This window comes from Eptesicus fuscus, chromosome 15 (assembly GCF_027574615.1).
Source record: "Eptesicus fuscus isolate TK198812 chromosome 15, DD_ASM_mEF_20220401, whole genome shotgun sequence".
Taxonomy (NCBI): Eukaryota; Metazoa; Chordata; class Mammalia; order Chiroptera; family Vespertilionidae; genus Eptesicus; species Eptesicus fuscus.
Window position 1 is genome coordinate 24,435,476 of NC_072487.1, and position 144,179 is coordinate 24,579,654.

The following is a 144,179-nucleotide window of genomic DNA, read 5'->3' on the forward strand; positions in this document are numbered from 1 at the left end:
TAGTAACTCGGTGACCGTGGATTCAGAGGCATGAGGAAACCAAAGTGGCAGAGTGGCAATGTTAACTTTCAGTTCCGGAGAATCATTGTTGTGTCTGCTGGTGGAAGCATTCCTCCCTCTGGAACTGAGAGCTCTGGACTAGTGGAGCATAAAGTCACAGGACTAGGAAGCAAACGTTTTGCTAGTATTTTCTTAGGGGTATAGTGAGTGGTGCCATTCTTATTTGCACCCCTTCATTTCTGGACCTGAGAATCTGGCTATGGGAGAAACAGCACATACATGAAGTGCTGATTCAGAGCGTGGACAGCCTCTGGAGAACTTTCCTCCAGCCTGCAAGGTATTGCCTAGCTGGTGTTGTAACTGAATCTTCAACAGGCCATTCTACCATTCTATCAAACCAGCTTCTTCAGGGTGGTGGGGAGGCATAGTAAAACCTGTAGTTTCATGAGCATGACCCATTGCTGTACTCTTGCTGAGAAGTGATTTTCTTGATCAGAAAAAAATGCTGTATGGAATACGTGACAGAAGATGAGGCATCCTGTGAGCGTATGCATGTACTTTTGGCAGAAGCATCGCATGCAGGGGAGGCAAATCTGTATACAGAGCATGTATCTATTTCAGTGAGAACAAAACACTGGGCCTTCCATAATAGAGGCAATTTTATGTAGTCAACATGCCACCAGGTAGCTGGATGATCATCCCAGGGAACGGTGCCATGTGAAGGACTCAGTGTTGTTCTCTGTTGGGGGAAGATTGGTCACTCAGCAGTGGCTGTAGCCAGGACAGCCTTGGTTAGTGGAAGTCCGTGTTGCTGAATCCACGCATAACCTTCATCCCTGCCACTATAGCCTCTTGGTTCATGAGCTCGCTGGGCAATGACAAGGGTAGCTAGGGAAGGAGACTGATATTCACAAAACTGGTCACACTATCCACCTGATTATTAAAATGCTCCTCTGCTAACGTCACCCTTTGGTGAGCATTCACATGGGACACAAATAACTTCAAGTTCTTTTGCCCATTCAGAGAGGTCTAAGTTCTTTTTTTCCAAATGTCTTTATCACCAATTTTCCCATTATGTTTTCTCCAAATATCTGATCATCCAGCCAAACTACTGGCCACAGCCCATGAATTAGTATATAATTGCATCCCTGGTCATTTCTCCATTCAAGAAAATTGAACAACCATGGGCACTGCTCCAAGTTCTTCCCACTAGGAGGACTTTCCTCATCACTTTCCTTCAAGGCTTCCCCAGAGAGGGCCTGGCATGCTGTAGCGTTCACTTTTTGGTGGTACCTGCATATCATGAAGAATCATCTGTAAACCAGACACGATTTTTCTTTTTCTCTATTAACTGATGGTAGGAAACTCCAAGGCCCAAATAATACACAGTTCAGAGTAGACAGTTCAGGTCACATGGTAACTTAGTGGCCCATGGTCAAGCATACGGTCTCTACTAAAGTTCAGTAGTAGGCAAAGAGCTGTTTCTCAGAACAAGAATAGTTATCTGTAAAGGATGGTAGGGCTTTGCTCCAAAATTCTAAAGATCTGAGCTGCAATTCACTTATAGGAGCCTGCCAAAGGCCCCAAACAGCATCTACCACTGGTATTTCAAGCACCATTGCATCTGCTGGATCATATGGCTCAAATGGCAGAACAGCTTGTATAGCTGCCTGGACTTGTTTCGGAGCCGTCTCTTGTTCTGGGTCCCACTCAAAACTAGCAACTTTTTGGGTCACTTGGTAAATGGGCCAGAGAAACACATTCAAATGAGGAATATGCTGCTTACAAAATTCAGAGTCCCACTAGGCATGTGCTTCAGTTTTGGCGGTAGCAGGGGGCAAATGCACTAACTTATCCTCCACTTTGGAAGGAATAGCTCAACATGCCCAGTGAGCCCTAGGAATTTCACTAACGTAGAAGCCCCTCAATTTTTCTTGGATTCTTTTCTCAATCTCTGGCAAGTGAATATCTTACCAATGGCCTAGAGTAGTTGCTATTTCTTACTCACCAGGTCCAATAAGCATGATACCATCAATATAATGGACCAGTGTGATGTTTTGTGGAGAGGAAAAGCAAATCAAGATCCCTGCAAACTAAATTATGACATAGGGCTGAAGAATTGATATACCCTTGAAATAAGACAGGGAAGGTGTATTGCTGGCCTTACCAGCTGAATACAATTTGATGCTGGTGGACCTTATTGGCAGAGATGGAGGAAAAGTGATTGGCCACATCAATAGCTGCACACCAGGAGCCAGAGGACGTGTTACTTTGTTCAAGTAATAAAATCACATCTGTGATAGCCACTGAAATTGGAGTCAACACCTGAGTAAGCCGACCATTATCCATCATCATTCTCTAAGATCCATTTGTCTTCTATACAAGCCAAATAGGTGAGCTGAATAGGGGTGTGGTGGGAATGACCATCCCTGCATTCTTCATGTCTGTGATGATGGCCCTCATCTCTGCAATTCCTTCAGAAATGTGGTATTGCTTTTGATGTGCTGTTTTCCTAGGCAGAGGCAGTTGTAATGACTTCTGTTTGGCCTTTCCTACCCTGACAGCACTCACTCCACAGCTCAAAGAACCTATGTGGGGATTCTGAGAGCTGCTGAGTATATATCTACTAGAGGCCCAGTGCACAAAAACTGTGCACAGGTGAGGTCCCTAGGCCTGGCCGGTGGTCAGGTTCCCCGCCTCCTCCTTCCCTCGCTTCCTCAGTGCCCCGCCATGTTCCATGCTGCCCCCCAGTGGTCATAGCGAGCGATCAAACTCCCGATCTCCCTGTTGAACTCCCGAGGGGACAATTTGCGTATCAGCCTTTTATTATATAGGATTACAGTTACAACCATACCTCATGTTGTTGCACTTCACTTTACTGCACTTCTCATGTTGTGTGTTATTTACAAATTGAAGACAAAGACCCTCTACCAACAGGAAGATTATTACTCACTTTATTGCAGTACTTGCTTTATTGCAGTGGTCTGGAACTGAACCTGAAACATTTCCAAGGAATGACTGCTTACATTCCAGAAGCAAAGAAATAACCACAGGATCGGTTCAGGGACCCACCTGGTCACTGTGAGATGGATCTGAGCTAAAACTTCATTGATCACCTCATCTTCATGAGCTCCTCCTGACTCATGGGCCACACTGACGTTTGAGGTTTCTTGAAATCAGGGTCAGTTCCAAGCCAGTTTCCTGGAGTCCCTGAAAGATACTATATCCTTCTTCCCAGCGCACAGTTACCCTGGTAAAAGGCTGGGAGAAAGAATAACAGTGTTATTTTTTGCTAGTGTATCAAAGTCTTTTCTTAAGGGGACACAATCTCTCCCTCATTCAAGGGGTTATGGGAGTGTAAACTGGCTCAATTCTGGGGATTGAATGAGGGACTGTGACTCTGTTTCTATGACTTTGGTTAGACTTAATTTAGAACTTTTCTACTCAGACAGGTCAAGTAAGAATTTATTAGTCTTCCTTTCTATTTCACTTCTAGGAGTACTGTGATCAATTAACCAATGCCAGGGGGCTGTTTGAGTCAGATGCTTTTGATTGCTGCTTTGACTCTGCTATCCATTATGGTAATCACACCCACCTTGCCTTTGGCAATTGAATGCCACTGGGCGTGGTGTGGCCCCTTCTACACCAGGATCCAATTACTCTGATTGTATTTGTTTTCCAAAGCAGTGGCTGCAGTTTGTACTGTGAAGTTTGGGCAGAGAGGAATAATCCCAGAGTTCTTCAGGGATGTTGGGGCTCCCGGAACAAATTTATTTGCCACAGTTTTGGTGAAAGGGACCCATTCTGGACCCTCCCAGTGTGGGTGAGTAGTTCTTTATTTACTTTGGTCGCCTTCAAGCAAGCTCTACCCCCTAAGAAATAGACATAGAATTTCTCAACACTCTGCACTGTGAACTGTGCAAAATGAGCTCTTTCATTAAAAGACATTGGAGCCCTTGGTTGGTAATAACACTTCATGTTATTCAATGACTGGTAGGCCTCCTGGGCGAGTTTGGCTGATCTGCTTTATTTATTCTTATTTTATTTCCATTTTCTGATTCTGTACCAGTGTGCCGGCTGAGAAGAATTCCATGCTCATAGTTTTCAAACTCTCTGAAGTTTGTTTCTGTGGTGCTAAAGCTGTTTAGAGAGAGGATCTCTATGTTTTCTCCAATCCCAGGTCGGTAGTACAGGGTTCAGGTCTCTTTGTTTACACCTGGTGTCTCATTAGAGCGTCTCTGTAATATTTACAGCACAAGGACATTTATCATTTCTCCCTCAATTTCTTAAGCTTTCTCTTTAGTCTTCATAAATTGAAGAAGGGGAATATATTCTAAGAACTAGCCGCCCAATTATTTTGAAAGGAAGTTCTCATGTACATGTAACAATAGGACTATATGTACTGCATGCTAATTTTTCTTATTATTTCTTCCACAGTTAGCTTTATTAGCCATAGAAGGGGACTATAATTACACTTTACATAAAATTAATAGTAAAATTGTTTTGTTGATCTGATTTGACTGTTGGTGATTCTAAGTGCAATACTCAGAAAGGTCAAGGGGGCATATGTAATACTTTCAACAATAAATATTTAGTTTAATACTCAGAAGGGTCATTCATAGAACGAGCAAAGATAATTTACATTTGTTTGCTGCCTAGAATTTTAATATATGTTCAGTGGACATTGTATAACTCCATAAAAATCACCAACACAGTTTTTAATTCCATTTTTTCCTTCTTTAGTTCACAAAATATTAAAATGCAAGATTCCCACTGGATTTCATAAGTAATCAAAACCTATGCCAACTTAGGGTTGTGGCTAAAGAATATTGTTCAACTTACCTTAACTGAGCCACACAAATATCAATGCTGAGATAGTTTCTTCTGACTTGAAATAATTCTGAAATTCTCAAGGATCTCTTCTTGCAACTTAAAAAATTAACACTTTTAAAAAATGTGAATCTGAGAATGTGGGGGAAGAAGAGACTGGGAGGTAGAGAAATGGAAAGTCAGGAAAAGTGGTCTAGAACATCAAGGAGATGTCAGTTCCTGTAACTCTGACAAATGAAATGCAAGTTGGAGGAAATGTAACTAGATGCATTGAGTGGCTTCTGCATAGGCTTTTTTTGAAGAAGGACGCTGTTGAGGTCTGTATATCAGACTAGAAAAGAGCATAGGCTCTGAAGCCAGAGGGCTAGATGGCAAGGCCCTCTCCAGGAAGTATCAGCTGTGCAATCTTTGTGTCTCTTTCCTCAACTATAAAATGAAGAGACTGTTAGCACTTGACTCAGAGAACTGTTGTGATCAGTAGGTGGATCAGATTTACTGATACGTGTAGAGTTGATGGAAGAGTACCTGGCATATGGTAAATACTATTGGGACTGTTACTGCAGTAGGTTTGGTGGAATTTGGGGGCTGATATCCTTGACTGCACATGAGTCATCACTCCCATGCTACAGTTCTCCCCTGTGTGTTTTAGGGCCATCTCTTCTCACTAAAATATACATTCTAGCTTGCATCATACTTCTTAGAGACATACTAGATGGTATGAGTTGAAAGAAGGGAAGTCATTTCATCTTTGGGATCTGCTTCTATTTTTTGTGTATTTCTATATATGAAGAAACAGATTATAGTCTTTGGATAACCTTTTCTAGTGCTGTGAACTGAGATTCATTCTGTTTTTGATGTTGTTGTTCGTCTTTTTTTTGGACTGGTTTAGCTTTTAAGAGGTGTTTTTATTTGGTTTGTATCAAGGAGATCATTTTTTAAAAGCTGGTCATCTTTGGGTTAATAAAATTGTATTATTTTTTTAATGAAACATTTGTTGGTAATTATCTTAATAACCACTTTGTTCAAAATGAATTTTTATGTTATAAGAAAAAGCTTATTTAATACTGATAACTTGTGAGATAAATATTAGCTTATGATATTGTTTATATATGATGGATACAAGATTTAAGATAAGTTTTCTAATTTATGGGTGTTTATTTTCAGCACAGTTTATTTCATCATATTAATGAAAATAAATTATTTTGGAATATTAAGTAGTGCTTTTTTCACAGTCATCTGAAAAATACCATATTCTTCTCTAAGAGAAACACTAAAAATATCTGTACTTTTGTAATCATATCTGGATATCTTGAAGTTTGAGTTATGGAACAATAATTCATGCTCTGTGCATCTAATGACACTCAGCTTGAGGCCTCTCTCCTAACAATGCATAACGTATTTGGCCCATAACTTATATTCTGCTGAGTCTTATTGCTTTGTTTCTCAATATTTTTTTGATCTTCCTCCAGTCACCAGAAACATTAGAGACTCCAAGAAAACTTTCCTGTCTGACATTATTCCTATTTGAATCTGCTTTGGCAACTTTAAATATTGTCCACAAGGAAATTTAGACAGTGTAGACAGTGGGGGGAAAATGGCTTTAGCAAACAATATTTTGTCACAGATATCCCTCTTCCTCTCTGAGAGCAGACAGTAGTAGCAGTAGTTGATGAGAAGTGAATTTAGTGAAAATGGGGGAGATGAAAGTAGCTATTCTAATCAAATTCTGTCGTAATTTCTCAGGTGTTTGGAATTTATGACACACCATTCAGCAAATCTCCAATGATACATTTCCGTAACAGGAGTTATAAATCCATTGGCAGTTTCATTAATCAGACAAAGAGCTGTGCAGTTATTGAAATAACTCCTCAAATATTGCCAACTTGCTATGCAGTGGCATCACTCCTAAGAGAAGTACTCCAGCGACTGATGATTTAGCCCTGGGAAATTAGCATTTCTGGCATTGAAAAATCATTGTTGGGCATCCCATGGTTCTGAGGAAGCAATTGTTTCTCCTCATAAGCAAGATTTTTAAAGTGGTGAGGATCAATACTTTGCTTGTTTTACATATAAGGAGAAATGTGCACACATTACCTACCTTCCTTACACTGTGGTTCCTATTTTAACTATTAAGCTGTTTAAAAAATTGAAACACTGGTGATTTAATTGCTATAATATTTGTTGAGTGCCTTTTGAGTATGTGGACTTAAGGCTGCTAGGGAGCTGGGGGATGTATGTAAAATCAGTGAGACATAACACCTCTTCACAAGTAGTTCATGTCCTACCTTCAGGGGATAATATGGAACAATAGAGGAAATGCTGTTCTAGTTTTTTAAAGTGCTTGGAGATTATAAAATAAGGAGAAACCAAGACTGAGCATGAAAACGGTGGAGAGTCAGAGTCTTCCAAAAGAAGTGGACTCATATTAAATCTTGAAAGAGAGATGAGGGGAAGAGTTGAAAAGATAGAGAAAATACTTTAGTCATTAAGTGGGTAGAGGAGAGAAATGGGAGTTAAGACATATCCATTCTACCTCAACATTTCTCATACTTCGAATACATCAGTTGTCTCTTTGAACCTTTATTTTCTCACTTAAAAATATTAATAACTTTCTTTTTTATGGTAAATTCCCAGATTAAATTTAGAAAGTTGAAACAGAAAAATTTTGTACGAGAGGGAAAGCTAAAAGAAAAACAATTGTAATGAATTTTATTAATAAATGTTTTATCTTGGAAAACTACAAAGACAATTTGACATGCTTCTACTAACTAAAAAGCAAAATCCTGTGTTAGTCATATTTATATGAGATAAAATACTTTTCTACAATTATTTTTACCAATATATTCCTTTTAAATACCTCACTTATTTTCTCTTGGCTCATGATTTAGATTGCAAAGGACCACAGCTATATCCAATAAACTAAAGACATAATAGTGAAATAAAGCAGTCAAGTTCCAGAATCCTTTATAAAACTTAATACTTCATCTTCTCTTGCAATTCATCCTTTAAAATCAATATTACATTTAATACTTTGAGTCTAATAGTGGAAATACAAATTAAAGGGGAACCGCATTTTACTGTAACCTACTCAAGGGTTTGATGATTCAGGGTGTCGTATATTTTGAATACATAAGGTCTATAGTTGTATGTTTCCTTGTATTACAAACATTAATGTAGTCTTTTGATTATCTCTTAGTTCTGATGTATCAAGTTGTTTTCCATAAAATACCTATGAATTTTACATTTTTTTTATACATATAAAATAGGTGAAGCATCGGTGATATGATTGCTTCTTCAATTTCAGTTTCACTTTAGAGCATACCTTGTTAGTATAAACTGAGGCAGTAGATCTTTGTATAAAAATTCTAAATGTAAGAGCTAAATATTTAAAAAATTAGATGTTAAACAAAAATGTGGTGGAATGTTATAACAGAATATGTGTTTTTCCTTAAGAATGCTACTCAAGTGGTCAGTGTTGATATCCATTTGTTATTGAACTGTTATTAATAACATTTTAACTATTTTACATTCATTTTTAATGTGTTAACTAAAATGCTTGCATGTCTGGACAATGTTTTTTCTCCTCACAATTACAGTTAGTGAGTATAGTCATGTCTAGAATATTGTAGTTGCTTAAATATATTATTGTGTTAATTGAGGAATTATGTTAAAGTTACATCAAGTGTGAGTAGCTTTGTCAACTCAATCAGAGTATTGTGTTGAGTGGAAAAACAGTCAGACCCTCAGAGAATAACTGGCAATAGAAATTTTATTAACCAATGTCACTCCAATAAAAAAAAATAATAAAAAAGTGGAAAAGAAAGAAAAGTACTTATACTCTCTTTTATTTCTGTTTTGTACACTTTAAAACCTGAAATATTTATTTTGCTAAATTCCTTGGTTTTCAGTTTGTTCTCATTGGTAAGAGACATATAATCTTACTTAACAAATTGGCTGATGCATTTTTTAAAAAAAGTTTTATAAGGAAGTAAATTAGGAACAGAGTGTGAACTATTACGTGGTAAATCACTTTGCTAAAATGTTGACAATGACTTTATTTTTCCTATCACTGTCAAACTTCTGACAAAGGTGAACTTTAAAAATGTGCCTCTTAAACAGAATTATCTTTAGAGTTGACTGAGAGCAGGATATTGAGACAACTGGGGATTCTGACTGTTTTCTGTAAAGCCCACTTAAATATGACTACGCCCCATATTTGAAATCTGTACTTTTTCCTTATATTAACTAATGTAGTTTAGTGGCATTCTTTAAGTAACAAAACGGCATTATGAATTAACATTGTTTTCTCCCTAAAAATGCTTAGGCTCATTGAATCTTTCTTAAAAATTAACTAAATGTATTGGGATGCCATTGGTTAATAAAATTGCACAGGTTTCAAGTGTACCATTTTATGATACGTCATCAGTGTATTGCATTGTGTGTTTACCACCTAAAGTTAAATCTTCTTCTGACACATGCAATCTTTATCAACATTACTTATGCTCCAGAAAGTCTGAAAATGGGAAAAAATATGAGAAAAAAATTAAGAAGTGCTATAATCTTTGAAAAATAATATCTGTATTGAAACCTAATCCAACATGACAACCCAAAGAAGTAGGTTATCTAGCACTTAGTTTAAGCAGTTCCTTAGGCAGGCAAATATAAGTTGTTTGAATTATTTTGTTCAGGAAAATATGCACCTTATCACTTTAAGAAGTAGAATCAATCATTTTGCTTATTCTTTCCCTGAACTGAAGTCATATGACCTGTGGATGAATAAATATTCATTTTCTTTTCTTTGTTAGAATTGGATCTCACAGGAAGTATAAAAGAGCCTAATTACAATATCTGGGAGAATGAAAAGTCTGCTGTGGATAGCGTTGAACTCCCTTTACTTAGCAGCCACACCACACCCAATATTTTGTCCCCTTTCATTTAAATCAGTGATTTTCAACCTGACTATTTAGTCAGGGGCACTGACCTCTTTTCCCTGAGATTGTCAAATAAAAACATAACAGCCAACACAACAATAGCCATTCAGTGTAAATGAATCAAATATGTACCTATGTTTTTGTCCTATCGGCAAAAATATATTTTTTTGTTGTGCCGCAGAATTTTAGTGACCAGTTTATGTGTGCCATGAGATGAAAAAGATTGAAAATCACTGGTTTAAGTGAATAAAGCAAGACAAATGTAAACAGCCTTCATTGCAAACACAGGCCCAGCCAAGCTCTCCATTGCTCCATCTGTGCTCTTCACAGAGGTTCTTGCTATTTAGCGGTTGTCCTAGACTTTGGCTTTAAACACATAAAGCTTTCTACTGCAAAACTGACATGCTGGATAGCTTCACCGATTAATCATTCAAGCTTAGCTCATCTCAGGAGCTCATGTCTTGAAACAGCTATAAACCGATAATTTTCTCTAAAAGGACAGTAATCCTCCTTAGGATTACATGATTATGAGCATGCTATTTTCAATAGCCACTGTTGTTTTTGTTGTTGTTGTTGTTTTAAGAGGGATTTTAAATCTGACATTGTTTAGATTCATTGACTACTAAATGAAAATAAGATTTTCTTGATGTTTTAATACTATATGTCTCCTCATCCAATTTTGTGTGATTTATTTCAGCACCAAAAGTACATATTCCATTTCAAAAAAAAAAAAAAAACAGAGAAAAGGATTTTTTATTCGGCCTTTTTTATGCCATTGAAAGTAATGACTAGAATCATGCCATTGCAATGCTCTTGTTTTGCAGTGCTACCCCCCTTGACTTGCGTGCAAAAGACAGCAGCAGATGCTTGGAGTGTTTGGAGCACACCTGGTTTTTATGCAAAGAAAATGTGTAATTTGGACTATCAAGTGAATAATTAATGCAAATTAATTCAGGACACATTCTAAAATATTGCCTGTGAAATTCCTTATTTTCTCTAGGAAATGCTGAAACAGGCATCTTTCAATCTCCTCCCTGCCACCCCCATCCTCTCCAGAAAACTCCCCTCAAAGACAAATCGCTTGTGTGGAGTTTTCCTAGAAAAAAACAAAACAAAAACAAAAACATTATATTTGCTATTTTGTTTCTAAAGAATTCACCCACTCTTGTAAAACGCAGGCCTTGTGAAGCACTGTAACTTTAACTTGAGCTGACGAAGTGTTTTCAAGGAGAGGGCGAGTCCCTGGGATAGAACCCCAGGGATTTAAAGAAATGCCCAGAGTGTTTGTCCCATACTTGGAATTTCAACAACAATCTCTTAGGATACAAGCAAAAGGATGTATCTTGTCATCTCCTTGGCTCTTCAGAATTCCAAATCTTGAAGTAATGTCTGAGGTTAACCCCTGGCTCTCAGGGAATGGGTTGGGCCAGTGGTTTGACCTGTTATGCTGCTGAGCAATTCTGCTTTGCTTATGTCTTCATACACATGTTCTGTTTTTCAGATAAACCACATTTATCTTAAATGCTCCTCCACCCCCCAGTCTTCCCCCCCTCCCTAGGAAGGCAGGGAAATAGTAAGGATGTTTTTCAAACTATGTAAGAAGGAGAATGTGAACAAATAAGAGCTTATAATGGAAGAAGGTAAGTGTATTTAAAACTTATGGAGAGGCATTGTGAGGATATCCCAACTCCTAGCAAAGTTATGTTAATTGCAGATGCTTAGTTATGCCAAAAATAACTTTGGAATAATATACATACATACGTACATAGAATGTGTATATAAACATATACCAAATCCTGATTTTGGTAGGTCCATTACATAGTAATTTTCAGTGAATGTCTTTTATAACCACTGAGGCAATCAAATGTTCTTAATGCCTTTAGTGCTGATTCTCTATATATGTAACTAGTAGCCCGTTTGCACGAAGATTCGTGCAATAGACCTTCATTCACCTGGCTGCCTGCACCAGTTTTCTGCCGGCACCGGGGACCCAGGCCTTGGCTGTGGCCACTGCCTTCTACCTTCTTTCAGGGTCCCGGCTTGGCCCTGGGCAGTGGCCTTGGGCTCAGCTGCACCCAGCGTCCCTGCGACCCCATTGCAGGAGCAGACCCCCAGGTCGGCTTGCTCCTGCCATCGGAGCAGGCACCCGGCTAGCGCCCAAGGCCCGGAAAGCCCCGGGCGGCTTTCCGGGCCATGGGCTCCGCCGCACCCCAGCTGGGTCCCTGCGATCAGAGCGGGCACCCGGCTGGCGCCCAAGGCCCGGAAAGTCCTGGGCGGCTTTCCGGGCCTTGGGCTCCGCCACATCCCAGCGTCCCTGCAACGGTTTCCTGGTGGGCGTGGTTGGTGGGCGTGGCTTGGTTGGTGGGCGTGGCTTGGGCATAGCGAAGGTGCGGTCAATTTGCATATTTGTCTATTATAAGGTAAGACTAGAGGCCCGGTGCACGAAATTCGTGCACGGAGGGGGTTGTCCCTCAGCCCAGCCTGTACCCTCTCCAATATGGGACCCCTTGAGGGCAGTCGGACATCCCTCTTACAATCCAGGACTGCTGGCTCCCAACTGCTTGCCTGCCTGCCTTCCTGATTGCCCCCAACTGCTTCTGCCTGCCAGCCTGATCACCCCCTAACCACTCCGCTGCCAGCCTGTTTGCCCCCAACTTCCCTCCTCTGCCGCCTGGTCACCCCTAACTGTCCTCTCCTGCAGGGTTGATCACCTCCAATTGCCCTCCCTTGCAGGCTTGGTCCCTCTCAACTGCCCTCCTTTGCAGGCCGGGTGCCTCCCAACTGCCCTCTCCTGCTGGCCATCTTGTGGTAGCCATCTTGTGTCCACATGGGGGCAGGATCTTTGACCACATGGGGGGCAGCTATATTGTGTGTTGCAGTGATGATTAATCTGCATATTACTCTTTTATTAGATAGGCTAGAGGCCTGGTACAGGGGTGGGTGCCAGCTGGTTTGCCCTGAAGGGCGTCCCGGATCAGGTGGGGGTTCCCTTGGGGTGTGGCGCGGCCTGAGCGAGGGGCCTGTGGTGGTTTGCAGGCTGGCCACGCCCCCTGGCAACCCAAGCAGAGGCCCTGGTATCTGGAATTTATTTTCCTTCTACAATTGAAACTTTGTAGCCTGGAGCGGAGCCAAGCCTGCTGCTCCCTCGTGGCTGGCAGCCATTTCTGTGGCAGTTAATTCACCTTCTATAATTGAAACTTTGTTGCCTTAAGCGGGTGGGCCCGGCCAGGGTGTGTGGAAAGCTTTGCTTCCCCTGTTGCCGGCGGCAACCCTGGCCTGCTCTCTCAAGATCCATTCTGCCACCATTTGTTTGAATTTGTTTACCTTCTATAATTGAAACTTTGTAGCTTGAGTGGAGGCTTAGGCCTGGCAAGGGCAGGCAGAAAGCTTGGCTTCCTCTGTTACCTAGGAAACCTTGCACTCTGTGGCTGTAGCCATCTTGGTTTGGGTTAATTTGCATACTCGCTCTGATTGGATGGTGGGTGTGGCTTGTGGGTGTGTCAGAGGTATGGTGAATTTGCATATTTGTCTATTATTAGAAAGGATAAATCATTAGAAAATAATCTAAATTATAACCCACCCCCAAAGCTAGTGATTTTTCCCTAGGTTGTGGGCTCAATTCCTCACGTAGGGCATGCAGGAGGCAGCTGATTAATAATTCTTTCTCATCGTTGATTTTTCTATCTCTTTCTCCCACTCCCTTCCTCTCTAAAATAAATTAAAAACATATTTTTAAAAGGTAGTATGCCAATACTAAGGCTTTGGCCTCACCCTTTGAAAAGCTCAGGCAGTCAGGTATTTGAGTAAATAAGCATCCTGTCCAGTAGCTACATCAACAAAACCCAATCCAAATGGTAATGTTTCTTTCCTAGGATCTCTAAAAGAATAGTTTGGTATCGATTAAATTGTTTATGACTCCTAATCTTTCTCTGATATAACCTGCAATAATTAATCAAAGTTAGTATAATTATAAAGTAAATGAAATATTCAAAAATGTTAATATTTCTGAATATTTGCTAATATATCATCTTTGAGAATAGTTTGTTTTTTTTAATCACATTTTAGGTTTCAGAGCTATTATTTATCTTCTCATAATTTTTGTCTTTGAGTTTAAACAACTTGTTCCCATTTGTTATTCCAGTTCTGGGGAAACATCATTGGTGATAATGGAACACTTCAAACTTCTAAGACCTTCTTGTTGTTTTATTAAATGAAGTCGAATAGTTTGAATGTTAGCAAATGGATTTGTACGTTGCCTTCATCTTTGTTATTGTCCCCTTTTCTCTAAGACTGTTAATTATATATAAATATACAAAAACATGCAGAGAAACAAATCATATTTATCTATACAACAAGCAGAATTTGCTAATTGTAATATTTTCTGGTATTTGCATCAGACTACTTTTAAGAATTTTTCTAAGGAGTGAAATATGAAGTCTACTATCTCCACCATATTCAATTAATCACTTTTATTGGAGGCAACTATTATCCAGGACACACACGTATATATATCTAAGTATAAAAGTATATAAAAATACTTTGATAACATATGTCTCAAAATACTACAGATTATTGTTTTATGAGTTTCTAATAAGTACATAAATTAGTCATATTGTTTGTATTATATAGTCATTTGCTTTGTTCCCTTAATATAAGTTTCAAAATTTAAATGATATATGTAGACCTAATTTATTAATTTTAAAAGCTATATTATAATTCATTGTATATTATCATATGTGCAGAGACAGCACTCATGACCCCAGAGACTCAGTTGCCTAACAAACAGATAAAAGGGAGAGGATTAAACCAACACCAGTCCTCAGGGGACCAAGTGTCCTCAGCATTTCCAAGGGCAGGTTTCCTTTTATTTTGGAAACATCTTTTAAAGATGAATCCTTGCATAATTATGCAACCTGAGAATCTCTTTTATATTTATCTATTCTGTTAAATTTGTTGTAATTATTATGACTTTTTTCTAACATGTTAGTGTTTTCCAGTTAACATTTTTTCTTAACATTATTTTTCATTTCAATTTTTCTTGAATTGAACAAGTTGTATTTTGTTTTTGTATTGATTTGGTTGTAATTCTGTTTTATTGTTTTAGTAGGATTATGTTATAAAATATTACTTATATTCTCTAAAGCGTTCTTTCTTCATTATACATATTTTTATCTCTTTCATCATAGCAGATATTCATTTAAGCATTGCCAAATGCTTTTTTTGCATCTGGTGAGATTATCATACAGATTTTCTTTGATAGTTTTTTAATGTGGTAAATTATATTGCTTGATTTTCAAATGTTCAACCATGCTTTGTGGAAAAACTCCCCTATCTTCTTATAATATACTTTTAACATATTTTTAATTTAATTTGCAAATATTTAATTAAGAGTTTTGTGTACATTTATATGGGATATTGTGGTCTGTGGGTTTCTTTTATTGTAAAGATTTTCTGGTTTTGGTATCAAAGTAATGCTGGCATCATAAAATGAGTTGAGAAATTTTTCCTCCCCTTTTATTCTCTGATAGGGTTTGTGCAAATTCAACATTATTTTTATTATTGGTCAAACTTGCTGATGAAGCCTTCTGAGTTTGGAGTTTGCTTTATGGGAGAATTTAACTATGAATATAATTTTTAGATACATACGATGTGACAGATATAAATTTCTTCATGATTAAGCTTCAGTATACCATGTTTTAAAAGAATATGGCAAATAACCAATCATAAATAAATTCCCATCATAGTTTTCAATAGCTACAGGATGAATTCTAAATTTCAGGGTTACCCCATTCTATATTCCCCAAAGGGAATCCAACTTCACTCTTTTTTGCTACATATAATTTTTTATGTGCTTATTATATAGCATGTATTATACTTTATTTTTATGGTCTATTTAAATTTTCATTCTCTTAACCAGTCTGATAGCTCTTTGATGAAGGATTGGCCTTGATCATTTTTGTGTTCTTACTGCCTCAATATTTCCTGGATGAGTGCATACATTCATTAAAGGATTAATGGCATAAAAAAAAAAAAGAATGTGTCATTTCATCTTGTTGTAAAAACAATTGTCATAAAAAGTTTCATAATGCCCTGGTCAATTTGCTCAGTGGATAGAGCATCGGCCCTCCTACTGAAGGGTCCTGTGTTTGATTCTTGTCAAGAGCACATGTCTCAGTTATAGGTTCAATCCTGGCCTCGGTGGGAAGGCATTCAATTGATGTGCCTCTCTCACATTGATTTCTCTCTCTCTCTCTCTCTCTCTCTCTCTCTCTCTCCCCCCTTTCTCCCCCTCTCCCTCTCCCCCACCCATTCCACTCTCTCTAAAAATCAATGGAAAATATGCTCTACTGAGGATTTAAAAAAATAAAAGTCTCATAATGTTTTCTTGTTATTCTTTCTATCTCTATTGGTTCATTAATGGTATTTTTCCTAAAAACAATTATTTAGGTATTCTCTTTATTATTCTGGTCATTATTAGCATGTTCAATTGTCCAGATCCATTTTTTAGAAAATCTGCTTTAGGTTTCACGATTACTTTTCTGTTTTCCATTTCATTATTACTCCTTTTTTCTTTATTTTCTCTATACTGCTTAGTTTGAGTTTAATTTGCTTTTTACCTCTAGTTTCTCTGAAAATTTTTTATCAAAGTATAGTTGGCATACAATATATTAGTTTCAAATGTACAACCTAGTGATTCGATGTTTATATACCTTATAATTTAATCACCATGGTAAGTCTAGTAACCATCTGTCACTGTTCAGTTATTACAATATTATTGACTATATTTCCTTGGCTCTACACTACGTCCCTGTGGCTTATTTATTTTATAACTGGAAGTTTGTACTTCTTATTCCCCTTTACCTTTTCACCCATCCCCTAACCCTCTTCCTTTTGGCGATGATCACTTTATTTGTGTTTTGTTTTTCAATATATTTTTATTGATTTTACAGAGGAAGGGAGAGGGAGAGAGAGATAGAAACATCAATGATGAGAGAGAATCACTGATCAGCTGCCTTCTGCACGCCCCCTACTGGGGATTGAGCCTGCGACCCGGGCATGTGCCCTTGATTAGAATCGAACCGAGGACCCTTCAGTCCACAGCTCTATCCACTGAGCCAAACCAGCTAGGGCGGCAGTGATCACTTTGTTTTCTGTATCTGAGTCTGCTTTTGTTTTGCTTTGTTTGTTTGATTTGTGGGTGTGTGTTTTTTAAGATTCCACATATACATGAAATCATATGGTATTTGTCCTTCCAAATAGATTCTTCTACCTGCAAGTAAGGGTTAAATGCGTCACTTGTGACACGTTTGGCTTTAGGTAACAGAATATCCAAGTACAGTGGCTTATACAAATAGGGACTACTTTTTCTCTTTCCTTCCCTTCCTCAAAGAGAGAAGTCTATAGTTATAGAACTCCTGGCAGTCGTCCTTCTTTGACTGCTGTCTTAGTTAGTTTGGGCTGCTGTGCCCAAGTACCTTAGGCTGAGTGGCTTTTAAACAGTAGACATTTGTCACAGTTCTGGCAGTGGGAAGTCTGAGAGCAGGGTGCCAGTGTGGTAGGCTTCTGGGGAGGGCCAGCGCTCTGGTTGTAGGTGGCTGTCTCTTGTTTAGAGTCTCACATGGCAGAGGGCACAGAGAGCTCTCTGGGGCTTCTTAGTGTAAGAGCACTATTCTCATTCAAGAAGGCCCCGCCCTCACGATTTATTCACCTTTACCCCCACCTTCTAATACCATCACTTTGGTGATTAGGATTTTAATACATGAATCTTCGGAGGGCGGAGAGGGCATTAACATTCAGTTCAGAGCAACCACTCCCTTCTAGCTGTCACTACATGGGACAATTTTCCTCCTGAACCTCTCTGAAGTCTTTGTATTTCTTTTCATTCATAGTCATTGTCATTACCTTAGTTCAGGCCAGTCATTTCTCACCTGGTTGTCTCAAGGGCCTCATAATTGACTTCCTGCCACTAGGGTGAGAGTAATCTTTTAAAAATGTGATGTGATCAATCCCCACACCCCCACCAAAGTCATTATTATCTCCTTATTGCATTCAATGTGAGTTTTAAACTCATATGTCACTTCAAAGATGAACTCACAGATGAACTTCAAAGATAGTTGACAAAGTCCTTGATGGTCTATTGACTACTTTACCTCTCTTTCTTTTAATCCTTTCCATCATCTCTGGTGTCTAGCTCAGTGGTCCCAAAACCATGTCCAAAAGAAGGTTAGGTTTCTACAAAGCACTTTCAGAGACCACTGAGAGAGAGAGAGAGAGAGAGAGAGAGAGAGAGAGAGAGAGAGAGAGAGAGAGAGAGAGTGTGTGTGTGTGTGTGTGTGTGTGTTTGTGTGTCTTTTTGTGTGTGTTGTGAGTTTGTATTTAAGGGTGCAGGAGTGGTTAAGCAGAATCTCACTCACTGTTTCACACCCTGAGGTCCAATCAGAGTAGCTACATATGTGGGCTCAGAGGAGAAGAGAATACTTACTGGGTTTCCATAAGAGCATGTCTTTAAAAAAAGAGTGCCGCAGCTTAAAAACTAATCAAATAAAACCAAGGAAAGCAATAACTACCTTAAAGACCACACTGTGCCATAGTGATCCATTCACGGTGTCCTGGACACATCCTGCATTTTCTTTCTGCAGGTCTTTACTTTCTGATGGTCTCATTCTGGAAGGTTCCTATACTTTACTCTTTCATCAAGTAGTCACCTAGGTAATCCTCACTGATAATTTAGCTGTCTGTCCAGAAGCCATATTTTCGGGAAGACTTTATTGAGTTTCCAAAATTTCATGAACTGTCTTTGGGTTTTTTGTTATTTTTTTAAAAAGCACTCATCATGGTGGATTATAAGTGTCTGTCTGTGTCCCTCACTGGATGGTAAGCCTCACACAGCTAGGCGCCATACTGGTTTCATTGTAGTATCCAAAGGTACTATAGGGAGCCCCTGCCGTCTTTTACCTTAAGAGAAATAAACTCCAAGTAGAAAAGGTCTATTAGGTAAAGTGAGTCTCCAAAACATGGAGGAGATTCTTTTTCTCCATCAACTTTCCCTGAAATCCAAGTTCAAATTTGACAGTGCTTTGAAGAAATGAGCAAAAACTCTATTTGCTACTAAAACAACCCTCATCTTTTGTGGGTCTTTTGTTTGTTTGTGTTTTTTATTTTTTTATGATTCACTGCCCACTCCTATAGATTTTTCTCTAATTCTACCTTTGAGTCTTTAGAATTGCTGGGTGCTACTTGTAAGTGGTTCTTATGAAAGAAAATCTTTGATGATTAAATTATGGCATTCATCTGTTTGATGGAAAATACCTCAAAGCCCTATATATAAAGAATGCTTATTTGTTTACTTTATTCATATCTCTGGCAAAAATACACTTTTGAATGTGTTTAAAAAAGTATCATATGATTCACCTTCATTTGGGAACTTATTTAAATATTTTTCTTACAGATTAATTACAAGTATGTAAGCAAGGCCAATAAGCAGAGTAGGATATTGTGATTTTAGTGAGGACAGAGTAGAGCTGAACTGGGATCACTGCAGGAGGGTTGTTGTTTTTTAATAGAACTCCATTTACATTGAGACACGAAATTATAAGCAATTAAAATGCATGTGCACTTGAATTGAAATAAACGTGTATAAGGTAGACAAATTAAAGGAGTTCCAAGTGGCCTTTTACATATTCTTGGAAAGAAAAGAAAGGGGAAAAAAAGGTAGAATCACTATAGAAAGCTCTATTTAGTGAAAATGATTTTGAATTCTTTTCAGGTAAATAGACCATTTACATTTCTAGGTATCTTATTACAATAACCCAATTAATTAAAATAATACAGTAGCATTTTAAAAATATATCATTAATCAGAGGTCCTGGTATATATATTTTTAAAATATATTTTTATTGATTTCAGAGAGGAAGGGAGAGGGGGAGAGAGATAGAAACATCAACAATGAGGGAGAACCATTGATTGGCTGCCTCTTGCACAGCCCCTACTGGGGACTGAGCCTGCAACCCAGGCATGTGCCCTGACCGGGAATCAAACCCTGAACTCCTGGTTCATAGGTAGATGCTCAACCATTGAGCCACGCTGGCCAGGCGTGGTATATTTTTTTTCATGTCTTGTATTAGGGCTTTACAATTTGCATAACCTGATAAGTCAAAAATGTAACAATCACCAGGCATAACCCCACTGATCTTCCAGGTTCACCCTTAGAGATATGTGACCTTGAACAGTTTGTATTACCTCTCTGATCCCTGTTTCTCTTCACTGACAAATGGAGCTGGAAAAGCTCTACCTCAGATGTTCCTATGGGTTTTGAAAGCAGTCATGTACGCAGTCTACCAAACAAAGAGCCTGACATACTACCTATGCTCAATGGATATTGACATTTCTCAAGTCGATGTAGCAGTTCAAGGTAGTGAATTCCCTGGGGGAGGTTTCCACGTTGGGACAGTTTGAGTTGTGGCTGTGATGGAGCGGTCTCGGGTGAGTGGGAAGAGAAGCAAGAACTACGAAAATGGTTATTTGTATACATAGGATATGCACATTTCATAACTTGGAGACTGACTGAGCACTGCAAATGAGCAAGAGTAGCCATAAATAGAGATTTCTAGTTGACAGGCTGCTGATAAAACAGCTTTTATCTAATATGAGAAGCAAGTTAAGCAAACATATTATTGAAGCTGTAGTGTGAAAAAAATGTGAAGAGTATGCTAGTGAAAGAGGAGTGATATGTTCAATAGCCTTAATGGATCTACACTTAAGTATATACATATATGGTGTGTACACTTTAACCCTTGAACAACATGGAGGTTAGGGGTGCTGACCCTCCATGCAGTTGAAAATCTGTATATTTTTAAAAATTTATTTTTATTAAATTTATTGGGATGACATCCTATCTAATAAAGATGGAATATGCAAATTGACTGTAACTCCACAACAAAGATGGTGGTGCCCACAGCCAATAAGGGGGGCATATGCAAATTGACGCGACAAGGCAAGAGGCGGAAGGCGGCTCTGGCTGGAGCGAAGGCGGAAAGGTGACTCCGGCCAGAGCAAAGGCTGTGCTGGCAGCCAGGGGAAGGAAGGCCTATTCTTGCACGAATCTCATGCATTGGGCCTCTAGTTGGTTAATAAAACTGTATAGGTTTCAAGTGTACAATTCTGTTATACATCAACTGTATATGGCATTGTGGTGCCCAACACCCAAAGTTAAATCTCCTTCCATCACCGTACACTCAACCCCTTCTACCCTTCACTGCTCCTTATCCCCCATTCACTCTGGTAACCACATATGGTTGTCTGTGTCTGAGTTTTTTTTTATTTTATTGTTTGTTTGTTTTTTTTTCCTGTTTGTTCATTTTTTGCTTTAAGTTTTATATCCCACATATGAATGAAATAAACTCACATGTATATTGGCAAATAATTTTCGATAAATGGACCAAAAACATATAATGGAGAAAAGAAAGCCTGTTCAGTAAGTGGTGCTGGGAAAATTGGAAAGCCACATGCAAAAGACTGAAACTACGTTGTTATTTGTCCCTGTACACGAAAATTAACTCAAAATGGATCAAAGATCTAAATATAAAAACTGAAACAATGAATTGTCTAGAAGAAAGCATAGTTACTAAACTTATGGATCTTGGTCTTAGAGAGGATTTTTTGAATTTGACCCCAAAGGCAAGGGGAGTATAAACAAAAATAAATGGAAGCTACTATATCAAACTAAAAAAGCTTCTGCATAGCAAAACAAAAAGACAACCAACCAAATGGGAGACGATATTTGTAAAAAAAACTGCTTCAACAAAGTGTTAATACACAAAATATATAAAGAACTCATGTAACCAAACAATAACAAAAACAATGAATATAACTTTGACCCCCCCAAAAAAAACCCCTTAATGACTAATAACTTACTATTGACTGGAAGCCTTACTAATAATATAAACAATTAACACATATTTTGTATATGTATTATACCCTATTCTTACAGTAAAGTAAGCTAGAGAAAAGAAAGTGTTAAGAAAATCAGAAGGAAGAGAAAATACTTTTTCACTACTGTACGTATTTTTAAAAAAATCTGCATAGAAGTAGACACACACAGTTCAAACCAGTGTTGTTCAAGAATCAACTGAATATGTATGTATGTGCATATATATTTTATGTACACATATGCATAAACACACACATATATATATATCAGCATAGAACAAGGCTCATAGTGGAGAGTTAAATGAGGAAATTGATTAAATAATTATGTAGTATAACAAAAGAGTGGGACTTCTCAAATGATTTTCCCACAGAAAACTGTAGGAAATAGTTATGGGAAACATCTAGGGACTAAGACTTGAAAATTTAAGCATGCACATTCTCTCTCATTCTCTACCCAAAATTGTTTAAAACAAACTAATACTAGGTAGACAAATAGTCATCAGATAAATGCTTGGATGCCATATTATCATTTTTTTATTTCTCTGTCCTATGATATAGCTATTTATACCCTCCTTTTTAAAATTTCTTATCTTTGAGGTTCATTAGTAAATTTATGATAATAAAAGTCATCTTAGGATGTTTTAGGACTTTATGACATAACTGGAGTAGGCCTTCTTTCCCCGGCTGCCTGCACTGGCTTCCCTCTGGCACCCGGACGCAGGCTTCCCTTGCAGCCCCGGCTTCGTCCAGAAGGTCATCTGGAAGGACATCAGGTCTAATTAGCATATTATGCTTTTATTATTATAGATATTATAGATATGTGGTTTAAGGTACTTTATGTATAATACTCAAATATATAGGTAAAGTATTTTGCATGCACACACATATTTATATATACATTATTTAATATAATTATAGGATCACTATTTGCAAATATATAAAATACCCAGTGCAGTTACTAGCATAAGAAACATTTAGGTACTGTCATTATTTTCATAATAATAATTATTATTACATGATGTAATTCATGTAAAGGTGCCTGTCATAGTACCCAGGTGTTATATTAAAACCTTCTGCCCACTTTGGTTATCACTTCCCTTCTTCATATGCCCTTGTTAAAATATATGACATTGTTCTTTGACTTCCTGTCACCTAACTTTGGCCCTTTCATTGCTTATTAGCAATCATGTCCGAAGGTGAGATGCCACAGAGAGCAGGCATTCCAAGTCAGCCAGCGTTGATAATTATTAACAGCTTTTAAAAGTATTTAGTGAGAAAGGGTATCCACTCTAATTTAAAAAATTAGGTTAGGACTAGGAAAAGTGGCTTAGTTTGTTTTCTTCATGAAAACTCCTTTTCACAGAAGGTAAAATTGAGAATTGTCTTAGAATATTTGCAATCATTTTTTTTTTTTTTTTGGTCTAGCATAATCATGATACCGAATCCTAAGTTTTATCAAGATGGCAGGAAGTTACTTTTTACATTGCATTCTTCCTCATTTCAAATGTAGATGCAAGTTGAGCATTTCAGTCTCAAATAAAAGAAACCAGCTTAAGGCAAGACTGACCTTAAATGTGTGTGGCAATTAAACCACATGTACTGGAAGAAAACTCTACAGGTTAATTATATGTTTGGAGTTTGCATTTGTGGAGAAGAGCAAACAGTAAGATAGCTTTTTTTAGGAAGAAACAATTACAGTTTGCTTTGCTCATTCAGTCTCTGAAGGGAGTAAAGAAATTAGGTTTTCTCCTGCCTTATAACTTTTAGATGGTGGAGCACCTGCCAGCCCGTCTTTATTCTGCTGCATTAAGTCTCCCAAATACTCCCTCACCCCTGATGATATTAACCGTTAAGAACTTTTGAGTCCTTTAACATGGTTCTCAGCATCCACCAAGCTACTGGGAAGCTTCTAAACATTGTTTGTAGCCTCTCTTATAAGAGCCATCAAGGACAGAAGAATGATGAATATTATAATTTAGGTGGCACAGAAGTGACATCCACAGACCTAATGACTTACATGATACTAACACACCTTAATTTCATTACTTGGACAAGGAATATTGATTTTCAACCGAGTGCAAAACTGTCGTGACTTTTTTTCTGCTAAGGTCCAGGACGGGTGGGGATCCCTGATTGCTGTGTTTTATCATTTTGAAGCTATGAAAGTAAAGTGAAACTAGGACAAAGAGAAATGCTGAGAGTATAAATGCATGGACAGGTAGGAGAGTCAGGGGATCCTCATCCCCACCAGCTGGCATTGAGACTATAGAGGACAATTCTGCCTTCTGGCTTTGCCTCAAGTTACTGGATTTGAACTAGGTTAAAGGGTCACAGTACAAGTAAAATAAATAAAATCCCTGAGTTTTGTGAACATATTCACTTTTTCTCTAAGTGCAAGAAGCTGTTATAATGTGCTTACCACAAAATATGAAGCAGATTCCTTTACTGCATTTTTATCCTTTGGATAGTGTTAAATTTTTTTTTCATGGCCTCTGAGAAAATCCTCTTTGTGATAGGAAACACAGAAAAATACCAAAATTCAGAAATGAAGTTAAAATTATATGTAACTAACCAGTCAGAGATAGCATAAATAAGATTTAGGTTGTGTAGTCATATTTTTCTCTTCTTATATATTTTGGGATTATATCTTTATAATGAGTGTTTGTAAAAGTTTATAAAATTATTCAGATATATCTATGCATTCCTCTATAGTATTTTTAAAGAGCTATACATTTTTTAATATAGGTACATATTTATATTTTCTTAATCTTTACTTGTGCATATATATTTACATCTCACTTGGGGCAGCTACAAACAATGCTTTGAGTAATTTCCAGATACACAAATAATTAGAGATACATTTTGTTGCATTATTACATAAATCTCCAAGTATAAAATGCTTTGGGGCACCAAAAGTGGAATGAATCAATGACAGGGATATGGATGATTTAAAGACTTCAAATCCATATTTCCAAATTCCCATCCAGAAAATTTGTGCAGTCATCTCTTTCATCTGATTCTGTGAGTGTCCACATTAGCATATTAAAAGTGCACAGCAGAAAAATCAGTGAATAAAAAACAAACAAACAAAAAACAAACAAAAAACAGAACAAAACAAATATAAAGACCAGTATTGATTTTTTAAGTGAAAAACATCTCCTACATTTTGAGAATATAAACCTAAAGCTGGAAATTGAAGAAAGGGTAAAAATTATTAGAGGGTATTTATATGTGTTTTTCCCCTAAAGGAAAAGAATATTGGGGAAAACAGAGCTATTTCTCTGATTAGGGACAGCCCCAATATTCTTGAGAAGACAAACCATTCAGCCTCATTCATTCTCCCTTTCTATGAGAAAAGCACTTCGTCTTCATTTTATGAGAATATATAAAAAGTGTTCAAGCATAATACATATGTGTCTGCAAATCACAGTGAGAGCCCAGCAAAGCCTTGAGGGGTATTGTACTAAAGACGGAGATTTTTAATGAGCTGAGAAAATGAAAAGAGCACATAATTTCATCAAAGGTTTTTTTTTCCCCCTACAAGTTCTATTTATAAATGGGAATGGTGTAAGAAAAATTACTTCACACTCAGTTTCTAATCACATGCTTTTTACGTGCAAGCTTTTATAGGTGACAAGCAAGACTATATATAAACTTTAGAGTCCAATATCATGACCATTTGAATTGTCCTTAAATATACCTCCATTACATTTTCATATAGGAGAAGTTTATCATTTGGAAGGGACAGAAACATTGATTTTGCTAATAGTTTTGATGTATAGATATGCCAGTCATTACAAATGTTTTCCTTTAGGTGGCAAGTCATAATGGACTTTGACAATCTGTGTATACAAATTCAATTCAATGAGCGGTTCTTTATTGAGTGTGTCTAAGTTGATAACACAACTGTGTTGATAGTTAAACTGTGGCATAGGGGCCATGTAGTAGGATAGAATTTTATGTAGCATAACAAAGAGAAAGGACTCCAAGAATGATGATTACCGTTGACAATATGGCACTGTTTTACAATGGTCACTTACTGGAAGGACAAAATGTGTTCAAATTGATAACACCATTTCAGTATTCCACTTAGAGCCCCATTAGGTGCTACTGATTGAGATGTGTCTTCATGTGCTCATTTACAAAGGGATGACGGCTGCATCATCAGCAGAATCAGCACAGATGGCAATCCAGACCTCTTCACAGAGACATTAACTTGTCTACGTTAGAGTCCTCTTATATGTCCTCTACTCTGCAATGCTTTTCCAGTATTTATCAAAATGTGTTGGCCAGGCCAGTGTAGCTCAGCAGTTGAGTGTTGACCTATGAACCAAGAGGTCACGGTTCGATTCCTGGTCAGGGCACATGCCAGGGTTGTAGGCTGGATCCTCGGTGGGGGCGTGCAGGAGGCAGCCAATCGACGATTCTTTCTCCCTCTCCCTTCCTCTCTGAAATCAATAAAAATATATTTAAAAAAATTTAAAAAATGTGTTGAACACAGCTTTGATGAAGGTTTTTAGAATATATGCACCTATTAAATAACATTTAAATGTCTTATATGCTAGACATGTTGCTTGGTGCTACACATGCATTATCTCTGTATTTTTTAAATAATATAATTTTACGTCAATTAAATTTTCATATAGGAGCAGTGAAGAAACTGAGGAGCAGATAGGCTGGATAACTCAAACCAAGAAAGCGGTGTGTCCGGGATTCGTTCTCAGCCTGACCTGAGCCAACCCTTATAAATACAGTTTTGTTCATCAAAAACATTTTTTTTTCATTACTCTGTCAAAAACACACACACAAACAAAACTCTAGATTGAATCTTTTGGGCAAAATTTGTATAATTATAAAAATCTACGATGGCATATTGAGCTCTGATTCTAGCCTTGTCTTTATTTTCCTATCTTGATTTCCCTTTGCCACATTTTTTTCAAATTTTAAAAATTATCTGATTATTTTGAATTCTATAAATGTCTTTGAGTAGTCATTAATTTTGGGAATAAGTTAGCATAAATAAAGATATTTAGAAAAATATTATGTATATTTCTCACAGCAGCATTACTGCCTTAGTAGGTGGGTATTTTAAAGCTGTGAACCCCAAAAGACAAGAAATAATTTGATCAAAATCACACAACTTAATAGTTGTAATATCAGGTTCTGATTCCTAAACCCATGCCCTTTCACTCAACATTTATTCCACAGATACTTATTGATAAAATTTTAAAACTTTTTTTCACTATTCCATGCTGCTCTGTATTAACTAGAGCAAGTAGGTAATGTTGGTGCCACTCAGGTCTTTGAACTGAATGTGCATTGAGAACAAAGCAGACAGTTTGATGCCAGCCTCTGATGTTAGCTGTGGGGATAGTGACGGGATTCTCTGTCATGGCACACTTCACAGCCCGTGTGCACAACACTGACCTCCAGGCAGCACTGGTGGAAATCACTTTGACCCAATGCAATACAGAGATTTACTGTCCATTGTGGCTATTGAGGACTTGGAACATGGCTAGTCCTAATTGAAATGTGCTGTATTTGTAAATTACATACTAGATTTTGAAGACATAATAAGAAAAAAGAATTTAAATATATCATAATTTCATGTTGATTAAAAGTTGAAATGATAGTATTTTGGTTTGATTAAATACATTATTAAATTATTTTCATTATAAATGAAAACAATTAAAATTAAATTCACCTGTTTATTTTTACCTTTTTAAATGTCTGTACTAGAATTTTTAAGACCATGTATGTGCCTGACATATTGAGCAGCAGTGACCTAGTGCATAAAATAACTTGTTTTACTTTTCACTTTATTTTTCTCTTGTATTTGATTATTAAACAAAAGAGATCATAGAATATAGTAACTACAGTCTGAAAATTCAACCATTTTACAATATCAATGAGCAGTTCTTTATTGAGTGTGTCTAAGTTGATAACACAATTGTATTGATAGTTTAAACTCTGGCTAGGGGCCATGTTGTAGGATAGAATTTTATGTAGCATAACAAAGAGAAAGAATCTCTTAGGATTACATCTTTTTTATTATTTAGTTGAAGGTTTTCATATAGCTTGGATATAAATATATTAATATTAAAAAGTAGCAAATATTTCTACTAATCATAATACAGTTCTTAACTCTTTAATACCCTACATCTTTTATCATCAAAGCCGAACTCTTCCTTTAAGATTTATCACAAAGACCCGGCTGGTGTGGTTGAATCAGGAGGTCATGGTTTAATTCCAGGTCAGGTTACATGCCCAGGTTTCTGTCTCCATCCCCAGTGTGGGGCATGCAGGAGGTAGCCGATCAATGATTCTCTCTTATCATTGATGTTTCTATTTATCTTTCCCTCTTCCTTCCTCTCTGAAATTAATAAAACATATATTAAAAAAAATAAGATTTATCACAAAGAAGCCTTTCAACACTCCTAGGGTGGGACACAGTTTCATCTACTGTGCTTCTGGAGAATCATTTTGTATGTAATTGTTACGTATATTATCACAATAGTTGCATATCTATTAGGAGCCATATGTCCAAATGTATATAAATATTTTTATATATAATATCACCTTGCTTAGACCCCCTATTGCCTCACAGAATTAAAGAGTGATATAAGTTGTGCTATGTAAACCTAAGAAGACTTGTAAGATTCATGGTTCTTAATATTCTGTAGCTTCATTGTTTTTCTCCTGATCTATTATTCTATACATTTATACCCTTTTTTAAAAAAACAAAAAGTATTTGTTTAAACAAACATAAATGGATGCTCTATTATTAATGTGAATCCAATGAGCTCGAAGTTTTCTTTTCCTCTACACAATGGAGAGAATTTACATATTGGTGACTTCCCTGCCCAAAGCCTATGCAGTTATCATGCCTCATGCATCTTTGTGTTTTCAGCACAAATATGAAGTATTAAGTAAAGATTTTTTTAATGCCTGTTATGAGCTTTTTAATTTCAGTTCCTTAGTATACTGTCAGGGTTTAATCATAGTTTAGTAGTAGAAAATATAGTACTTCCCAGATTATAAACATTAACTCCTCTATGCAAAAAATTACATCAGATATTTACCTATATATCAGATGGTGTTTTGGATAACTTCTAAAGTAAAACTGCAGGAAAATGAGAGAGTTGATATGCTAAATAAATGTTTTCATTAGAGTGAGTATAAAACATCAAAATATAAGAAACATGGTGCATTCTCTTAAAAACAGTATCCAGGACACTATGGACTCATTAAGCATGAAAATGATTTATGCATAATTCTTTACTTCCTTTTATTCACTACATTTCTAAATAAAATCTTGTTTATTTTTGAGACATGAAAATTTCACTTGTCTTCCCACATGTTTTGTGTTAATTATATCATTAAAAAAAAAAACAATTTAAAGAGAGTCTGTGACTTTTTCTAATAGAACTAAAAAAAGATTCATAATGTAGAAATTTATAATTGCAATGGGATTTAGAAATCATCTAATGCATCTCATCTAACACATCTTTTCATTTATTGGCAATAACTTTTTATCACAATATAATGAATACTATATTACCAATTCATTTTGTTTATTTTAGGTGACATTTAGATATTTGTTTTATTTTAACTATGGAAAATTTTGAACATAAAGTAAAGCAAGTAAATATATTGTTGTCACACTCAATAATTAAAATTAATGGATCGTTTTATATCACTGTTTTCATATATATTGGACAGTTACTTGTCTTAATCCATCATTCAAGGCCCATTATTTTTTTTCCCACTGACTAATTTAAAAAATCAATATCTTTTTTTTTCTGCTTCTCAGCCAAGACCCTAGTCTGTTCCAATATTGTCAGATCGAACCATCAATCCCTGGCTTAAATATTCCATCCTCCAAATCGTCTTAAATATAAAAGGCCCTTTCTGATTTGTCCCTGCTTTCCTCTCTTGTTTCATCTCTTGCCACTCTAACACATACCTTAGAGATCAGTTGTCCTGACTAAACTTTGTTTTCACCGGCTATCCCCAGCTCTCCCACTGCTGGAACTTCTCAGGGGCTATTTTCTGTCTGCATTCTCTTTAATATATCCATTTTCTTCACCTGAATAATTCCTACTTGAGCTTCAAATTTTTTCTTAGGCATTTCATTTTGAGGGATGTTTCCACACCCCAGGCTACATTAGCTGCCTCCTTTGTTCTTCTGCAAGACTGCTATCTAAAACTTTATCCAAGTTCTCATTACTGTGCATTGTAATTTAATGTTAGCTTGCATTCATCTCCATTAGACTGACATCAGGGACCCTTTAGCTGTTTACCTTCTATTCATCTATGTTAATATTAGCAGCCAACACCACACACCAACATTCTGAAGTATATATTATGTATAGGTTTGTTTGTGTTTATCTCTTGAGCATTATAAACTTCTTAACCCTTTGCACTCGCTTGCTTTTTTCTCGATTCCTTTATTCTAATGCTAACCGTGTCGAGTCACACTCGACATCAGAGTGCAAAAGGTTAAAGAACGTCTCTGATATCTGTTTGTCCTGTCCTTTTGGTGGTACATAGCTCAGTGGGAACAGATGAGCTGGACCAATAGTGCTGGCCAGGTTTTAAAACTCAGTGTTGAGTAATGGAATGAGCAGAGAGAAATCACTTCTAATCACAGCTCTGTCAGTTACTAACTGTTTCAACATGCAGATCTCATTTAAAGTCTGAGTCTTCGTTTCTTCATCCATCAATAGGCATAATGTCCTTTCCTTCATAGAGCTATTGTCAATTTGACTGAGTTAATGTTTATAAAACTGAGTGCTATGTAGGTCACATTTATCTAATTTGGATAATGTGAGCAAATTGTGGGATATAGATACATTAATATTCTCACTTCACCCATAAAATTTAAAGTGCTGCAAATCTTTCTTATGGTAATATAATTTTAACTGGTAAATAGAAATATCTATTGTTCTTTGTTAGTGTCCCATAAACCTTATTATTGGTTATGTACAATACTATTTCTTAAATATATATGTATTTCAATTACTTTTATAAATTAAAACCTTATTTTAATTTCTCCCAGGTGTCCATAATTAATGAGATATTCTTAGGGCTGACAAAAGCATCTAAAATCAGTAACTTTGGAATTAACATAAATTAAATCAGAAATTAAAGAAAAAAATAGTAAGACAATGCCAAGCTGCCACAAAGTCAAAATATTAATTTAGGGGATAGTATTCCTCAGTGTTAGAGGTGATGTTATAATTTTTTTAAAAAGGCATAAGAAATGCACCTTTAAATTTGCAAAAATGTGTTTATAACAAGAGGAAGTTATGGAGACATTTGAAAAAAAAAAAGGGATATGACTGCTAAATTGATGCTGCCCTAATATGCCTCTAAGCCATCTTGTTTTTTGCCTTTCAAACATAATTCTTGATGTTTGAAAAAAATGAAAAGGAATCACTTGCATAACAGATTAAGTAGTAAATACATGTTTAAAAGCAAAAAAAAAAAAAGAAAAACAACAACAAAAAGACACACCTTTGGTTTTGAAAACTGATGTGCTCCAAGAAGATAATTCTCCTACTTTTATATTTATTGCTATGAGAGAATTAGTCTTGAATTAAGTGAGTTTTTATTTTATGCAAGCAACATAACTTTTTCATTCCTGAGCAGTTCCTAGAAGGCAGTAGACATTTACTGCAATATTTCTAACATAATTATTCTTAGATTCCAGGGGGAAATATGGTATTGAATTACTGATCTTGCTTTGTCAATGGTTAAGTTCCCTATGAGAAACTTTATTACTGCATAGCTTATTACGAAGGGTGTCATTTCTCTGGACCCTCTTTGGATGCTGGCATTATATTGAAGTCCCCTTCTGCTCCTAACTCTCCAAGCCAGGCTTAGCCCTGTGGTCAGAGCGGGTTGCCTTGTGCTAAAACATCCCAGTCCCAACAGTCAGTTCCTTCCTCTGCCACATCTATCAGTTCTCTTGTTGGACCCAAGGAAGACCTGTGTGGCCAACTCCCCTAGAGTCCCTTGGTTCAGTTCTTTTCTGGAAGTGATAATTGCTTGGGTCTGCAGGTGGAAAGCACATAAAACTTCACACCGTTGCTTGAAAATTAGGTGCCAACGCATAGTTGTAATCTTGTGAAATAGTTTTGAAGCAATAGTCTCAGTTATCTGCTATCAGATATTAAAAGATATGCCATTCCAATGACCCTATTTTTAATTATTTAAATAGTTTTGTCTTTTAATAACTAAAGAGACAGATCCTATTCAAATTTATTATTCTATATGATGAGATGTATAACTTATATTTTCATGTTCTTTATGGCTATGTTCTGTACTGCATGTTACTTAGTGATCTGTATGAAAAGAGCATAGTGTTAACAACAAAAAAAAAAAAAAAAAAAAAAACCATTGAAACCTGTAAAGAATTTTAGTGAGTTTATTTGAGCCAAACTGTCGACATATGCCTGGAAGCAGAACCTCAATGAATTGAGATAATGCTCCAGAGAATGCAGGGTTACATCTATATTTATACATTGAAATCAAAGGAAAGGGACATAGGTGAGTTACATGAAATCCATTGGTGATAGATTAGGGAGGTGGGACAAAGCAAAGCGGGAAAACCTCTGGGATAGGGTGAAAAGTGAAATGATGGACATGTGCTTCTCTTACAGAGATGGATATAGGATACTTTAACGTAATTAACAGTTGACAATTAACTTGATAACAATAACAATGAGGGAATGTCCCGGTGCCATTTGTTGTGCCCTGAGGGGTCCGGGGTAAAAAGGAAGTTACAAGTTACCCACACATCTCACAGATATGTTATCTTAGAGGCAAAAAAGGCAAATGGGCTCAGGAAAGATCTAAGTTGATCTTTGTCAGGGAAGATATCGGACTAGGACATGACTACCCACTATAATCTGTTTGTAGTTAAATATTTAATTCTCAAACCATCTTTTGTGGTTATTTTAGGTCTCTGAGTTTTCAAGACTGCCATGCAGGCCTCCCCTGAGCTTGTCAGGTTAGCAATTGGCTTCTTTCGTTCACAATAGCTAAAATCTTACTGAATGTGTTATTCAAAGAGAGAAACACTCATTCTTTAGGATTCATTAATACAACTAAACCACAGAGAGAATGCCTGAAAATTGCTTGATGTCAGGGGGCTGACAGTTTTTGAGTAGCAAGTATTCTCATTTGTGAAATATTGCGTTGGTCTTTGAAACTGTCAAAAACCTCTAGCTAAGAGTATACCAGAATATAAGGGAACAGGGTGTGTTATTACATTTAATGTATAAATGTAGTAAAAATTAGTTACAGAACGAGATGGAGTGTGGTGTATTTTTCAAGTTCTATTAATAGATATATGTGCATACGTTTCCAAGACAGTCAAATACCACTACTTAGACTTCTTTTAAAATATATATATATATTGCTGAATTTATTTTAGCACATTATCATCATGAGCCTCAAAGTTTCTGCCTTCAAAATATGCTACCCATCTGCTTCTATGTTTCTAAAGGGGAATTGCTTCTAAAAGTATAGATATAATTTTCCTATCTCTGGGAAGGTTTGCTTAAGTATATTAGAGTAGAAAACTGCAGCAATTCTATGCATTCTTGAGTTAAAACAAATTTTGCCTGGAACATTTGAACGTATGAATAATGGCAAAGTAACCACTTCAACCACCCTCACTCCCCTAGGTTTATTGAGTTCTAAACTAAATGGTAGATAATCACATCTGGGTATTGCACCTGAAGTGAATTCCATCTCAAGACTTACTGTTTGAGGATACCATAACCTCATTGCACAGCGATGAGTCCCCAACAGGGAGTTCTTTTGACTGCTGGTCTGCAATTATTTTTATTTCTGACACCAGATGGCGCTCATATATTTTTAATCAGCTTTCATCTTTCTTGTTTTAAATTTTACCCTAGTCTCTCCTTTCCAGGGAGATTTTGCTGAAAAGATTAAAGCCCATATATGTTTTCTCTCATGTAAAATTTAATTGAAGGTTTTCATGTACTTATTAAAACAGCACCTTTTTTTTTTTCTTGGTTTCATGGGGCAGTATTGTTTAATAACTTTGAATATCGGCAGGAATGACAGATCAGAGTATCTGCATCAGTGACCTGAATGAACTGCCCATACAGTCACTGTCTAATCATGTAGAAACACAATTCATTTAGAAACTGCTCTAATCTACAGCAATTTTAGCCTGGATTCCATTCTTCTGTCTTGTTAGTATAAAAAGAAGTACACTGGTAGCTAGGAATTACATTTATCCATCATTCATAAGAGAGCCCTGTCTTTTTGCCAATGATTTTTATGTGAAGCCCCATGGGTGCCTGCAATTATCCCTCTTACAAATACTCTCCTGTTCTGCCTCATTCTCACATTTTCAGATCAGTGTCGCTTTATTCTGCTTAAATCATCAAGCAGATAATAGCATGAAATTAGGCTCTTTATTATAAGGAACAGAAGCCATTACTGCTTTTTCTTTTTCTCCCCCTTTCATCCTCCATCTTAAAATTGATTAGAATTATTCTTTAGTTGGGGGACAGGTGGCCTGCAATAAATAATATTTTTCAATATGCTGTGGCTTTATATCTATATCTATATATCTATATTTATATCTATCTATCTATCTATCTATCTATCTATCTATCTATATAAATTTCAGAGAGGAAGGAAGAGGGAGAGAGAGAAATATCAATGATGAAAGAGAATCATTGATTGGCTGCCACCTGCACGCCCTCTACTGGGGATTGAGCCTAAAACCTGGGCATGTGCCCTTGACTGGAAATTGAACCCGGGACCCTTCAGTCCACAGGCTGATACTCTATCCACTGAGCCAAACTGACTAGGGCTATTTTTATATTTTTAAAAATATTTTTAATTGATTTCAGAGAGGAAGAGAGAGAGAGATAAAAACATCAGTGATGAGAGAGACACATCAATTGTTTGCCTCCTGTATGCACCGTTATAGGTGTCCTTAACTGTAATTGAACCTGGGACCCAATGCTCTATCCACTGAGCAAAACTGGCTTTATTTTAATACTAGAGGCCTGGTGCACAAATTCATGCACAGGTGGGGTCCCTCTGGGTGGCCTACAGGGATCAGGCTGAGACCCACAGTCCAACATTGCCTGCAGCTCCTACCTGCCGCTCCGCTCATCCCAACCCCACTGTGCCTGCCGCGGGCTCGTGCCCAATCAGTCCTGATTGGGAGAGGCTCGAGCTGCTGCAACAGCGCTCACCAGCCATGAACCCTGCGTCTGGCGCGCTCCCAAGGGTAGTGGCCTACGAGATTGGGCTCAAACTGGCTCTCTGACATTCCCGAGGGGTCCTGAATTGTGAGAGGGTGCAGGCCAGGCTGAGGGACCCCACTGGTGCACGATTGGGCTGGGGAGAAACCACGGGAGGGCTTCAGGGTGTGTCTGGCCCATCTCGCTCAGTCCCGATTGGTCAGACCCCAGCAGAAAGCTAACCTACCAGTCAGAGCATCTTCCCCCTGGTGGTCAGTGCACATCATAGCAAGCAGTTGAGCAGCCTTAGAATATCATTAGCATATTACACTTTAATTGGTTGTTTGGTTGTTCTGCTGTTTGGTCTATTTGCATATTACCCTCTTATTATATAGGACTAGAGGCCTGGTGGGGTCCCTCAGCCTGGCCTGTGCCCTCTTGCAATCTGGAACCCCTCCCCTCAGGAGATGTTGGACTTCCGGTTTTGGGGATCGGGCTGAAACCGGAAATCCGACATTCCCCGAGGCATATAGTAGTGCACGAAGAGGCAGGAGGCTGGGGAGAAGCCCAAGCTTGGGCCAGGCACTGTGTCGCTCCCACTCAACCTGGCCCCACTGCGCCTGCCACCACCACCGGTAGCACTGCAGTGGAGCTGGGAGAGGCTTGTGCCACCACAGCTGTGCTTGCCAGCCGTGAGCCTGGCATCTGGTGCCCATTGGTCAGCTGAGCAGCACTCCCACTGTGGGAGCACACTGACCACCAGGGGGCAGCCCCTTCATTGAACGTCTGCCCCCTGGTGGTCAGTGTGTGTCATAGCAACCGGTCAACTAGTTGTTTCGGTTGCTCTGTCGTTCAGTCTCTTAGGCTTTTATATATATACTAGAGGCCCGGTGCATGAAAATTAATGCACTAGAGGGGGGGTCCCTCAGTCCAGCCTGCCCCCTCTCACAGTCCGGGAGCCCTCAGGGACAGGAAGCAACCCTGCAATCAGGGGAAGGCAACACCCTATCACACCTCTGCTGCTGCCACTGCCGGCAGCGCAGGCCTCAGCTGGCCCTGGTTACCTGAGCCTCGGGCAGCCCTGGGGGGCTGAGGGAACTGGGGGACTCCAGAGGCAGGCGCATGGAACAGCCCAGCCTTGTCGTGTGCCTCCCGCCCCAGTGGGGCTGAGGGGACTGGGCGCCTCCATCTTGTGGCTGTGGGTGCCTCCATCTTTGAGGGCAATGCAGTCAATTAGCATATTCCCTCCTTATTGGCTGTGGGCACTGTCATCTTTGTGACAGCATGAGGTCAATTAGCATATTCCCTCTTTATTAGATAGGATATACATACATATATATATAACATTTGCATATGGGTCTTAAGGCCTTATAACAGTCTTTTCTTTTCTGGGAATTACAGTTTATTAACCATCTCTGAGACCTCACTGAGTTTAAACAGGAGTTCCCCAACGTGCCCCTGCCATGTGTATTGTAGAAAACTGACAACATTTAAAACAGAAGAAAACTTTTGCTTACTTTCTGCAGTTTTTATTCTTTATCTCTGCCTTTTAGTGGAAAGTGATGGGCGAAATGCAGGAATTATTAAATAAATTTACAGAAAACAGGCAATAATCACATCCTTTACAATTAGGTTGAATATGAGGGTGAAGAGAGAGCTATAATTTAAAAAAAACAAACCCACAAAACCCTACTGCATTTCCCCTTGCTAAAATGCAAATTGCTCCTCTCATTATAATGAGCATCTTATCTAGCTCAAGATATTTCATTTAGAAGCTCTCATTTCTTTCCCTGTTAATAGTTGAGAGGGTTATTGACCAAAATGCATTGATTGAGTTTATATTAATGGTAGCACATAGAATGAGGTAATGGACTTATTAGCACCCTATGCTCTTGCAGAATTTTGATCCTATCTTTCTTTTCCAGAAGGGTCTGGTCTTCATCACCTTTTGGTAGTATTCCATATAGGCCACCAAAAAGTATTTTTGGAACAGAGTTTCTCTCTTGGCTGCTCTTTCCTGATGCATAAAATGTTTCACCAGAATCAAGATTTAAAAAAAAAAAACTTTTTAAAGTTTGTTGGAAATTTAGAAAGACTAGGGAAACATATCAGAGAAAGCATTGAACCATTCTTTTCAACTGTCATCACATGAGGTCTTCACATTAGTCAACCTGCCACTCATTTGAGTAAGATCATATAGTATTTTTCTTTCTTTGACTGACTTACTTCACTCTAAGTCCATCATGCTGTTTCAAATGGTAAGATTTCATTTTTTAGGGTCAAGTAATATTCCAGTGTGCAATGTACCACTGCTTTTTATCCACTTGTATATATGGGCACTTGGGTTACTTCCACAGCTTAGCTGTTTTAAATAATGCTGCAATGAATTTGGGGGTGCTTATAGTCTTTCAAATTAGTGTTTTTATTTCTTTGGATATATGCCCAGAAGTGGTATCACTGGGTCATAAATCAGTTCCATTTTTTATTTTTTTGAGGAACCTCCATACTGTTTTTCAAAAAGGTTTTTTGAGTTATAAGGGGGTCATACAAGATTACCCAGACCAGACTTTGCCAATAAACAAACTGCAATAGTGTCTGATAAAGGACTTTTTGCAAATTAATGGCAGAACCAGCATTCAAGAGAGGCCAGATGTTATGTGGAACTACATTATTGTACTATATTATCTAAGTTAAGTAAGTTTTAATCTCTCTAAACCTCTCTGTAAGAATATGGTTTTGTAGTTGAAGATCTCTTCTGGTGCTGACAATCTGTTTTTTCTAGTATGATGTCACTCACTAGCTATAGTATTTTGATACAAGCATGGCTTAATCTCTGCATTTTAGTTTCTTCATCTATTAAGTGGAGATGATAATACTCACTGTGAGTAGATGTTTATTGTTTGCAATCCCAGTCTCCTTTTACCAGTTTGATGCTGTCATATCTCTTTTGAGAGCCTGTCTTCTGTTCTTGGGTAAAGTGGGCTCTATTTTCAGTTGGTGGCTGGATCAGACTACTTCTAACCAATCAGTCCATCTAGTGATAGAAGGGTTCTTGATTGTATCTGAGCCAATGAGACATAAGGAGACAGTGTCTACTTCATCTGGACATTTCTTTCTTTTTTTATTGTTTATAGTATTACAAATAGTAGTACATATATCTCCTTTTTCCCCCCAATTGATCTTCCTCCAGCCTCCCCTACCTCCGGCACATGCCCTCACCCCTCTCCCAGTATCTTGCACCTATTGGTTATGCTTATATGTATGCATACAAGTCCTTCAGTTGATCTCTTTCCCCGCCTCCCCAACACTCCCCTGCTTTCCTGCTGTAAATTGACAGTCTGTTCGGTGCTTTACTGCCTCTGTATCTATCTTTTTGTTCATCAGTTTATAATATTTTTTATTATCCACAATGAGTGAGATCATGTGGTATTTTTCTTTCAGTGCCTGGCTTATTTCACTTAGCATAATGCTCTCCAGGTCTATCCATGCTGCTGCAAATGGTAAGAATTCCTTCTTTTTTATAGCAGCATAGTATTCCATTGTGTAGATGTACCATAGTTTTCTAATCCACTCATCTGCCGATGGGCATTTAGGCTGTTTGCAAATCTTAGCTATTGTAAATTGTGCTGCTATGAACATAGGGGTGCATATATCCTTTCTGATTGGTGTTTCTGTTTTCTTGGGATATATTCCTAGAAGTTGTATTGCTGGGTCAAATGGCAGTTCCATTTTTAATTTTTTGAGGAGACTCCATACTGTTCTCCACAGTGGCTGCACCAGTCTGCATTCCCACCAGCAGTGAAGGAGGGTCCCTTTTTCTACACATCCTCACCAGCACTTGTCATTTGTTGATTTGTTGATGATAGCCATTCTGACAGGTGTGAGGTGGTACCTCATTGTTGTTTTGATTTGCATCTCTCAGATGATTAGTGCCTTTGAGCATGTTTTCATATGTCTCTTTGCCTTCTCTATGTCCTCTTTCAAAAACTGTCTATTTAGGTCCTTTGCCCATTTTTTGATTGGGTTGTTTATCTTCCTTTTGTTAAGTTGTATGAGTTCTCTGTAAATGTTGGAGATTAAACCCTTATCGGAGACAACATTGACAAATATGTTCTCCCATGCAGTGGGCTTTCTTGTTGTTTTGCTGATGGTTTCTTTGGCTGTGCAGAAGCTTTTTATTTTGATGTAGTCCCATTTGTTTATTTTCTCTTTAGTTTCCATTGCCCTAGGAGCTGTATCGTTAAATACATTGCTATGACAAATTCTGCTATTTTGCTGCCTATGGCTTCTTCTAAGATTTTTATGGTTTCCCATCTTATGTTTAAGTCCTTTATCCATTTTGAGTTTATTTTTGTGTATGGTGTAAGTTGGTAGTCTAGTTTCATTTTTTTGCAAGTATCTGTCCAGTTTTACCAACACCATTTATTAAAGAGACTGTCTTGACTCCATTGTATGTTCTTGCCTCCTTTGTCAAATATTAATTGAGCATAATGGCTTGTGTCGATTTCTGGGTTCTCTGTTCTGTTCCACTGATCTATATGTCTGTTCTTGTGCCAGTACCAGGCTGTTTTGAGAACAATGGCTTTGTAGTATAGCTTGATATCTGGTATTGTGAACCCTCCAACATTGTTCTTCTTTCTCAAGATTGCTGCAGCTATTCAGGCTCTTTTTTTTATTCCAGATGGATTTTTGGAGAATTTGTTTTAGATCTTTGAATTATGCCATTGGTATTTTCATGGGAATTGCATTAAAGTTACAGATTGCTTTGGGTAGTAGGACATTTTAATGATGTTGATTCTACCAATCCATGAACAGGTATATTCTTCCATTTGTTCATGACTTCCTCTATCTCTTTTTTCAGCGTTCTGACATTTTCTGAGTACAGGTCCTTTATCTCCTTGGTGAAGTTTATTCCTAGGTATCCTAATTTTTTTTGTTGCAATGGTAAATGGGATTGCTTTTTAAATTTCTCTTTCTGTGAGTTCATTATTGGTATATAGAAAAGCCTTAGACTTCTGGGTATTAATTTTGTATCCTGCTACATTGCTGAATTCATTTATTAAGTCTAGTAGCTTTTGATGGAGTCTTTGAAGTTTTCTATGTACAATATCATGTCATCTGCGAATAATAACAGTTTTACTTCTTCTTTTCCAATTTGGATGCCTTTAATTTCTTCTTATCTGATTGCAATGGCTAGTACTTCTAGTACTATGTTGAACAGGAGTTGTGAGAGTGGGCATTCCTGTCTTGTTCCTATTCTTAGTGGAAATGGTTTTATTTTTTTGCCCATTGAGTATGATTTTGGCTGTGGGTTTGTCATATATGGCTTTTATTTATTTTTTATGTTTATTGATATTTTTAATTTAATAAATCTTTATTGTTCAGATTATTACAATTGTTTCTCCTTCCCCCCCCCCCGATAGCTCCACTCCACCTGGTTCCTACCCTACCCTCTGACCTTACCTCCCCCTCACTGTCCTCATACATAGGTGTACAATTTTTGTCCAGTCTCTTCCCGTACCCCCCACACCCTTTTCCCCCTGAGAATTATCAATCCACTCCCATTCTATGCCCCTGATTCTATTATATTCACCAGTTTATTCTGTGCCTCAGATTTTTAATTCATTTGATTTTTAGATTCACTTGTTGATAGATATGTATTTGTTGTTCATAATTTTTATCTTTTCTTTTTTCTTCTTTTTCCTCTTCTTAAAGAAAACCTTTCAGCATTTCATATAATACTGGTTTGGTGGTGATGAACTCCTTTAGCTTTTTCTTATCTGTGAAGCTCTTTATCTGACCTTCAATTCTGAATGATAGCTTTGCTGGATAGAGTAATCTTGGTTGTAGGTTCTTGCTATTCATCACTTTGAATATTTTTTGCCACTCCCGTCTGGCCTGTATAGTTTCTGTTGAGAAATCAGCTGACAATCGTATGGGTACTCCCTTGTAGGTAATTAACTGTTTTTCTCTTGCTGCTTTTAATATTCTCTCTTTGTCTTTTGCCCTTGGCATTTTAATTATGATGTGTCTTGGTGTGGTCCTCTTTGGATTCCTTTAGTTTGGGGTTCTGTGCACTTCCTGGACTTGTAAGTCTATTTCTTTCAACAGGTGGGAGAAGTTTTCAGTCATTATTTCTTCAAATAGGTTTTCAGTATCTTGCTCTCCCTCTTCTTCTGGCACCCCCATAATTCTGATGTTGGTATGCTTGAAGTTGTCCCAGAGGCTTCTTACACTATCTTCAAATTTTTGGATTCTTTTTTCTTTTTGCTTTTCCAGTTGATTGTTTTTTGCTTCTTTGTATTTCAAATTTTTGAGTTGAGTCTTGCGTTCCTCTAGTCTGCTGTTGGGTCTCTGTATAATATTTTTTATTTCAGTCAGTGTATGTTTAATTTCTAGTTGGTCCTTTTTCATATCCTCGAGGGTCTCATTAAATTTATCAGCCTTTTCTAGGAAATTCTTGAAAAACCTTATAACCGTGGTTTTGAACTCTATATCCAGTCATTTACTTTCCTCCATTTCCTTCATTTGTGACCTGCCTCTTTGTCTCCATATTTTGGCTGCTTCCCTGAGTTGATGGAGTGGCTTTGTGTGCTAGGTGTCCTAGCAGGGCCCAGTGGCTCAGCCTCCCCACTTACCTGAGGTGGACACTCTTGGTGCACCCCTTTGTGGTCTGTGTGTACAGCCTTGTAGTTAAGTCTTGATTGTTGTTGGTGTCACTGGGACGAATTGACCTCCAGGCCAATTGGCTGTGAGGACCCGCTGTGTCTATAATGGAAGAACTGCTGTGCTGGAGACACACTTATGGGGCAGGACTTGTTTCAGTGGGGCTTTAGTGCTCACTGAGTCTGTCTCTTGAATGTGTCACTTATGGATGTGAGTAGTTGAAATCTGGTATCGTCTCACACTGACCACTAGATTCACTAGCTTCTGGATCTCCAATGGGGTGCAGGTCAGCTACTGTCTGAAGCCACCCAGCAGGAGCTACAGCGAGAACTACAGTTTTCTCCTCTTTGCTTGGAGTTTGGAGGTTTTGGAGCTGTCTAACCAGAGGTGCAGTTTGTTAAGTTAAGCTGCGATAGGGCAGGCCATTTATATGCAAAAGCCACTGCTTGGAGCTTGGGTGGGTTTGTAGATTGTGTGGGGCGGGGTCTCAGGGAGTCACTAGGCTAGGGCGTGGCCAACAGCGATGGCTGCCAGTCAGCCATCTCTGCGTTTCCGTGTTTCCAAGTCCCTGTGTCCCGCGCCCCAGCACAGTAAACATTGATTGCTTCGCACCTCTGCAAGAAAGTCACCCTTACTTTCCGACCTGATGGCAGACATTCCAGCTTCTCCCCGTAGGAGTTTGGGTCTCCAGCGTCTCCCCAGAAACTGGAGTTCAGAGTCATCGGGAGCTTGTCTCCCTTCGGGTTGAAAAATGCAGCGCGCCCAGTCGCCTGCCGCCAGCCCAATTCGCGCACCTCTGTACCTCAGCTTTTCAGTGCTTGTGCACGTCTCAATGCTCTTTTCTCTTTCCTTCTAGTTGTAGAACTTCCACTCAGCCAGTTTTCCCATAGTTCTGGGTGATAGACGTTTTGTCTTTTAGTTGTAGTTTTGAAGTTGTTGTGCGAGGGAGCAGTTTAGGTGTTTATCTATGCCACCATCTTGGTTTCTCCCCATATATGGCTTTTATTATGTTGAGGTATGATCTTTCTATTCCCACCTTGTTGAGGGTTTTTATCAAGAAAGGGTGTTAGATTTTGTCAAATGCTTTTTTTTTTTGCATCAATGGATATGATTATATGGTTTTTATCTCTCAGTTTGTTTATATGGTATATCACATTTATTGATTTGTTGATATTGTACCATCCTTGTAGCCCCAGAATAAATCCCACTTGTCCATGGTGTATGATCTTTCTAATGTAATGCTAGATTCGATTTGCTAGAATTTTGCCATTACGTTAGAGATCATAGTCTAGGAAATATGTTGAATGATATATTGAAAAAGAAAGAAAGAAACAAGTTTGTGTAACTGAGAAGTGAGGAATGGAAGTAATAGTTTTTGCTTTATACATTTAAATTTCAGGATACATTTTAACAAATAGAATAAATGGGGGAAAATGGACCTGTTATTAAGTAAAATTAATAGCAGCTAGTATTGAATTTCCTAACAATTTTATTATCAAAATAATATTCAATTTACTTTTTAAAACACACAAAAAGTGTTACCAGCATTCTCAGGTTATCACCTGAATTGAAAATCAAAAATTGAACTCACGTGCTACATGCTTATCACTCAGGTGTCTATCAGTCAATGTCTAACTTTGTTTTTTATATAATTTACATAAAGCAGGTGTAAATGTAAAGTGATGGCTTCTTTATTAAAATGAATTTCTAAAGCTTTACATTTAAAAATCTCTATGCATTATGTTTGCATGATTTCATGACATTCAAATAATTAGTTGGTTTAATTAAGTCAGTGAGAAAGGATGGACAAGCTATTGGTTCTTCACCAGTTGGTCCAAATAAATGGTTGATGAAAGTAAAGAGTAATAGTTGATGAAAAAAATTATTATAATTTTTCATGTTTTGTATAGAAAGGGTCTCTGAATTTTCATTATTTTTTAGCTATTAGAGTCAGAAGTTCCATTTGCCCTATTGGATGTCTTTATATACCAATTATAGATCTGTCTCACCATCATAAATGAATATTGTTTTGTCTATTGTGTAGAAAGATAGTTTTCAAAAATGAAATCATCTGATACAAGCTCTAGGATTAATAAGTTCAGGAATGCCTTGGTAAGTCCTGTAATTTGTTGGGCTGACCTATGATTGATCTGTTTTAGAGCATAGAGTTTTCCCATAAAGGAACCTACAATTGTACGTATAAAACTATTCTAATTCTTGGGAATTTTCTTATTGTAAAGCTAGGCACTAAAAATAGTAGAGTTGGAATTTTATCCTTATAGATCTCATGTTTTAATCTATCATTTTTTCCTTTGCCTTGATAAATATATTAAAAGCAGTATTAACCTTTAGCATAATTGTTAAGGGTTTAATTATGTCTCCCTAAAATCTATATATTGAAATCCTAACCACTTATACTTCAGAATGTGACCTTACTTGAAAATAGGGTCATCTCAGATGTAATTGGTTAAGATAGGAGTAGGTTGGGCTTCTAATCCAATATGATATTTGAGCAGAGACAGACACACATGGAAAGACGTTGAAACACATCTACAGGATAAAACCATCGGTAAGCCAAGGAGAATCCCTCACAGAATCACATCTGCAAACACCTTGATTTTTGAGCATCTAGCCTTCAGAATTGTGAGACAATGAAGTTCTGTTGTTGAAGATGCCCAAGTTGGGGTACTTATTAATGGCAGCATTGGCACACTCATACAGCCACCAAAAAGGAAGCATTTTTTTTCCCCCAAGAAGGGAGTCAATCAGAAATTGTCTCCTACCCTGGAAGAACACAGACATTAGGATGATGGTTTCCCTCTTGTACTGCCCAGGAAAGGAATCAAAGGGAAATTGTGCAGATAATGAAGTTTCTTTCAAAAGTGTTTGTTTCTTCAATTCCCAACGCTATACTCCGAGGGGTTCTTTTTAAGTATATAGATGATGAGTTAATACTTATAAAATGCCTTGAGCTCTTTAGAGGAGCAAGGCCAGCTGAATATAATTACAGCCTATCACAATTAATGATTCTGATTAGAATAGTTAATATAATTCTGGGTGATTCAGATTGCTCTACTATAGGAATTAAGTGTCATTCCCCCCCCCCCTCCAATTTTCTCTCTCTCTCTTTTGAACACCACTGTACAAGAAAGCTGAAATGCCTTTTTACAACTATATTTACTGTGAAGAAAACAATTAACAATATATAGCCGAGACTGGGAAGCAAAGTTACAGAATGACTGTGCAGTGCAGCGAGATAGGGAGAAGCAGGCACAGCGTGACTTGAGGTGTCACTTTGTGGATGCCTGGACCAGAAAACTTGAGCAGAGGCCTGGGGGTGAGGCTCTCTGGTGAGGTTAAGACTTTCTGACCTGGTAAGAGCAGACAGATGAGTGTCATGGGGACTCATTGCCCTGTTCAACGGACAGAGTTGGAGAATTGCTTCGGGGCCTGCTTCTAGGGGTTGGCAGCTAGTGATTATTCAGACCTTACATTTCTACACATTGTGGGTGTTTTTTTTTTTTCTATTATATTGAAATATGAAGGCAGCACAAATAAGTTTCTAAAATGTAGAATGTATCCTCCAAGTGGGCAGGTGGCAAAGGTTAAAACTGGTGATCTTCAGAGTATTCCTATTTTGAGGTTTCCGTGACCTTGGCTCACTTTTGTTTTAACAGTTTCTAGAACTTGCCTCAGATACTGAGCTTTTTCTCTGACACATGCCCCCATCTTCTGTGAGTGCCCATTTGAACAATAGCTTTATTTCTCCCTGGACTAAGACTATAACTTTTATACCAAACACACGGTTTTCTGAACCTCTGCAGAATGCTCATGGTGAAAAATAATATTATCCTGATTCATAGACAAGGTCACTGAGACCCAGAAAAATACAGTTATTTGGCAGTGATGACATTTGGACCAGTTTCTGAACTTTCTGTTAGACACTGCTCAGCCCTCAATTGTCAGTAATGGCTGGCAAAATTGGGGAAGTGGTTGACATACTTTATCTTCCAAAAACACCATTTTCTTCCATCTTGAATTTCTCCATTTTCCTTCTTGAGAATATCATCTTGTTCTCTGTTGGTGACATGCCCGTCACTCCTAAGCTTTTGCTATTAAATTTGGTGACTTGCGGGCTAGGATTTACTGAAGATGACATACTACCCGGAGACACTACATGGGAAAATACAACTTGATGCTGATAGTATTAAAGACCTACCACTATTGGAATGGCAGGCGATGGGACTGCTACTCTGTAGTACACACTGCTCAAAAATCCCTCCGACAGGCTTTCAACATTACTTGCTTAAAAAGTCATCCTCAAACATTATTTACACCAGATGCCCATTCCATGTTTCAGGGTTCATTTATTTCTCGTCAAGGTCCTGAACTTGGCTTGACAAACCTGTCTAGCTTGGGGATTTGATTATCCTTTGAGCTTTGTTATTTCTGTGATTAAATTGTGGGCTTCATCCTCAGTTTTCTTTGCCCTTTAGCTGCAGGAAAAATGATTTATATGCTGCCACGCAGGCCCATATTTAGCTTTTAATTGATAATCATTTGCAGCTCTATATTGTCTCTTTCCAAAGCATTAGTTGTCTCCAGTAATTTTTCATTTTTATTATCTTCATTTGTTCAAACGGCTGATTTATAGATGTCTAATATATTTCCTTCTACAAATATACTTTCAGGTTCACCAGCAGCAAGTTTTTAGCCATCTTGTACCTGCAGCTAACTTTCCCTACAGGCTCTGATAGAGTACAGCTAGCCAGCTGTCCTGTGGCTCCCTAAGATCCCCATCTCCAGTAGTAACACATGTATAATCCCCTCCCCTTGAGTTGGAATAATCTTACCAATTGCTTCTAACAAGCAGTTTATGGCAAGATAATGGGATGTCATTTCCACGATTCAGTTCCAGGAGACTTCTGTCTTGCTGGCATTCCCTCCTGACTTTTTTCTTGTTTGCTCTGATGCCAGCTGCATTTCATAGGTTTTCTATGAAGGGGCACCCATGGCAGAGAAATGAGGAACAATCCAGCCAACAATGTCTGAGGAACTGAGACCTTAGTCCAAAAGGCCATGAGTAACTAAATCCTGCCAGTGACCAATAGGGGTGAGCTAGACAGCAAATCCATTCCCATTGAGCCTTTGATGATGGCAGCCTTGTAACAGACTCAGAGGCTGAGGTCCTACACAAGTCGTGCTCAAATTCTTGACCCACAGAAACAGATAGTAAAAGTCACTAAGTTTTAGGGCAATTTGTTGCACAGTAATGTATAACTAATATATCAGCCCTGTGATGAGTGATTGTTGTGGCCAGCCTATCACATGCCCCCAATGGTCCCTGACTCCTATTATTCACACCTTGGTGAAGTCTTCTCTTGTACCAGGATTGCTCTCTGAGACCCATGGTGCCATGGTGTATGGCAGAAATTTTGAGAGTGTCGTTTCTGAGATTAGGTTCTTAAGAATGTGGCTTTGTCTTGTGCTAGCATCCTCTCTCTCTCTCTCCTCTCTCTCTCTCTCTCATCATTTGTTCTGGTGGGAAGTCAGGTGCCATTTCATGGGCCAGCTCTATGGAGATACCCCATTTAAGTGAGAAACTGAGTTTTCCACCCAATAGCCAAAGAGGAACTCAAGCCCGCTGACAACCACATGAGAAAGCTTGGAAGAAGACCTTAAGCCTCAGTGGAGCCTTGAGATGAATGGAGTTCTTCCATCTGAAAACTTGACTGCAATCTCTGTCCCGCATAGCATAGCTGAGATGCTTCTGTATTCCTAATGTTCAGAATTCATGTCTGATATTGAATGTTTGTTGTTATAGACTTCCAAGTTGTGGAGTAATTTGTCATGCAGCAATTGATAACTAATACAGTGATCCATCACCATAATGCAATTGTAATGTCTACTTGTCTGGGCTACTCCTAAACTGGCCTTTTTATGAAGATTAGAATGCAGGAAGTTTATTGGATAATGCTATCAAGATATCTACTTGTGCAGAGGAAAAAAAAAGAAACAATTAAACAAAGGAAATTTTGTTCATGGTTCAGTCCTAAGAGCATCAGATGAATCAATAGGGCACTCTGAAACTGGAGTTAACAGCAATTTGAACAGAGGACCAAGCCTATGTGCACCTGCATCCAGGAGTCAGGCTACATTGGGAAGGTATATGAATCTTGGGTAAGGGAGCAGTCTTCAGCCCAGCAAATTCCCAGAGAAGACTGATGCTGACATCAACCACCAAACTTCCTGAGAGGCAGCATAGAAATTCACAGGCATAATGGGTCTCCTCAAATGTGAATACCATAATAGTCACATAAAACGAAACTTAAATAATAGGATTCAGTGCAACTTTTTTTGAACTAGAAGATTTGAAGCTACATTTTTGCAAGCAAAAAATAGGAAAATTGACCCAGGATATTATAAATTAAGACTGGCTAGTAAATGAAAAACACAATGAGACCTTTCTTAAACATCTCTGTGTAAATAAATTTGAAAATTTTATTTAAAAGTTTAGTTACTTAGGAATATATAATTGGAAAAAAACACTGACTAGATGACATAGAACACCCAAATTGAACAACATCAAAGAAAGAAAAGTTTCAGAAGAATTCCTGTACTTCAACCAAGGCAAAATATATGAAGAGTGTCAGAGAAATTTTACCAATGTTTAAGGTACAGATAATTCTAATGATTTTAAAACTTTCCCAAAGTATCAAACAAGAAGGAAAATTCCTAATTCTCTTTCTTACATGAGTATAAAATCAAAACGAAACATGTTTGCACAAAAGTTAAAACTATAGCCCTAACTGGTTTGGCTCAGTGGATAGAGCGTCGGCCTGCGGACTCAAGAGTCCCAGGTTCGATTCCTGTCAAGGGCATGTACTGTGGTTGCAGGCACATACAGAGTAGGGAGTGTGTAGGAGGCAGCTGATCGATGTTTCTCTCTCATCGATGTTTCTAACTCTATCCCTCTCCCTTCCTCTCTGTAAAAAATCAATAAAATATATTTTTTAAAAATGTTAAAACTATAGTTTACTTATGAATGTTAAAACAAAATATTAAATAAAATATTATTAGCCTCCCAAAGCAGATTAAGAGTAATATAGTTTTAAACAAGTGGTTATTATTTTAGAAATGCAAGGATAATACAAAATTTGGAAATGTCTTTATATAGTTCATATTAATATATCTGAGGAGAAAAATCATGTTTAATTATCAAATAAAATGTCTTAAATCAATCATGTTGCCAACATGGTAGACAAGATGCTCTGTTTTTAAAATTTGAGTACAAATACACTTTTGATTTAATTAAATCAAAAATTAAACTAATATTTATTAGTAATTTATATCTATTTTGTACTATTGTAGACAATTTTTTAAATATATGGTACTTAACATTTACAAAAAATGCTAATCTTTACTTTTTCTACATCTTCAACAGTAAAAGATATTCATATTCTTATAAGTGGTATCCCAAAAATTCATAGAAAAATGCCGAAGTCACATCAAATTTGGAGCTATATTTCTTCATAAGGATTATGACCCAAGTATTTATAGGAAAATACTGCAATTTGAAAATTGCTGTTAAAGTTAACTTATCATTCTTGTTTATAGTCAATATTGAGGAATATTTTTAGTCCTAGAGTGAGCGTGAACCAGTGTGGCGTTGGTGTGAGATGTGAAGGAATGCTCAGGGGATATTTTTTTTTTAACAAGCTCCTCCGACACAGTCCCATTTGAAATCTGCTCTGTCAGCCAGATACCCATACACAGAATTACAACTTGGGAAGTGTTACAGTATTGCAGAACTGTTAAAAGAGCCCCCTAAAGGTGTCTCATCTGCTGCACTAGCACCTCAAATAGCACAGACTCTAGCATTTCTTTTCCCAATACATAATCTTTTCTCCGTTTACATTTCACCCAATGATACATACGGATAAGCTTATTTCCTTTCAGAAATACACAGTGATAGCAAAGGTTAAAGACAAAAATATGTCACTACCCAAAGCTATAGACAATAATATAACCTAATATATTTTATTCATTAGTATCCATTTAGTTTGGATGTGTGAATATAGATGGAGATGGCATTTTATTTTTTATAATACTTACACTTTCAAGGTAAGTTGATGAAATTTTGATCAATGTACCGGTAACTTGAAAATTATTTACAACTTAGAGTAAAAATGTTAAACATATTTTGCCCTTCTTTATTGAAAAGGCGACACAACGATGTAGTATCCAAAGGAACAACCTTCTAAAATCTTGATTGCTTACAGCTTACCATTCCACTGGAGTTTTATTAATAAAATTAAATGGAAATAAACCATAGAAATTAAACAATTTTTAACGTGAAAAAAATGTATAGGCTTTTTTGGTATGTGTTTAATAGCTAAAAGTCAAAAATTATAATCATTACTAGTTAAAAATAATGGATTCTAGTTCAATTTGTGTCCTTTTCCCTCAAACTTTTTTTTTTTTTTTTACTGTACCTTTTACTCTTTCCCTATGAACATCCATTTCTAAAATTCTTCTTTTACATTTGTGGGCAGTACACACACCTACACATACATAGAATAGAAGGTAAGTTTTCTGAGGACCAGAAAGGTCTTGGTCTGCTTTGCTTACTGCTCCATCACTGGCGCCTAGAATAGAGCATGACATTTACCTGTACTAAATACATACTTGCTGGATGAATGAACAAAAAACACATTATTGCAAAGAAATAGCAGATCGTCTTGAAATTTTTGTTTGAAGTATTCTTTCTGAAATTAGGAAAATTTAATTGATTATTTAATGACATATGCTTAGTTGATATTTAACAAAATAATAGTTTGATACATTCTGACAATACTTCAAGCTATAATCCTCTGCTGGAAAAAGATAGTATGTTAAAGGAGATTTAGTCAGTAATCAAACACTTTCTAACAAAGAAAAGCCCAGGACCAGATGGCTTCACAGTGAATTCTACCAAACTTTTAAAGAAGAATTAATATCAATCCTTTCTAAACTTTCAAAAAGTAGAAAAGGGAACAATTACCAATACTTTCAATGAGGCCAGCATCACACTGATATCAAAGCCAGGTGAGGACACCACAAGAGAACTATGAGCAAACACACCTAAAGAACACAGATGCAAAATCTTCAACAAAATATTAGCAGACCAAGTTTAACAGCACATTAAACGGGTATGATCAAGTGGGATTTATTCCTGGGATGCAAGGATGTCTTAACATATGCACATCAAATAATGTTACACCACATTAACAGAATAAAGGATGAAAGCCACATTATCATCTCAATAGGTACAGAAAGAGAATTTGACAAAATTTGACACCCTTTTTGATACAAATTCTCAACAAATTAGGTATAGAAGGAACTTGCCTCAACACAATAAATGGCATATATGTAAAGCTCACAGCCAATATACTCAATGGTGAAAAGTAAAAGCTTTTTCCTCTAAGATCTGAAACAAGGCAAGAATGAATAAATGATTTTAGCAAGGTTGCAGTGTTGCCGGAGAAATTAGTAGGCCAGATTTCCCTATTGCTTGTGGGAGTGAGGTTCTTGGGAATAAGCATTTTCAGAAGCCCCCACAGGAGACTGAGATGTGGTAGAAGATTTTATTTATGTGGAGTTAGATTTCTCAGGTTGCAAAGTTCCATGCCCCATCATCCAGCCTTGGAAAAGGGACAGCTGTGGGTTCAGCAAAGCCCGAAGTAGGGCCAGTGTCCAACAGTGACCTTTCCATGGTGGAACTGGGTCTGGCAGAGCATCAGGCTAGTTCAAGTCCATTGTGTGGAGTCCACATGGCCTTGGGCCACCTGGGCGAATGCAGGGGACTGTGCTCCCTGCAACAGGCGGCCCTAGAGAGCTAGAGGACCAAGAGCCGAGAGAGCAAACTCCCTTTGTCTAGGAGTTTAAATATTCAGGTTTTCATGCCCTTGCAGTGGTATGCCTATGCTGGCCACTGACACCCCTCCCCAGTGTGACTGACAGAGAAGCACCTTCCCGTGTCATTCAGACCGTACAGAGCATGCGTCTGACTGTTTTTGTCCAGTCCCTTCCCCCAGTGATCAGCAGTGAATAGACTTGGAGAATGTTACCTGCAGCTTTCTGTATAAATTGTATGCCTACATTATCAAGTCTCCCCTTCATCCTTTCCTGTTAATAACCAGCTTATTGTAATGTTATCAGCAGAATACAAAGTCCATGTATAATAATCAGTTGATTTCTATGCTCCAACAATTTACTTAAAAAAAGTAAACAATTTCATTTATAATAGCATCAAAATAATAAACTATTTAGGACTGAGCATAACCAATACTTGTATGCTGAAAGGTGTAACACACTGATGAAAGGAGACACAAATATATGGAAAAAACATATTGTGTTCCTGGGCTAGAAGAATTAATGTTGTTAAATGTCCATACTACCCAAAGTAATCTACAGATTAAATGAAAACCCTATAAAAAAAATCCCAGTGGCATTTTTTTTCACAGAAATAGGAAAAACAGTCCTAAAATTTATGTGAAAACATAAAAGATCCCAAAGAAAGAAATTTTAAGCAAGAAGAGCAAAACTGGAGGCATTGCACTTCCTTATTTCAATATATAGTACAAAGCTACAGTAATCAAAACAGCATGGTATTGACATAAAAACAGACAAATAGACCAATGGAACAGAATAGAGAACCTAGAAATTAACACATGCAAATATGATAATTTATGGCAAAACAGCTAAGAATACACATGGGAACATTTTCTATAATTGATTTTGGGAACACTGGATATTCATATGCAAAAGAATGAAATTGGACCCTTACCTCTAACCACACATAAAAAATCAAGTCAAAATACATTAAAGACTTAACATAAGACCTGAAATCATAAAAATATGGAAGAAAAAACTTGTTGACATTATTCTTGGCAACGATTTTTTTTTTTTTTTGGATATGACACCAAAAGTACAAGCAACAGAAGTAAACAAGTGATAGTACCTCATGGCTAAAAACCTTCTGCCTATCAAAGGAAAAAATTAACAAAAGAAAAGATAACCTGCAGAATGGAGAACATATTTGCAAACCACATATCTGACAAAGAAATGGTATCTAAAATATATAAGGAACTCATACAAGTGAATATTTTTAAAAGACCTGATTAAAAAATGGGCAAAGGACTGAATATACTTTCTCAACGAATAGAGATACAAATATCCAACAGATGCATTAAAAAAACAAACAAAAAACCTCTCAGCATCACTAATCATCAAGGAAAGTCAAATCAAAACCACAATGAGCTATCAACTCACACTGTTAGAAGGGCTTTTATTAAAAAAAAAATTCTCATAAAGAGGGTGTTGGGAACCCTTGTACACAATTGGTGGAATGTAAATTGGTTCAAGCACTGTGGGAAACAGTATGGAGATTCCTCAAAAAATGAAAGAAAGAACCATATGATCTAGCAATGCCACTTTTAGGTACATATGTAAAGGAATTTAAATCAATATCTTGAATAGATATCTATATTCTCATATTCATTATAGCATTGTTCATAATAGCCAAGACATGGAAGTGACCTGAAAATATGATAATGGATGAATGGAAAATGTGTTATAAACACACAATGGAATGTTATTTAACCTTAAAAGAAATTCTGTTATTTGATACAGCATGAATGAACCTGGAAGACATGTTAAGTGAAATAAGCCAGACATAGACAAGTATGACATGGTACCACTTATAGGAGCAATCTAAAATGCTAAAACTCATAGAAACAGGGTAGTTGCCAGGGCTGGAGGGAGAGAAAAATAGGAAGGCATTAGTCAAAAGATACAAAGTTTTGGTTATACAAGATAAATAATCCCTAGAGATCTAGTGTTCAGTAGAGTGCCTATAGTTAGCAATACTCTATTGCATACTAAAATATTTGCTATGAGGATAGATCTTATATAAAGGGTTTTTGTCATAAACTAGAGGCCCGATGCATGAAATTCTGCAAGGGGCTCGGCCCTCGCAGCCCTGGCTTCATCCGGAAGGTTGTCCGGATGGTCATTCTGCTGTTTGGTCTAACTAGCATATTATCTCTTCATTATATCTATAATAATAAAAGTGTAATATGCTAATTAGACCGGACATCCTTCGAGATGAAGCTGCAATTGGCTGAGGCAGAGGCAGCCACGCAGCCGCGGTGGCCGAGCCCCTTGCACAAATTTCGTGCATCGGGCCTCTAGTAGGATAATAAAATGGTAGGAGGAAACTTTTGGAGGTAATGGATAAGTTTATAACATAAATTGTGGTGATTATTTCACAGATATATATCTTTAAACTCATTGAGAAAACTCCATGCTTGAGATGGCATATCATTATATTCACAGATGCTCAATTTTTTTTCATTCCTTGTCTTCACACCCAGATATCATAATTTTATTTCATGATAAGTATACAATCCCAAATATTTTCTGATATTGATCTCCTAAAAAAAGGAGACTAATGCCTTCAATTCTCAAAGATATTCTATAAAAATACATCCATCCTAAGCAGTTCCTACACTTAGCATTGATGCCAATACAGAAAACACACACCTACAATAGAATTCATGTAGCTAAGGATGTATTTCATTTAATAAATAAAACATTTTTATCAGCCACTAAAAAGGAGAGAACCAATGTCTCCTATATTTATTAGGTAAAACGTTTCTATATGACTAAAACAGCACTCGTGCTATTTTGATTATATGGTCTTGTGAGAATTTATCCGAAGAAACCTGAAATATTAATTTGAAAGAATATATGCATCTCTATGTTCATTGCAACATTATTTACAATAGCCAAGATTTGGAAGCAGGCCAAGTGCCCATCAGTAGATGAGTGGATAAAAACGCTGTGGTACACCTACACCATGGAATACTACTGGGCCATAAAAAAGAAGGAACTCTTATCCTTTGTGACAGCATGGATGGACCTGGAGAGCATTATGCTAACTGAAGTAAGCCAGTCAGAGAAAGACAAGTACCACATGATTTCACTCATATGAGGAATTAATGAACAAAATGAATTAACAAGCAAAATAGAGACAGCAGGCTGACAACTGTCAGGTGGGGTGGGGGCTGAAGGGGGACAATTCTGGAAGGATTAAGCAAAAAAAGAAAAAAAAAAACCTCATGGACACAGACAACATTGTGGTGATTGGGGGTGTGGAAGAGAGTATGGGGTGGGGGATGGCGATGGATGGAGACTTGACTTAGGGTGGTGAGCATACAATATAGTGTACAGATTATGTTTTGTAGAATTATACCCCTGAAACTTGTATAATTTTGTTAACCTGTGTCACCCAATAAATAAAAAGGAAAAAAAATCCCAGCACTCATTGTTTTACATTATATTTCTATAACATCTGCAAAATCTGGGACAGAAAGGGAATAGTGATTCCTATATTGGAGAAAATATACAGGGAAAAGTCAAGGATGAGGCCTAAGAAGGAAAAGTGGTGTATGTTTGTTTGTTTGTTTGTTTACTTATTTCAGAAATACAAAGTCCCCCCTGAGCGTTTGAAGTAGTTTGGAGCATTAAAGGGAACTGCCGTCATTCACGCGACCCCTTTGGAGACGTCATTTCTCCATGTGACTGCACAGTAAGTGAAGGTGCATATTCTGGGCATCTGTGGCCAGCTTGATATATTTTTTTCTTCTCCTTTTTGCTCACCTGAGAGGTTTCTAGGCAGCATTAGCTATTGTGGATACAAATGGAATTCTTTACTTCTGTAACAGTGAGAGATTTTCTCTGTGACTCTGACCTCTCAGGTTTTTCATTTATCGTACCGAGCCACCGCCATAGGTTTGGTCCTAAGGAGGCCTCCCTTTCCTGGCACGAGTAACTATGGGATGGATGACAGTGTTGCTTTTTATGCCAACAGGCCACGCTCTTCTCTGTACATTTCTCGTGCATTTTCCTTTTTAGAGTGCAGCTCTGGAGACTCTTGGAGATTCTGGCAAGCTTTTCGTCACCTGCATCAACCAATAAGCAATGGAAATAAGGCAGGCACCTAAAGGTAAATTTCCTTGTATTTTATTGCCAAATACATAAAGGGGATTTTCTTGCTGGGGTTAAAACACCCGTGGTTACTGTGTATTTCAGTATGAGATTTCTTGTTCTCCTAACATGCGGTTCTTCCACTGGTAGGAAGACAACCGCAGAATCTAGAATACTCACGCTGCGTCATTTGCTTTGCTTATATGCCTCGTTGGAATGTCATTTTCACCATTCACTATCCCTGGACAAGCCACAGAAACCGAGAGCTTCAGATGTTCCTTCAGTACAGGGTGATAATAGTGTTTGTTTCATATGAAAACAAGATGATGATCAGATGATACTTTTATGTCAAAAGTTATAATGAGCTGTAACACTTAATGCAACTTTTTATTAACCCTATCAAATGTGCTCAAACTTTCAATTTTCTCTAATGAGGAGAGTTCCTCTAGATAAGACTCAATTAAGTTTGATTAGCAACAGTTGGGTTTTAGGCTGAAATTTGTTCTTCCTTTTCTTTAAAAATTGGAGAAGCCTCTACTTTCAACTTATTCCATATTTTAAGAGGTTGATACGATTTACACATAAATATATCCACTAAAATTTTAATGACGCTTTCCAAAGCAGCTACTATAATAATAACTGCAGAAGTATGCATGGATTATGCCAGCTCTACTCAGTCTTGTGTATTTCTTCCACACTGTTACAAAATATATTGCATAAAAGGGTAGGGCAAGCTCACAGCAGGTAAAATATGGTAGCTGAAGTCAAGCATAGCTAAGTTGCTGCTGAGGACACATGTGATGTGCAGAATTCACAGATCCATTGTGATCAGCTGCGATGGGGAAGACCAGCTTCCCAGTGTGCGCTATTTCTGTGGGTTTTATGTCGATGATATAGGCTTCTTGGATCCTTAGAAGCATCTTTGGGTTTGACCACTTTTCCACTCATCGATCTCAGCTCGCTTCACAAGATTTGCCCAGGAGAGGAAAGTGCTTACCGACTGGTCTCACTTGCGAGAGTCCTTAGGGTCGCAGGTCTGGACCCAGAGCTTCCCTCAGTTTGGCTCCAGGCAGAATTCACTTTTCCCCAACACAGCCACTGCCTTATCCCTACCCCCACCTCTTTGGGATTGCCGTTTTCCATTAGCATAATTTCCTAGAGACGTATCCATGTTGTTGCATGTTTTAATGGTTTATTCCTTTGTGTTGTTGATTAGCAGTATCCCACGGTATGGATATGTTACAAGCTGTTAACCATGTGCTTGTTGAAGGACATCTAGGCTGTTTCCAGTTTTTGCATTCACTGGAAGTCTCTTCCCCTGCTTTTCAAGGCTTCAATTTGTGAACCACGGTTAGCCATTAGGATATTTTATCCTTCTGCTCTGTGAAGCTTTTCCTGAGGGCTCCAGGCAGAATTCGTTTCTTCTTCTTTATGCTCTATTATTTCTGGCACCCACTTCTATAGAGAACTTTTATGAGTTCATCTGAGCCAGACTGGCCCCGTTTATGTGTTTGTGGGGAAAGATCTCAAATGCTCCTCCTACTTTTTTGTTTTTAATGATAACTAAACCTGGGGATAAATGCCACAGTGGATAAGACAAAAATAAATAAAGATAAAACCAATCCCCTGACGTCTAAAGAGGTTAGAATCATCATTAATCCAAATTGCTATACTTACTGGCAGAGGGGAAGTAAGACAACAAGAATAACAATGATGACATCCATGACTGTAAAAACAAAATGACATTATCATATAGTCATTGAAAGACTTACCTGAGAAGACAGACATGTTACTTTCAAAACTTGGTAAAAGTCCTTTTCACTTTCTTCACCATATGAAAGCAGTCATTACTTCTCCTTCACAACATTTGACCCTTATAATTATCCAGTCACTTATAATTAATTGAAGCAATTTGTCCTTTGGCTTCTTCACCAAAGGTCAAACTTCATGGGAATATGAGCTGTATTTGCTTACACACTGTCCCATCTCTTTGCCACAGTGTGAAATACATAGTTGGAGGATATCCAGTAAATATTTGCTGACTAAATCTCTGACTGATTGGGTTGTTTGGGAGATCAAAAGACATATGTATAGGGAAGTCCTTTGTAAACTATAAATTAATATAACTAGAAAACTTTATTTGCCTTGTATATGTAAATGGGGACCAAAGAAGACATTAATGCTACTGCCTTAAGAAAACATTATGAGGAAAAATATATGCAAAACCCTAGTTTAAACATGAGTATATTATGATTTCAAGTTTAATAGCACCTTTTTCTTCAAGAGAACAAATTCAAAGTGAATATTGCTAAGGGACATTATTTTAATTATCCACATGCTTTGTCTCATCACTGGATAAATTTTATTTGGCTGCTTTTTTTTTTTTTTTTTTAACATAGTCATGGCACACTTAGCTAAAGAAGCAAAACATTTACTTCATACCTGCAGAGATCCGGATTACTTTTAATGGATGGCTCCTTTTGAAATGGGAAATAAAGAATAATGAAGCAAAATCAGAAAATATGTAATTTAGGGCAAACTTAGAATTGGCTTTTCTTTCTGATTCAGATACCTGTCTACACATACCTCATGTGTGTACTTATCAGAGAAGTAAAACAAGTTGAATATCTCAAAGTATGTTGTATGCCTATAATATTGGTCCAGAAGTATTAAGTGTATATATAGGTGAAAAACTTTTACTTGGATAAATATCATAGGCTGCTTATTTTATTAAAAGTGTAATCAAAATACCTGGAGACATATTAAGAGGGGAAGATTTTGAAATCTATTTTTTGTTTTATCTCAACTTTAAAAAATATTAAAATATGTTTATACTGAGAATATTTTTTGCAGTATTTCTCCTTTTTCCTCAGACCAAATTAGGAGATATTTAAACATCAGATAGAATAGAGTCTCACCCTTATGTTGAAAACTCTGTAAAATCTTATTTATCTGAGTTGCCAACCACACCAGCTTTGATATTTGCCCTCCAGAGCAAGGAGAGCTACTTCAGAGTCTGTTTCTAGGCTTCAGTTTCATGGTGTTCATTCTTGCCAGTGATTTGTACCCAAAGCCAGCTGGCAGAACAAGCCCTAGAATATGGCCCTTATCCTCAAAGGATAATAGAAAAGGGAGAAGAATGTTTGGGCTGCACAAGACAGCTGGTTATGTAAAAGTAAACCTACTCTGATTTGGAAGATTAATGTGGGATGAAAAAAAAGAACATCATCTTGTAGTGTATATAGGGACATGATATACAGTGAAAAGCAAGAGAATTATATGTATTGTATCATTTAACCTGGATTCCTAGGATGCAAACTTTTCAAGGCTTTTGGAGGAGAGAAAAATATTTCAGAATGTTTGATTAAAAACTATAATAAAGTAAAAAAAAAAAAAAACCACACACAAAAAAAAACATCATCTTCTCATCCAGTTGCCAAGGGCAACCACCATTTTTTTCTATACTGAGCTTTTATTTACAGAGTTATTTTATGAAGAAATAACACACATTAACTAATTAGTCTTCCTAATTTTCATGCATGTAGCAGGATGGGTGAATTACAAAAACATAATTTGGGGAAGAAAACAAGACCAAAAAAAAAAAATCAAAGATTAAATCAATGTTTTTAAAATTCAAATAGAGAAAAATAAATAAATTTAATACTTAACAATGCATATCTAAGTCATAAAACTGTGAGGAAAGCAAACAGTTACTAAAGAAACCATGACGGGTTTTGCCAGTTGAGAGGGAGGAACTGGATCAGAAAGAAACACAAATGGGCTTCAAGGATGCTGTCAATTTTTTATCTATTGCCCTGCATGTTGGTTATATGGACATTTGTTACATAATCACTAATTGAAATACACATTTATGCTTTATGCATTTTTCCTATGTTTGTGACTTTATATTAGGAAGTTTAATAATCAATTATTATATCAATTTAGAATTGTCCCTTACTGATTTTAAAAATTCAGTTTTAAAATTAAAAGTCAGTAAATAAAAACCCATTTAACCTGGATAACTAGCCACTTACAGACATCTCTATGGCTTCACTTATTATAGAGCTACTAGAGGCCCGATGCACGAAATTCATGCAAGGGGCTCGGCCCTCACAGCCGCTGCAGCTGCCTCTGCCTTAGCCCTCGAAGCCCCGGCTTCATCTGGAAAGTCATTGCGAAGGACGTCCGGAAGGTCATTTGGCTGTCCGGTCTAATTAGCCTATTACACTTTTATTATTATAGATAAGGTTTGGGGGCCAGAAGAGGAGAATACTCAGCCAGATGCTTAAGGGTAGATGACTCCTCTGTTTTGAGTGTCTATTTTGAAGCCATTATCTAATTTTTTAAAATTGTTTTTTGGATTTGTTTTTCCAGTTTTATTGTGATGTAGTTGACATATAACATTGTATACATTTATGGTGTACATCCTAATGGTTGGGTTTATGTAAACCCATTGATTTAGTTGGTTACTAAGAAGCCGGCTAGGTAAGACTTGAACCTTTGTGGCAGTGGTTGAATTTAGACTCTTACAGATAAGCAGAGTGTACCGAAGAATAACAGTGACAGAGAAAAAGAGGGAGAGAAGAGAGAGGAGATAGGTTCTTTCTAAAATCAGTTTATCTTCACACTTTGAGCCTTGTGACCTGAGAATCAATCTGCCAACTTACATTTAGAATTACAGTATTGACATTTCAGGGGCTGTGCTTCATTCAACTATTGACCAAGTCTAACATGCATGCTATATATAAATAGGTTATGTATCATTTTTATTTATAGGAAACCTACTGGAAAAGGAAAAACGGGCAATCTTGCTGTTAGTAAAGCCTGTGAGTGGCTTAAACTTAATTGATTTCCGATGTGGGGGATCCCTGATTTGTATAATTTAGAGCTGTAACTTTATTCATGGTTTGCAGTTACTAATTCATGTGTAAAAGTTTTATAGAGGATAAACAGTGCTTCATCTGTACGTTCCCAAAGCATAACTGGTATTACCCATGGACATTCAGAGCAAGTGAGCCAAAGCTAGCAGGTGATTTTTTCCCCCCAAGGGCAAACTAGGGATTGTCACCACCAAGGGATATTACTAAACAAAATTTCAAATGAATCAAACTTAACAATTCACATCTTGAAAATTCCCTTCTGCTCCACCATTATATACATCCATTAAATATCCAATTTCTTTGATATATTTAGTTACTCTTTGTTTCCTTCAAAATATTCCTAATAATTTATGTCAACACTCCCATTTCTCATACTTTTCCTAATTTTCTTGCTATTAGACCTATCATTTGCTCTGTACTTATTCCATTTAATCTCACTTTTTATCACACTTATCTCAGAAAAATTCAGGTATGAGAAAAGAATCACAAAATGTGTTCCACAGAACATTAATATTCTTTAATATATTGATAGATATTCTCCAAAATGAAAAAATGTGTTCAAAATAAAATTAGAAGCATTTTATTTTGATGTAGTCCTATTTGTTTATTTTCTCCTTAGTCTCCATTGCCCTAGAAGCTGTGTCAGTAAAGATTTTGCTATGACATATGTCTGCCATTTTGCTGCCTCTGAAGTCTTGTAGGATTTTTATGGTTTCTTATCTTACATTTAAGTCCTTTAGCCATTTTGAGTTTGTTTTTGTGTATGGTGTAAGTTGGTGATCTAGTTTAATTTTTTGCATGTAGCTGACCAAATTTCCCAGCACCATTTTTTGAAGAGACTGTCTTGACTCCATTGTATGCTCTTGCCTCCTTTGTCAAATATTAATTGAGCAAAATGGCTTGGGTTGATTTCTGGGTTCTCTGTTCTGTTCCATTGGTCTATATGTCTGTTCTTATGCAAGTACCAGGCAGTTTTGAGAACCATGGCTTGGTAACATAGCTTTATATCTGAGTAAAAAGCTTCTGCACAGCAAAGTAAACCATCAACAAAAGAACAAGAAAGCCCACTGCATGGGAGAACATATTTGCCAATGATATTTCAGATAAGGGTTTAATCTCCAACATTTACAGAGAACTCATACAATTTAACAAAAGGAAGGTAAATGATCCAATCAAAAAAATGGGCATAGGATCTAAATAGACACTTTTCGAAAGAGGACATACAGAAGGCCGAGAGAAATATGAAAACATACTCAAAGTCACTAATCATCTGAGAGATGCAAATCAAAAACAACAATGAGGTATCACCTCACACCTGTCAGAATGGCTATCATCAACAAATTAACAAAGGACAAGTGTTGGCGAGGATGTGGAGAAAAAGGAACCCTCATGCGTTGCTGGTGGGAATGCAGACTGGTGCAGCCACTGTGGAAGACAGTATGGTGTTTCCCCCAAAAATTGAAAATAGAACTTCCATTTGACCCGGTAATACCACTTCTAGGAATTTATCCCAAGAAAACAGAAACACCAATCAGAAAGGATATATGCAGCCCTATGTTCACAGCAGCACAATTTACAATAGCTAAGATTTGGAAACAGCCTAAGTGCCCAACAGCAGATGAGTGGATTAAAAAACTGTGGTACATCTACACAATGGAATACTACTACTCTGCTATGAAAAGAAGGAACTTTTGCCATTTGCAACAGCATGGATGGACCTGGAGAACAAAATAAGCCAGTCAGAGTAAGATAAATATCACATGATCTCACTCATATGTGGGATATAATGATCAACATAATTTGATGAACAAGATTAGATCCAGAGACAAATGGCAGGGGAGGTGGTGGTTAGAGAGCAACCAAAGGACTTGTATGCATGCATATTAGCATCACCAATAGACACAGACACTGGGTGGTGGGGGCTTGCCCGGGGTGGGAATAGCTGGGGTGGGGGGTCAATTTGGGGAAAAGGAGACATATATAAAACTTAAGACAATAAAAAAATTATGAAAATAAATAAAAATTAAAAAAATAAAATTAATCATATTCATAGTGATCTATTAAAACATAAATAGGTAAATATTTTCCAAAAGCACCTACTAAAATCACTCAGGCCTCCATAGTTGGGAGGACTACAGCTTGAAAGATATTGGAAAATTTTGGCTTATCCTCCCTCTGATTATGATGTGTATGTTGTCCTATTTCTGGCCTTTGAGTTCATGATGTTGGGTGTGACCTGTTCTTGTTGCAACCATGGCTGGTTGTTGAGTGCTGGCCACTGGGTTCTACACTGGGCTGTGGTATGGTTCAGTGAGCTAGCAGGTCATCTGCTCTTCTGTCTTTGTGTAATCTGTGCCGGACAGATGACTGAACATGCAACAGAGCCCAGGTTTCCTTTACAGAGTCCATCTATTCACTGATTTTTGTATCCAATTTTAGTATCTACATTATACACACACACTTGCAAATATAATGAAATCCAAGTAACATTCTGGGCATATCTTTTTGACTGTATTCTTTTAAATTTTCCAAAAGTGCTTTGAAAGAATTACTGAATTTATGTGTTCATTTTGGCTTTTGACTTTTTTTTTTCATTTAAAAGTTCAATGTTCTAAGTAATTGGGCTTTCATACTAGTAAGTATATAAATTTTGCCTCACAAACTATATCCCAGACAGGCTTTCAGACAAGGTTATAAGAAATTTTCTTTAGATACAATATAAAAGTATTAAAAGGCCAAGATTTATTTCCCAAGATGTATTCTCTAGAAGGGCCCCATGGAAAGGAAGGACAATGGATAATGCATAAAACATTAACAATTCCTATCTCTTTAACATTTACAGATGAAAAAGACAAGAAAACTCTCATGTTGCCACCAGGATTTGAAAACATCCAACTGACCAAGGCTGGGCACATTACATATGCCTCTGATTTTCTAAATTGAAACTGAGAAAGTCAGTTATTTCCAAGTGTTGATTGCTGTCAGTATGAGGCTCAGGAGCAGTTGGTGGCCATTGTTCCTCGCTTTGTAGAAAAATGAGGTTTACAATGAAATAATATGCCATCCAGAGAAGAAGGTTCAAACCTGTAGAGAATTTTTATGGAAGTTCATTTGAGTCAAACAGTTTATGCCTGAAGGCAAAATCTCACCAGACTGAGATGAATGCTTCTTAGAATGGTCATTTGCAGCTGCTTTTATGCGTTTTGAATTAAGGAGAGAACATGAAGATTACATGCAGATGGGAGAAAGCAAGGTAGGGACTGGATTATGAGACAGTAATTGTTAACAGTTTTATGTGCTCTCTTGAGGGTGGTCATGCTTAGAAGTGGGACATGTCAGAAAAGAGGCATTTAAAAAGGCGTGTTAACATAAATGCACAGAAACAATGGACAGGGCTTGCTTAGGACAAAAATAAACCTTTTCCTAAAGAAGCTATATGGTTGGGGCATGACTACTCATTTAGGAATCTATGATCAGATCACCCTGTGAGGTTACTTTCCATAGGATCCCCTTTTCGTCCATGAGGCAAAGAGTAGACAGATGTAGAGGGTCCTGACAGCACTGAAAATGCTTGTTTCATGTGTTTCTGAGGTTGAGCTGCGTGTTTGCACTTTACCTGTTAATCTTCCTCATATTATAAGAGCCGGTGAATTTCTCCTTTTCCATGAGATGGGATTCTGTCCTGGTGGCAACATTTCTTGATGAGTTTATATGACTGGTCTGAAAAGTTCAAGGGTTCTGTAACCCTTCTCTCCATTGTTCAAATCAAGAATCTATATTCTCTTTACTGAAAATAGAAAATATATTTCTGACATTTTTTTTAACCTAGATGACTTAGTGGTTAGTTCAGCCCTACCTCAGAGTTATTCAAAGATGCATTTCCTCATTTTCTGGCAGTTTTTTTTATCTATTGATGCTACTCTTCACAGAGCAGTTTAGATATCCAGTTTTCAACTGAAACACTATATGATGCTGCTATTTCAACAAGAAGCACTTATCACAAGATAAGAAATGACTTTTTTCCCCAAGTGAAGACCTTTGAATTGAGAGCTAGATCACTTGGGAAGCTGTTTTCACTCTGCTGGCCTAAGAAATGTTCAAACCCATAGAGAATTTTTATAAAGGTTTTATTTGAGCCAAAACTGATGACATAGACCAGGGAGAAAGATCTCACATGCTCCAGAGAATGATAGTTTGCCGTTTCTTTTATGCATTTGAGATTGAGGAGGAAATTTTATATGGAGGACGATTACATGAAGGTGGAAGAAAGCAAGATAGGGGATGGATACAGGACAGTTAAGAATATGTGCCCTCTTGAGGGTGGTCACACTTTAGAAGGAGGGGTCTGCAAGGGGACACTTCAAAGGCCTGTTAACTAGATGCACAGAAACAATCGACAGGGCTTGCTTAAAGCAAAGATGACAAACTTTTTACTAAAAACGTTATATGCCTGGGGCATGACTATCCCATGACCTCCCTGCCCATTTAGGAATGTATGATCAGACCACCCTTTGAGGTTACTTTTCATAGAATCCCCTACACCTCCATAATGACTCATCCAAACTCTGTCACATTTAGAGCTGGAAGTGCAAACTGTTCACAGTGCAAGAGGAAGGCAATACAAAGGAAGTGGAATTTATCCCTTTTTATCATAAGCCTATCTCACAGTGTTTATCTAGGAACTAGTAGCCCTGCACACAAATCTCTGCACCAGAAGCTGCCTGCTGCCCTGCCCTCCTGTAGCTCCCCCTCCCACCTCCCCTCATAGCTTGCTGCCCTGCCCCCTCCTGTAGCTCTCTGCTGCCCACTTGTAGCTCACTGCCCCACCCTCCTGCTGATACGTGATCCAGTCGTTACGTGGTCAGTCATTACACTTCATGGTGTAATGACCATTTGCATATTACATCTTTATTATATAGTATAGGTATGACCATTTCCCCCCAACCCCAAATCATGACAGTAATTTTAAAAAGCTTTTAAGCCCTGGTGGGGTGATTCAGTTGGTTGGAGCTTCATCCCATACACGGAAAGGTTGCAGGTTTGATTCCCAGTCCTGGCACATACCTAGCTTGTGGGTTTGATCACTGATTGGGGTACGTACAGTACAGGAGGCAACAGGGGGCAACCGATCGATGTTTCTGTCTCACATTGATGTCTCTCTCCCTTCCTCTCTCTAAAACAACAACAAGAAAACCCATCCTCAGATGAAGATTAGATAGATAGATAGATAGATAGATAGATAGATAGATAAAAATAAAAAAAAATATTTTAAGATTCTGTCATTCAAATTGGTTTGTCATATTTCAAATTATCCCAAGAATTCAAAGTACCCTTTTGGAAAAGGTTACTTGGCTGTAGTAGAGGCCCTTCTAGAAGATGATTATGTTGTTGGAAGACTGAGCATCTACTTTCTAAATCTGAGTCTTTCAGAGAGTGTGTCTGTTTTCTCTGCCCAAGGAAGCTTTGACTTCTTCCCCTCTGTCTCTCTTAATGGGTTAATACATAACTTCTGTTAGATCTTGAAAACTCAGCTCAGGTCAGGAATTACATCTGTTTGGACCACTTGGGTAGCTTTCTTTGCCCCTGCATCCTAAGTTAGATGCCTGTACTGCCCCTGATTCAGTACAGACCTCCATCTTGCCACTTCTGTCTTTCATATCCATTTCTCTAGTTAACTAGAACATTGTTAGCTTCCATAAACATTTGCTGGATCAAGTAAAGATGAGAATCCATAGCACAGAACCTTCTCTTCAAACTCTTGTGTTCGGGTTCAGTAGAAATCTCCTTCCTTCCTGGATATGTCTAAGGTTCCTATACATGTCTATGAGCCCTGGCTGGGTGGCTCAGTTGGTTGGAGTATCGTCCTGTACATCAAAAGGTTTGGGTTTGATCCCCAGTGTGTGTTGCCGGGGGCATACAAGAGGCAGCTAATTGATGTTTCTCTCTCTCTTCCAAATCAATAAAAAAATATCCTCAGGGGAGGATAAAAAAAAAAGTCTGTGAAATAGTATATAACAAATTTATGTACCTATCTTAAAATCTGAAAAAATAAAAAAATTATGTTTTTGAATTGCCTCTTGCATTATATAATCTCTTGTGCAAAATGAAAATATTTTTTTCTTAGCTATGAAAATGTAACTCATATTTATGTTTTAAAAATAACACCATTAAGCCATAACCACAGTTACCATTTTGGCTTTATTCTTTTAGTTACTGTCTTTTGGTGTGTGTGTGTGTGTTAGATATATACCTATATAATGATTTAACGATATATGAAATATATGTTGTTTAGACTGCATGTTTTGTTAGGGGAAATGCATTTGTGACTTTTTATATGTCCTCCTCTTTTGGGCCTGCATGCAATTAGATATGGCTGCCCACAGGATGGCATCGTAGTTCTCTTTACAAATCCAAAGGTTAGTGCTTTTCTCTGACATTTATGTGCTAGCCTCTTAAAGTAGAAAGTTTCAGATCTGAAGATTTGAGTATCCATAACATCTTTATTATGGTTGGTTCTTATATCTCCATTTTGATGTTAATTCTCAGTGTAGTTACATGGGTGAATAATCAGCTCAGCAGCGCCAACAGGAAATACAAAACTTGGTTTGAGCAGGCTTGAATAAATGTGGGATGTTAATGCACATGGTAAGTAAGGAGAGGGAAATATAGTTTTCCGATGGCAAGGGTAGCAGTAGCTATCTCGATGATTGGATGTTTAACAGGTCATATAAATTCAGCTACAGATAGTTGCCAGGAGCAGTTGCATAATTCACATGAAGCAAGTTCGCATTAAAGTAAGTCAATAGCATTCATTGCTTGTATCAAGCTATACTTATTCTCAAAGAGGCAATATCTAGTTTCTTCAATACAGTAGCCTCCCTTATGTACGAGTAATATGTTTCAAGACTCCCAGGGAATACCTGAAACCACAGAGAGTACTGAATCCTATATTATTCTTTCCTATGCATACATATCTTTCTCCTTAATCAGCTTCACTTCTGTAGGATATGTGGCAGCAGCTTCTTCATCATTAGATGTGGCTTCTTCAGCAATTTTTGTATATTTCAGCTCAAATGCATTCCTGAATCTGTATAACCATCTCTTAACTTGCTCTAAATGGTTTGGTGTCACGCATTTCAGTGGATCCCTTGATGAAGTCCTTATATAGGCTCAGTGCTTTCTGGTGTAGCACATTGCATCAGTCAGAACATGTTTTCTGTTCATGTCTTTCACCCACAAATTTAATGCCTTTTCCCATCTTCACTAACCCCTCATCACACACTTTGGCTGTAACTTTTGCAGCTTGAGGGTGTGATAGCAACACTAGCATGAATTTATTTTTCCTTCTTTACATTTTCGTGGATAGAAGATTTGTTCTTACTATAGATCTTAGCAACCTCAGCTTATGTTTCTTTTTTTAAAAAAATATTTATTTATTTACTAAAAGAAAACACTTTAGAACGTGTCCTTGGCATATCCGAATTGCCAGCATCACCAGTCTTGCACTTTGGGATCATTATTAAGTAAAATAAGGGTTGCACATGCTGCAATATTGTGACAGTTTGATAACTGAAAAGGCTGCTAAGTGACTAGTGGGCAGCGAGTATATCCAGCGTGGAGGCCCAGACAAAGGGATGTCACCTCCTGGGCAGGATGGATCAAGACGGCTAGAGATTTTGCCACGCTACTCAGAATAGCACCCAATTAAAATCTTATGAATTATTTATTTCTAAAATTTTCAGTTTGATGTTTTCAAACCACAGCTGACCGCGGGTAAGTGAAATTGCAGAAAGCAAAACCACAATAAGAGGGGACAACTGTATTCAAGGGCTGTACACACATCGGTATGAATGGACTCTGGTTTTCTCAAAGCAATTAAAGCAAACTTCATCCCAATTCCCAAGATGCATTCCAGATGTCAAAAATAGGGGCAAAGAGATGTTTTCCAAATTTCAGGTGGGAACAAATTTATCTAAATGTCTGGTTGAAGGCCTTTTGTAGCTATAGCTACAGCAGGTCAGATCCCTGACCAGGCATCCAGGTAGCTGCTTTTATTTCTCAGAAAGGCTATGTGATACTGAATGAAGCCCCACGTGGGGATTCTGTGAGAGTAGGTCTCTCATTGTGGATACTTTGCTAACTGCATATGTGATTTGAACCAAGCATTTACACTAATCTCTTAGTTCTTTTTTCATTTTATTTTTAAGTTTAATAGGTAGAAACATGTTGTCTCTAAGACATTTTAACTTCTCATGCTTATGAGTATATTTCTATTTTTACTAACACTTTCAAAACTCAATATTTTAATTAAAAGCACATTCTTGATTGTAAGTCTACATGTAAGTCACTGTTTTTCTTTTTCTTTTATTGTCTAAAGTTTTCCATATGTCTCCTTTTTCCCCAATTGACCCCCGTCCCCCAACCATTCCCACCCCGGGCAAGACCTCACCACCCAGTGTCTGTGTCCATTGGTTATACTGATATACATGCATACAAGTCCTTTGGTTGTTCTCTATTATCCTCTCCCCTACCATTTGTCTCTAGATTGATCTATTCTTGTTAATCAGATTATGTTGATCATTATATCCCATGTATGAATGAGATCATGTGATATTTATTTTTCTCTGACTGGCTTATTTCGCTTAGCATAATGTTCTCCAGTTCTATCCATGCTGTTGCAAATGGTAAAAGTTCCTTCTTTTTCATAGCGGCATAGTAGTATTCCATTGTGTAGATGTACCACAGTGTTTTAATCCACTCATCTGCTGATGGGCACTTAGGCTGTTTCCAAATCTTAGCTATTGTAAATTGTGCTGCTATGAACATAGGGCTGCATATATTAATTCTGATTGGTGTTTCTGGTTTCTTGGGCTATAGTCTTAGGTGTGGGATTATTGGGTCAAATGGCAGTTCCATTTTTAACTTTTTGAAGAAACTCCATACTTTCTTCCACAGTGGCTGCACCAGTCTGCATTCCCACCAGCAGTGCACGAGGGTTCCTTTTTTTCTGCATCCTCCCTAGCACTTGTCTTTGTTGATTTGTTGATGATAGCCATTCTGACAGGTGTGAGATGGTATCTCATTGTTGTTTTGATTTGCACCTCTTGGATGATTAGTGACTTTGAGCATGTTTTCATATGTCTTTCAGCCTTCTGTATGTCCTCTTTCAAAAAGTGTCTATTTACATCCTTTGACCATTTTTTGATTGGATCATTTATCTTACTTGTATTAAGTTGTATGAGTTCTCTGTAAATGTTGGAAATTAAGCCCTTATCAGAAATATCATTGGCACATATGTTCTCCCATGCAGTGGGCTTTCTTGTTGTTTTGTTGATGTTTTCTTTTACTGTGCAGAAGCTTTTTATTTTGATGTAGTCCCATTTGTTTATTTTCTCCTTAGTCTCCATTGCCCTAGGAGCTGTGTCTGTAAAGAAATTGCTGTGACATACAGTAAATCTGCTATTTTGCTGCCTATGGAGTCTGGTAGGATTTTTATGGTTTCCTGTCTTACATTCAAGTCCTTTAGCCATTTGGAGTTTTCTTTTGTGTATGGTGTAAGTTGGTGATCTAGTTTCATTTTCTTGCATCTATCTGTCCAAATTTCCCAGCACCATTTATTAAAGAGACTGTTTTTACTCCATTGTATGCTCTTGCCTCCTTTGTCAAATATCAATTGAGCATAATGGCTTGGCTTGATTTCTGGTTTCTCTGTTCTGTTCTATTGGTCTATATGTCTGTTCTTGTGCCAATACTAGGCAGTTTTGAGAACCGTGGCTTGGTAATATAGTTTGATATCTGGTATTGTGATCCCTCCAACTTTGTTCTTCTTTCTCAGGTTGCTATGGCTATTTCAGGTCTTTTTTTTTTATTCCAAATGAATTTTTGGAGAGTTTTTTCTAGATCTTTGAAATATGCCATTGGTATTTTAATGGGGATTGCATTGAATCTGTAGATTGCTTTGGGCAGTGTGGACATTTTAATGATATTGATTCTACCAATCCATGAACATGGTATGTTCTTCCATTTGTTTATGTCTTCCTCTATCTCTTTTTTTCAATGTCCTGAAGTTTTCTGTGTACAGGCCTTTTACGTTTGCAGATGACATGATACTATACATAGAAAACACCAAAGACTCCATCAAAAAACTACTAGACATAGTAAATGAATTTGGCAATATAGCAGGATACAAAATTAACACCCAGAAATCTATGGCCTTCTTATACACCAATAATGAACTCACAGAAAGAGAAACGAAAAACAAAAACAACAAAAAAACCAATCCCATTTACCATTGCACCAAAAAAGTTAAGATACCTAGGAATAAACTTAACTAAGGACATAGAAGTCACTATTTCAGACCTTAGAATGATCTTTTCCCATATGTTTGTAATAATATGTTTAGAGGTTATTTACCCAAGTTAAACAATAATCGCTAATCAATTTCATAATGAGCAGAACTGTAATTTAGGAGGTACTGTAAGAACTACTATTTAATATTATCTACAGAGTGGGGGCAAAAGTAGGTTCACAGTTGTGAGTACTGAAAACAGTTTATTCTTGTATTATTTCTTATTAATTATTGTATTATTTTCCATACCAATATCTGTAAACTAACTTTTCCCCCATTCTGTATTTGCACTTCTAATGGAGACATAAAAAATAAAAGCAGGGTTTCAATAGTAACACTGAAAAGAGCCTCTGACAAAGAAAATTTCACAAAGGATAAATTCTGGAGAAGAGTTTCAGCTCTGAAAGGTAGACATGATATGAGGTTTGGCGAAATGCCATTGACAAAGGGTCTAGAGCATAAGCAACATTTTCTGAGCAGCAACAGCTCTTGAGTTCTCGGTTTTTTCAAGAAAAAAGGAGAAATTAGCTGATTTGTGCAAATGGTTACATCTAAAATGGTTAGATGTAACCATTTTATACATAGTTGAATTTCTAAACAATGTTGCATAAAAGCACTATACAACTTTAGTTGATTATATGATTATCATTATATGATTATCATATAATCATAAAATACCCCATAGGTGATTCATATAAACCTGCTAAACCAAATATAATTCAATTCTATTCAACCTGTATTGCACATATGCTACATGTAGAATATTTTGCAAGATGTGGAATGCAAAGATGATTTAGACCATCTATTTTTTTAAGAAACTCATTTAAAAACACATTAAGATATATAGTACAGTGGTAATTTAAATAATTGCAATGAATATTTTTTAGTGTAGATGAGAATTAATTTATCTAAGGCATTGGAGAATCACAGAATGTCATTTTTAAGAAAATCAAATGGTAGGAGGAGGAAAGTTTAGGAAGAGGAGAGATACAAAAAAGCAGAGATCTGGTGGAGCATCCAGTGTATAGGGAACTATAAGTTTCAAAGAGGGTAAGGAAAGCCGGTGGAAAGGTGGTTGTGATGAAGTGTTTTGTATGTTAAGATGCATAGCCTCTCGTGGTTAATGGGGAATCATTGGAGGACATTAAACATAAAGTTACATTACTGAAATTCTCTTTTAACAAAGATCTACCTGAAGCAGGTGGCTTGGGAAAAAGGAGAGAGTCAGTATGCTCTGGTAATTATCTAGGAATATGTTCATGAGTGCTTGGACTAAGACACTGGTAATGTTTGTAAAAGAAAGAGGGCATTCCAAGCGTATTTATTTACAGGGTTTAGTGACAAGAATTCAAGAACTCTTATTTTTGAAAAAGTACACTTTCTCTGTATGCAAGTTTACATACAAATTTGGGTGAATTCTGACTTATGTGGGGTTCAAGCTTGAGTGAACTCAGCAACGAAACCAACAAACAAGCCATGCAGAGGATACTCTTGAACTCAAAGACACCGATGACTAATCGCAGCTTTCCCAGGTTCTTCCTAGAGGCCTGCCTAAAGCAATCATCTCAGTTCATGGATTTCAAGTTTTCAACAATCTCAAATGGCTTTAAAAAGTCAATATTTAGAAGACACCAGCACCTCATGCTTGATGACTTTTGCATGAGTGACTGGAAGGAGAGAACAAATCGGTACTTAGTGTTACCACTCTTTAGCACTCGTTAGCATATACAGAAATTTCTGCTGAGTGAGACTTAAACACTTCTGTATTGGATTTCAGAGTCATCAAGCTTTTGGCAGACCTAACTTGCCTACTATATGGAGAAAAATACAATACCATGTAGGACATATTTTAGTAAGTTTAGCCAGAGGCATTTCTCCAATATTAGTCTCAGAAAAAGATAAATGCAACGCTTCTCTGTTCAATTTCTCTATAATCTCACAGCCTCCACATTGGAGCACATCTAGTAATAGGATGGTTGTTGTATATAGACGGTCCCCTACTTATGATGGTCCAACTTAGGACTTTTTGACTTCTCAGTGATGCCAAACTGATACCCATTCTGTAGAAGCTGAACTTCAAATTTTGATATTTTCCTAGGCCACTAATATGCGTCATGATGCTGGGCAGAGGCAGTGAGCTGCGGCTCCCAATCCGACACGTGATCACCAGGGTAAACAATGGGTACTCTAGAGCAGTGGTTCTCAACCTATTTAATGCCACGACCCTTTAATACAGTTCCTCATGTTGTGGTGACCCCCAACCATATAATTATTTTCGTTGCTACTTCATAACTGTAATTTTGCTACTGTTAATGAATCGTGATGTAAATATCTGTGTTTTCCAATGGTCTTAGGCTCTATAGCAGTGGTTCTCAACCTGTGGATCGCGACCCACAGGTTAAGAACTGCTAGCAGGGTCGCCTAAGACCATCGGAAAACACAGATATTTACATCACGATTCATTAACAGTAGCAAAATTACAGTTATGAAGTAGCAACGAAAATAATTTTATGGTTGGGGGTCACCACAACATGAGGAACTGTATTAAAGGGTCGTGGCATTAGAAAGGTTGAGAACCACTGCTCTAGAGTGTACTGCAGTGATTTTCAACCTTTTCATCTCATGGTACACACAAACTAATTACTAAAATTCTGCAGCACACAAATATATTTATAGCCCATCTGACCAAAAGAGGTATAATTTTGATTAATTTGCCAAAAAGTAATAGTAGTAATTACCTACCCTTTTTGCTCCAAAGTGATTTTTAAAAAAATCAGGTGCAACCTTTTTATGCAACGTGACCACTGAGATGCAACTCTATTACATGACCTATATATTTATGGTTCAAGACAGGGCATTCACACTGGATGGCTATTGTGTTGACTATTGTCATTTTTTAAATTTGACAATCTAAGTGAAAAGAGATCAGTGACCCTGACTACATAGTCAGGCATTGCATGTTTTAAAAATTTCTTTCAGCCTTAGTCGGTGTTGCTCAGTAGTTAGAGCATTGGCCTGAGCACCAAAAAGGGTTTGAATCCCAGTTGGTCAAGGGCATGTGCCTGAGTTGCAGGTTCTGTCCTGGCCCTAGTCAGCATGCCTGCGGGAGGCAAACAATTGATGCGTCTCTCTTATGTAGATGTTCCTTTCTCTCTTTCTCTTTCACTTTCCCTCTTTCCCACCCCACCTCCCTCCATCCTACTCTCTTTAAAAAAATCAGTGAAAAAAATATCCTTGGGTGAGGATTAACAAAAAATAAATACAAAATTCTTCCAGCACACATGGGACATGAATTCATGAATTCGGGGGTACATTGTGTCATGGCATACCAGTAGAAAATCACTGATATACTGTGTTGCCAATGTTTTTTTTCTTTTGTTGTTGTTTGTTTTTAGTATTTTATTTAAGCACATTTTAGGTAGGCTAGTCTAGGCTAGCCTGTGATGTTTGGTAGGTTAGGTGTGTTGAATGCGTTTTAGACATGATATGTTAAATTTATGATGGTTTTATTAGGATGTAACCCTGTCACAAATCAAGTAGCATCTCTATTAAATTTCCATGTCTCCTATAAGATATTTTGTGGCAGCATTGCAGAACATCCATGTGCCTCATATCACACAAAACTGAATTGCAGTATTATAAGTGCACATAAATTATCAGAGGTAATTGTATAATGAGAAGAGATAGGAAAGTATCACAGGGAAGAATTCAAGTCACATCAGTGGTAGGTGATGATAACACAGAATTTCAATTACTCTTATACTCATGGTAATAACAACTGATAAGTGACTTAGGAAGGCCAAATACTATAGAGAAAATACAGGGCTATTTCTCTATCTAGTCTCATAGAAAATCAACAAGATCAGTTCTGCTAGCAAAGTCAGAGCAAACATGTTAACAATAGAGTATTAAGACTGTGTGAAGATAAATTCAGATATGAAATTGTCTTAACTGCAAAAGGAAACAGAACCACCTGACGTGCATTTATGTGGAATGGCTTGGAAAATGATCCCACTGAAAAAAATCAGGTCTTACAGTTATTCTCCATGGGTCATCTAAAATTTGAACAGCAATGAAATAAGATGATAATAATACAGTGTGATAATTTTAATTAAATCCAAATGTCAAAAAATGACGACTGCAAGTCTTTTTATCAGTAAGCTTAAGAATAGTATTAAGAACATGAAGTACACTTTTTTTATTTTATTATTTGTAAAAGCAGGACCAGGAAGGTGAAAAAGATAAATTATTTTAATTTGAAAAGGAATAAATATCGCAACCTGATTCTAGTACTTTTATATTGGACTTTTTCTAAACAAATGGCACAATAGCACAATACACTTTATTTTCTTATTAAAGTAGAAAAGAACATTGACTTTCAAATTCTTCATACTGGAGAGCTTTTTGAAAATGTGTTTGTATTACACATTTTAGATGGAATGCATAACCATTTTGTAGTCCTTATTTCACAGACAGTTACTCCAAACACCTTTTTTTCCCCATAACAACTGGGGATATCTACTGTGGAAGACTCAAGATTAACTACTTCCCCTGCCTGCGAAGAAACAAAAATAGTATAAACGTGATCTATAAAGTAGAAAAAGTGTCCACAGAAACAGAAACCCGGTTCTATTAAAGCGTAGAGAAGGGATGGGCATGCATCTAGAAGTAGGGGATGGTTTCAGGGGTACATGTTGATGGAACAGTGAAGGATGGGGAAAACTGTGATAGATTAAATTGAGGTTTAGGGAAGATTTTATTGGAAGAAACTGAAGGCCTGGGGAGGGTGAGTTGGAGGGATTCCATGGGGTAAAAAAAAGGGCACATCTGTAATAGTTTGAACAATAAAGATAAAGTTTCTAAAAAGACAAAAAGGATTATTTATTAGTAGAAGCATGTTTAAGAAATTAAGTTTGAATTAAGGAGAGTTGAAAAGGTTGTGTGTACCAGTTAAGAATTTAGCAAAGTTATATTTTATTTATGACAGGGAAATCAAATAAATGAAAGTGAAAATGATTATTGAATAGGTATAAGGTATTTTATGTTTTTTATTATATCATCCTTACAACACCTGTAAAATGGGGTTATTAAAAACAAGGCTCATGTTAGTTGCCCAATGTAGTATATTTTACAAGGAGCAGAATTGGGATAGGAACTGCTCACGACTAACTTCGAATGGAAAGCACTCTCCATTGTATTATACCCTAACATTCTTAACTTCCTCTGAGAGGTGGAGCTAAACTATTTTAGAGCAGTAGAAATAGCATTTCATCCTGTGTGCAGTTTTCAAAGTGACCTTACAAAAGCAGTCAATAGCCACTTGGATTCTTCTGTCCTGATTTTTAAAATAGTCGTATCTCTTTATACTCACATCATATATTCAGCTAAAAAGGTTGCTAAATGAAATCTTGATGCAACAGATAGTATTAAATCCCAGACAGAAATAAATTGCCTACCTTTCTTTACATCACAAACAAGTATATTTGGTCATGAAAATTTGGGTACTGTAAGGCATACGGTATTTGTCCACAAAACATGACATTTTCATAGAACACAAAAAGCACACATTTCCTCCAACTGGAGACAATGAATGTTAGCAATAGAGAAGGAGAGTGCTGAATAGATAGAGGGGAAGTTTGAATAGCTAACCAAACTCAAGATGCTCTATTGATTATTGGTCTAAAGGCATAGACATCCTGACTTGGTCCTCTCAGATAGTCATGTATGATGGGCATGCCATGTGCCCGATTTTATGTAGGATGGGATATGTTAAAACATATAAAGAGCATGTTGAACGTTAACTGTGTTAAATGTCTTTTCCTGGAGATAACATTTTAATTTACTTTGAATTCTTCTGCCTAGCTCAAAAGAAATAGTGTACGTATTTGAAAGAAATTATGTACAATAAAAATCACAATTATCAGCACACAGACATGTGTTCTGTAAACCACAAATTATTTTTCCTTCATGTTATGATATAGCAAACTTCCAGTTTTTCAATTTAATTAGGCTCTATTCTAGTTCAGTCTCATCCAGTTTTCCAGTATGGCATGCCTGTTATTTTTCATAATCTCTGGAAATCTTAATCACATATAAGATTTAAAATGCTATTTTTATTCATAACACTTCTTTATAAAGACATGTGGTAAAGAAATGTGAATATTTTAAATAAAGAATTCAACAATTCACAACTTCATTCGAAAAATCCTGTATACTTTACATCATTATCTCATTAAAGATTAACCGAAAACTGTTGCAGTGAGTCATGGTAGGATTTCTTGATATTCAAAAAGGCGGTTACTCTGTTCCTTATAGTTTCCCTGAAACCCCATTTCTTATGTCTAGGTAACTTTCCACAGCATATGGTAACACTTTAGAAAGGCTAAAATATTTCATGTACATCTTGGTAGGACATGTACACCTAACCATCACTGAAAATAAACACCAGGAGATGTTAAATATATGTGGCTCTTGACTTAAATATATTGAGTGATTTCTTCCTTTAGTCAACAGCATTGTTCAGGATGATTTGTATTTATTAAATTAAAACATCCTTCAAAATGTTGAAGTCAGATGAATGTCATAACTAAAGCAGTAGAAGGACAGCTCAGAGTAGAGATTGGATACCACCCAAAATCATAGGGCGAGGCAAGTAAGTAGAGGTTCCAATAGCAAGGGCCAGGGGCACATTTAGAGGTCCACATTAGAGGAGCAGAGATTAAGAGCAGTTGGTAGAGTGATAGGAATGGAAATACAAATAGCAAGTGTAGGGTAAACGTTTGAATTCGTTTCGATGGGTGATTCAGATACTGGTAAAGCAGGACAGATAGAGGACAGCATTCAAGCTGATATTGCTAATTTATTAATTTGTCATATTATAGTCTGAAAGTATACCCTCAAAGTAAAATATGGGCTTAACCTAGAGTAGATTGCTAAATGTGCCTGGCTCTGAAGGTTAGAGAAATGCAGGTATTAAAAATAATCACATAATTTACTCAAGCAGCCCTATTCCTGGAGCCTCCCCAACAGAGAAATATCATCCTTCTCAACTGTCTTAGCAGTGTGATGGCTCAGTGTTTATAGAATACTTTTATCATAGAACTAGGGGCCCAGTGCACAAATTCATGCACCTTGAAAGGAACTGTGGGCCACGAGGCTGCGGTAGGCACAGGGGCAGGTATTGGCCCATCCTCTGCGTCCCTGCCCAGCCTCTCCTGCCGGGGACCCTGGTCACCTGTCTGCCAGCAGCTTGCTTCTGCCACCATTCCCACAGGCTGAGGGTGCCAGCCCCGCTCCCACCCACTGATGGTGTGGAGTGATTGGAGCCAGTGCCAGCAATGGGTGTGAGTGGGGTTGGTGCCATCAGCGAGTGCGAGCAGTGGCTCCTGCCCCGATCGCCCCTCAGGAGCAGGGGAAGGTGGAGAAGCCGTGAAGGGTGATCATGGCTGGCGCCAGGTGCCGGCAGCAGGTGTGAGTGGGGCTGGCACCAGCAGCAGGTGCAAGCACCCAGCAGGACAGCATTGTGCGGGAGCAAAGAATTTTCAGTAACCACCAGACGCTCACCCTGATGACAGCAACCGATGCCCCACCTTGGTCTGGCACCCCCACTCACCTGCTCTACCATCCCGCTGTGGTCGATGCCCACCATGTTCCGCACTCTGCCGCCTGTTGCCGATGCCTGCCATGTTCCACGCATGCCCCTGGTGGTCAGCACACATCATAGCGACCAGTTGTTCGGTTATCCCACAGTTTGGTCTGTTTGCATATTAGAGTTTTATATATATAGATAAGGTGGTTGAAAAAGTCCTTGGAAAATATGTGTATAAAACCAGATTTGTTTCATAATGCCAAAAACAGTACTTTAATGAAACAGTCATCAGTATATGCACATTTACTCATTGTTCATTACTTTAAAAATTGAATTTATACAGTCTCTCAGACACTCTTTTCTGCTCTGGAGCTACTTCAGTGAACAAAGCAAATTAAGTCTGTCTTTTTCTCTCATGGAATCTATGTTTCAGTAAGGGTAAGGCAATCATAAAAATTATAGCTACATAAGTAAATAAATACAGGCATGGGAAAAAGTAGGTTTACAGTAGCTTATATGAAAAAAGACATGCAGGTTATCATTATTACCAGCCATCATTACCTAAAAGGTAAATCATAACTAAGGATACAAAACTAGTAACAATAACAATAGCAATAACAAGACAAATAATATAAATAATTAATACAATAATTAATAAATAGTAATACAAGAATAAAATCTGTTTTGTACTGTAAACCTACTTTTGCACACTCCTGTACATAGTTATGTAACACGTGCTATGAAGAAAAATCAAGCAGACTCAGGGGCAGTAGTGAAGGGAGTGGTGTTGGTGGAGTGTTTGTGCTATTTCATACTAGTTGGCATAGGATGGTCAGGGAATGCATTTCAGAAAAGACCATATTTGAGCTGAGATGTGGATTAAGAGAAGAAGCAGGACATTTATATGTATGGGGAAGTAGGAATAGTAAAACACAAGGCCCTGGGCTGGGAATGTTTGCCAGTATTTGAAGAAATACCAGGGTCTGTCCAGCTGAATCAGTGTGGGAGCTGGTGAGAGATATGACACGAAGTCACACAGTGTGTGTGCTCTGATCATGGAGACCCTTGTAAACTATGGAGAAAACTGAATTATATTTTGTGTGTAGTGGGAATAAATTTAGATTTTAGGCCAAGTACTGACATGACTTAACTTAGATTTTATTTGGATCGTTTTAGATGATAGATGGAAATAAACCATAGGAGAGTAAGTGGGAAGCAAGAAGATCTGCTCAGAAGCTATCAAGGTGCTGAATAAATGCCTGTTGTTATTCAAGCACCAGGCAATTCCTCCAATTAGCTTTGGCATCAGGAAAAAGAATAATTATATTAACTAGCCTATTAGGTTCCCTGATGATGTCATACTAATCATATTTAAAGACATGAGTGATTCAAATCTATACAGCACCACTAAGAGTTGCGGGCACTTCAGGCTCCGTTTTACACCTGGGAAATGGAGTCTGAGAGAAGTTCTTAAAACTCATGATTAAATTAGAATTATTGCAGAAAGAGATGGCGGTTAAAACATGCATTCACTTTGGAGTCATGCAGTCAAGTCCAAGGCTCCTGTCTAATACGTAGCAGCAGGTTCGAGACACATTCGGTTTCTATTCTTCATTTTCCTTTACAGTTTGCTATAAAGTTTACTTCAGTAAAACATTTTCTCCAGTGGGTGTTATTCAGGTTAAACAAGGTGATTTGTATGAAATGTTCATCACCATGCCTGCATTATAGTAAGTGCTCAGTCAAGTTTAACTATTGTATTTCGAAAGTCATCTTCAACATAACATTCAAAGTTTTCAATAGTCAATTGGTTCAAGCTGCACCATCAAATCATGTGTCTGACTCATAAACATACATAACCCTTTAGAGTCGACCCTTGTCTGGGCCTAGGGACATCTCCCTCTTTAAGTGGGCTACATTTTGTCTTCTGGCCCCCTAAGTTCCTCTTTATGTACTTACTGGCATCATCCGATTTTTTTTGCACTAGAAATTTCTCCAGTCTGGATTCCAAAAGCCTCTAATTCCTTTTTTTTTTTTAAATATATTTTTATTGGTGAAAGGGAGAGGGAGACAGAGATAGAAACATCAATGATGAGAGAGAATCATTGATTGGCTGCCTCCTCCACACACCCCATTGAGGATCAAGCCCGCAACCCAGGCATGTGTCCTGACTGAGAATCAAACCATGACCTCCTGGTTCAGAGGCTGAAGCTCAACCACTGAGCCACACTGGTGGGCCAACAGGCTCTATTTTCCAAAGTAAGGACTCAGTAGGACACAGGACATTGACGTAAGAAATCATGTGTTACAGTCTCCCCGGGAAGATCAAAACTATTGCTATCATCAAATAAATTTTAAAATGTGTTCTTACATCCAGAGCACCATTCTATAAGCAGGGTACCCACAAAAAAGCAGTGTATATGTAGGGCTTATATATTCTCTGATACAGTATTTGGACTTAGCAATTCATGTACTATAATCCAATTAGAAAGTAAAATGGGCTTTAATTACTTAGCTCAGATCAAAGAATATAAGGCAGCAAAGAATTTAATTAAAATTAATAATATAATTGGCTGCATTATTCAATGCCGAATCTAGGGCATTTCATTTTAATTTAAAGTTAGCTCTCACATTCACAACATGGTCCCATCCTTGTCACTGATTGTTATGAAATCTGATAACCCCGCAGCAAATCCTTCCTGTGTTGTTGTTGCCCAATTCTAAGTAATAGATTTAACTGTTCAATAAAGAGAGGTCGGAGAGTTCACTCTGCTACATGTTTATATTGAATTTCTTTAGCCTGTCTCTTATTTCAGCCTGATTAATATGCTTCAGATGTTACTGAGTAGTGCAAATGATCTATGAAATGCACACAGCCATGGGCCATATTTATATCGAGTGAGAGCAGTGCCTGAGTAAATCAAGAACTCTCATAGATGCCCTTAAACCTCACTTAAAATATGTTTACCAAGTAGTATTTATTTTAATGTTTGGACTAAATTGATTCCCCAGTACAGTCCAAGGAATACATTGAAATCATTTTGTTGGGAACATGTGAAGAAAAAAAATCTAGTTAATTTATGAATGTAAAGTTTCCACTGTTAAATTTTATGTGTGAGTGTCTGTGTGTGTGTGATGTGCACAACATAGGTATTACACATTCAGACCAAAATAGAACAAGCTTTTCCTTAGTTGGTGAGGGAGCCTGAGTCAGTCTTTTAGCTCCCAGGCAGAAATGACATATTTCCATCAACTTTTAGACTTGCCTAAACATCTTTCCTGAAAATAAATCAAAACATTGTACCATTAAACATATATATTGATTTTACGCTTCATCATTATTTAAAAACGTTTTTTTCATGGTGTTTTGATGCCTAACCACCAGCAACTGGATCTGCAGTCAAAATAAAAAAGAACTCTCTCTCTCTCTCTCTCTCTCTCTCTCTATATCTATATATATATATATATATATATGGCTAAGTGTCCTTGCAACTGGTAGCTATGATGCGCACTGACCACCAGGGGGAAGACACTCAATGCAGGAGCTGTCATGAAGCGCACTGACCATTTAAAAATAAATGGCACCACGGATCTGGTGCAGACAAACCAACACTTGGCTACCCCAATGGGACACAGGCCCTGCCACTACCCCAGAGCCATACCCCACCTAATTGCAGCCAACACTGCTTAGACCCCATGGCACAAAATGAGGCCCATAGCCCAGCCTAGCCTGGAAATGGCCACTGTGGGTACCAGGTAATGACGTCACATAGCAACACCCAGCTTCCTCTCCCTAGTGACTAGCCTCCTTGGAGTTTCTTCAGCCCAGGAACACGACTTGCTTTATAGCCAGGTGCAAACATTTCACAGTTTAACCAAATGCCTGTGATGCATTTTCCTGTGCCTCATCTCATTTGATCTTCACATAAGTCCTGGAGTAGGTAGATAGGAAACTCAATAGAATCCTATTTTCTTTTTATTAGCTGGAAAATGGAGATTTAGGAAGTTTAGAAACTTGACCCGACTGAAAAGAAGTAAGAAATGGTGGACCTTGAAAATGACTTCAGGTTTTCTTACTGCACAGAATATAGTCAAACTCTGCTGCAGTTAAATATTTTACCCTTTGTTCTCCCTGCATGATCTACAATAATAACCTGCTTCATGTTGATATTTACTGCTGTGTTGCTAACAATTACCTAAAAGAGAAGTTGGGGTGCTTCACTGGGCTGGAAAAAGTTTAGCTAAGTCAGAAAGCAGGTCTAATTAAACAAGTTTATTCTATACTAGAGGCCCGGTGCACGAAATTCGTGCACGGAGGGGGGTTGTCCCTCAGCCCAGCCTGTACCCTCTCCAATCTGGGACCCCTCAAGGGATGTCTGACTGCCCGTTTAGGCCCTGAATCGGGCCTAAACGGGCAGTCGGACATCCCTCTCACAATCCAGGACTGCTGGCTCCCAGCTGCTCGCCTGAATCGGGCCTAAACGGGCAGTCGGACATCCCTCTCACAATCCAGGACTGCTGGCTCCCAGCTGCTCGCCTGCCTGCCTTCCTGATTGCCCCTAACCGCTCCTGCCTGCCAGCCTGATCATCCCTTAACCACTCTGCTGCTAGCCTGTTTGCCCCCAACTTCCCTCCTCTGCTGGCCTGGTTACCCCTAACTGCCCTCTCCTGCAGGGTTGATCACCTCCAACTGCCCTCCCTTGCAGGCCGGGTGCCTCCCAACTGCCCTCTCCTGCTGGCCATCTTGTGGTGGCCATCTTGTGTCCACATGGGGGCAGGATCTTTGACCACATTGGGGCAGCTATATTGTGTATTGCAGTGATGATCAATCTGCATAGTACTCTTTTATTAGATAGGATAGAGGCCTGGTACAGGGGTGGGGGCCAGCTGGTTTGCCCTGAAGGGTTTCCCTGATCAGGGTGGGGTTCCCTTGGGGCGTGGGGCGGCCTGAGCTAGGGACCTGTGGTGGTTTGCAGGCAGGCCACGCCCCCTGGCAATGCAAGGGGAGGCCCTGGTATCTGGAATTTATTTTCCTTCTACAATTGAAACTTTGTAGCCTGGAGCAGAGCCAAGCCTGGGGCTCCCTCCAAGGCCCGAAGCCATTTGTGTTGGGGTTATAATTGAAACTTTGTTGCCTTAAGCAGGTGGGCTTGGCCAGGGTGTGTGGAAAGCTTTGCTTCCCCTGTTGCCGGCGGCAACCCTGGCCTGCTCTCTCAAGCTCCATCCTGCTGCCATTTGTTTGAATTTGTTTACTCTCTATAATTGAAACTTTGTAGCTTGAGTGGAGGCTTAGGCCTGCAACGGCTGGCAGAAAGCTTGGCTTCCTCTGTTACCTGGGAAAGCTTGCTCTCTGTGGCTGTAGCCATCTTGGTTTGGGTTAATTTGCATGCTCGCTCTGATTGGATGGTGGGCGTGGCTTGTGGGTGTGTTGGAGGTATGGTCAATTTGCATATTTGTCTATTATTAGATATATCCTACATAATAAAAAGGTAATATGTAAATTACCATCACTCCGCTACACCCATGATTGGGCCAGCAGGAGGCACAGGGGGCGGGACTCGGGGTGGCCAGGGTGGTGATTGGGCCGGCAGGACGCTGAGCTCGCGCCGCCAGCCGAGCTCAGCGTCTGCGCCATGGCTGTGCTGCGGCACAGAAGGGGCCTCTGGGGCAGCGAGCTGGGCGTTTGGAGGCCCTGGCTGACGAGGTCGCGCGGGTGGGCGGGCGGCGTGGCTCCCGGGGGAGGAGTCTGGCGGCAGTTGGGCCGCAGGAGCGCGTGGAGGTGTCCGCAGAGGACATGGGTTTCAGCGCAGCCCAGGCCGGCCGAGGGAGGGCTCATGAGGGAGCCGGAAGGCAGAGGAGGCGGCGGTGGCCCCAGCCTTCCTGGGCGGGAGGCGAAGGCAAGACCCTGGCCTGGGCTCTGGCCGCTGGAGGACCACGCCCCCGCCCCGCCTCGCCCTAGGGGCCCAGGGACTTCGGAGCTGCCGGCCACACCGGTCCCGACCAGTGGACAGACAGCCTACACGTGCATGATTTAATCATGCACTGGGCCTCTAGTTCTATATAATAAAAGCCTAATATGCAAATCGACCGAACGGTGGAATGACTGGTCAGCGGGGGCGGGACCGGCGAGTGGGCAGCGCCAGGCCAGTCTAGGCGGGTGCCAGCGGGCAGAGGGAGAGGACGGTGATTGGGGGGCAGCGGCAGCTGGTGGTGGCAGAGGGGTGATCAGGTGACAGGGCCGGCTGCTCACCGGCTAGCGCTGTCCCCCGTTCGGCCCGTGGGTTGCCTCCCACAGAGGGAGGCCACCGGTGGCAGCAGCAGGGCAATGGAGTGGGGCTGGCTACTCACTGGCCAGCGCCAGTCCCTGATTGGCCCGCTGGTCGCCTCCCACAGAGGGAGGCCACTGGCGGTGGTGGCGGGGTGATGGGAGGGCGGGGCTGGCCGCTTGCCAGCTGACACCATCCTCGATCGGCCTGTGGGTCACCTTCAGCCGAGGGACATCCCGCAAGGGCACCTGGTCTGCTAGAGGGTGCAGGCCGGGCTGAGGGACCCCCCACAAGTGTATGAATTTTCATGCACCAGGCCTCTAGTATATATATAAACAGCTCAGTTGACTCGAGCATGCATGATACTTATAAAGCTCTCGCTGGCGCCAATCACATGAGTGTGTTTCAATCTGTCATGGTTGATCATGAATTTGGTTGACACTTCTATTATAGAGAAAGGGCAAATAGCGATATTAAAATATTTTTTCTAATTCATTTCCTTTCCTTTCAATGTGCTCAAATCTGTGCACCGGGACACTAGTAGTGTTATAAAGGCCCTTAGAATGGCAGGAGCGTCTTTGGGAGAATAATCATAATTAGTTGTAGTTATCCAGGTGAGAACAACATGATGACTGACAAACAACAGACAAAGCCAAAATAGATGACTTAGATGAGGATCAAACTGGAAAGAAGCTTAAAAAAAGAAAAAATGGGTTTAGGGACAGTTTGCAAGTATGAGGAGGTGGGGAATCTTCTTCAACATGGAAAGTATGCAGGGGCCTTTTCTTTTGCAATTATGTTCTCATGGGCTTCCCTTCATGCATCTTAAAGCCATGAATATTAAACTTGAGCCTCTCAGTGTATAGAAGCCACCTCTGGAGGTCAAATCTCCAACTCCTACCAGAAATTAGAAAAAATAAATTGTAGAACTATTATTTGGTGAATTATTTTGCATAAAAATATTTTCTGTAAGAGTCTGATTAAGCTCCATTAATAAACCTAAACTGGCTTGATCTGATTAGCTAATACCTCAGTGATTGAAATGTGTGATTACACACAGCAGGGTCGTTCTGTTACAGAGAAAATTCATGTAGTCAATATTTCTCTTGTCGAGGTGCTTAAACTGAAGCACTCCCTGGTTGTTCTACCTGGTTTATACAACTCCCTGAGAATACACATAATCAAACACTCCCACTCCGGTTGGGATAGAGCATTGAGCCACAATATTTTCTTGCCTTTGGAATGTTTCTCTTGATGCTAAAGCAGTTGATTTCTGTAAGTGTTAACGTGGTGACTCTCTATCAATACAGCAGGAGACAATTTCAGTACACGTTGAATTAGGCATTTTGTTGCCTATTGCATATTAAATCAGACACACTATTTTTTTTTTATTTGAGCTATGGATGAACATTATTTTTCTTAATTTATCTTTATCGTTGAAAGTATTACAGATGTCTCTCCTTATATCCCCCATTGGCTCCCTCCACCTGCTCCCACCCCCTCTCCAGGCTTTCCTGGCACTATTGTTTGTCTATGGCTATGTATGCATATATGCATGTAAGTTCTTTTTATTTTTAAATATATTTTATTGATTTTTTACAGAGAGGAAGGGAGAGGGATAGAGAGTTAGAAACATCGATGAGAGAGAAACACCGATCAGCTGCCTCCTGCACACCCCCTGTTGGGGATGTGCCCACAACCAAGGTACATGCCCTTGACAGGAATTGAATCTGGGACCTTTCAGTTCACAGGCCGACACTCTATCCACTGACCCAAACCAGCTAGGGCTGTATGTAAGTTCTTTAATTAATCTCTTCCCTTACACCTTCTCTCTGAAATATGTCAGTCTGTTACATTCTTCAATGTTTCTGGAGCTATTTTGTTCACCAGTTTATTTTGTTCATTAGATTCCATATATAAGTGAGATCATGTGATATTTGTCTTTCTCCAGTTGGCTTATTTCATTAATAGCCTCTCCAGGTCTCTCCATGCTGTCTCAAAGGGTAAGAGGATTTTAATTGTAACAGTCCATCAATTTTGAGATGGAGAGAAAGACATAATTGAGCATATTGGATGGATCAAATAGGATGGTCTGATAAAATCCTCATACACCAAAATGGGTGGAAAATAAAGTACAAAACTGATGACAACTAAGAAAATTAAGGACAAGTCTGTACTTCTATGGAATTAAATGTTGTTGGGAGAAGTCAAATACCAACTGAGGAAAATGCCATTATTGTCCTGACACATCTACCAGAGATGAATTAGTCTGCTGGGTAGAGAACACAACATGCAAATGTCTTATTGGGGAGATGAACATTTATTATATTATTTTTAGAGGACATGTTGTGACATCTTTATTTTGGGAAAAAAAGCATTTGTTTGCATGTAGTTGATTATGAAGAATCAGAAAAAATAACTGGAAAATCTTAAGGCACAAAATATATAGTCTTATCTTTCTGATCGGATTGTCATGACTGAATGTCAAGATTAAGCAGATAATGTAACCTTGAGCTTTCTGAGTATACCTCAACTCAATCTCTGAGTCATCTTTGATAATTGGATAATTGGAAACATTCACTTTATCAAAGATGTCCCTCCTTCCTACCAGGGCAGGTGTTTCATATTACACTTTCTTTCAAAATAGTTATCTCCATTTGTGAGTGTTCATTTATTTTCTGTTATTATTTGGTTAATGTCTGTCTTCTTCACCAGTCAGCAAGGTCTGTGAGACAAGAAATATATCTGTTTTTGCTCATCCTAAGAGCCTAGCAAAATGCATGAATCTTATTGCACTCTCTTTAAGTGGTTTTTGAATGTGTTTGTAAAAGGCTTATTTTTTAAACCATTCATGTAAAAAGAAAGAAATGTGTAGTATTTTGAGAAAAATATAGGTTCAAGGAAATTGATTTCACAAATGATGAAACCACTTTAAACTGTCAATGAGAAAGAATTAACTTGGTCACATTGCTTTTGTTAGTATAGACTAACCTTTGTAACAAATAGACCCCACATGTATATTGATGCAAACAAAACAGAAGCATATTTCCTGCTCAGTTACAATAAAAGGCCATTTCAGGCAGGCAGGGAGGGGCTTTGCTCCAGATATTATTCTGCAGCTCATGCCTATGATCTCTGTATTCTTATACTTTTGATTTCCATGTTCACTTTGTTGATTACCTCCATATGATTCAGCCAGAAAAATGAAAGAGAATGGAAATTGCATGGTTTGAGGTTTTCCAAGAGGGGGTTTAAAAACGACACCTATCATTCCAGCGAGCTCAAATCCTGCCCAATGGCCTTAACCGATCACAAGAGCATGGCTGTGGGCCCGTGGTATGCTCAGGCAGAGGGGAAATCCAGTCTGGGAAAAGAGCCAGTAAGTAACCTTTGCTACTACAAGGTCATGGGATGTCATGGCTTAGAAAGTCTAACAGAATACCTTTCAAGAAAAGTAGAAAAGTTTGTTAATGCATAATTATTAAAGCAAATGTTATTGATTTGTGTTATAAGTTGTTTGACAAAGTGAAAACAGAGATATCTCTAAAGCTGAAAATTTGGACTGGATTGTAGGAAAAAATTCTCTAGGTGATTGTTGCCCTATTCAAGGAAGAAATCCTCTCTGGCATATTATCCAAGCAAAGGCTAGAATATCTTCTCTGAAAGCTTCCCATAATTGCTTGCCTGATTATTCAGAAGTTCCATGTGCATTATGATTTAAGGATGTGGCTTCGATGGCAGCTATAGGGAAGGAAAAATCTAAAATTATTAGACTCCCCAGACCATAAGTATAGACCTGCCTTTTGAGCAGGGCATTTCCCCAACTTGAAAAAGATTTTTAAAACTCTGAATAAAAAAGGAAAAATATCACTCATTCCTTTTTTTTTTCCTTACCTCAAATGTTCTTTCATAGAATTGCTTTAAACATTAAAGTACATAAAATGTGCTATTAAATTTTAGTACTTTATATATGACTATTTTAATAAGAAATTGTGTTTTAAAATATTGACAAAAGGGTTGTAAACTATGTCTCCAGTTCCTTCTTCCCTTTCTGTTCAGGGACCAATTATTTCTAAAATGTGGGCTGAGCACTTGCTGTAACACTGCTCAGTTAAACTTGGTTCATGGAGACCATCAGTCAGGGTCCTATGAAAAACCGGTTGTCAGATACAAGAAAAAATAAATAAAATAAGGAGGATTTAATGATACTACTATCAATTTATAAAAGTGTATGTAGGACTAAGGAAGCCAAGAAGGAACTAGCAAAGGCCAGAAAGGAGAGGAGACAGCATGGTTTTCATGACCTATTCATAGCTGTTTTGTAAAAAAGGAACTTCCCCACTAGAGGAGTCCGCCTCGGTCTACCTTATGTCTTATAAGGATTGGGGAACAAATATTCAACCTCTCTCTAGTCTTCCACACTGGTGTCCTACCAGACAGCCAGGTAACTGATGATGAAATCCACAGAATTCAGCATCATGGGGCAAGACACAAGGTGGAGAATATGCCTATAGGAAAAACAGAGAATACTCAGAACAGATGCAAGGGCATTTGTGAGAGAGATAATGGTAGTGTATATAATATAGCAAGCACAAGCATATTCATGAAATTCTATACTTTGTTCATTGTAAAGAGTGTGAATATTTGTTTTCTTCAAACACACATTTGAAAATTTGAAAGAGAAAGGACTGAATCTGCCTAAGATTTCCTTATCAGAAATAGATGAGAGTTTTTGAAGTTTGCTTTTTTGAGCCCTTGCATGATCATGATAAAATAGAGCAGCATGGGAAATGCCAAGACTGACAGCCAAGAACCCTGATGAAACATGAGTCTGTCTTTACTCCTTTTTCACTGAGAGAAAGAGGGGAGGAGTCAGAATAGCGACCTAGAAGAGGTAATGGTGTCCAAGTTTGGCAGAGAGTATTGGCAGAGTAATGGTCAAGGTACCCAGACTAATGATCAGAGTCCAGAATTTCTAACCCCACAGCATTGTCACTTGAGGCTTAATTGGCATCAATCTGACTGGGAATGGCTATAACTCAGGATTATATATACCACAGGTCCAGAGGGAAAAACTGGTGTTGGATTAAGCAGAGAACATGAGAGGAGATCTTGGCAAGGCAGAGCTCAGAGGAAACCAGCAATAGGCAGGGATGAAAGAAGACTACAAAAGTGTTGATCGACCATCAGAGAGGTCCGTTATAGTAGCTTTATTATTATCATACAGATGGTAGATGGATGAATAAAAATTCAATTCCAGGTCTTTTTGACTCAAGTAAAAAGTCTTTCTGTTGTAACATATGGCCCACAGCAAAGGATAAATAAAAATATCATCCGTTAAAATGAACCCTTCTTTAACAAGTCTGGAAGTTTTACCTAGCAATAACATCTTTCTATTTCAATCAAAGCCATTCTACAGTTGTGATGTACAGCTGTAGAGCTAACAACACAGGTGCAGTAGATCACAGCATATCTGGCCAAAAAATGAAGCACTTTGGTGAAAGACTAAGATATCTATCTCAGATTAAATTTGTGAACTAGATATTTTTATATTTTAAAGTAAAAGTTTATAAATTCTAGAAAATTGTTTTCTTACCACACCTGCAGCTACTTTTTTTTCCTACTAAGTTACAGTTAAAATGAGTTTGCTGGATGATAGCTGAACATATTGGGATAATCATTTCACAATATATATAAATCACACCATCTTGCTGCATAACTTAAAATTACATAGTGATGTATGTCAATTATTTTTCAATAAAACTAGGAACAAACAACATTGACATACAAACAACTCTAACTTACCTAATTTAATACCTGCTGGTGTTGCTATTCCTTTCCATGAAGTAAAGTTTTCTACTTGAGGGCAAAATACAAGAATTTACTGAGCCTACCCCTCAAGATATTTTTTACATCATCGGGGAGTTTTATAGTATCCATTAATTTATACTATTATAGTAGGATAAGAAAGGATTTAAATTTCAAAACAAAAGATGTTGGTTAAAATCTTACCTCTCCTATATAAATATTTGATGTTGTAAAACTTGCAGTTTATTTGAGCCCATTTCCCCTACTGAAAAATTGGGATACTGTTATCTATTTCTTTCTTTTTCTTTTTTTTTTTTTTTGAGCAAAGATTTTTTTTTTTACTTTATTGATCAAGGTATTTCATATGTGTCCTTATTATCCCATTGCCCTCCACACCCCCACTCATGCCCTTACCCCCCTAATGTCTGTGTCCATTGGCTATGGCTTATATGCATGCCTATAAGTCCTTTGGTTGATTTCTCCTCCTTCCCCTACCCTCCCCTGTCTTCCCTCTGAGGTTTGATGCTTCTCTGTCTGTGGATCTGATTCTGTTCATCAGTTTATGTTGTTCATTATATTCCACAAATGAGTGATATTTATCTTTCTCTGACTGACTTATTTCGCTTAGCATAATGCTCTCCAGTTCCATCCATGCTGTTGCAAATAGTAGGAGTTCCTTCCTTTTTACAGCAACATAGTATTCCATTGTGTAGATGTACCATAGTTTTCTAATCCACTCATCTGCTGATGGGCACTTAGGCTGTTTCCAAATGTTAGCTATGGTAAATTGTGCCACTATGAACATAGGGGTGCATATATCCTTTCTGATGGGTGCCTCTAGTTTCTTGGGATATATTCCTAGAAGTGGAATCACTGGGTCAAAGGGGAGTTCCATTTTTAGTTTTTTGAGGAAAGTCCATACTGTTCTCTGCAGTGGCTGCACCAGTCTGCATTCCCACTAGCAGTGAAGGAGGGTTCCTTTTTCTCCGCATCCTCGCCAGCACTTGTCCTTTGTTGATGATAGCCATTCTGACAGGTGTGAGATGGTACCTCATTGTTGTTTTGATTTGCATCTCTCGGTTGATTAGTGACTTTGAGCATGTTTTCATATGTCTTTCGGCCTTCTGTATGTCCCCTTTTGAAAAGTGTCTATTTAGGTCCTTTTCCCATTTTTTGATTGGGTTGTTTATCTTCATTTTGTTAAGTTTTATGAGTTCCCTGTAAATGTTGGAGATTAAACCCTTATCGGTGATAACATTGGCAAATATGTTCTCCCATGCAGTGGGCTTTCTTGTTGTTTTGTTGATGGTTTCTTTTGCTGTGCAGAAGCTTTTTATTTTGATGTAGTCCCATTGCTTGTTTTCTCTTTAGTTTCCATTGCCCTAGGAGCTGTATCGGTGAAGATACTGCTTCAGCATATGTGTGAGATTTTGTTGCCTGTGGATTCCTCTAAGATTTTTATGGTTTTCCATCTTACATTTAAGTCCTTCATCCATTTTGAGTTTATTTTTGTTTATGGTGTAAGTTGGTGATCTAGTTTAATTGTCCAATTTTCCCAACACCATTTATTGAAGAGGCTGTCTTGAGTCCATTGTTTGGTCTTGCCTCCTTTGTCCAATATTAATTGAGCATAGTGGTTTGGGTCAATTTCTGGGTTCTCTACCCTATTCCATTGGTCTATATGTCTGTTCTTGTCCCAGTACAGTTTTGAGAACAGTGGCTTTATAATATAGCTAACCATTTCACCTAAGAATAGGAACAAGACAGGGATGCCCACCTCACCACTCCTGTTCAACATAGTACTGGAAGTGCTAGCCATAGCAATTAGACAAGAAAAATAAATGGTACCCAAATTGGAAAAGAAGTAAAACTGTCATTCACAGATGACATGATACTGTACATATAAAACCCTAAAGACTCCATCAAAAATTTGTTAGACTTAATAAATGAATTTGGAAATGTAGCAGGATGACAAAATTAATGCCCAGAAATCTATGGCATTTTTCTATACCAATAGTGAACTTGCAAAAAGAGAGATTTAAAAAAAATCCCATTTACAATTGCACTAAAAATATTAAGATACCTAACAATAAACTTAACTAAGGAGGTAAAAGACCTGTACTTGGAAAACCACAGGACACTGAAAAAAAGAGATAGAGGAAGACATAAACAGGTGGAAGAACATACTGTGTTCATGGATTGGTAGAATCAACATCATTAAAATGTCCATACTACCCAAAGCAATCTACAGATTCAATGCACTCCCCATTAAAATACCAATGGCATATTTCACAGACCTAGAACAAACTCTCCAAAAATTCATCTGGAATAAAAAAGACCCCGAATAGCTGCAGCAATCCTGAGAAAGAAGAATAAAGTAGGAGGTGTCTCAATACTATTATCTATGTCACTTGGTTGTCTCCTACCCCATAAATCCCATGGAAGTACTTTGAGACATGTGGGATTTATAGGAAGGTAAAATTTGTTTCTAGATATGTTATTTGCCAACCATGTTTCAAAGAACAGGATGATATTCAGGCCCCTTTTTAAAATGCTACATATCCCAGTACTTTAGCTATTATGGTGTTACTGGGAAAGTTGGATGCTTTGATCAACTTTATATATTTTATCTAAACAAAGACTTTGTCCCATGCATGTCTGAAGATTCCAGTGGTCTCTTTCCTTTACTGACATATGAGGTAATTTGGTTTGGTTGATCACAGAATATGTAGCAAAGCATGATGAATCTCGGGACGATGCTCCCTTATTCCTGTTGATCACTACTACAGGGATTACACATCTGCAGAGATTTTGATCCTATCTCTCTCCAGATTTTATTACAGTAAACTTGTTTTCTGTAGTCTTCTAGTTCACTGACCACTCCTATTTTCTCTCATTTATGAATATAAAAAATAATACAGAAAAATATAAAACCTGGATATTCATAATGCATCTAATATCCAGTAGTTCCTACATTGTGTTGCTACTTATGAGTTGGTGCTTATTCTCCCAATAGTGATGGCCAAAGTCTCAGACCGCTAGCAGTTTTCTCCCTCTGCTATGGCCATGCCTGTCACTTTGCTATTGAAGCATGGGGTGTATTCAAGCCTGTTGATTAAGTCAACATAATAGTGTGTCTATTCCAAGTGATTCTAGCTTTAGCAAATAAGAAAAAAATGCCCCTTTTCTTGTCTTAAGTTATAACTTTCAGTTTATTATATCATTGCTGTAACATTTTCCATTCTTCCTACAAATGTATTTTGTGTTAAAAATCATGGGGGTGGGGAGGACTGGATGAAAGAAAGTGAAGAGATTAGCCTGAGAATATATATGCATAACCCATGGACACAGATAACAGTGTGGTAATGGCCAGAGGGAAGGGGGTTGGGGGATGACTGGAGGTGAACAAAGGGGAATAAAATAGAGACATCTGTAACAGTATGAACAATAAAAATGAAGTTCAAAAATATGGAACTCATAGTGTAAGCACGTGACTTATTGCTTTTTTGTTATTGCTAACATATTTTTCTTCTGATGGGCATTCTGCTGTTTTGTTTTGCCTTTTTCTTAAGAACCAACCTGCTCCTTATCAAAATTCTAAATTGTCAATGGACATTTTCTTCTATATTTTTATATCAATGGAATTTATTTCCTTACTAAATTGAACACCATTTCAGTTGTTTTTAGACAAATTAAGTGCTTCATAATTATAGAATCTGTATTTAATCATTTGGAAAAAGCTCCATCAGTCCCTTATCCCAATTGTTTGCTTGTTTGTTTGTTTGTTTATGTATGTATGCATGTATGTAGCCCATGAAAAATTGTAGCCAAAGGAAATTGACTTATTCTGATCAGACAGTAAGTGAAAAGTTCCAGAACTAACATTGTGGTTTCCAGCTCATCCAAGTGTCGTGTTCCAATTCTTCACCCTAATTCTGAGCTATTTGACACTTTGTGAACATATCATGGTAGACGATGGTGATAAAATCACTGTTTATATGCAGTAACAGAGCCCCACAACATCAGTAGACTCCCTTGGGTTGGGGACTGTTTGTGGAATTGAGATGTGTGGACTTTGGGGCCAGACTGCAGAAATTCAAATCCCAATTGGCCTTCAGTTGCTATAAGATTTGAGTAAGTTGCTCTTCAACATTTGTGTGATTTAGTTTCCTAAAATTTAAAATGGAATAACTATAGTACTGATTCAAGAGATTTTTGTCAAGATTAAGTTAGTTAATGCAAGTGCCTGGCAAATGCTAATAGGAAGCCATCTATTATAATGGCAAATAAGAAATTGCTGTTGTTATTAACAACTTCTTTCACATATACGGCTGCAAAATTCAAGCTTCCATCAAATGTTCTGGATAGAAAATAAGTTTTGTTTTCAAAACTTGCCATGCGACAAAAATTTTAATTGTGTGATATAATTCTGAAGGAGAAATGATCTTAGCAGCATTGTATATTTATTAGCTGACAATTTATTGAGTTGATATTTAAACACAATACACCATCTTCTACTGATCATCATTATTATTTTTTTCTTTCATTGCTCTTGTCTGAAACCTGCAGATAAAAGTATGCTTGGTTCTGCTTAGTAAATTTAATTGAAATGAGGTTGGACTGTCAGAAATAAGGACAATTAGGAAACAGAACTTTAGCTCCTTCAGGTTAAAAACCATGAGAAATCACATGAAATTACACCTTTTGAAATGGCCAACAGGCAATCTCGTCTTCAAAAATACAAGAAATGCATTTCCAAAGAGAGAGTTCATTTGTTTTTACTGCTGGAATTTTGAGTTTATGATCAAATGGAGTCACTCAGCAAAAATAAACAGCAGCATAATGATGACAAACAACACTGCTTGCGTACGTGTGCCCTGCTGCAGCCCAAGGCCCTTCACATAGTATCTCTCCACTCATGGAAAGACCAGTCAATTTGGACTAAAATATCAAATTTTGCATGTAAAAGTCATCGACATAAAGAGATTATTAAATTATTTTAGGCTACATTTCAAATCAATGTCAAAACTCAAACAAACTCTGGCCTTCTGAGTCTCAGTTTTCTTTAATACCTCAAACACCAGGAAAACCCTTTCCCTTTCTGGCTGTTTCTGAAGTTCAGCATTGGGGAGGGGAGACTAGAAGACACCTGGCAACATAGTGATGTCATGTTTGATCACATCTGCATCCACTCATCCACTCCCCTTTATTTTTATTTTTTAAGTATATTTTTATTATTTCAGAGAGAAAGGGGGAGGGAAAGAGAGAGAAACATCAATGAGAATTGTTGATCAGCTGCCTCCTGCACAACACTTACTGGGGATCGAGCCTGCAACCCAGCATGTGCCCAAACCAGGAATTGAACTGTGACCTCCTTGTTCATAGATCAGTGCTCATCCAGTGAGCCACACTGGCTGGGCCATCCTCTCCCATTTAGAAACACCCTAAAGTAAAGTAAAGGCATTGTCAATTTCCCCAAAATGGCTTACAGCAAATGATTCATTTGCCTGAATAGTTTCATGAAGTATGTTCATTTTATTTTTAAATCCCTGTAGCCTATCAAAGAATAGGCTATCACTCAGAGATCAATAACGTTAAAAAGAACTTACCCAACTCTGGTTTTATAGATGAGGATGAGCTAGAGGATATTACTTGCCCAGGGTCACACCATGGGCATTTTTTCCCAGAGCACTTCATTCATACAGAGCACTATGGCTGTGCTTTTCTCTGCTTATTGAGGTGGGTGGGGGATGAGTGTGCTCCTCTATACAGCTACCATTCTCCATCATTCCTTCTTTTTTCTCATCCTTTGACCAGTTTCTCAGTCTTTATGTTCACTCAAGCAGCAGCCTAGATTTGGAGTCACCAAAGAGCCCAGCCTGCATGGCTCAGTGGTTGAGCATCAACCTATGAACCAGGAGGTCATGGTTCAATTCCTGATCAGGGCACATGCCCAGGTTGCTGGCTTGATCCCCAGTGTGGGGCGTGCAAGAGGCAACTAATCAATGATTCTGTCTCATCATTGATATTTCTCTTTCTCCCTCTCCCTTCCTCTCTGAAATCAATACAAAAATATTTAAAAAAAAAAGAACGTCACCAAATAATTTGAAATTCCTCAAAACTACTTTTTGATCACCTCTGTCCCGGGATCCTATCAGATCCTCTCCCTGTGAGAGAATAATTACTTACTTTGTAGGTTTTAAAATGGTTTGTGTTAATGCAATATATATAGTGTTGCTAATCCTTCTTCAAATATAAAATATTCCCAACTTTTGATGTCTTCACTGCCGAAAGCTGTCAAGCTGAACGTAAACAGTCTCTTACCCCTTAATCACATTAAACCATGAAGTGTCTTGGAAATTGAAATAGCAAGGGTATAATTATGGCCATGAAAATGTTACCTATGAACCAAGAGAGAAATTAAAGCAGGAAAAGTAAATCTAATGTACTAACTTTTGCATAATTTCCATTTTCTTTTATTACCATAAAATTATAGTGCACTTCCTTTGTAATTATATTCAAAAGGCTGCCAGGCACCCTGTGGTATTCAGATGGATTACACTATCCTCTTAAAACAGAGGGTATTGTGTTTTTTTATGTTGTTTCTATTGTATTATGAGTATTGATATTTCTTTGGCTTTGCTGCGTTCTGTTGAGTAGATGATGCCCAAGAAGCCACAGCATTGCAGATGTGAAATACTTGACCTAATCTTTTGATACAGAACTTCTTCCTCATCTCTCTATCCTTGGTAAACTGGAAGAATTCTTTCCAGTTAGTACAGTTAGTATCAGGAGAGTCGATTCTCTATTTTAATGCAGAGTACAAATTGCATTGCCTGTATCATCCCATGAGTTCTTTAATAATCATTTCCAAGTTTTCAGAGGTAAACATGAATTTACTCAGCTTTCCCCCTTGATATTCAATGAGGCATCTACTGTTTCTATTAGCAAACATATTGACGTTATTAAGGATGAGTTTTCTGCTTTGGGTCATTGTGCTTATTATTCAGTTATGGTCATTTTCTGCCTCTGGGTTGGATTTCTACACTGTGTAGCTTATTGCCGATGCATATATGTCTTAGGAAAGTTATCTTACTCTCTATCCCCTCCAGCCAACAAGTAAAACCTTCAATGTAGTCCTTCTACTCTGGTTTCAAACTCTAGAATGAACCCCATAGATGGGTCTCACACTAGTAGCTTTTCAATAGAGATAAACCTCAGGGTATATAGATTTGATTCAGACTTCATAAATAATAATAATAACAATAATAATAATAAAATTATAATAATTTTCTATTTTTCCATTGAAAGTTGTAATACATATAGAATACTTATAGTGCTTTCCACTGGAGTTGATATAAAAAATATTGGTTAAGCCCTAACCGGTTTGGCTCAGTGGATAGAGCGTTGACCTGTGGACTGACGGGTCCCGGGTTTGATTCTGGTCAGGGACATGTGCCTTGGTTGCGGGCACATCCCCAGTGGGGGGTGTGCAGGAGGCAGCTGATTGATGTTTCTCTCTCATCGATGTTTCTCTCTATTCTTCTCCCTTCCTCTCTATAAAAAATCGATAAAATATATTTTAAAAAAAATATTGGGTAAGTGTAGCTTGTAACCTTGTAACCTTCCAAAATCTATACTTCTAAGTTACCAATATCCCCTTCATTATTTCCAATTTTCTCCAGTCTCACATATTTCTTTTTTAAAACCAATAATAATAGAAAACTTTATGTCCCATAGCCTATAAACTCAATTACATATATGTTTTTTTAAGTTAATGTTCCACAAGGGACTTAATTAAATATCAGGATACATCAAAGTAATAGCCTAAAAATAGGTTACAATTAATATTGGATTGTTTATTCTCACAATGTTACTCTAAACAATTGTGGAGAGTGTAGTAGTTAAATAATAATTTGGTTGATGTCACTTGAAAGGCACAAGTAGATGTCCCTTAGTCTCTGCCTCATATAGTTGTTTTTCACTTTTGAGATATTCTAAACTCTCATAGAAATAACACATTTTTTGCCTGCCAAATGTGTTACTCCTTAGATAATAGACAATTCATTTATGTAAGAAATAAACATTAGTTTTTCTTTGTTTTTTTCTTTGCAAAAGAGAGGTCATGTGACTTGGACCTGGCCCTCTGAGTAGCCCAGACTTAGCAGCTTTGTACTCCATAGGAGTATGCCCTGGGGCAAGGATTTTAGGAAAAGTAGTTGCTTGAGAGGTAATCCAAAATAGTACTGATATGGGAAGAGGGAAGTGATCAGGAAAAGAAAAGGAATCAGTTAAGGATATGCTCATGAGTAGATTACTCCTTGGGGGGAACTGGAGCTTAATCCCATTGGGAATTTGTGAGTGATGGTATAGAACATACCTCAAAATTGAGGGCTGCTCTAGGGAACACTCCCACACTTCCACATCTTGTCCTTGCTCCAGCTGCCACAGAAAGCCCAGAGGTATAGAGATTATAGGTGTTTGGGATAAGAATCCACTGATGTGTGGGAACTCTGAGTGCCAAGGGGACATCAAGAGCATTTACTACATTGCTCAATTGGAGGAAGACACTCCTAGGCTAGCAGTGACTATGGGATTCTGTGAGTAGTGAATCCACCTGAGATTAAAGCCAGTGCAGACAAAAGCAGAACCAGAGAAAAGCAGAAAAGATGTAGATGTTGGGGAGCACATGAGACTTGGTCGGAAAGTTTGTAAGGAGGTCATTCCAAGAAAAGGGAAGTGTGCTGAAGGCGGCCTGCCCTGTTTATCGAAATTCTGACTTAGGGGAGTGTCGAAGGCGGCACCCCTAATTATTCCTTGACCTTTCCAAACCAGTCTGTGCACGAGCAGACTCTCAGGTGTTTACTGGAATCCTTAAGCTTAATCTTTGGGTGTTCTTGGTTAAAGGACACTACAAACACATGTGCCCTCCAAAGATTACTTATCCTATTGATTGTATCTAAAAGATAAACTTTATCTCAAACTGCTGCTACAATAAAAGTCTGACTAGGCAGGCGATCAAAGTTATCTGGTTCCTTTAGCCAGGCAGTCCCTTAGCCCTCTCTTTCACAGCAAACATTGTGTCAGAGTAATCATTCATCCATCACTCAGGGTCTGCTGGTCAGCCTCGGCATGAAGAGAGAAACTCAAGTTGAATATTATTTGGGTCCATAGATCCAGCTGCACCTAAAGGGCATTCTCCAGACATTCTAGTTACATGAGCCATTCTATTCTTTATTTTTTCTTATCAGTGTAAGTTTCTATAACTCACAACCAAAAGAGTCTTAATTTATATACCTACTCAGGACTTTTAGGCTCAGGGCTTCCTAAAACCTTAATGGTATGTTCGTAGAACCAGACATTGTAGGAAGAACCTTCCTGCCTCTTTATTTTTATTTTATGATATGAATCTTATTTCTAGTTTTGACTTCTATGAATGTGGTCAACATTTACCCGTTTATTTGCTGCTTTCGTGAGTGAGAGTTTGAGGGATACTATCCCTGGCCATCTGAGTCAGGAAGAAAGTTTAAGAAAATTACTGCAAACTTCTTGCAAGACAACTTCACAATTAAATAAATCTGCTTCATCTGGGTCTTTAATAGTTCTGTAGTACTGATCACTTGGGAGTGACATGATATATGAAGCTTTCACTGTAGGTTTTCATAGCCCATTTTAAAACTTAACTTCTAGTAAAATATATATTTTTCCTTGTTATTAAATGTATTGGGCTGATACTAGTTAACCAAATTATACAGGTTTCAGGTGCACAATTCCACAAAACACATCATCTGTACACTGTATTGTGTGTTCACTACCATTTATCCCCCCTTTTCACCTACCACCCTTGACAACTATTCAGGTCTCCTAGATAAAAAATTACTAAGATACCCAATGACCAAACCGCCTTTACTTCCTAATGCCTCCCAATCCAAAATCGATGCCCACTTCCCTAACCTTGCCTAAAATCACCCAGAACAGGCACAAATACTATAACATACTTCCTCAAACTCCTTCACACTGACCCATGGTTCCTCTGGTACATGCTCTTATTTACTGCAGAAAACTGAATAAACTTAATTCTGTATGACTACAGATATGTTTCTAGTAGTCTCTGGCTGGATAACTTCAACAATGGAAATAAAGTGGCGGGCAAAAGTAGGTTTACTAGTACAGTTCTGAGTATGTGAAACAGTTTATTTATTCTTGTATTATTATTTAGTAATTATTGTATTATTTACCATACAAATCTACTTTTACCCACTCCTGTGTGGCAAAAATGGACCTTCTAAAATGTCTGTAAAGTATGGCTTAGAGGAGAGACTGAAGTTATATTTGAGTTAACCAAATCAAATCAAGGTTATGATTTATTCCAAGTTGCTTATTGAATATGAAGTTGGGTTGGTAGGAGGTGTTGATCTGAATTTTCTATGCAAGCAAGAGAAATCAGAAGTGTATAAATCCTCCCAGTTTTTCCAAATTAACACCAATAACAGTGTTAATTTTGCTGTAGTGGATATATTTTCTCAGTTTTGTTACAAATTTGGACATCTATATTATCTACTTATTTTAAATCAAGGAGAAAACATGAAATCAGTAGAGCCACAGGAATAATAAAGGCCACAGAGGATTGATTGATCTTTGTAACTTCCCCCTTCCCTGAATGCCACACCCTATTATTTTGGTTTTGTTTTAATAATTGCAATCAATTCAAGCCAGCAAATGCTTAGCAAGTGACTACTACATGTCAGCCACTACCCTAGGGGCAGAAAGGTATTGCATGATGAAAATACCTCTTTATGGTTTCAGAGAATTCACAGGTTAATGAGAGATCAGAGAGGAACTAAAATAAATGTGGATAATTTTGCATGTATATTCAGTGAAATTTTAAACTCTGAGGTAGTCTGGTCTTTACAGAGCATACAAGCATCGGTACGTGGTAAAATAATTATATAATTATAGCTTTCATATCTTTCTCTTAAATGTCATTTTTGAGAAATGAATAACACAATTACACATAATGAAAGGAGGTAATTATGAAATGTTGTCAGGTGTTTTATATTTTACATGGCAAGATCCTAGGTTGTTTCTAAAGAGAATAAAAGAGAAAAATCAGTGTTTTGACCATTTTTCAGGAGTGTAATTACACAAGATTGTAGGGTATTTTACTCTAAGATTCACCTAAAGACACTGTTTGCAAAACTCTCTTTGAATGTTTTTCCTTTCCTAAAAACATGCCTCAAAAAAGAATTGTATTTTTAGTCTCTGTAGAGGAAAATAAAAAAATCTATTAGCCTTCTCAACATAGAAGTTTGTATACTAGGAAACTTTGAATTCTAAGTCCTCCACAACAATCCCCTGTTGGCTTTTAGGAAATGCTAACTCCCTGGGGGTGCGACTTGTCTCAGTCATTCATGGGAAGCAGCAGCACACAATTGAATATAGAGAATTGTTAAATGGGTCATTCTCATATATCAATGTAAAATGAGTAAACAAAATATACAGTAAGTGTATATTGTTCATGCGGTAGAAATACTATACTTTAACTTCTCCTTTTGGTTGGTCCTTTAGAAAATGAACATTTATAGTTCTAAGCTATTACATGTAAGATTTTCTTTTAATCACCTTTTAATAGAATTGGCATTATTATCTAATACAACTAGGCATAAATACTTAGAGATATTTGTCAGATGTTTAATAGGAGACCTGGACCATTACAAACATAATCCTCACAAAAAGTGTAATTTTCATTTTCTTCCCAAATGACAGTACAGTTATTAGACTCCATCTCTAAAATGCCTACAAGCAAATTTAATTAGTCAGTTAAATGAAATGTCAGAAATGTAAGAAACATTTTTGTAGTAAATTATAGCCCTAGGTACTTCTTAATTTGCTTTGTGTAACTTCAACTGGAAAGTATGTTTTTTATATTCTATTTGTTCAGCATGGATGAAGGTCACTTCACATTTACTTTCATCTTCAAATTGCCTGGCCATTTCACAGCTGTTTGAATTTTAATAAGAGGGAAGGGGTTTGGAGGATTCAGAGAGAGCAAAGAAGAAAAAATAATAAAAACATTTGGCATTTATGGAGGTTTATAATAATTCTTCTCTTGGAAACTTTGGAACAAGGCTGATGTTTTTGTTTCAAGTCATAAGTTATGGAAATTAATTCTACAGACAAAATTAATGAGTGTAAAATTATGGTAATTATAGTCATGGTAACCAGATATCTTTATGCATGAAGAGCCAGGTCCTGTATTGTGGGTCAGAATGGTATCACAAAATCATAGCCCTCTATTAAATAAACCTTTTTATGTAGTAAATTTAAGTGTTGTGTTAAAATTATTCAGAATGCCTCTCTATTAGAGAATGATATTCTCCCTTCCCCCCAAAAAGCTAGAAATAAAATAACCAAAAAGCTAGAAGGAGTCCAGTTGACAATCACAGGTGCAATTATAAAGACCTATTTATCTACATGGCTTTTCATCATTAAAAAAAAAAATTATACAGCCAGCAACTTGAAACTCTTCCATCATTTCCTTTGAAGTTTTATTTTAAGATAACATAGAATTCACTTGAATATTTTTCAATTAGGTACTTTGCTTTGATATCAAATCTCTTTGTGCCTTTTGTCATACCTATTTAAGTGAAATCCCTAATTAAAGAATTTGAGGAAACAATATATGTATGAAAGTATAGAGGTGAAAATCAATTATTCCCAAAGAGAAAATAATAGTTGATATGGAAACAAGCGCATAAATATCTGAGTTTTAGTAGTTATAGCATATGTTTTTAGGCAGCAGATATGTAACAAACAAGACATTAGAGTAAAAGTAAAATATAATTAATGCTCACCTTTTTTTTACCTTTTTTATTTAAAATATTCAACTTCTGGAAATATATCCAAAGAAACACAAAATACTAATTTGAAAGAATATATACACCCTTGAGTTCAGTGCAGCATTATTTACAATAGCCAACCTATGGAATCAGCACATTTCCTTGGCTTCCTTGAATGCAACACCCTAAAATCAAGATTCATCATGGGACCATGTTTGAGGCACCATTTCCATAACATACTAGTAAAGCTTTGAAGGGAATACTTGTGCTAAAATAAGCTACTTTAGGAGCCCATTGGTAGCCGTGGAAATAGGTCTACATAGTGGTTTACCCACCAGTTTGGTATGATTGATAGCAAGAATTATTGTCCACTAGGTTATGTTACATTGTACAAGCAAAAATAGCAATGTTTTTCTTTGTATAGCCATCATGTTTGAAAGAAAATAAACTATGATCCAACATACAATGGGATGAAGAATGCTGAAAACGGGAATGCAGATTGGTCATGTTGTGGGGTCGAACACTGGAGTCAAAAATAAGACCACCGGAGGCTGCTGATTGATTAAAAAAAGCAGGCAAGGATTTATTGAACTGGCCATGGACGGCCGCGAGAGCACCACACGCAGGTGGAGTCCACACGACCGCGCTGTCCCAGGTGTAGGCAGTCCTTTTAAAGGTCCAAACCACAAAAATTTTCCTTTGTTCTAAATTCTAAATTCTAAAGTCTGGGAACAGCCTGCAGGGGGGTTCCCAGCCCCTGCTGGACATTATTGGAATGTGGCCCTATCTTGGGAAAGCAGGTTTTTACAGAAGCAGACCCAAGCGGAGTCAGTAATCTCTAAAGGTTATCTACAGTTTCTACTCCTGGAGCTACTGAGTCAGTGGGAATCAATCTCCTGTAGACCTGGTCCACAGGCACAGGAAAATTAGCTCTGTGTCTCCAGGTCTCAGTCTGGAAGCTGAGGTAACCACCCTATTGTCCAAGCAAGCAAGTGTGTACAGAAGCCAGAATAGCAGGGTTAAAATTGAAACAGCAGTTTTTACCTAAGTATGGTTGCTACCATACTTCAGTCATTCATTTGTAAATCTATGTAGGACCAATATGAGGTAGGTGCTGAGAGGCAGTATTGTAAAGATGGGTTAGCACCTTGGTTCTTCTTTGTGGAGACACCTGTTGCCACGGTGACCCAAGATACTGGCAAGTAACACAGACCTTGCCAAATCATGTAGGTTTTTCACTGTCTGCAGTGATCCATTCAGAAATGGGCATGGAGGGAGTGAAATTTAGTTCTAGGAATTTTGTTGGAACTACCGGGAAATAAAGAGTAGGGGTGAGGACAAAGCAGAATAAGAGTTGCCAGAGGCCACCACGGAGAGATGGAGCCTAAGAATAAAGGAAAGGAGTGGCAGTGAGTCTTATACCTAACACTTGTTCCGTAGTTCCTCAAACCAGTATTACTCTGTACCTTTCACAGGCAAAATTTTTTTTTTAATTTTAATTTTCTTAGATTTAAAATTGATTTGAGAGAGAGACATTGATAGGCTGCCTCCAGTATTCACCCTGACCTTGAATCAAACCTGCACCCTGGGTATGTGCCCTGACCAGGAATCGAACCTGCGACCCTTTGGTACGAGGGGACAATGTTCCAACTGAGCCACACTGGTCAGGATGCTTTTTTTACCTTTCTTTTCTTAAATGAGTATTGGTTGCATTTCTGTCCCCTGAATCCAAAACATCTTGATTTTTAAAAGTTTAAAGCTAGACATGACTTTACAGGTAATCTAAACTTCCTTCTTCTTTTTTTTTCTATTGAACACCCACTGGAATATAAGATAAATATATATAAACCCATTATGGTCTTGGAAGTCTTGGTCAAAGCGAACAAATATGTGCAGATTTCTTTGAAGTTTTATGGTTTACTTGAATATAGCATATACATTTTGCATTTCCCTCAATAATATGGCTACTGGGTATATTTATTTCTTTGATAGTTAATATGAATAATTTTATATGGGCATAATAATCAAGTAGAAATAGGATTATATTGAAAGAAGAGGTTAAAATGTGCCATTTTCCCCCATTAATTTAATTATTATCTGGAAAATATATGGTTTTGAATGTATTTTTGAATGTATTTTTTTTAAAAATAAATTTTGCTTAATTAATTGCTTTGGGATACTACTCTTATTTTTCCCCACCCATTTTATAGGCATTAGTCCATTTGGCATATAATATTTAATTAATGTGTGGGTCTTTAAGGATCAATATTTCAGTATTTTCAATAATGTCGTGGAACCTTATCAGAGGCACATCTTCAGTCAAGACAGTATTAGCAACCTTTCTTCATGCACTTTTTGCTGTGTAGATTGGTGGTTCAAGTGAGCTACTAGGAAGACAATATAATCTTTTTGGCTTACAAAATCTTTATGATAATTTTTGGTTGTTCTTTTTTTCTCTCTGTCTTGTCAGTAAATATTGTTTGATTCCCATATGTGATGAAACTATGCATTTAATAAGATCTCATTATTTTTATAGATTAATAATCTCAATTTTAAATAAACTAGAAACTCAAAGTTTTGTTACTTCTGAAATTATGGAGAGGTTGCTAGCAGTCATAATAATAGTTCATGTTATTAATCATTATTAAGACTGATCCTTAAGGAATATACGTTGTGATTATTCCTCAGTTTGGGATAAGTTCTATCTCACCCCCAAATCAATAGCTATGTGTACTCTGATAGAAATTTAAAAGTCAACAAGAATGCATAACTCTTGGACATAGACAATAATGTATTGAAGGCCTGGAAGGGGCGGGTTCATTGTGGATGGGGTCAAAGGGAAAAACAACTCCGCATACAAACAAAAGGGACATCTGTAATAATTTAATAATTTCAACAATAAAGATTAAAAAATAAAAGTCAACATGTAATGATTTAAATGATAGTAATCCATCTTATGGGCCAGAAAACCAGGAGTTGGACCAGAGACCAATGGAACAATATTAGCACATATAAATGAAATATGCGTCAATCAAAAGAATTGAATGAAAATCAAGAAAATGAGAACCAGAGGGGCTAACAGTGTTAATGGCCACCCATGGTGTATGTAAAATATGTAGCAAGAAGGCTACGCTACATCTATAAACTTCAGATATTACTACTCCTTTAACAATGACATCCTAATTGTAAAAGGTGGGTTTAGGCACTTATCAATAACATTTGAATATTATGAACTCAATATCAAGAACAACTCAATTATGACTGAATACACACACACACACACACACACACACACACACATTAGGTATCTTAGTCCTGTTGCTAGTAAATATGTATTTATCTATGCTACTATTCTTTTTTTTTTTAATATATTTTATTGATTCTTTACAGAGAGGAAGGGAGAGAGATAGAGAGCTAGAAACATCGATGAGAGAAACATCGACCAGTTGCCTCCTGCACACCCCCTACCAGGGATGTGCCCGCCACCAATGTACATGCCCTTGACCGGAATCGAACCTGGGACCTTTCAGTCCACAGACCGACGCTCTATCCACTGAGCCAAACCGGTTTTAGCTATGCTACTATTCTTATTCTGATTCTCATCAAATCATCTGCTAACTGTGTACTTGGCTTCCTTGTCAGTGTGTATGCAGGAAGAGTATTATTGGTTCTGTACATACAAATATTCTGATTCACATGGTAGTTCTGTTGCCCACATATATCTATGCATTTTCATACTGCTTTTAGTTATCAGTGTTGAAAGCATCTTAGTTGATCCTCAAAGGAATAATTGGTATTGTGTTTACCCAGTCAACTTTGTGAGCATGAAAAGATGAGGCTAGTATTTGGGCTACATTTAATTTATCAAAGTAAATCCTCTTTGAAAGTCTTAGAAAAGTCTTCTACTGGTGGCCCCAGCCTTGCTTTTTGCTGCCGATCAAATACCTGTATAAATAATGAAAAAAAACACACACGCACACCACTGTGCTCAAGAGTATCAGATAATTTGTTGTTATTGGCCAAAAATTGGTTTAATACATAAATTTATGATGAGTGCAAGAACAGTACCCGCTTAGATGTACAACTTAAAAATTATTTGTAGTGGTCATGTGAATTTCTCATCCCACCCTTCTTGCTGTGCTATGAGTTCTTAAAATTAAGGAACTTACACTGACCTGTTGTATGCTTGCAGCAATTAGCAGAGTGCTTGCCTGTAGTATTACTTAATATATACATTGTAAATTTATTACAGCAAATCAGAAGTGAAAAGCACTGAGTAGGGTAATTTGAGCAGAAAACCTAACTTCAAAGGTGAATAATTCTTTTTCAAACTTTGATCCACACTAAAGAACATCTAAAATGAATGGCCCTGTTTTAACTTGCTCGTATCCCTTTTAAAATACAAGGTAGATTTGTTTCAGTGAAGATTATTCTTTATTTCTTTCATGTTATGACTCCAACACTTTCTTTTTTCCACATCTATACTCCTGTCTTCTTTTCCAATGACTTCAAACCGGTAGTGATAGAGGAAGTTTCTAATTAATTCCCTTTAGATTCAGCAATAAACCAGACAACTTCTATTTCTATTAAAAGGTAGACATTTGTTTTGTGTTTTTCAGTTCTTATACTTAAGGTTATATTTGCTTACATACAATGGAAGAATGCCCTTTGAAAATTGTTTTTGGGGTATTGGTGAAATAGAGATCACAGCCAGTGGTATCTTTTGTGCTTCTTAATGAATTATTATTCAAGGTTTCTTTTCTTTGGAAATTTCTATGAAAGGTCTTAGTCTTCTTAATAACCGTGTCTTACAAAGTTTACTTTATGCATTTTGATAATAAGCTGAGGCTCTAAAAATACATTAGCAGTTTAAAAAATTTACCTGGTTTGAAAAGAAAGCTTGGATTGTGATATCTTAATGAGGGCAGTTAGTAATGTTTTGCTTTTACCAAAGGCTGTGTTCAAACTCCTTCCTATGTCATTTCTTCAGGTTTTGCAGATGAAACAAAATAATTCATTATTTCTATGCTGTCGTTTCACAAAAGCAACTTTCACTGCATCATTCTAAGGAAGTGTCCAACCCTATTTGGGGCCTAATGCCTGCTTTGGGTACCAGGGATAGCTCATCAAGCTAGTCACAGCTCATTCACACAGCACTGCCATGATTTGTAGTTACTTTTTAAATTTTTTTGTCTGGTGTAATATCACTTCCTTTCTTGTAAGATGTATCTTGACAAGAAAAGTTTTAATTTTTATCTATTTAAAATTCATTTTAATTTAAATTTTCTGAATTAATGCCTAATTTGCATTATATTTGCATTATACTTTCATGCATTTGAAAGTGCTTCTATAAGAGTATTATGGCAGGAGTTAGATATAAGTCATGCTACTTGGGAGAGAAAGGAATTTGAAGCTTTAAAATATTAAAATTAGATATAAAGTCAGTCACCCAGAAGAAGGGGGGAGTCTAATATGAAGCATAGGAAGCCCTGGCTTTGGCTTCAGCTCAGCCTATCTTGACATCAGAGTCTTCCTAGTGAACAACAAAGTAATTAAAATTGTAAAAGTTGGATGGGTACCAGTGTTATATTTCTAAATGATCAGTTTACTCCACAAAACATATCACATCAACATGATGGCAGAGAGCAGAAAAACAAATGAGGTAAGCTCTGTAACTGTATCAGCTTCCTAACGCTAGAGTCTTTCAGGACCTCTGAACAGGGGAGCCCAAAAATGTACCTCAAAGAACGAAGAAACAGATCCAAGACTGGGGCTACAGTGGTAGTTGGAATTTGAGGAGGGGCATAGCAGTAAGAAGAAAGCTGTGAAGAGAAGGGTCTCCATAGATCTGCATAGCAATACCCTTAAATTCTTGGTTGAATACTAAGCTGAACACACAACAACAACAACAAAAACTCTACAAAGTCAGGCAAGGAACATCGACTAGGAAATAATAATTACCAAGAATTTGTACGATGGAAAAGTACAAAAGATCATACAGGAATAAGAGGTTTGAGTTTTGACATTCCAGAGGAAAAACACTACTGACTTCCCAGATGAACTCAGAAAAAGGTGATACCATAGAAAGATGACTAATTTAGCTTGGAGTAAAGCCTCTAATAAACCTTTGCAAAGCTTAAACACAAGCATCAAAAGACCAAGCTTAACTGCAAGTTAGTTAACTGTTGCAGGAAAAAAGTATCTATTAAAAAATCAGACAAAATCAGACACTTAAGAACTTAATATCCATAATGACAAGAATATCATAACAAATGACTACATATGTGAAGTCAGCATACATCACCCATAAATAGGAACAAAATTAGTCAATAGAAACAGACTGAGAAATGACAAAGACAGTGGAATCAGCAGAAAAGAAGTTGAAAAACTATTAGAATGAAATACATTTTTTAAAAAACTATGAACATACATAAACAATTATAAAATTAATATCAGTAGGGATATGAAAACTATGTAAAAGAACCAAGTACAAATAGTAATAAAATCAATATCAGAAATAAAAATGTCATTGACTAGCTTAACAGTAAATTAAACATTGTAGAAGATCATTTAGCTCAATGACAGGCTAATAGAAACTAAAGTGAATCAGAGAAAAGATAAATAAAAAATAAAATGAAAGCTGCTCAGTGACCTGAGGCATGAACAATCTAACATAATTGCTGTTGGAAGTGCAGAAGAGAGTTGGGGAAATGTTTGAAAAGTAATGGTGGCAAATATTTGATTTCCTGAAAAATATATCCATCTGTCAAAGGAGTTCACTGGAACCAAGTAGGACACACACACACATACACACAGAAAACATACCAAGGCATATCATAATCACATAATTGAAAAGTAATGATAATGAGAAAATTTGAAAAGTAGCCAAAAGGGGGAAAAATTATATATTACACGTATGGAACAACAATAAGACATTTTGGTCACTTCTTACCAGGAACAATGCAAAACAGGAGACAAAGAAATGAATCAAATTGCTGGGGGGGAATCAATCAGAATTCTATATCCAGCAAAAATTTCTTAAAAAATGAAGACATACTAAAGACTTTTTCAGTCAAACAAAGCTGAAATAATTTATTGCCAGTAAATCCAGACTATAAAAAATGTTAAAAGCAGTTCTTCAAACTGAAGACATGATAACAATCGGAGATCTACACAAAGAAACAAAAACACGAGAAATGGTGAATAAATGTGCAAATAGGTTTTTTTGTTTGTTTGTTTCTTAAAGAGAATTGATTGTATAATGCAATATATATGAAATTTATAATGTATAAATACATAACAATAGCACAAAGAATGGCAAAGGGGAAGAACTGTATTTCTGTAAGGCAATTATATGTGACATATAAAGGTATTTGTAATATGATAGTGATAAGGTTCAGATACATATTGAAAACTCTAGAGCAAGCACTTGAAAACTAAATAAAATAAGCAGGTATATATAATGAAGAAATAGTGTAAACTAAATAACTCTGAAATTTAAAGCCAAAAATTATCAATGCAGCAAGAGCAAGACCCAATAATATATTATTTATAATAGAAAAACTGATTATAAGCACACTTTAAAAATAAAAGAATGGAAATATAGGGTGACTCCCATCACTTAAAATGCTATCAGGAATAAATCTGTGTTCAAATAAAATTGGTTTTATTGACTTACTGAAACAAATGAGTGCACCATGAAGAATCCTACGGTTCCTCGGTAAGGCGGTGTTTAGATGAGATTTATTATAGAATTTGTGCTTGTGTAGGATGAACTTGGAGAGGCTCCAAAAAAGTGGGATTTTATTTGGATTGAATGACAGTAGTAAACTGGAGTATAAGACGACTGGGTGTATAAGATTTTCCTGGGTTAAAAAGTTGTCTTATACGCTGGAAAATACGGTAATTTTTTGACTCTTTAGGAAGTGAAGAGAATAGAGAGAATAGACTGAGGCCGTAGCTTTAATTGGCAAGGAATCAATGTTCACTCTCATTACCCAGGAGAGGGAGTGTTGGTAATTTTTCGGGTTTGTCAGTGACCTTGTTTTTTGTCTGTGCTCAGACACTGTTAATGAGAGCACATTTTTCTCCTACTTCATCACGGTCCAGCATGCCTTTGCAGGTGGTCTGTGAAATGTTTAATGACCGGGAGGAGAACACCACAGCCGATTTGTGAGGCTAGGGCAGTTCTTAGCAATACTATGGCAGACCTCTTAGGGCCTAGCTAGTTCCTGATGGCTAGAAGTTTATGAGCTCCGTGTACAAGCAGGTGGGGACAAACCACTGGTGGCCAAAGTCCTGCCGGGTTTGATTCTATGTGGGAAGAAGGTATCAATTGGGGGGATATCTGAGGATCTGAAAACAAATGAACCTCAAATTAGACTGTAGGTATTTCCTGAAGAGAAGGTTTTGCCGATGTGAGACAGTAGCTGAAATCTGGAGGGGTTTTGCCCTCTGCAATATTGGGGGGCTGCGAGGGGCCCTGGGTTAGGGGGGTTGAGTAAGTTAAAATAGGGTACTTCCTAGGAAGTCTTGAAGTGGATCTCTCAGGGCTTCCTTCTAGGAAGGGACCCACAGTAAAGATATAGAATTCTGGGATTAGAACCAAAACTGAGCAAATTAGGGACAAATGAGAAAAGGAAAGAGAAATTGAACAAAAGTTGGGGAAGGGAACTGGATTGTGCTCCATCCCTCTCAAAGTCCATATGTTGAGTTGAAGTCCTAATTTTTGATATCTCACAATGTGACTATCTAGTATAGAGCCTTTGAAGAGGTAATTAAAGTAAAATGGAGTTGTATGGGTGGGCCCTAACACAATCTGACTTTTGCCCTTATAAGAAAGGCTATTAGAACACAGACAGTAGAAGTCTAAGGGATGACCATGTGTGTTCACAGTGAGAGAGGTCTTGGAAGAAACCAAACCTCTGGAAACATTGACCTTATACTTCTAGCATCTAGAACTGTGAAAAAATAAATTTTGTATTATTTAAGCCATCCAGTCTGTGGTATGCCGTTATGACAGCCCCAGCAAACTTATAAAGGAAAAGAACAAGCAGAGTTCAGAAAGCAAGCCTCTAGATTGTTTAACCCTATACATGTTACAGAAGACTGCTCAGACATGTTAAACAGCCTTTCTTTCTGAAAAAGAATTGCAGAAGCTCAGAATACTAAATTCACATAATTATCGGCAATAGAATGTATCAAGATTAAGTCCTATACAATATTATATAAGAAAAAAAATACGTTGCAGAATAACATTTTTACTGACAAGAAAAGCAGGCCAGAAAAATGCCTGACTGAGCACAATTAAATTACAAAGAACACAAGAGTAAATAAGGATAACATATGATATCTCAAGGTAGTTAGAAGATTAAAAATGAGAGGAAAATCTTAATTTAAAAATTCATACTTAAAAATTTGAGAAGAAGTAATAATTATTAAATTTAAGCAAAGAAGAGTGAACGTACAAATTATAGCATTCCTTGAAGGAGAATCAAATAAGGAAACACAAAACTATATTTTTAAATCTGCAGTTCAAGAAAGATTTCCTGAAAACACCTCTCTCTCTCTCTCTCTCTCTCTCTCTTCTCTCTCTCTCTCTCTCTGGCACTAAAATGCAAATGACTCAGGGCAGCAAGAGAAAGTGTGTAAGCAAGCAGTCAGAAACATCCAGGGGCAAGCTTCCCAAGTCCTTATTCCCACACACACACATCTTGTCTCCAGATTGAACCATCAAGAGCTGTTTGATAAACCCGAGCTTCAGAAGAAGTCAAGGCAGCAGGTCTCGGGGTGGTTTTTGTACCTCTCAGGTTATTCTGCTCAAGCTTCCCATCTAACCAGCTATGTCATTTTTTAAAAAATTCTTTATTGTTTAAGGCAGTGGTCGGCAAACTCATTAGTCAACAAAGCCAAATATCAACAGTACAACGATTGAAATTTCTTTTGAGAGCCAAATTTTTTAAACTTAAACTTCTTCTAATGCCACTTCTTCAAAATAGACTCGCCCAGGCCGTGGTATTTTGTGGAAGAGCCACACTCAAGGGGCCAAAGAGCCCCTTGTGGCTCGCGAGCCGCAGTTTGCCGACCACGGGTTTAAGGTATTATATGTATCTCCTTTTCCCCCCATTGACCTCTCCCCAGCTGTTCCCAGCCCCCCAGGATATGCCCTCACCACCCCCAGCCCCTACTGTCTGTGTCTATGGATTATGCTTATATGCATGAATACAAGTCCTTTGGTTGATCTCTTACCCTCCCCCCACTCTCCCCGCCTTCCTTCTGAGGTTGAATGCTCTGTTATATGCTTCTATGTCTCTGGATCTATTTTTGTTCATCAGTTTATGTTGTTCATTATATTCTACAAATGAGTGAGATCATGTGATATTTATCTTTCTCCAACTGGCTTATTTTGCTTAGCATAATACTCTCCAGGTCCATCCATGCTGTTGCAAACGGTAAGAGTTCCTTCTTTTTCAATCTATCAGTAAACAAATGGATATTCTACCAACAGCCAATGATAATTAAAATTTTAAAAATAGGAACCTTCAAGATATATTTGAATGATTTCAAACATATTTTAGTATAAGTAAATCAAATATATTAAGAAAGAAATCAGAGCAGTTTTTGTCTCTATGAGTACAGGTCATAAAGAGCATCAGGGATCTTTCTTAGTTGATGAAAATGTTCTATATCTTGACTTGGGCGAGAGTTACCTGAGTCTTAGCATTTGATGAAAATCATCAAACTCTACAATTAAGATCTGTACATTTTGCTGTATGTAAGTAATATCTCAATCAAAAGAGGCAAAAATAATTTGAACAGAGATGATAAAGCAATGACTTACGTAAAGCTTTTTAACAAGAATGAATCTATCTTTGCACTTAATTGTGTTGTTTCAAATATCAAATCAGTGAGAACAAAAGCAATGACTAAATATTATAAAACTTCCTCCAGCTAGATGAACTGCTCAGAGACAGAATTCTAAGACACCCCTCAAAATCCTTGTCTCCTGTTGCCTTCTCCCTGTATAATTCCCTCCCCTTGAGTGTGGGTGGGATTGTAAACATGTTTATATTAGAAGACAAAACTGAAGGAATTTTGCAAATGTAAGGAAGGTCCCTATCAGTTGCATTTAAATTAATCAAAAGGGGGAGATTATTTTCCTGGACCTGATCTTTCTAAAAGAGGGTCCATATTTTCCCTGACATTAGAAATACAAAGAAACAAAGATTTTTCTGTTGTTTTTCAAGAAGAAACTTGTCACGAGTCTATAGCCAATATGAAGCAACCTGCCAAGAACCTGAAGGAGTCTGGATTCAGATCTTATCTAGGGAGGCCTCCAGATTACATTGCAAACTGGTCAGCACACTTGCCCATGAACAGAGAATCCAGCTAAGCCATGCTCGGATCTTTGAGCTATAAAAAACAGATGATAAGTTAGTGTTGTGGCCTGCAATTCAGACTGTGGCAGTCTCTTATATAGCAATGGAAAACAAATACAACAAGCGACCTCTCACAATAAATTATTTGTATTGTGTGGAGAAACAGCCTCAGCTATATTAAAAATTCATTTAGAAACTTTTTAGATAATTTATACATAAATAATTATTAGTTTGCATTGGTGTTTTAACTCTGTAGGTTACATAATTTTGTTAATATTTAATCTGATGTAATAAAGCAGTAACAGACAACGCTATAGAGAGAGCTGTGCTTTTTGGTTTACTGTTATCCAAATGACAGCATTGCCATGTGATGAGAATTACCCCGGAGTAGAGACACAAGATTTCCTAAAATCTTCCCAAAGCTTTATGGGATGTTATTTAGATACTATCAAAATTCTATATATGATTTTCACATCTCGATTGATGCATATGTAACAAGGTTTGTAATTAATTATACAAACAGTTCAAAAACAGTCCCTGTGTGTTACAATGCCTTCATATTATTTGAAACATTTTTTTGAATCCTTGATAATGTTTCATTATAAATTTTGATTTAATTATTATGTATTTTAAGTGTGTGATTTTATGAATAATCATGTATGCATATAATTACTGGTATACATTTCCAGTCATTAGAATATAATATCCACAATACTGACACAGGTTATCAGCCATAGCTTGTAACTTTTTCTTTCTGTGCTAAATAGTTGTTAATATATTGACAGTCACTATTTTTATTTTTATTCTGTCACATATATCTAGCTAGTAGATCTTGTAAACTAAGGGAGGTTACTTTATTATTGGAAAATAATCCAGACTAACCTAAACCATGCCATGAGATTACAGAGGAAATTTTAGGGTTGCGAAAATCCCACACCATTTACTTAACACAATTGCCTAATTTATTGGTTGGCCTCCTGTATTAATTGCCTCTTTTTTCATTTATGCCAGAAGTGTATTGATCTAATCTTCTATTCTCTCTCAGAGGCTCCTTGAACTCATTCTTGAATGTGTCAAGCCCTCATCAGTCTGTATAATTGGTCCCTGTGTGCTTGGCGGTGGGTAAACCCCCTATAGGATAGCCCAGGTAATTTTTACCCTTCAGGGGTCTGTAGTCATATAAGACTTTCTTACATTTTGTCATTTTCATGCTGCATAAAAATAACATTTTTTTTCAGTTCAATTTTGGGGAAACCACACTCACTTTATATTGAAGCAAATTAAAATATTCACCTGTATTAGTGTTGTGATTATCACTTTACAGGGAAAGTGAGAGGTTGAGCGATAATATACATTCTGCTAATATTTGAAATATGTAATGAAAACCCAGTAATAAACAAAATATCTCTTGGAATTTTATATAGAATATAACAGATGAGTTAGGCAGTTCACTGTTTATATGAGAAGGTTAATCCATATGATTATAGAATAGTCATGTGGTTAATATTTAATGGACAAGCTTTACTGGAATCTGACTGCAAATAACTAATATTTGGGACAGATTAAATTCCCTCACGGAGAATATCTGGTCACAGACCAGGTCATCTCTTTACACACATGGCAAATAAACCTAATTGTCAGAATGAAGACTACGCTTTCTCTTTTGAGATTCAACTACTCACTTTATTCACAGAAATACTTATTTCACAAATAACATTTGTTGGCTAATAAATGATCAATGCCCAGTAAAGAACTTGCTGTTGCTGCTACTGTTGTTGAATCTTACTAACGTTCTCTTTGCCCTTGAACTCAAGAGCCAAGAATCCTGTAATAAGGTGCAATAAATTTGAACATAAATGCTCAGAACCCTTGGGAAAGAAACAATTTGTCAATACATTACTAGTTTAAAGATCAACCTGCTCTGAGGAAGCAGATTTCTTGGGAAAATGACACCTTGGCTTCCATATACCTCACCTTGTGGCAGCAGAAAAAAAAAAAAAAAAATCAGTCATTTTATTTAAAGGGTTCACACTAAAAACTCTCATCCTTTGCACTAAATTCTATCTTAAAGCATAAACTTAATGGACACAGAATAAGCCCCTATATGCTCAGAATATTTCAAACCTAATTTCCTAAGAAGATTAAAACATTATATATATACTAGAGGCCCAGTGCATGATTGAATCATGCACGTGTAGGGTCCCCTACACGCTTTCGCTTTTCGCGGTGGAGCTGGGTGCCTGTCCGCTGGTGCACCAGGCCTTTCAGAAGGCTCCTGCTCGGTGGAGGCTTCTGAAAGGCCTGGTGCCGGAGCAGACAGGCACCCAGCTCCCACGCTTTTGATGATCCGCAGCCGATAAGGGGGGCTACCCTGCTGTTGAGAGGCGCAGGGGGTGGGAGTCCCACCCCCTGCACCTCTCAACGTCCGCTGAGGGGGGTTGCCGCGGACACCTGGCTACCCTGCCATTGGGAGGCGCAGCTGGGTGTCCGTGGCAGGCCCCCTCAGTGGTCGCGGATCTGGCCGTTGAGAGGTGCAGGGGGCAGGAATCCTGTCCCCTGTGCCTCTCAACAGCAGGGTAGCCCCCCTCAGTCGCAGCGGATCCGTGCCTCTCAATGGCCGGATAGGCCACCCCGAGTCCCGCCCCCCAGCCTCCTGCCGCCCAATCGTGGGCGTAGCGGAGTGATGGTAATTTACATGTTACTCTATTATTAGATAGGACTAGAGGCCTGGTACACGAAATTCGTGCATGTGTCGGGGGGTGTCCCTCAGCCCAGCCTGCACCCTCTCCAATCTGGGACCCCATGAGGGATGTCCGGTAGGATCGGGCCTAAACGGGCAGTCAGACATCCCTCTCAGAGTCCAGGACTGCTGGCTCCCAACTGCTCGCCTGCCTGCCTTCCTGATTGCCCCTAACTGCTTCTGCCTGTCAGCCTGATCACCCCCTAACCACTCCCCTGCCAGCCTTATTGATGCCTAACTGCTCCCCTGCCAGCTTGTTTGCCCCTAACTGCCTTCCCCTGCAGGCCTGGTCACCCCAACTGCCCTCCCCTGCAGGCCTGGTCATCCCTAATTGGCCTCCCCTGCAGGCCTGGTCTCCCCCAAGTGCTCTCCCCTGTAGCCTTGGGTCCCCCCCAACTGCTCTTTCCTGCAGGCCCAGTTACCCCCAACTTTCCTTCTCTTGCCGGCCTGGTTACCCCTAACTGCCCTCCCCTGCAGACTTGATCGCCCCCAACTGCCCTCCCTTGCAGTCCTGGTCCCTACCAAATGCCCTCCCCTGCTGGCCTGATCACCCACAATTGCCCTCCCTTGTAGGCCTTGTCCCTCCCAACTGCTCTCTCCTGCTGGTCATCTTGTGGAGGCCATCTTGTGTCCACATGGGGGCAGCCATCTTTGACCACATGATGGCAGCCATCTTGTGTGTTGGAGTGATGGTCAATTTGCATATTACTCTTTTATTAGATAGGATAGAGGCCTGGTGCATGGGTGGGGGCCAGCTGGTTTGCCCTGAAGGGTGTCCTGGATCAGGGTGGGGGATCCCTTGGGGCGTAGGGCAGCCTGGGCAAGGGGCCTGTGGTGTTTTGCAGGCCGGCCATGCTCCCTGGCAACCCAAGCGGAGGCCCTGGTATCTGGGATTTATTTATCTTCTATAATTGAAACTTTGTAGCCTTGAGTGGAGCCAAGCCTTCCTGCTTGCTTCATGGTCTTAGCCATTTTTGTTGGGATTTATTTGTCTTCTATAATTGAAACTTTGTGGCCTTGAGTGGAGGCCAAGGCAGGCCAGGGTATACAGAAAGCTTGGCTTCATCCATTGCTGGGGAAACCCAAGCCTTCTGCTCGCTCTGAGGCAGCAGCCATCTTTGTTGGGTTAATTTGCATACTTGCTCCTGATTGGCTTGTGGGCATGGCTTGTGGGTGTAGCAGAGTGATGGTTAATTTGCATATTGCTTTTTTTATTCGATAGGATGTATAAATATAAGGTATTTTCTAGAACATGGTATTTGACACATTTTTATCTAGAATACTAGAGGCCCAGTGCACAAATTCGTGCACTGGTGGGGTCCGGCTGGCCCGCCCCGATCTGGGCCTATCAGGGCTGGGCTGGCAGTGGGGAGGGCACGCGGGAGGTTGGTATGTCCACCCTGTCCCCTGGTCAAACACTGGTCGAACTCCTGGTTGAGGAGACAATTTTCATATTACCCTTTTATTATATAGTATCATAAATACAGATAAGATGCATAAGCATCACTAAAACAGTAGTATACAGGCAAAGACCCAATGAATGAGTTGAAATTATTACTGGATCACATTAAGTTTTCCTCTCCTACATGCCTGCAGCTGACCCTGTGCATGATCGGATAATACACAGGTACCATTCAGAGCTCGGCATCATGACTTTGTTCTCTTTATTATCTGCACTGATTCCTTATTAATATATTTAAAGACATTCTTAATTTTCATCCTCTTGATTGAGTCCGGCGAGATGAGCACTTAGTGAACTGAATTAATAAACAGTTTATTTATACAAACCTAAAAATTTACACTTTGCTCAGAAATGATCCATCTGGGCTGATTGAAACTGGAGACTTACGTTTGGAAACTTTCTGCAAATTTTACTGTCATAATTCTTTAATATAAAGCTCAAGAAGCTTATTTAGACTTTTTGCTGTCTTGAGCACTCTCAATTAGAGACCTTCAGGGATTAACTAGTTTTTTTGTTTTGTATTTTAAATCTTTATTATTGAAAGTATTATATCTTTTCTCTCATTGACCTCTTCACCTCTTCTAGCCCCCTCTCCCCACACACACAAACCCGCCCACTCCCGCCCACCCCACTCCTCTTTCCCCAGGCCTTCACCACACTATTGTCTGTGTCCATGGGTTATGCATATATGCATACAAGTTCTTTGGTTGATCTCTTCCCACCCCACCCATCCTCCCATCTTCATCTTCCCTCTGAGATTCCACAGTGTGTTCTAGGTTTAAACTTGGCTGCAGTAGTGCTGATCTATGTGAGGTGGGGAGGGTGTGTGTGTGAAGCATTGTGGTTTGGTTCTGCTTGATGGTGGTGTGGAAGTGAGCAGACTATAAAACATTCAGTTTTGATGGAAGAAGCCAAGCTTTTCAGCGGGCCCAGGCCTCCACTCAAGGCTACAAAGTTTCAATTATAGAAGATAAATAAATCCCAGATACCAGGGCCTCTGCTTGGGTTGCTGGGGGGCGTGGCTGGCCTCCAAACCACCACAGGCCCCTCGCCCAGGCTGCCCCACACCCCAAAGGAACCCCCACCTTGATCCGGGACACCCTTCAGGGCAAACCAGCCAGCCCCCACCTGTGCACCAGGCCTCTCTCCTATCTAATCCTATCTAATAAAAGAATAATATGCAAATTGACTGTCACTCCAACACATAAGATGGCTGCCACCATGTGGTCAAAGATGACTGACCCCATGTGGACACAAGATGGCCGCCAAAAGATGGCCAGCAGGGGAGAGCTGTTGGGAGGGACCAGGTCTGCAAGGGAGGGCAGTTGTGGGCTATCAGGCCAACCGGGGAGGGCAGTTGGGAGGGACCAGGCCTGCAAGGGAGGGCAGTTGGGGTTGATCAAGCCTGCAGTATAGGACAGTTATGGGTGACCAGGCCGGCAGAGGAGGAAAGTCGGGGGCGACTGGGCCTGCAGGGAAGGGCAGTTGGGGGGGACCCAGGCCTGCAGGGGAGAGCAGTTAGGGGTGACCATGCCTGCAGGGGAGGGCAGTTAGGGGCTGGCAGGGGAGCAGTTAGGCATCAATCAGGCTGGCAGGGGAGTGGTTAGGGGGTGATCAAGCTGGCAGGCAGAAGCGGTTTGGGGCAATCAAGAAGGCAGGCAGGTGAGCAGTTGGGAGCCAGCAGTCCTGGACTGTGAGAGGGCAATCAGATATCCCTCCAGGGGTCCCAGGTTGGAGAGAGTGCAGGCTTGGCTGAGGGACACACCCCCCATGCACGAATTTCGTGCACCGGGCCTCTAGTTGTATTATAATTCAATCTTTCTATTTTAGCTTTAGAAAGCTGTAAAAAAATGATTGTTCCTGGACAGGGACGACAGGGTGTTGAATGCAAGGTGGGGGGAGAGAGATGGATGAGCATGGAAGAGGGTATGGGTGATGAAAGGTGATGGAAAAAAATAAAATAAATGATTGTTGTAGATCAAGAAATAATATCTTAATGGTGAGGACTGTAGTATCTTTCTATTATCTAAAATATATAATTAGTCAATGACTTATTAAGCTTTTCATATATTTTATAAAATATAATGGTCACTGTTATAGACTATAGTCAAATGAAAATTCATTCATTGAAACGGCTTGTCTCAGATTGTCTTAGGTAGGATATAGCTTAAGATATTTTTATACTGTATTTAAAAAATATTTTTATTGATTTCAGAAAGTAAGGGAGAGGGAGAGAAAAATAGAAACATCAATGATGACAGTGAATCATTGATTGGCTGCTTCCTGCCGCCTCCCCCCTCCCCCCAATGGGGATTGAGCCTGCAACTTGGGCATGTGCCACTGGTTCATCGGTTGATGCTCAACCACTGAGCCATGCCAGTCTGGCTATACTGTAATTTTTTAAATACTTTTTATTAATTTTTAGAGAGCAAGAAAGGAAGAGGGAGGAGAGGAATAAATATCCATGTGAGAGAGATGCATCAATCAGCTGCCTCCTGCAGACACCATACCGGAGATCCAGCACGTAATCTGGGAATGTGCTCTGACCTAAATCGAACAGGCAATCGCCAGGTATACTGGACGACCCCCAGCAAAACTGAGTCACATCAGCCAGGGCTAGCTTAAGATTTACATCGAGCCATACTTGGATTGAGTATATTTTCCTGCAAACATTAATTATATAACTTTAGCCAAATTATTTCATTCTGTGATCCACAGGGTTTCATCTGAAAAATTAAGATAATAATGACATCACATTAATCCTTACAGTAGAATGTTTAAAACATAGCAGGTAAATGGAAGCTATTACTTTGAATTTGGATCTGCAAATGCATTGCCTTTCCCCCCTTTTAATATTAATTTTCATTAGTTTTACATATACAACATAATTATTCAATATTTATATACATTGTGAAATGATCATAGTAAGTTTAGTTAATATCCATCATTATGCATAGTTACAAAATTAAAAAAAAATTTTTTTCTTGTGATGAGAACTTTTAAAATGTACTACTCTCTTAGCAACTTTCAAATATCCAATACAGTCTTTTAACTATCGTCACTGTGCTGCACATTATATCCCCATGGTGTAACATGTTTAATGTGCTGCCTGCCACTTAGTCAACATATAATAAATGGAACTGGTGTTGTAACTGTTAGAGTAATTATATACGTTATTTGAATATAAATTTTAAAGGTAGATTCCACTATGGTTTATTCACCTCCAGATGTTTAAACGTATTTTATTTTCCTTTGGAACATTAACTAAAAGGACACTGCTGTGTATCTCTGAAACATTTATTTCTAACTGCTTTTCCTCAGGTGAAAGTGACATTTATTTGATGTATTCAGAGCATCTGTGAATATATGTGAGGCTGCAACTGCCTTTACATTTTCCTTCCCTTTATTTCTCTTTGGGAGGAGATAAATTGATTATGTTGCCTTGAACAAATTGGACCAGGGACACCTTCATTTGGTTCAGAGATTACATTATATTTTGGAATTGGAGAGGACCCAGAGGTTTTCCTGCTTGTTATTTTTGGCATTCATTATGTTATGCTCATCAGATCTCTCTGAGCAAATGCGCACATTGATTAAAACAACAAAATGATTAAAGCAATACATCAAGTGACAATCTCCAAACAACTTGAAAACCCCAAAGAACGTTTTTCCTCAAGCTAGACAAGTACTCACGTTTAGTATTCATTTTATAGTGTTGGCAAGAGTAGGAAACAGTTTCAAATGGCCAAGGTACAATGATGTATTTGAGAAACAGTTAGCTAATTTTTCTCCTTTTCCTTAAGGGTGATATTCACATAAATTGGGTGCAAGTCCCCACCACAATTGCTAAAATTTTTATTACTTGAATTATTCCATAATCATCCATGGTCATGATTGCACTGTGTAGCTTAAGGACCATTAGGGTAAGAAAAAAAAAACACAAAAAAATAGTCAGCATATTTAATAGTTATAACAATATATGTAAATTTCATGCAGTATCATTATTATAGTTAGATGAATAAAAAGTCTATAATATAAAAATGTAGACTTTTATACTGATAGTATTATTCCACAATGTGTATTCTAAAAAAATGCATAATGTCCTAGGAAAAAAGGAAAAGAAAGTGTTAAGTTACTGATAGATGTCAATAGTAATCCAATTGAGATGAAGTTAAGTGGATGAGAGAAGCTCAGTTTTGGACACAGAATGAAAGGTGGATTTTGATGTGAAACATCATTTTTGTAATCATTAGTTTGGTTTTTAGTGATTTTATAATCATTAAAAGGAAAAATATCTTTGAAAGAAACATCATCTGGTAGTTTTGTATCAAATTGCTTTGAGTATAATATTTAAAGAGTTCTTGAACCCTTATATGATGTGAATGAATAAGCAGAAGCTGACATGTGAGGCCAGATGGGAAAGGCAGGACTAAGGAGGAAATTGGTATTGGTTATGCTGCAGCCAGGGATAAAAAAGAAAGTTTTTAATGATGGGGAAGAATTTCAGTAACACCTCTGCACATGTGTTAAAAATGAAATGATGCTTTTTAAAATTTTAGCACACACTGCCTGAGCAAACAAAAAAGGATAAAGAGGTATCAAAGAGTCTTTCAAAAGAGGCTAAATGTAATATTATTTTTTTCTAACATTTTATTTTTAATTTTTTCTTTATTGATTAAGGTATTACATATGTGTCCTTATACCGCCATTGCTCCCCCCCCCCCCCCCCCACACACACACACTCATGCCCTCACCCCCATGATGTCTGTGTCCATTGGTTAGGCTTATATTCATGCATACAAGTCCTTTGGTTAATCTTAATTTTGACATAGACTGAAGGCATGAATAATCATTGTAAGGATCACTTAGCTTTCTTTTATGACAATTGCCTCCTGTCTATGGGTTCTTTCCATTCTGCCTACAATATACTTCCCAGAGCATTTAGTCTGGCTAGTTGCATCTTGTCTATCACAAAGTCTGATTTTATTTTTAGAGTTCATCTTACTATTAATCTTTTTAAAATACATTTTTATTGATTTAGAGAGAATAAGGGAGAAGGAGAGAGAGAGAAACATCAATGAGAGAGAAACATCTATAGGCTGTCTCCTGCATGTCCCCTACTGGGGATGGAGCCTGCAGCATGGGCATATTTCCTGACCTGGAATTGAATCATAAACTCCCTATTTATGGGTCGACATTCAACCACTGAGCCACACAGGCTGGGCTAATCTTTTCTTTTTTACATATGTGTTTATTTTTTTATCTCCCTTCCCTTGAAGGGTCTGAGCAGATCACTCTCTCAGCAGTGCCTAGAAGAGTTTTGAATAAAAAGGAAGTGGTTAATATACTTTCTTATTAATGATTTGTTTGTGAGGAGTAAATTGTATCAATGGAAATACCTGGTCCTCTTGGGGGCAGTGTTGATTAGAAAGCTGATAGAACAAGTTGTTTACATAAATAGGTGATACAATTTGTCTTAATATCTAGAAAAAACAAGTCTGTTTTATGCTAACTGGCCTCAATTCATAATAAAAAAAAAAACCAAACAGCCGACATTATGTACTTTTATGTGTTTGTGGCTTGTTTTATCATGTTCCTTGGCTCAGGTATGTCCTTCAACCTTCTTTATTCTACCAAATACTCTTTCTCCGCTATGTATCAACTCAAAAGGTAACTGTTGGTGGGACTGTAAACTGGTACAGTCACTGTGAAAAACAGTATGGAGGTTCCTCAGAAAATTAAGAATAGAGTTACTAAATGACCAACAACCCTTCTTCTGGGTATTTATTCCAAAATTTTGAAAACATTTATTCACAAAGATATACACACCCCTATGTTCACTGCTACTCATCTGTAAGAAAACATGGGTGGATCTTGAAAATATCATGCTAAGGAAAATAAGTCAGATAAAGCTAAGAAACATATGATTTTACTCATATGTGGGATATAAAACTGAAACTCATAGACCTAGACAACAGTATGGAAGTTACCATAGTGAAAGGGTACAAGGGAGTAGTAAAGGGTAAAGGGAGCCAAATATATGATGACAGAAGGCGATTTGACTTTGGGTGGTGGGCATACAATACAATATACATGTATCATAGAAATGTACTGTTGAAAACTATATAATCTTATGAATCAGTGCCACCCCAATTCATTTAATTTACAAAAAGATAGCTGCACGATAAAATCTTGTACATCACTTCAATCAGAATTAATAGTATGTTTCTAGTCACCTCTCTGTAATATGATAATCTGCTTGTGTTATAATTAACATGGCCTTTTATTCTGCAATATACATTAGCTGTTTACATGGATAACGTCCTCATTAACTAGCAAGCTAATTAGGGGGATAAATAGCATTATTTATCTTTAAATTATTGACTGTCCCTAGAGAGTACCCAACACCTGCTATGTTCTGAATTAATAAAATTAAAGATATTAAACAAGGTTAAGAGTTATTTTCTAAGTTCTATGAAAAATAACTAGAAAATGAAGTTCATGCAAGTGTGTATAGTGTCTTTTGACTCATGAATAAGGAGCTAGTATGGTATAATTTATATTTCTAATATGTGTTGTCTCGGTCTACATTTTTAGGTACAGTGGTGGTAGGGGTAGGGTTGAAGCCTATCTGTTGTGAGAAGGGAAATTCAAGGAGCTCTTTCATACAGTATAAATGGAATAAAATTGGTAAAACAGAATTGAGGGCAATTTGACAATATCAAAGTTTTGAAAAGTAGGCATGCTCTTTGAGTAAGCAGCCCTTTTCTAGAGATTTATTCTAGGGAGATAAATGGAATAGTAAAAAAATGTAACTATAAAAAATTTGCCATTCAATTGACTATAAAATGAAAAAATTTGGCAAACCAAATTTCTTAAAATAAGGGTTTGGTTGTGAAGATTTGGTTGTATAACAGCATGGGCCATGAAGCCAGACTGCCTAGCTAAAATCTGGCTTGATCACCTACTAACTCTGTGAACTTGGGTAAGTCACTTAACCTTTCTATGCCTGTTTTCTTCGTAAAATATGCATAAGAATAGTGCACATTTTATACGGCTGCTGTGAGAACTGAATGCATTAATATTGATACAATGGTTACAATAATGCCTGTTTTGTAGTATAAGCTAAAACCATGGTCGGCAAACTGCGACTCGCGAGCCACATGCGGCTCTTTGGCCCCTTTAGTGTGGCTCTTCCACAAAATATCATGGCCTGGGCGAGTCTATTTTGAAGAAGTGGCATTAGAAGTTTAAGTTTAAAAAATTTGGCTCTCAAAAGAAATCTCAATCGTTGTACTGTTGATATTGGCTCTGTTGACTAATGAGTTTGCCGACCACTGAGCCAAAACATTAAGCTATGCTAAATATTTGATACATCCCTAGAAGTAAGTTTTGTGGAAATGTTAATAGTGGCTACCACTAAATTGTGGATCTGTAGATGATTTTAGGTTTCTACTTTCTGTTTATTCATCTGTTCTAAATTCTCCTTTAAATTTAGGTATTACTTTTGCACTCAACAGAACAAAACTTATTTTTAATAAACATCTTAATGTCAGCTTCTCAAACACTGAGTGCCAATGTTTAGGAAGCAAGAAATAATTCTACACATGAATATTTATAGTGAGAAGATTGTTTTTTGTCAACCCTCTTGCAAACTGCAGCAACTTTTTAACATGACTTCAAAGTAACTATCCTTTACAGAGGTTATTAAGTCTTGGCATCCTGTAGATAATCTTTCAATTTGCTTGACCTTGCTGAGAATAGGTAGCTGAGTACAGGGACCATCATGGTGTTAATTCATCACTGGAAATATGAAAGATTCCCTCCTATTCTTCACACATTATTTTCAGTGTGTTTTGACAGAGGGAATGATTATTTTGCTTGGGTTAGACAGCAAGGCACAATAACACTCAGGAGGGTGGCTATATTTTTTGACATCTGTACAATTTGGAGGGGATACTACCTCCTTTTCATTATTTATTTTTTCCAATATGTCGGGGGGGAAATATGACCATTGGAATACTGCGCAGTTGCGTCGTCCTCAGTCTGAGCCTCTCAGGTAAACATTGTTGTATCCCGAGGTACTATAATTTCTGAGAGAGCTTTCACCTTCCTATCTCTGCAACTTCATGGGTAACAGCCAGTGTTTAATGAAAATATTTTTCAAGTAGCTTCTACCTGCTTTTCAGACTCTCATTTGATTTCTCCGCTGTATACTTTCCCCTTCTGCTTCTTTCCCTTACGTATATGAAGACATTTCAGAAATGATAGCTTTGGGGAATAAATTGTAGTTGGCATTGCCAAAGCAAATATTGCACAAGCCAAAGTGAAACAGAGAAAGAAAACTTTATTCAAGGCTATTGGAAAAGGAGAGAGGGGCCAGGGCTAGGTCTCTACTCAGTTCTACTGAAACAAATGCGTGAAGCTTTTAAAACAATGGGATCAAAGAGACATGGAGGGCTGTCTGCGTTTGCTAATTAGCTTTACAGAAGGAAAAGGAAACTTTCTCACATGTGCTTGAGAGGAGGTAGTTTTACTAGGTGGAACAAGGCACCCTTCCACAGAGATTGGGGGATAGTTGCCTGATCTCCCTTAATGATCATATTTCAAAGAAATGACTCCCAGGTCCTTGAGACAGACAGCCCTGAGTTGTAAACCTGGAAATAGGATTTTTAAAGATTTACATGTCAAAGGGGCAGAGAAATAATTTATAATTACAAGTTTTCCTAAAGTAAATGTCCTAAAAAGGGGAGGGCTTGGGGCTAGATTCAGGAAGAAACCTGTATAAAATGTAGTCTAACTGAGAAGACTGTGGAAGCTGTCTTGATCAGTATTTGATAATATTCAATATAGTATTGTGTTCATTCTACCTCATATGAAGGAGAGCAAATGAATCCAAAATTTTATTTATTGTTTATATTAATTTTTGCATAAAATATCTTACTGGTGTCTCATTTCACGTGTCCTGATATATCTATTATCTTCAGCCTTAATTTACAGTGAAGCATCCTTAAAAGCACAAAAGGGACATTTCCACAACTCATACTCGTCACAGAGCTGGCAATTAAGTTCAAGTGTCATGAACCCATATGTGGCCACTGCTTATTAATCCCTGAAGTAGTTTTCAATGACGAGGCAGTAGGCTAACACTTGGCATTTTAATAGTGAACAAAACCAGTGCCAAGCATGATGCCCAGAACATAAAGACCCTAAACAAACCTCTACAATAGGAGGGACAAACAACCCCTTTACAGAACTCTACGTTATTTTGGCACATACTTGTGGCAATGGGAGACAAATAGCTTTGTAATTTATAAAACATGTTATAAAGTATAAGGCTTATTGATAGAGTTATTGTCCTACAATTGCTTAATTCATTTCTTGTCATGAACAAAGCTTAGACAGTTGATTTTATATTTTTCTTAGATTTCCTATAGAAATCAATCTAAGAAATGAACCAAATATCACAGATGAATTTTTATTTTTACAACTTTGGGAGACCCTTGACATTCTTAATTTTATTGCTATTTTTTTACAAAAAGTAATCATTCCTGATGAAAATAATTTTATTACCCACAATTTTGCAAACACAACTCTGTACTGCTTGAAGGGAATAAATCCGCTCTTACTTATTTTGTCTGATTACTTACTGCCTTGAACAGTGCTGAAAAGAGTATCTGTTACTCTGGTAGGTTAGGTTCCACTAGTGTGCTCTTGGGAAGGCAAACAAAGGGAAGTGGAGTGGGCAGAGTGAGAATTTGGGCTGCGATGCAGGAGATGCAGGAGCTAGGAAGCTGGACTGGTACCTCAACGTTGCCCTGAGTTGTGTTGAGGGGAATGGGTGTTTGTACATTCAAGTAGATCAGTCATTGGATGCAAGTTTTCCTCGTGGCAGGAGAGTATGCCCCGGGGCTAGACAGCTTCTGGAGTCACAGGCCCTTGTTGAAGAGGGATGACAGCTGAAAGCTGCCAGTTGGAAATAGTTTGCAGAAACATATTTCAGTCATGAACAGGAATTGGGATGATGTATCACGGAAGCCAGTACAGTTAAATTTCTTAGATATATAGATACTGCTATACATGTGAAAAAAAATCTACAGAAATATGAAAAATATGTTGTTTCAACTCTTAGAGTCATGTGGAACTTTAGAATTCATTACATATTTTTAAATAGTACATATGATTTTATAGTCATGTGATTTTTGTATGAATATTAATATAGATATAGTGAACTAATATTCATCTTAATTGTGATAGTTTACTAATTAATGAATGTGTATGGGAAATATCCATTTTAGGAACATTGGGCAAACAAAATATTATTAAAATATTACCTTTTCTTGAAAAAATCTAAGAACGGGTGCTTTACCTGTAAGGAACTTTCTACTTTTTAAGAGAACATTACTTTGGTTTAATAGGACATGACAATATTATGAGACTAAATTGTGTGCCCCTCAAAGCCATACGTAGAAGCCCTAACTCCGAGTGTAAGTGTGTTTATAGTAATTACCTCTAAGGAGGTAATTGATGTTAAATGAAGTCATAATGGTAGGGTCCTAAACCAGAAGGATGGTATCCTTAGAAGAAGAAGAGACATAGAGTACATGTGCAGAGAAGAGGCCTTGTGAGGACACAGAAGGTGGCCATCTGCCAGCCAGAGAGCGGCCTCAGGATAAATCAACCCTGCTAGCACCTTGATCTTGAACTTCAAGCCTCTAGAATTGTAAGAAAAAAAATTCTGTTGTTTAAACGACCCAGTTTATAGTATTTTGTTACAGCAGTCCAAGTAGAATAATACAGTATGTCATGTTTTGTTGATAGCATAATACTACTTGTCTGGTAATATCACTAGAATTTTAAGAACCACGGCTTCAGAGATAAGCCTCTATCTAAGCTAAATATGGAACATGTAAGTGCACATATACAGGTTGTCCTAAAAATTTATACATACACTTTGAACAATTATAAAGGCAGTGTTTATTATAATACATTTCATTTTCAAAACTGAGTTATCAGCTGTTAAAGTATGTATACATTTTTTGGGGACACCCTGTATAGCATTTATAGAGTTTTTTAAATTTACTTTATCTGTACTTTTGGATTTATGTATGTACAAGGTTAAAGCAACCCAGAAGACATAAATTATCAGCTATTTGTAGAACCTTTTTTTATTTTCTAAAAAGCCCAAATATTTTCTTGCCTTAGCTTTTCACTTAAAAAGCAGAAATAAAGAAGTTGTGTTAAAGGTTATAATCTCTGTCTATCTAGATATTTCCTTTGGCAAGTAATCATAAATTGTGAGGGTATATAATCAACATGGGAAGAACATAAGATTGAAATCATAATGCCTAGGATTAAATCTGGACTGTGCCATGTACTCTTGAGCTAGTTACTAAGATTAGAAAACTACGGTTTCTTTTATGAAAACTCCAAGGTCCTAGTAGGCTTTATGTTAACTTCAGTGAGTGAATAAGGCTAACCGTGTTAGTAAATAAGATTTCCTGTGTTGTTTAAATGAACAAGATACTCTGGAAACCCCTTAACATATGTGTCTTCATTTGATTATTATAATTCTATTTCATAATTTATCTTATTTTATAAATGGAAAAAAACCTGAGGCTTAGAGAGTTTAAGTAACCTTATCAATATTATATGGCAAATAGTTGGTGGAGCTTGCCTTCATTTCTGTGCAATTTGTTTTCATAGCCTATGTTGGTAACCGTTCTCTTATGCTGTGTGACCTGACAATAATAGTGATAGTAAAATAACAATAACACATTTTACTGTTATTATGGTAATTATTTTAAAATATTAATGTTAGTCCTGGCTGGTGTGGCTCAGTTGGTTGGGCATCATCCCATGCACAGAAAGATTGTTGGTTCGATTCCATCAGGGCACATGCCTGGGTTGTGGGCTCGATCCCCAGGAGGAGGCAGCCGACTGATGTTTCACTCTCACATTGATGTTTCTCTCTCTCTTCCTCTCTCTCTCTAAAAGTCAATTTAAAAAAGTCTTTACAATAATATTCATTGTAAGTTATCGAAATAAAACAAGAGTGGTTTATTTAGAGAAGTGAGACTAATCTGGCTTGGCCACAGAAGATATTCTAGAAGTAGGAGAACTCCAGGTACAAGCACAGCTCCTGGAACATGAGTCATAGGTATCTGAGAAAATGTCAGAAGTCCACAGAGGTCTTTTTCAGTCTATTGCAGAAAGAAGATCAGACTAAGGTGTGGAAGCAGAGGTTAAGAGTAATAAGTTTCTCTGGCCCTAAAGAGGTGACAAAGTTGTCTGACAATAGTGTTGGTCTTACAGACCGACATCGTAGTTTGTATAGAGCAAGAGCGTCCTTAGAAAGCACAACCCATCTTAAGCCCAAGATATATATATATATATTTTTAACTAAACATAATGAAGTAAAGATTTTCCGTGTAAAATTCAAAGATATTGCTTTGGGGTTCATGTGGTAATTTATTTCAGGAGGTGAGCGAGAAACACATTGCCAAACTCACTCAAAAAGCAAAGCTGGAAAAATAGAGCTTCTTTAGAACTGGAAAAACACAGAAGCTCCAGTTGGTTTTCTGTCTCTTCTCCAGGGATTTGTTTAGCTATATTGTAATCAATACCATAAGACAATTCAGAGCTTGCTGAAGAGGACTGATTAAACTGTGCATGTTTTTTAATGATAGGATAGCACAATATGGTGGCATTAAACTTGTAAAGATATTTTAAACATAAAGAATAAAAGTTTAATCTCATGTAGGAAATTAAAACACATCTATGAATGTTGTTTACTAAATGGCACCCAGGTTTTTCAATTAGGAATCTAGGGTAGTTATTGACCTGTAGTTATTTTTGGCTCAGTGGACACAATATTCTACACTCATAAAATGTGTTTAATCCGAGGAGCCGCAAGTTCTTTGCACTGAGAAATTCAACGGTGCAACCTATCAAACACTATGCAGAGCTACATTACTTATTTGTCCTCACTACAAAAGCGCTGAAAGATCAAGGGTCTTGTCAAAGGTCACTTGGAGGTCTTTGTTTTAATTCAGATGAAAAGAACTGCAACTTCACAGGAAAGTCACGAGTAGGCACCTGGGGGTTGTGATCAAATACCAGACAATTACTTAAGGCCACATTATGAAACGATCTAAATGGAAATCTAAGTTGGGTAGATTTTAATAGTTAATGAGAGACCTTTGAAAATGTATTAGCAGTGAGAGTGACCTGTTTAAAATGGAGCTTTAGGAAGAGTAGAACAGCAGAAATGCCGTTAGGACCAGGAGCCAGGGAGACCGATGAAGAGAAGTGTACTATTTCCCATGAGAGTTATGGAATCTGGAGTAGGATCATGGGAATGGGATAAAAGTAATATATTGCTAAATACCTGAACATGTAAGTAATTTTATATGTACTTAATATACTATTTATATGCTGCATAGATTTTGATGAAAATGTATATTCATCAAAATGTGTGTATCTGTAGCACCCAGGCATCGTGGTTGCTGGAGAGAGCTGCTGGTGAATAATCACAGGCCAGTGAGGCACTCCTTACGGAAATTCAGTGGAGCAGTGGAAGAGAGGCTATTGTTTTTTGCTGGGATTGCTGTGAAGATAAAGTGTCACGTGTGGAGCTGTGGCTGGACAATGTGCCACTGACCATGGAAGACCCCACTTCAAGGAGCCAACATGAAAAGCAAAGAGGAAGGTTCCCGTTACTCAGTCAGCCCTGTGGGTAGCCCTGTGTTCCTGAAGTTGCATAATCCAGACATTTAGGTTATGTAAGCACATACATACCACTGTTTAGTCAAACTGTTACTGAACTCAAGGGGTTTGGCACGTGTGTTCTGTTCAAGAATGAGATGTTGTCCTTACGTAGTTTTATCTACTTGCTGCCAGTAAAGGAGATGGGGATTCACATCCAAAGCTCTGTTTCCTCAGAGGAGGCTTCGCCATTGCTTATATACACTATTTGGTTAATAACATGTTGGTTTCTTCTTTGCAGTTGGCTAAGTTTCCCATCAAGCTCATCAGGTTATTGGTGGGTCTGCAAAATACTGTGCGACATTTTAACAATTGGCAAGAATAGCATTTAGTAAGAACTGCCCAGACCTGGATACTCTTGTCGTATCCTATCTAATAAAGAGGGAATATGCTAATTGACCCTCACACCGTTGCAAAGATAGCGGTACCCACAGCCAATAAGGAGGGAATATGCTAATTGCTGCCCCGCCCTCAAAGATGGCAGTGCCCACAGCCAATAAGGAGGGAATATGCCAAGTGACTGCTCCTCCCTCAAATATGGCGGTGCCCACAGCCACAAGATGGTGGCGCCCAATCCCCTTAGCCCCACCGGGGTAGCAAGCATGCAGCCTTGCTGTGCACCTGCCTTTGGAGTCCCCCAGTCCCCTCAGCCTCAAGCTGCCCAGGGCCGGCCAGAGGTGCAGGCAAGCCTTGGATGGCGGCTGCCAAGTCGCCCAGGGCCACCCAGGGCTCAGGTAAGCAGGGCCAGCCGAGACTTGTGCTGCTGGCAGTGGCAGCAGCAGAGGTATGATGGGGGCGTCGCCTTCCCCTGATCGCTGGGTCACCTCCGGCCCCTGAGGGCTCCCAGACTGTGAGAGGGGGCAGGCCAGGCTATGGGACGCCCCCCTCCAGTGCATGAATTTTCATGCACCGGGCCTCTAGTCTAATATAAGCATCTTTATTGGAGTTTTCAGTCACTCCAATAAAGAAAGTGAAAAGAAATCATTTTTAAGGAAGTCATAAAATCCAAAGGAATAGGACATTGAGAAAGTGGTGGTGGGGTTTTAATCAGCAATTTTATATGCTACATAGGAAAATATGCCATTGGTATTTGTTATTATGTTGGTGTCATAAACACCAAATTGACAAACTTATTAATTTGATACTTGTGATGTTTTATAGTACATATTCAGTAGAATAGCAGTGTTCACAGTAAAATCTTAAGCCGGGGTGGAGAAGGTCCCACAGGCTATATTTCCAAATTATTTGCTCTGGCCCTGCCAAGGCATTAGGTGTGAGTTACTTAAATGTTTGACCAATTTTTAAGTTGATAATTTTGTATGGCCCACAAGTGATATTATAACTATCCAAATGGTCCTTGGCAGAAAAAAAAAAAATCCCTATTCCTTGGGTAAGGGATTGACAAAAAATAAAAACTCATAGACAAAGACAACAGTATGATGATTACCAGAGGGAAGGGGGTGGGAGGAGGTAGAAGAAGGCATTGGGGGAGGTAAATGGTGATGGAATGAAACCTGACTTGGGGTGGTGAACACATAATATAATATACAGATGATGTATTATAGAGTTTTACACCTAAGACCTATGTAATGGTATTAACCAATGTCACCCCAATAAATTAAATTAAAAAAAAGGGTCTATGTAAGAGTCTATAAAGTAGATGAGAAAAGTTGCATATGCAGGCAATTTTTATTTATTTATTTTATTTTTTTAGGTATCAGGTGAGGACTGGGAGGAGAAACAGCAACCGGAGAACTAGTGTGGTTGAGAGGCTTACTTAGGGAGGAGGGCGCTGGAATGTTGGGAGGTAGAGGCCTTGTTGAAGTTGGAGGCAAAGTAGAGAAAGGCTAACAACCCTCAGCCCAACCACTGGTAGTTAGATCAGTAGTGTGAGCAAACAAGGAAGGTATAAAGGCATCTATCATAAGGGTATCTATTACAGCATTATTTGTAATAGAAGTGTCCCAAAGAAGCTAATGGTAATGTAAATAATTATAACAAAATCAATTTAAAGTATTTAATAATATATAAAATATTCCTAATAAAAGATTAAGTGAAAAGGTGTGATGCATAACACTCTATGAAATATGTAATAATATATTTTCTATAACTATGTTATCTATACTAAAGTAATTTTTAAAAGCAAAAGGATATATGAGAGGCAAAAAAAGGGAAATAAGATAAAATGTATTAAAAAAATGTCACATTCCAGAGAGAAAATTTGGGAATATTAAATAAGATGTCAAGTCATCCACCTGTCATTGATCAAACCTATGTAGTGGTTAACAGGAGCCAGACACTATTCTACCTGTTATATAAATATTAATTATTTTAGTCCTCATATCAACTCAAGTGGACAACATTATTATCAACTTAAAGATGAGAAAATTGATTCAACAGAAAGGAGAATTAACATAATTAACATAGCTCAGCTAATAATTGAAAGAACTGAATTCAAACCAGTCTGGCTTCAGAGTCTGTGAATTTAAACTACTGGTGTCTTGCAAGGTTGCTTTTTTTGTTTCATTGCTTTTTGTTTTGTTTTGTTTTTTGAATAGTGGCAGCTATCAATATAAAAATATATTGCTCTTACAATACTGATTCCTCAAATGCTTTTATAGGAAAAAAATCCCATGGATTTCTCTAATTTATTATCCTTTTTCATATAAAAGCCATCTTTCTCTCACCTAGACTCGATTATTAAATTAAAAAGACTGAGTAAAACAAACAGATTAAATCTGGATCATATAAAATATAATTTCATGTGATGCACTATCAATATGATAGAATAGATGACATGATGTGATGGAAATTACCTGGAGTAGTAGATGTGTTTCTGGATATTATTCTTAATCTACCACTGGTGATCTAAGGGATATTAATAGATGAATGTCTCAATGTCTCTAGACCTCTAAAATAAGGGGATAGATATATCGGTTTATGTATTTTTTTTACCAGATTTGGAAAAATGTTGGCCATTACTTTTTTAATTTTTTTTCTGACCCTCTTCACCATTTCCCAGCTTCCATTCACAATCCAATTATACTTATATGAGGCTACTTGATGTTCTCCCACAGTACTCTGATGCTGTTAATTTTTTCCCTTTATGTTTACTTTTGGGTATTTTCTATTGCTATTTCTACTACTCACCAACCTCTGAAGTTGTAATTTCCAGCTCTAAAAATTCAGTTTGGGGGGTGTGTGTGTGTGTGTGTGTGTGTGTGTGTTGTTGTTGTTATAGTCTATGCCTGTCTGTAATTAATATATTCAGCCTTTCTTCTAGCAAACATTTGGAATACATATTGAATTCAGGTGTAATAATTCTTTTAATGTACTTTTCTGCTAATTATAGAACTCGGGTCAGTTCTAGGTCAGTTTTGTTTGTTGATTTTTCTCTTTAGTATGGGTTGTATTTTCCTGCCTTTTTTTCCCCCTTGGATGCCTGATAAATTTGATTGAATGCCTGACATTGTGATTTGTGTGGAAAATATTTCTGTATTCTTATAATTGCTTTGATCTTTCTTCTGGGTTGTAGTCATGTTACTTGGAAATAGTTTCATTCTTTCTGGTCTTCTTTATAATCTTTGATAGATGGTAGTAGAATACCATTTAAGCTAATGCTGATTTACCTATTTTGTTGAATAACCAAAACAACCAAAAGTCTAGTTGTTTAATCTAGGAATTTTAGAATTTTTTCCTGAGTTTATTGCTCATTTATTTTTTATTTTAATTACAGTTGATATTCAATATTATTTTGTATTAGTTTCAGGTGGCTGGAAAATCATATACTTTACAAAGTGTTCTTCTTGCTATTTCTGCTACCACCTGACACCATACATAGTTATTACAATACAATTGACTATATTCCCTATGCTGTATGTTACATCCCCAAGACTATTTTATAACTACCAATTGTTCTTCTTTACCTCTTCATCTTTACACCCAATCCCCCAGTCTTCCTCCCTTCTGGCAACCATCAATATGGTCTTTTTCATTTATATTGTTCTTTAGATTGATTACATATATATGTGAAATTATATGGTATTTGTCTTTATCTGACTGACATATTTCACTTAACATGGTAATATTTTTTTCGTATGGAATTTATGCACCCCTTTGCTCATTGTAGCATCATTTACAATAGCCAATATATGGTTGCAACCCAAGTGCCCATCAATAGTGGAGTGAATGAAAAGGCGGTGGTATATCTATTGAGCATTTAAATGGCCGTTTTCACACATTCCTTTTGAGTTGAGAAAATTTAAAATTTGAGAAAATTTAAAATTTTCTTCAGGCAGCTACTTGTATACTTTTCCCTTATTTTTCTATCATGCAGATAATATCAAAGTTGCTGAAATCATAATTAAATCAAAGTTATGATTTATAAACTTATAAAACAATATGATTATAAAGTTATTGATTTGAGAAACAAATGTAATCCTGTTGCAATAGTATACTCATCACATATTTTTTCAGTAGCACATATCTAGCTTTCCACATCAAAACATTGAATTCATTTTGATTTTCTCACAGAATTGTTTTTCTTTCCACTGTGTTCACAGAGTGACAGATTTTGTTGTTGTTTCAAAATATATGTATATAAAATCATATTTTGACTAAAATTCTAGCTTTACTTTAAATTAAAGTAAACTTTTAAAATAGCAACTTGACACATGAAATTTTGTCAGGCTTTCTGGAATTGAGTTTAGAGCTAACTTTGATGTCTTGCCCTGTAGTTTTCTTTCTTTACATTTTCTAGGGAGTGTCTGTATTTTGTCTTGTTATATACCCTATTTTCATGTACATTTGTCAGATGATTTTTCTGAACACATATCAATCAAAAGGCATCACAAAGTGAAATAAAGCATTTTCTTAAAAACAAAAAGTAATTGCAAATTTCACAACATTAAAAAATAACCTAATAAAATTTTATATTGTTTAAATATGTCCTTTACTCCATTGCCTATTACATTTATTTTTCCTTTAAATGGAAAAACAGCACATTATTACAAATAGCATCCTATGTTTATAGGAAAAGAAAACATAAAGAACTGTGCACTTTTTAAAAACTCCTCCTCCTAATTCAAGTAATTTAGTAGCATGAGTCCCAGAAGCGCTTTAAGCAAATGCTGAATTTTGTTCAGAAATTGAAACACATATAATGAATGAACATTTTATGTCTAAAGGGAAGAAGGACACTCTAAGCAACTTCTGACAGAAGAAATTTAAACAACAAATGTACATGTTTATGGTGCTAAATAGTGCATTGAGAGTTCATTACAAACTGTTAAGTTCAGAGTTTCTCCTCTGAGACTGGGAGAAGGAATCAAATGTGTACTTTATCGCTGTTCATGAAACAAAGCTATGCGAAGTTTTCTTAATCTACTTTCCTCTAGCATAGCCTTAAATTTGAAAAAAAAAAATAGCAATTTTCACCTGTTCAGCTATAAAAAAAACAACCCACATAAGATAACTAATTTCACACATGGTGTTTTTAAAATAACCCACGGGGAGGGTTGTGGGGGCCCTGTCTAGAGTATGCAGGATGTTCAAGGCCAAGGCTAATTTGCCAGAGGCAGGTGCAAAAGCAAGGACACAGCTATCTTACTATATTGCACTGCGTAAGCGTGCCCTTCTACAACCCAAAGGCTGATGTCACTATTTGGGCAAGAAGCCTTTTTGTCTAAGTTGGTATAAAGTATGCTCCTGACCAGCCAGTACGCGGCCGCTTTGTAGGAAAGATGTATTGTTAACCAGCAGGTCGCTGGCTCCTATACTGGCTCTTTTGTTGGAGGCTGCTTTATAGGATAGATTTAATGCTAACCAGCTCGTGTGTGGCTGCCTGCTTTATGGGGCTGCTTTGAAGAACTGTTTTGTCTGAGGGCTCCTTCATAGCAATGGCTACTTGAGCTACAATGAAGACTCTCTTACCCACGACTTCTCATATCTTCTTATAGTCTAATACCCGGCGCCCATGAAGGTCCAATTCCTGGCAGAGAAGGACCTGTGCACCCAACAAGGGTAGAAAAGATAAACACGAAGGCCCTTTTTGTGAGCTACGGGAATTTTCAGAGCTTCATGAAAACAAAGCAGGACAAAACAAAGCAAAATAAAATATCAGTGTAAAGATTCTGGATCATAACCGCACTCCTGTGCCTGGCATTTCTTAACAGGAAATACAACTTGCTGTGCAGAGAGCAGTAGAAAACATTTAGAGAGAACAACCAGAATGGCAAAAAAATAAAATAAAAATAAAAATCTAATAGCCATCATTTGGAAAAATGGATTAATGCGGTGCTTGTGAAATTCTGCTAACACATATGTATTTATCTTTCCATATTAAAGAGAAAACATATTCTCAAAAACCCCAGGGATTAAACTTTGGTTTCTATTTTGTTACTTAAATGAAACATAAAACTATGGCTTATCATTTTTGTATAACCGAGTCTGCAAATTTGGCAGAAAAATAATACACATTGCCCTGAAACAACTTTTTTCGTCAAGTAATTATTTCTGGGAAATAGCTAATAATTTAATCTAGCCAATTCAAGAATAACATGTTCAAATTAATTATTAACTAAAAGCAAAACCTGAATTTATCTCTCACTTGTTCCCCTATGTTCCAAAAGAGAGATTTTATATCAGAATTCGCATACCTTTTGGTGGGTAGGATCTTTCTCCAAATATTACCAGTTAAATAATTTCTGTCTTATTGTATGTTATTCCAAAATACTAAGGACCATCACTGTGGGAAGGTAGAGGGAGGGTTTGGGCTGGGAAGAGGCATGTTAAAAATGTTAGCAACATTTCTTTGCTGTAGGGATAGTATTTATCCTACTATATAAAAACTTCAGAAAATCTGCTATCTGCCTGTCTATCTATCTATATGTCTGTCCATCTACCTACCTACCTATTTGCCTATCTATGTAGTTACCTATTTATTATCATCTGTCTGTGTGGCAATCTATGCTTGCTTTGTGTAAGTGGTATTTGAGAGAAATCCAATGTTTGAAAATTGTGTTTAATACTTTAAATTACACTCACGGATTCTCTAAATTTTATAGGCCTGTCTAAGCTCTTTATTTTTATCCATTAATTCTTCTGGCATTCATTATTTTATTTCAATAATGCTTGTTAATAAATGGTCATATTACTATTATTTATTATTACCAATAATAAATTATTGTATAGTATATGCTTTACTAGAGTATCCATTTTATTTTATATTCATATTTTAACCATATTAACACCTAGTTAGATTTAACTCAGATGTTTAACTAAAACATTGCCAACCATAAGCTCATTAAGTTGAGTCCTGTGTCTCATTGGCATCCATTGTGGTTTTTATGAACACTTCCTTTGTTTCTGGCACCATAAGATGCTCTGGCTCATTCTATCTAATAAAAGAGTAATATGCAAATTGACTATCACTCCAACACACAAGATGGCTGCCCCCATGTGGACACAAGATGGCCACCACAAGATGGCCAGCAGGGGAGGGCAGTTGGGAGGGACCAGGCCTGCAAGGGAGGGCAGTTAGGGGTGACCAGGCGGGCAGAGGAGGGAAGTTGGGGGCGACGGGGCCTGCAGGGAAGGGCAGTTGCGGGGGACCCAGGTCTGCAGGGGAGAGCAGTTGGGGGGATCACGCCTGCAGGGGAGGACCATTGGGGGGGACCAGGCCTGCAGGGGAGGGCAGTTAGGGGCAATCAGGCTGGCAGGGAGCAGTTAGGCATCAATCAGGCTGGCAGGGGAGTGGTTAGTGGGTGATCAGGCTGGCAGGCAAAAGTGGTTAGGGGCAATCAGGAAGGCAGGCAGGTGAGCAGTTGGGAGCCAGCAGTCCTGGATTGTGAGAGGGATGTCCGACTGCCTGTAGGATTGGGCCCAAACGGGCAGTCGGACATCCCTTGAGGGGTCCCAGATTGGAGAGGGTGCAGGCTGGGCTGAGGGACTCCCCCCCCCCCACCCCCTGTGCATGAATTTGTGCACCGGGCCCCTAGTCTCATATATTTACTGCCCCAGTCCTAGAGTCAGTCATTTCTGCAAGAAGCCTTGGTTCTTTTCATTGAAGAATAATATTAAAAATCATAATGTGGGCATTTGGGTGCTCTGTATTACTGGGGTGTTGTTGCTTCTTGGCAATCAGTTGCTAGGACAAGGAAATATATGTATGTATACTAACCCATGCACGTACACATCCTATATAATAAAAATGTAATACGCAAATTGGATGGCGGAACTACTGGTGTCACTATGACGCGCACTGACCACCAGGGGGCAGACGCTCAACACAGGAGCTGCCCCCAGCCTGCAGGCCCCAGGCCAGCCAAGTCAGGTGCCGGTGCCCCCTCACCGCCCCACCACCCTGCCGGTCACCCCGTAGAGAGGGAGGTGACCAGCGGGGGCAGCGGCGGCGACGTGGTCAGAGAGCGGGCGGCGCCAGGCCAACCAAGGCGGGTGCCAGTGGGGGTCCCCTGATCCCCCTGCTGGTCACCCCACAGATCGGCCCTGATCACAGGCCAGGCCTAGGTACCCTACCCTTGCACGATTTTGTGCATTGGGCCTCTAGAATCTGCATAATCATTTATATATGTATCCATCTATTTGTATATTAATTGTGAGTTCTTACTGATGTTTCTGATTCTAATCCATTATCACATGGATTACTTCTGTCCTCCTCTTGCTATCAGTTCCCACTCCAACAGTGAGGAACCTGGCTCCAACCATCTGCCATCCATTTACTTAATTGTTCAGTTCTGCTGTACATGTATAGTAATTTCATAATTTTTAACTCTTACCTCTGTGGGAAATAACTTTATCAACTCAACAAGAGTACTGTGATTACATAGTGTTCTAATTGCATGTAATCTTATAAACTCCACTGACTTCCAAAATTACTTAGGCCAGCTTCTTTCCCCCTACTTCCTTCAGTGAGATTGTTTTAGACATTTGTAATACAGTTAAATTTTTTGCCATATTCTACCTTCCATCCTGTAATCCACTGACCTCCAAAATAATTTTTTAGTTTGCATACATTAAGGGTCAATTTTTGTGCTACAAAGTTCTATACCTTTCACAAATTCATGTTGTTCATGTATACCACAATTACAGTATTATACACAATAGTTTCATTGCCACACAATTACAATATGCTTTACCTATTTAACACCTTCCATTCCTAATCTGGCCAACCACTGATATGTTCACCATCTCTATAGTTTTGACTTTTCCAGAGTGACATATAGATGGACTTATACAGTAAGTATCTTTTTCTGATTGGCTTCTTCCAATGAGCAATGTACATTTAATATTCATAATTTTTCATAGCTTATTCAGTTGTTCCTTTTTTATTGCTGAATAATATTCTATTTATGCATACTTGTTTATCCAGTGCCTTATTGAAGTAAATATTGATTGATTCAACTTCTTGGCAAAGTTGAATAAAACTGCTGTAAATATTTCTGTGCATGTTTTGTCATGATTTAATATTCAACTGCTTTGGGAAAATATCTAGGAGTATTTCTGCCAGATTGTATGATGGGATTATGTTTAGCTTTGCAAGAAATTTCTGTCTTTTAATGTAGCTGTATTTTTTTTTTTTTTTTTACAATTCCAGCATCATAAATGAGAATTCCTGTTGCACAGTATCTTTAAAAACAAATAGTATTGTATTGTTTTTTAACCATCCAGCAAGGGTGCAGTGGTAGCTCATTATTGTAATAATTTGCATTACAATAATGACAAATGATAGCATCTGTTCATATGTTTATTTGAGATTTGCATGTCTTCTTTGATGAAATGTTTGTTCAGATCTTTTGCCCATTTTTTAATTGAGTTGTTTTGTTATTGAGTTTTAAGAATTATTTGTACATTTTAAGTATGTCTTTTATGAAATATGTGTTTTGCAAATATTTCCTCCCAGTCTTGGCTCATCTTCCATTTTGTTAACAGTGATTTTTTTTAAAAATATATTTTTTTATTGATTTCAGAGAAGATGGGAGAGGGAGAGACAGATAGAAACATCAATGATGAGAGAAAATCGTTGATCGGTTGCCTCCTGCATACCCCCTATTGGAGATCAAGCTTGCAACCCTTGGAATGTGCCATGACTGGGAGTTGAACTGTGACCTCCTGGTCCATAGGTTGATGCTCAACCAATGAGCAACACTGGCTGGGCAACAGTGTGTTTCACAGAGCAAAGTTTTTAATTTCACTAAAGTCCATCTTACCAATTTTGTTTTTCCTAGATCGTGCTTTTGATGTTATATCAAAAAAGTCATCACCAAACTTAGAGTTACATAGAAATTCTCTTATATTTTATTTTAGAAATCATGTAGTTTTGATTTTATATTTAGTCTGTGATCCATTTTTAATCTACTTTATTGGAAATTTAAGGTCTGTGTCTGGGCTCATGTTTTTACATGCAGATGTCCAGTTGTTCTACTACCATTGGTTGAAAAACTCTCTTGAATGGCCTCTGTGCCCTTGTCAAAGACCATTTGGCACTATTTGAGAGGGATTAGTTCAAAACTCCCTCTATTCTTCCATTTGTGTATGTATCTGTTGTTTTTTTTTTTTTTTACCAATACCACACAGTCTTTGTTACTATAACTTTGACTGTATTATGTCTGAACATTGGTTAGTATGAATTCTTCATGTATTTTTTCTAGGTCTTTCACCTTTCCATATAAACTTTAGAACCAATATTTTAATATGTACAAAAAATGTATTGAAATTTTGTTGTTTTCAACCATAAGTGAGTATTAAGTTTCACCAAGTGCTTTTCTGTCATCCATTGGAATGCTCACATAATTTTATTCTGTAGCCTGCTGATGTGGTTTACAGTGAATGATTTTAAGATGCAAAACTTGCCTTTCAAACTGAGGATAAATCAGCTTGATTGGGATGGCAATGAATCTATAGATAAAATTAGGAAGAATTATTAACAAAAGTGAGTCTTCCAATCCATGAACACAGATTATCTTTCCATTTATCAATTAGATGTTATTTGACTTCTTTCAGCAGTGTTTCAGTTTTCTGTATGCATATTCTGTACATATTTAGTTAGATTTATACCTATTTCATTATTTTGGCTCTAAGTGATATTTTATTATTTCAAATCTCAATGTTTCCTTGCTGATTGTTATTGAGAGAATGTTTGTATCGTCAAAATTCCTATTTTGAAGTTCCCAACCTCAATGTGACTTTATTTGGAGATAGGGCCTTAGTGGAGATAATTAAGGTTACATGAGGTCATAAGGATGGAATCTTGATTTAATAAGATTATGTCCTTATAAGAAGAGACACCTAAGAACTCACACTCACTTGCATTCTCTCTCTCTCTCTCTCTCTCTCTCTCTCTCTCTCTCTCTCTCTCTCCCTTTTTCTTCCTTTCTCTCTCTCCCTCCCTCTCTCTGCCCCTCCCTACGTCTCTGCTATATGAATACCCAACATGAAGGTGGACTTTAGTAAGTCATAA